The 115,354-nt window shown below is 39.9% G+C and overlaps 11 protein-coding genes across 20 annotated transcripts; 9 read left to right on the top strand and 2 right to left on the bottom strand.

Moving 5' to 3' along the window:
* Positions 1–7,488: 7,488 nt before the first annotated feature.
* LOC103714999 (polygalacturonase At1g48100-like) lies at positions 7,489–12,808 on the top strand. Its single transcript, XM_008802498.5, has 7 exons — positions 7,489–7,925; positions 8,809–8,940; positions 9,469–9,633; positions 10,771–10,815; positions 10,915–11,122; positions 11,769–11,959; positions 12,212–12,808. The coding sequence occupies exons 1-7, from the start codon at positions 7,608–7,610 to the stop codon at positions 12,602–12,604; spliced, it is 1,452 nt and encodes a 483-aa protein (XP_008800720.3). The 5' UTR covers positions 7,489–7,607; the 3' UTR covers positions 12,605–12,808.
* On the bottom strand, positions 11,135–25,940 carry PDF1B (peptide deformylase 1B). 7 transcript variants are annotated; one of them, XR_015968916.2, is made up of 9 exons: positions 25,578–25,940; positions 25,233–25,371; positions 22,189–22,381; positions 19,354–19,464; positions 17,615–17,677; positions 15,327–15,439; positions 15,121–15,225; positions 11,662–12,683; positions 11,135–11,586 (listed from the first exon to the last, which is right to left on the bottom strand). XR_015968916.2 is itself a non-coding variant. In XM_008802499.5 (7 exons), exons 1-6 carry the CDS (start codon positions 25,786–25,788, stop codon positions 15,338–15,340), a joined length of 819 nt encoding a protein of 272 aa, XP_008800721.3. In that variant the 5' UTR covers positions 25,789–25,940; the 3' UTR covers positions 11,135–15,225; positions 15,327–15,337. The 7 variants fall into 7 exon arrangements, 1 of the variants encoding a protein (XP_008800721.3); XR_015968915.2 differs by having other exon boundaries at positions 11,662–15,225; XR_003387152.4 differs by having other exon boundaries at positions 11,135–12,683.
* Positions 25,941–27,260: 1,320 nt separating this feature from the next.
* On the top strand, positions 27,261–33,827 carry LOC103715001 (1,4-dihydroxy-2-naphthoyl-CoA synthase, peroxisomal-like). Of its 2 annotated transcripts, XM_008802500.5 has the most exons (9): positions 27,261–27,914; positions 29,045–29,167; positions 29,591–29,692; positions 30,550–30,588; positions 30,672–30,770; positions 30,999–31,046; positions 31,755–31,850; positions 32,991–33,113; positions 33,519–33,827. In XM_008802500.5, exons 1-9 carry the CDS (start codon positions 27,597–27,599, stop codon positions 33,633–33,635), a joined length of 1,065 nt encoding a protein of 354 aa, XP_008800722.3. In that variant the 5' UTR covers positions 27,261–27,596; the 3' UTR covers positions 33,636–33,827. The 2 variants fall into 2 exon arrangements, with proteins under 2 accessions (XP_008800722.3, XP_008800723.3); XM_008802501.5 differs by lacking the exon at positions 30,999–31,046 and having other exon boundaries at positions 27,546–27,914.
* A 1,355-nt stretch (positions 33,828–35,182) lies between these two features.
* Positions 35,183–41,840, top strand: LOC120112381 (iron-sulfur cluster assembly protein 1-like). Its single transcript, XM_039131560.3, has 3 exons — positions 35,183–35,603; positions 36,926–36,980; positions 41,516–41,840. Exons 1-3 carry the CDS (start codon positions 35,300–35,302, stop codon positions 41,676–41,678), a joined length of 522 nt encoding a protein of 173 aa, XP_038987488.3. The 5' UTR covers positions 35,183–35,299; the 3' UTR covers positions 41,679–41,840.
* Positions 41,841–46,066: 4,226 nt separating this feature from the next.
* On the top strand, positions 46,067–49,282 carry LOC103715004 (galactinol synthase 1-like). The gene is made up of 4 exons (XM_008802503.6): positions 46,067–46,442; positions 47,282–47,602; positions 48,594–48,728; positions 48,840–49,282. Exons 1-4 carry the CDS (start codon positions 46,107–46,109, stop codon positions 49,059–49,061), a joined length of 1,014 nt encoding a protein of 337 aa, XP_008800725.4. The 5' UTR covers positions 46,067–46,106; the 3' UTR covers positions 49,062–49,282.
* Positions 49,283–63,036: 13,754 nt separating this feature from the next.
* On the top strand, positions 63,037–65,306 carry LOC103715005 (MYB-like transcription factor EOBII). The gene is made up of 3 exons (XM_008802504.6): positions 63,037–63,318; positions 63,426–63,555; positions 64,819–65,306. The coding sequence occupies exons 1-3, from the start codon at positions 63,111–63,113 to the stop codon at positions 65,126–65,128; spliced, it is 648 nt and encodes a 215-aa protein (XP_008800726.3). The 5' UTR covers positions 63,037–63,110; the 3' UTR covers positions 65,129–65,306.
* Positions 65,307–74,807: 9,501 nt separating this feature from the next.
* Positions 74,808–75,702, top strand: LOC103715007 (large ribosomal subunit protein bL12c-like). The gene has a single exon (XM_039131557.3). It carries the CDS (start codon positions 74,934–74,936, stop codon positions 75,510–75,512), a length of 579 nt encoding a protein of 192 aa, XP_038987485.2. The 5' UTR covers positions 74,808–74,933; the 3' UTR covers positions 75,513–75,702.
* A 4,746-nt stretch (positions 75,703–80,448) lies between these two features.
* Positions 80,449–82,910, top strand: LOC103715008 (small ribosomal subunit protein uS12-like). Its single transcript, XM_008802508.5, has 4 exons — positions 80,449–80,607; positions 81,946–82,101; positions 82,213–82,339; positions 82,545–82,910. The coding sequence occupies exons 1-4, from the start codon at positions 80,603–80,605 to the stop codon at positions 82,683–82,685; spliced, it is 429 nt and encodes a 142-aa protein (XP_008800730.1). The 5' UTR covers positions 80,449–80,602; the 3' UTR covers positions 82,686–82,910.
* A 3,042-nt stretch (positions 82,911–85,952) lies between these two features.
* LOC103715009 (Pentatricopeptide repeat (PPR) superfamily protein) lies at positions 85,953–92,017 on the bottom strand. Of its 3 annotated transcripts, none has more exons than XM_008802509.6 (4): positions 91,875–92,017; positions 89,620–89,847; positions 87,377–89,530; positions 85,953–86,273 (listed from the first exon to the last, which is right to left on the bottom strand). In XM_008802509.6, the coding sequence occupies exons 2-3, from the start codon at positions 89,698–89,700 to the stop codon at positions 87,458–87,460; spliced, it is 2,154 nt and encodes a 717-aa protein (XP_008800731.3). In that variant the 5' UTR covers positions 89,701–89,847; positions 91,875–92,017; the 3' UTR covers positions 85,953–86,273; positions 87,377–87,457. The 3 variants fall into 3 exon arrangements, with proteins under 3 accessions (XP_008800731.3, XP_026663464.3, XP_026663463.3); XM_026807663.4 differs by having other exon boundaries at positions 87,377–89,525; XM_026807662.4 differs by having other exon boundaries at positions 89,620–89,837; positions 91,875–92,012.
* Positions 92,018–95,460: 3,443 nt separating this feature from the next.
* Positions 95,461–97,079, top strand: LOC103715011 (scopoletin glucosyltransferase-like). Its single transcript, XM_008802511.6, has one exon. The coding sequence runs from the start codon at positions 95,461–95,463 to the stop codon at positions 96,907–96,909; it is 1,449 nt and encodes a 482-aa protein (XP_008800733.3). The 3' UTR covers positions 96,910–97,079.
* Positions 97,080–103,962: 6,883 nt separating this feature from the next.
* Positions 103,963–108,208, top strand: LOC103715012 (scopoletin glucosyltransferase-like). The gene is made up of 2 exons (XM_088704660.2): positions 103,963–105,521; positions 105,708–108,208. The coding sequence occupies exon 1, from the start codon at positions 104,061–104,063 to the stop codon at positions 105,507–105,509; it is 1,449 nt and encodes a 482-aa protein (XP_088560786.2). The 5' UTR covers positions 103,963–104,060; the 3' UTR covers positions 105,510–105,521; positions 105,708–108,208.
* The last annotated feature ends 7,146 nt before the right edge of the window (positions 108,209–115,354 follow it).

Raw genomic sequence — 115,354 nt, 5'->3', positions numbered from 1 at the left:
CCCAGAATTCCGAGACACCTTGGAGCAAAGCCTTGGACATCACCAAAGGCTGAAGAGTTGGATCACATGACCAGCAGCAGCCACAGACAATGATAAAATAGTGCAAGCTCCCAATAGGGCAGAGACAAGACACCCTGTTTCCTGGTGAAACATGGGTATATGTTATTCGTAGGAGGTTTTTCTAGAATGATCCGTGACTCTTCTGCTATTATTTTTTTTTCTGGCATGAGATAGTAAATTAAGTTGGATTCATCTTTTTTTTACTCCTAACTAGTAGCAATGTTAAGGGAAGAGAATAGGTTAATTTAGTAGAATAAGGGGACCAGTCTGCTCATTAACTACTACTTACTTTTGGACAATGTCTTGTGGAGGTGGTTTAAAACTCCACGTGTGTTGACGTAGTAATTTTCACATTAAGTTTCGTGATCGTTAGTTAATTGTAATGTCAACTTCTGATACATATTTTTCTGTATGAAATGGTAAGTAGCGCAGCTCCACTTTTAATTATTTGCAAACCACCCTGCTTAAAGAATGATGATTTAATGCTTTTTTTTTCCTGTTTCCATTGACCTGTGATTCTACATAGACCCCAATGAATTTTCTTTTCTTTCTTTTTGTTTGGTTTGATTTATTGCAACCCATTGGACCACAGCCATCCATATCACCTGCCATGCGCATCGCATTGGTCCAACTCTAATGCTGAATATTTGTTGCATGAACAATATTCAAATTTAAGACATCCTCTAAGCAGCATAACACATTTACCATTCATAAGGTCTCAACCAAATTTTCGTATAATTCAGTTCTATCTCACATTTTACTAAGTGCAATATATACCTGATTGGGCAGGAACTCATTCGAAGAAACATGGATAACAAATCCAGAAAGATGCAAAGAATTTTAATTCAAGAACATATTCGATTGGAATTTTGTCCCAGTCGATACCTACAATATTGATCTCTTAGGAAAAGTCCAAGTAGATAGTAAAATATAATGTGGACTTGGTTCGCCAACTTGAATATTTCACATAAATCTGAAACCATAAACCAACTACAGGATCCACCTGGACACACACACACACACAAGGGGAGGAGGAAAATTTATGATAACCAACATTATAACTAAAGGTCCTCAAAAATATTGAAATTTGATATAGAAGTTGGTGGCCTTACGTGCCAGGCATGTCACTTTCTTTTTTGATGAGAAAAAAAAGGGGTAAAGTTATAGATATGTCACAGTTAAGCCAATTATTTTCTAGAAAGCCTAAGGCAGCAGGCAACCACTGCTACTCTCCTCATGCTAGACTTTTGTTCTCTCTTTGTTTCACCTAGAAAAGAAGTTTGAAAAATATGCCAAAGAAAATGATAAAGTATCAAAACAATTTCGTAACCAAGAATTTAATTTGAGATTGTATTCGTATATAAAAATGTAATTAGGAAACTTGTTTAGGTTATTGGTAGATAAATAACATGCTTCTGCAGTGCTTAAGTATGATTTGTTGAGTAGGCAGCAGCCAAGTATGTCTCACCATGAGTAATCCAAGAAATATGCAAATGTCCTAGCTACCTTTAGAAGTTCTGATCTCTTCAATGATGGATTCACAAGGACATCCCATTTAAAATATTCAACTACAGCAAAAACCACCTAAATTTTCGGTTGCCTAAAAGCAGGTCCTTAACTTATCTCTTGTTATATCACCTAATCCAAGATCAAACTCCACTCTTTCCCTCGCTCTGTTTTCATCTCGCAGCAAGGAAAAGAAGCGTCTTGAACGGAGAGTTGGCATTATATTTAGATGCAACAAATCTTAATTATTTTCATGCATGGAGTTCACGAGGGCCGCAGGGTTCACGAGCTCTGCAGCACTAAAAGACGGCTCCGAGGCCCTTCTTTTAAAACGTTCAATATCATGTGCATTGATGGAGGTCAGCACCTACCAAAAATCCCACGACCTCCATTTAAGGATTATGGGATCGTGGTATCGTGCAAGGAACCAGAGATTTCCTTGCTTGCATATAAAATTTTCATGGTTAATGTATCCATTGGAGAAACCCCTCCATCTTTGTTTGATATATTGATGATTTTTAATAAACAAGTAGAAGAATGATCGATTTTTTAGAGCTTGCATATGATTCTCATACTTATAATGTTTCTTTTGAGAATGATCATGTAGTGGGGAACTTCTTTAGGCGAACATATAAAAAGTGAAAAACTTATAATGCAGTTGAAGCTCTAATAATATTTGATGAATTTCGTTGTAGAACAGTGCACTCTGGTATCACGTCGGTTTGAGTTTCTGGCATCCATTTTAATGGTTTCAAGAAGAACATATGATACGGTCATGCACTTGGATGTTTGCCTTTTTTTTTTTTTTTTTGTAAGTTAAAGCTTTTGGGGAATATTCTTCGTTTGGCTTAAATGTCTCTAATCCTTGTCATTCTCCTCCATCCATCTAATGCCGGCTTGTCACGACTAGTACAAGTCACACTCACAATGATTTTAGCTAGATTATGCATATTAATATATAGATATAGTGAAACTATATATATAAAAAAACGGTCATGCGTTCATTTCCAGCTATGATCCAAAACTTGTAATTAACCTGGATATGTGTGATGGAGCAGAGCTTTGTTTTTTTAGCCATTCTTCCATTTAGAGTTGTGAGAGCATATGGGCTATTTTCAAATATAAACATACGCAGTATGGATGATTGCGAACCAAATTACTTGAATAAGAATTACCAGTGATCTAAGCTCAGCATAGCGACCGATCCCATTTGGATCACAACATGCCATCTAAACTCATGCACCAGAGCTGTTGGAGCCCGCATAATATATTATTTATAAAGATCAATTTTACGAGTTCATAAGCAAATGTTAAGAGTAACTATAACCAAAAAAAATATGAGATTAAATTTTTAAAATAAAAAGGTAATGAATTAGAACAAATGATGAAATACAATATTCTTCAAGTTTAGAGTTTGAGGCAAAAAAACAAAACCGCTTACCGCTTAATCTATGGGTGTCCAAAACCAGGCCGGGTTGGGTCCAACCCCACCCGCCCACATCCCACTTGTGCCTGCAAACCAGGAATCTGGCGTGATGCGGCAAAGCAGAGGACGTAAACATGATACGGCTAATGCCAAGGGCTTGGGCGTAAATTTGAGATCATATGCACGTGGTCTTATCATGATCGGAATGGATGGCTGCCTAATAATTGAGATAGGCTCGAAGCTTTTTATTCCTTTTTCTCCCCAAATTGGGCCCCACCTGGGGATCCAGTTGGTACGGTGGATTTAGTTGACGTGAGATCGGATCCGATATTATTAGAAGTAACTTTTGCGAATTGGCTATAATTTTGGCTTTGATGACGTATCCAGGCACGATGCATGACATCAGCCGCACGGTCCGTCGGCCGCCCGATCGTGGTATCTCTACATGCCCGCACACGCATATGCATGTATTAGTATTTTCTCTTTTTTTTAAAAAAAAATCATATTATTATGATGCAGGTATGGTTAGAGGTATTTAAGGGCAAATTTAATTATACCTATTGTGGGAATAAAGGATCCAAGCTTAGTCCCACGTCGATTAGATAACGGAGAGGTATGTTCCTTAAATGGAGGGGAGTTACCCCTTTCTCTTCAAAGGTGCTTTTTGCGGGGCAAAACCGTGCGTTGGGAAGAGACTATGAAATTCTCTTTAAAGCGAATAATACCTCTGAGGAGAAGCAGTCGCTTCCGCCGTTTGAGCTCGGTGGAGACTGAGTTCTGGAGTTCGGAGGATACCCTCCAACCTCATCAAAACCCATACCCAAACCTCTAGAATATATTTATTTTATTCAAATCCAAACCTAAATTTGATTAGAATTTTGAATTAGTGCCTACTATTGCGCCCCCACCCCCTTTAAAAAAAAAACCTAGTAGATTAGATTTCGGGTAGAAATTAGGTACCTAACAGGTTGTTTTGCTATGCTTTTGCCTATTTTTTTTCATATTATTGTTACATCCAAAATATTATCTCATAAATTATGAAACATGAAAAAATAGTTATAAAAAAATATAAAAAAATATCTGAAAAGGGACATCTATTGAACTATTATTTGTTATCGATATATATCTATGGAATTGAAAGATATGAAGAGTAAATAAAATATTATAATAATATACCTCATTATAAATATATTTAAAAAATACAATAAATGATGTGGATAAAATTTATGGAGAAACATTATTATAGTTTCACTACTCCCTGCTTGTTTTTTTTTTCTTTTATGAATAAAAAAAAGATAGACACATAGACATGTATGTATGCATTTATATACCTATGGGTGTAAGTATTAAATATATATATTTTGTATATACGCATATAATCGGTTTGGGTTTTACGTTTTGGAGTATGGATCTAGTTAATCCAAATTGACCCAATAAGACTTCATATTTAATTTTGGAACCCAAATCCAATAATCTAAATGGAAAGAAGGAAGACATTTTCTCAATTCACTCAATTTGAATTTCTTAAGGCAATAAGAAAAATAAAAAAATCGAAAAAAAAAGTTCTAGACCCCTTTTTTCATTAATTGAAGAATAAAACTAATTACAATTCCTTTATTTATACTAGTAAGTGAGTCTTTATAAAATTTAAGTTGAATTCCTTTTCTAATTGAAATATGTTAGTGCTTTTTTAAAATAGTTGTGGCTAATGAAAATAATCACGAAAAGATTAAAATCCTCCTGAAATCAAATCTTGACTTCTATCAACTTTTTTTAGTCGCTTCACGATTTTTTCTAGAATTTGAGTTATGCTTAATCAAATTCCTTTTCAAAAGAAAGACTTTAGTATGATCAATCCACTTGGAGTCCCAAACATTTCATACGTTCTCAATTGCTGCATGCTTCAAAACACTTTATCAGTAGACTGTAGTATTGCATATCTCAAAAAGTTATGCAATTTTAAAAAAGGAGATATTCAATCGGTTATACGTAAAAATTATGGTCTCTAAAAATTATGGTCTTGCTCCCAAATCCAGTCCAAACTTATCCGAAGTATTTAAAGATGGCTTATAGCAGTTCAAACCTATGGGTTTATTTTTCATGCTCAAACCTTATTTTTTGGGTTGGTTTTGGGTTGAATTAGTGGGTTATCGACCTCCATTGATACACCTATTTTCATACTGTAGTTGTATGTTCTACATATTTGATATATTTGCCATGTTTATATTTAATACTAGGCATATTTTGTCATGCATATATTGCACTGCAAATGCATCACACGTATCAATAATGCAAGCTCTTAGAGTTTGGCTGTTACGTAACATAAAAAAATGACACTAAATGATTGGAGACGAGGCGAGACTGATAATGTTGCACGAACAATGATCTAGCTATCTAATGGAGACCAAGCATAAGTATTTCAAATAATTAAGTACTAATACAAAATTGGGCAGCTGAGAACAAAATTATAGACAGGTAAAAAAAGTTGAGCATGCTCAATAGACCTCATAAGAATGCTATTTGATTTTCTTTGTGATGGTCATAAAAGAAGGAAGATTTGTAATAATTCATGCGGAGGTTGTGTAACTACATTAGAATTTGACAGAAATTGCTCGATGATATACTAATGATCAGTATAGGACAACATCAAAATGACTTCTAAATACAAATGGAAATGTCAGAAGATTTGTTGGTTATCATGAAAAATCTTTTTTTTTTCTTTCCTAAAACGGGCATTTCATACATCACAGATACGAATACACTCAATGGAATCAGAAAACAAAAGATTTCGAAGTGCTTCAAGCATCTCACCCTCCCCAGTCCATAGGGTACTTTCTGAGTGGCTCGCAACATATGCCGCCACCCAGTCGGCCGCCCTATTAGCTTCACGATATACATGCATAGCCTGAACTATAACACCCTCTCACACCATCGTCCAACTATTACAGAGCAGGAGATGAACTCCTCCATCACTACTTGGGCCTTGTCGGACCCAGCTGATCATCGTAGCCGAGTCACCCTCTAGCAGTACTGAAGTCGCTTGAAGCACTTGTTGTGCGTAACACATGTCTGTACTTTTTTATTAGTACAACATTTTTTGCTTCATACTTTTCCAGAAGATTTTTTTCTTTCATTTCTTCTTCATTTGATTACGCTCCGCCCTTACATAGATACCATCTCTTAGACTCCGATTTATCTATACTTGACCTTAGCGAAAAGGCGAAGAAAGTGATCATTTTTGATACTTCCTACCAAAGCCTTTAATCCAACCCCTCACCTCTCTTTCACTAGTGATGGAGGATAAATCAAGATCCAACTTCAATTAATTTAACCCCTTCTCAGCACTCTAAATGGAATAAAAGTTAGCTTGACACTACTGAGAGCCTTCTCATTCCCCTTCACCAATATGTTTTTTTGTCTTATTTATTGAAGAATTGGTTTCTGAGCTTTAGCTGTACGGTGGTTAGCGGAATGAAGACAAGAGTACAGTTGGGCCCCTTTTCCCGGCCGCTTTACGTTTCTCCGCCCCTCCTTTTGGCGGTTGCCGGGGAGAAGACAGAGTACAGTGCTCGCGCCCGTGACCGTTGCATGTGATCAGGAGATGTTACCATCAGCGCCCTCTAAGAACACCCATGGCCCCTAGACCCACTCACATGTGCCCCTTTGGCTTTCCCAACAAAAAAACTATAAGAAAAAAGAAATGTTAAAAAAAAAAAATTGGCATTGTGTAGAGAAGTGTATGCAAATTAATCTAATAATTTTACACTAGGAAATAAATGAATAGCACTATGACATCAATTGCCCAACAAATGCCTACAACTTAAACACCTAACTTCATGCCAAATGATTATAATAATTAGAGTAAGAATGTAAAAGTATGTCGGATACGACCATCTACAAATTGGCCTCGTGTCAGCTCTAATGGATGCGAGTACTTATTGAATTTTTAAGAAGAGATTAGTAGTTAACAACTACACTTGTCGCAGACATGTGTCGGCTGCTGAAGCGGACATATGGATAGTTGGCAGTAATTCATGGAGAAACAATAAGGTGTTACCTAGTTGCATCTCTTAGCCTCATTGTAAGAGTATGTGTAATATTCCACCAAGGTTGAAGCAACATTTTCTTTTTTCTTGGTGCATTTTATGGTTCCATGCTATTTTGTATACTATTTTTTTTTTTTTTTGGTACAACAGCTGATCATCTGGCTCTAGGATAGGTAAAAATTGGATTATTTTGAGTTATTGCTTTGAGTAGGTGATATTATCTTAGAGGATGTAGAACTCCTGCACAAGTGAGGTAGCAAAGGAAATAAGGAATGGGACATTTGAATTCGTTGGCAATTGTATCTTTTCATGAAAAAATTGGCAATTGCCTTTCCTTTTTATTTATTGATGAAAAATTCGTTGGTCTCATTGTTGCTCGTGGGCTGTGGGTCAAGAGATGCTGAGGCCGTGGTTATTTAAACCTACCCTTCCCTCCTTTCTCTTCTCACCACCCACTCCGTCGCCTCTCTGTTTCTTCTCTCTCTCTCTCTCTCTCTCTCTCTCTCTCTCTCTCTCTCTCAAACACACACACACACACAAAAAAAAAAAACATAGGTATAAACGTAAAGATGAGCGGCATTAGTCTAAAAGGCATTGGAGTGCTCCTTCTTCTTGTCCTTCTTGTTTTGTACTCCACTTTCGATGTCTGTGATGGGAGGAGAGGCAGGCATTGGAGGCAAAAGAAGGCTCCATATTCCTCCTTGGCAAAAAAGAAAGGAAAGGGAAAGACAAGTGGAAGTTACCACCATGGTGGCAGAGGCCAGTCAAGCCCGAAACCGAGCCCGAAGAACAGCCCGAGCAAAGGATATCCGACAGCCCCCAAAGCAGCGACGTTTGATGTGCTTGATTTTGGAGCGAAGGGTGATGGTGTCACCGATGACACTAAGGTGGCTGACATTAACCTCTCTGAGTTTTTCTTTGGAATTAATTGAAATCTTAGGACATTCCTGGTTTTTGCAGCGACCAGTAGCAGGGGATAAGGCCATAACAATGCCAATAACCAACCACATTGTTCTGTTTGCCCGGCAATTTAAAAAAATTCTAGTCAGCTTTTCTTTGGCTTTATAGTTCTCTTAGAATACAGTCAATGGGTGAAAAATATAGAAATAAGGATAGAATTCTGTCTCTTCGGGTAGCGGCCATGGGCATTTGCAGCTCCTGATGTTTAAGGTTTGGTGTTTTCTTTTTTCTCCTTTTCGCTACTGTGTGTGTGTTTAATAGGTAAGAACGAAAAAGGTATTTGCTAAATGAGCAGGGCTTTATATAGATGAACATTTTCATAATATATTAATGTTTCTTATTTTTTTTAAAAAAAATACAAATATCTCCTCGTTGCAACTGCAACCCTGTGGCTAAAAATAATGTGGAAAAATATATAGATTCTGCAGCTGTTGTAGATTAAGAAGAATAAAAGGTTGATGTTTATTCTTGATGGGATGGGACTTTTTGCTTCTTTGTCTGTTTGCAAAAAGAAGGCAGTGGTCGCATTATTTCATATCCCCTGATCTACTCCTACCGCTTGTTGATAACCTAAATTGTGAAATAAAGGGTTGATATTTAATTTTGATGGGGTTAAGTCTTGTTTGCATGTTTACTGAGAAATGGGTCTTTGACAAGGATGTGCTCTTTGCCCTATTATTTTCTATTGTAAAGCAGAATTGAAATGGCTTAGAAGCATTTGTATATCATGAAATGGATATCTTAATCTGCCCTATACAAGGAATACTGGATTCTGGTCATGCATCACAAATCTGATCTCATGGAATGCAGGCATTCGAGGCTGCTTGGGCTGCTGCTTGTAAAGTGGAGGCTTCAACCATGGTTGTTCCAGCAAAATTCCAATTCGTCGTTAGGCCAATCTCATTCTCAGGACCTTACTGTCAACCCAATATTGTATTTCAGGTACCAAAATGCTGCTATAAATCAGTTGTAAAAATTAGTGTGCCTTTAAAGAACATTCGGTTGCCAGGGTCCCTCGTCTGCGACGCATTGTGCTCACAGGGGTGAGATTGAGTGGGATCCTGGTCTAACATCTGGACCCAGGTCTGGATTATATTCCAGATCTCGGACAAAAAGATTGGTCTGGGTCCAAGTGACCCACTTAAATTCGGTTTTTGGCTGACACCGAGTCAGTTTCTACTCCCTATGGAGTTGTTGCCCGGTATTTCAGGCGACAAATATATCAGAAAAAGCTTAATGACTAAGCCCAACATATGAAATTTTTAATAATAGAGTTAGAATATGGGATGGAGTTTAAACTCAGGACCTTTGCTCTCATACCATGTTAAAATCGTTTGCCCTAAAAGCTTAAGCTGATATGATGAGGTAAATTTATTTATATATTTTATATTTTTTAATATTGTCTATAAACGAGTATAATGCAAAAGAAGACACAAAAAACCAATAACGACAAGGTGGTCTCTCTTGCAGTTGGACGGAAGGATCGTTGCCCCAACAAGCTCCAAAGCTTGGGGTTCAGGCCTGCTGCAGTGGCTCCAGTTCACCAAGCTCAAAGGCATAACCATCAGAGGCAGTGGCATTATAGAAGGCCAAGGAAGCGTCTGGTGGACAAACTCCGAATCCGATGTTGACCCGGTAAGCATCGCGTTCCGTCTCTCAAGACAATTTGGCTGCAGGGTCTCAATATATTCATGTATTGCTCCATAGTGTCAGAACCCCACAGAACACCCAGGTTGACTTATACAATGACTGTCGTTCGCCATGTTGACAAAAACTGATGGATGATAAAAGGCAAAGTAACCGTCACATGACCAAATCACTGTTGACCATGGCTGGTCCCTTGATACTCGGCAAAATGCAGCACCATAAAAGTTCAAATATAATTAAATTCAGAAAGAAAATAATATGGTTCAAAATTCAGTCTTAAAAAGTATGTACGGTAGAATTTCAGTTATATACATATTTGGATGTATCGGATATGGTTTTAAATTCGACGGTCAAAAATTCACAACACACACTTGCGTACGTATATACATATATAATTCAAAAATGTGCGCATATGTGTACATACTGATCATAATAATATTTAATACTATAAAGATATAAAAAATATATTTAATTTTTATTTTATTAGTAATTCATGATTTGAAGTCACTCCCCCAATGTCCATCCCACTTTATAAGTGAAGAAACATATAAATATTTTATCCATGTATTTTACCAAGTAATACATAGGGGGTGGTATACAAAACAATTTTTTTCTGAATATTCGGCTGATTCAAAAATAATACATGCATAATTCATGTATCGACATACTGTTGACTGAATTAAAAAAAAAGGACTGCTAATTAAATAAAAAATTAATTTTTCAACTGTCACAAAAAGTTGAATTTAAATATTTTTCTATTGAGTAAACAAAGCAAATGGCGAATAACGGCCACTATTCTCACCACATCAGTTATAATGGAACAACTGTCAAATAACAGCCGAAATTCTGATACTGGTTGTTGATATTTATAATTAAGCATCCTTTCTCAAAAACCATTGCAATGATCATTATAACAGCCATTAAATTACCCCATCTCCCATTTTAAGCAACCATATCTGCTAGCAGACTACTGTGTTAAATTATATCAGAATAGGCTTCCCCAGTTCCAATTTCACTTGATGTCCCAGACTCATTTCTCAGTCTGATAACTGTGATGTAAAGAATCATACTTTGCTCATGATGGAATCTAACATGAAAATACTTACCTGCATCTATTTGTAACAGATTAATGCTAAGCTCAGTGCAAAAATGCCAGAGATCAAACCAACAGTAAGGATTCTTGCGTGGCTTTCTAAACAATAAGCAATGCTTCCATTCAGACTGAATAACATTGTAATCTGTTTTTTTTTTTTCTCCTTTTTATTGCAGGCTCTGAGGTTTTATGGGAGTTACGATGTGACAGTCACAGGCATAACTATACAGAATAGCCCACAATGCCACCTTAAATTTGACAACTGCGAAGCAGTTCAGGTCTTCAACATGACCATTTCTTCCCCTGGTAACAGCCTCAACACGGACGGAATTCATCTCCAGAACTCCAAAGATGTATCCATCCATCACAATGATTTGGGCTGTGGTAATTCCATTACCCTGGTAGAAAATTCTCACTATTTCAGAGTTCTAAAGATCATGCAGGCAATTGTTAGCCACCATTATACAATACTGGGAGCAAACCCTTATCGCTCACTTGTAACAAGAAAATAGATGAATAGGAGCCTACAGTAGACTGAACAGGTCCCTTAGTGCTCAAGCGAGGGAGGGGTGAAATAGAAAAAGAAAAAAAACCAAGAGCTACCCATTCCACATCTGTCTTGTAAGGTCCAGTTTTGCAATCTTCATCCCTCCCTGCTTTCCTTATAAAATAGGGGTTCTGAAGATCCTTTAAGCTGTCCTGCATCATCTCATTTGGTAGCTGTGCTTCATGCACTGATAAACAAGACTTGAGAGGTTTCCTTACCAAGCAGAGATGGGATCTTCAAAACTCCCTTGAAATTGGAATGGGGCATAAGACTTCATGAACAGACTGTTTCTGTTCTTCATCTACAGCAAGAAAAGGAAACAATAAGAGGGGGAAAAATCAAGACTCAGACATTTAACACAAGGCAACAGAATTACCTTTCCTCGTATATTTCTGATGTATAACAGAGCACATACTGAAGTGGTCAACAAGTCTAGAATCCCATATGTTTGCTGACACTGGATTTTTGGCTTGTGTTATGCAGGCGATGACTGCATCTCCATCCAAACAGGATGCTCAAATGTAAACATACACAATGTGAACTGTGGACCAGGCCATGGGATTAGCATAGGCGGACTTGGGAAGGACAACACCAAAGCATGTGTCTCAAATATAACAGTAAGGGATGTGAACATACACAGCACAATGACTGGTGTCAGAGTCAAGACCTGGCAGGTGAAAAACCTCTCACCTCCATCTCAGATTTCATCCAATTAATGACCTTAACAATTCCCTCTATAGACTATACGGTACTCGTGCAACAAGACTAATTCCCTCCTGCCAAGATTTTGTAATGACATAGCATCAAGAATGCCATTAAGAATTTTCCGTTCTACCAGAGATCTGTAAAACATAGATATCCTTCAATTCTTTAAGCTACTTGGATATGTTAAAGACTAAACTGCTTTCACAACATTCTAAATGCAGGGTGGCGCAGGCTCTGTTCAAAGCATAAGATTCTCAAATATAAAAGTCTCGGAGGTCCAAACACCTATTGTCATCGACCAATTTTACTGTGACAGAAGGTCTTGCAAGAACCAGACATCAGCAGTAGTACTGTCAAGCATTGCATATGAGAACATTAAAGGAACATTCACAGTGCAACCAGTGCATTTTGCATGTAGTGACAGTATGCCTTGTTCAGGCATCAGCCTAACAGAGGTAGAGCTCAAACCACTGCAGGAACATTACCACATGTATGAACCTTTCTGCTGGCAGGCCTATGGGGAACTGTACACCCCAACTGTTCCTCCAATTGTTTGTCTGCAAGCTGGAAAACCAACAAGCAACCGGATCCAGTTCGATCACGATTCATGCTGAGTTTGCTGACAATGCCCCAGTCAAGCAATATTGGTGGATACATGCATGCGGTCGTGATTCTTCCGACCCCTTTGCACCACTGATCAGAGTATACATAAATAAATAAATAAATCTATATATATATATATATGTATGTATGTATGTATGTATAAGTTATAAAATTAGCGGCATTACAGTTATTACGACAAGTTCACATTAATTTCCCATTCAAGGTGTACACTACTATTGCTGAGCCTTAGGATCACATAATAATGCATGGTCATAAAGCCTGCTATGGTGGATACCACTTTCCCATATCCGGGGAATATAGACATCACTTATGCCAGATTTGTAATGGCTCAATATTTGGGAAGTAAAAGAGCAGCTATGCTGATTCTCCGCTTGTACAAAAATAAACTACATGAGCATCATGGCTATCTGAAAGCATTGGATACACTCACATCTTGATTCTTCAGAAATAGCTTTCTAACAGTAAAACTTTTCACGCAAAAGAAGAGACGACAATCTCAAACAGAAGCAGAAGTTGTCCAAAAGACTAACTCAAGGCCTTAAAAAAAGCTGTTGCTTCAGTAAAAAGATATGTGATATAGCAAATGACTGCTGACAGAAATTAACTGAATAAATGGGATGCCTCAATTGCCATAATTCAGGAAGTTAAGCTCACCTCTCATGCAGATGTGATGTTAAATAAAAGCTTCAATGTTAAAGGATCAAAAAATTAAAATATCACTGTTATAATATTAATAATTTTTGCAAATAGATAAGATATACCAAAGTATGAATGAGCTGCCTTGTTAGCAAACAAATGAACCATAACCAAGCCTTATGACATAGAAGACTAATAGCCAAAGTCTGCAATCTAGGTACCGGGTACCGTATCGGTACCTTATCGTTTCAGTACGGTACGGTATACCTCTGTGCCGAAATAGCTCTCTAAATATTTTTTCAATTTTTATCTTAGTACACCTCGGTACGAATCGGTACGCACCTTGGTACATGTTGTATACCTCGAAATAGGGCGGTACACCTCGGTACATATGGTATAGGGTTTGTACCGACTTAAAGGTGTGTTTCATATCAATTTTCTGCTGGTACGATACACCCCATACCGGACGGTATGAGGCGGTATGGAAGACCATGCTGATGGCTTTGCTAAGTTAGAGCCTTAGGTTTGTAACTTTAGATATGTAACTAGATATTGAAAGGGCTTTTTAAAAAAAAAAGGGTAAATCATGGTTTCTAGCAGTTCGCTTATCACACACTATCAGGTTTTCTTTAAAAAAACCTAAAAAACCTAAAAAACCTAAAGCTCTAAATTTTTTTATGGGGGGTTTGGAATATGAACATATTCTGTATGAGTTAAGGAATCTACAACTATTTTTCCTATCAGGTTTTGTGTTTTGGAAAAGAAAAGCATCACTTAGTAAAGAGGTTGCGCGATTCACAGATCTAACAAATAAATCAAAAATGTGAAATTTGCTATCTGCTCCAGACTAGTTCATGGATTATCAAATTTTTGGATAACAGTTCTTCCGAGTAAAAAATAATCATCACCAAATTTTCAAAATTTACCATGCCTGGTGTATGATCCATTTTAGGAGGCTTTGTTTATTCTCAGCATGATCTGCTGAACCGGCCCGAACCGGCCGGTTCAACACGTACTATACCAGTACCGGCCCCAAACCGGTATGGTTCACCTGTGAAAAACGGTTTCGGCCCTATAGGGACCGGAATTGGCCAATTTTCGCTGTGTACCGGTGCGAACCAGGCTGGATCGCATCGGCCCAAGCGCGGCTTCCCCGCGCGCGGGGAAGAACACCAGTGTGGGCGCAAGGCTACGTGCCCGCGCGGTTCCCCGCACAGGGAACGGCGCCCGCGCGCTGCCCCACACGAGATATTTAATGCCATAGAGTGGCATTTGTGGCATTTAACGTGGCGGTGCACGCGTTCGCACGCGTTTAGCGAAAAAAGGTACTGGTACAGTACCAGTTTAAGCCGGTACGAACCGAAACCGTACCCGTACCGGTGCCCACCGATACGGTCGGTACGACGGATTTTGATTCTTAGTTTATATTTTCTTTTTCTCAAAATGCACCCTGCATAGGGCTTTAGCCATCTTTGACTCTATAACCTAAGTAGTATTATGTGGTTGCATAAGATATCTAATCCACTTCACAGCTCTCCTTCATTCCTACATCATCAAGAATCACAGTATTTGAATTAATAAAATTGTCAATAGCCTCAGACTGTCTGCATTCCAGCATCATATCTAGAAATACACAATATGTAAAATTGAAAAAATTCACTCGTATTTATAAAGTTCAGAAAAGTTGAAAGTTCCATCTTTTTGTCCAGATTTTTTTTTTAAGAAAAGAAACTTTTCTCTGATTGCAATTATGAACAATGTAAATGCAAGGCTTCAAAAAATGGTAGGATGCTCAAACACAGAATGTCATCATATGCGTTCTTGACAAAATTATGCTCTGCAGGGGCAACATACTAGAGCAAGCAAGAACCTTGTGAATTTAGAGTCATTGGCTCTTGGCACATGTAGTCATCATGATATGACCTATTCCGCTAGGTGAACTCCAACATAACTTCTGCTAAACATGTTTAGCATCCTGTAGGTGCAAAAATTAGAGCAAATTAATATTACAGAAGTCAGTACAGGTGGACATGACTAGATAATTAAATATGCGATATCTGAGTCAGCAGAAAGCACCTGCAGGTAAATCATGTTCTAGCAAAACCAGCAACCTCCTTTCTTCTTTCATATTGATCAATGCTTTCGGGGCTTGGCAGTCCAGTTCTGCTTTCATACTTCATTTCTAGAGCCTATAGTCAATGCAATGAAGTTTATAAACTGAAAGAAACCAACCAGCCAAAAAAAGAGCATGATTATCAATGTAAGCCAACAATTCACAGTTGAAACTACAAATATTGTTTCTATGTATCAGCGTGCTGCATACATTCTACATGCAAATATAGTTTGTTTTTTTTTTTTGCACATAAATCCCTCATAATACAGCTTCCAGTTTGCATAGACACCTTTAGATGTACAAAAACCGCACCTGTTGTCAGGTTCTGTCCTTATCTGGGTGACCTGATAACCTGACTTAGGAATAGATATCCAAAGTCCAAATCTTTCTAATTCACTCTTCAGGAGCCCTGATCCATTCTACAGACTCCACCCATTGTTTGAGCTCAATCTCTCAAAAACCCAAAATATCTTTCAACATAATTTCTTGGAATCAAACACCAGAATATTTCCAATTCATTCATATGTTGCACAATCGGAGTTCAATCATAATAAAATGCTTTCTAGGATTCAGACTCAAATTAAGAAAAACAATGAGCAAATATAGATCATGCATGGCCCATAGGTCAATATCAGCCAAAATTATAAAACCATCATTGGTGTTGCCGTGTTGGACTAGTTGAAACATTTTGATTTTGGTTTCAATGCTATAAAAACAACACTGCCTTTGGATTAGTTCTGGCCTAAATTGAAACCTTTTGGTTTCAGTTTCACCATACAGAAACTTAAAACCATATCAACAATTGCCTCTTTGATTGAGGCAAGTTTCGTGCAGTTATCCTCCATCCGATCAAGTTCTCTGTTGCAAATGTTTGGCATTTGTCTTGAAGAGGCAAAACCTGCACCTGAAGATCTCAAACTATGTATGTGGCACCTTTAAGAAAAAACCAAGTCTCACTCTTCTACTCAATGTATATCAGACATGTTCTTTCTCCTAAAAAAGGTGTTCATAGTCTCCAACTCATCAACTCTTGTTCCAAATAGCTTCTTTTTTTTTGCTGTAAATTTCTTTATGTCATATTTCTTAAAAATGTGAACTCCACTAGTCTGCATAAGAGGGCATCCTTTAAGTGCCTGGAAGCTTTCGTTAAATGCGATATCCCAAATCCAATGATCATGCTGGAAGAAAATTTGGTCCTTGCGGCTATTTTGGGATGAAACCTTTTTTGCCATCATCTGTACACCTCATGCACCAGTAATATAATTAAAATGGGAAAATCATTATGTCGTACAGCTAAAATTATTCTTCCCCTTACATTCTGTTCTCTATCACACTGCAGGTCCAGCCACCCATCTCTCATCTTCAACTCCCCATAACCATTTAGACTAAAGACCCAACTTTCTTTTATGGGCATCCCAAATATAGTATTCTAGGTCTTTGTTGATGCATATCTTTTCTCAAATAGCAAAGTGAAATTTTTCTATCCATAGAGGTATCTTCTGAGAAATGCCTTGCTGTAGAATCCCGAACTACATGACTCTGAAGTTTAAAGTATGTAGATAAGATGGTCTTTTCTTCCCACCGACTAATCTTAAGGTTCCAGGGCAACATCTTTCTTGCGCAAATTTGTCAATGACAGGAATTGACACTGATTCATAGAGATGTTATCAGATTGAGGGTTAATTGTAAAAGTTCTCAAAATCTAATGGATCATAATTGATTCACAGAATTCCATGCACAAATTAAGAATATCTACTTGTGAAACTATGAAAATTCATTATCATAAAACCAGAATATATTTCGGATACGTAAAAGTCAGCTGGTTAACTGCTCTTCGTTATGCATGCTTAAATTAATGTTAAAATAAACAGGAAAATAATTCTTAAGTTTGCCCACATGGTTATACACATTAAAATTATCTAGCATGGTGGACCTCTAAAAAAGAACTTATTGATTATCCAAACAACCACCTTGGTGAAGCAGCAAGTCAATAAGAGGAAATTCATGGTATTGCATGGCAAGATTTCCCACAGTGCCATACAAAATCTCGATGAGATCCACAATATTTCAATTACTGCCATTGTAATTTTCAAAGCTATGCTTTTTCTAAGACCAACTTTGAGATATAAGATTGCCCCAAAATGCCAAAGAATGGGAGAGGACACAGGATTTAATTGACATCCACTCAAAAAGAAAAGAAAATTAACAACAACAGCTCACATGCAGCTATAACAGTCATTATTCTTCTAACCTTCAGATCTGAACGAATGCTTTCAAGAACATCTTCAGTCATCCGATCAAAAAACAGAGTTCCCTGCAAATCACAACCTAGCTATCAATCTTTGTAACCAGTTGCTGGGCAAAGTGCGAAATAAAGAGATATTTGAATACACGATAGTGACAAGGTCTCCAGAGTGGAAAGAATATTAAACATTAGGAAAACTTATACAGCTTCAAGAAGATAGAAATCATCTTCCTATATATGATTAGAAATGGTATGACGGTGATGAGATTAAAAAAATAAAGGTGATGCTGTTATACTTAAATGCCCCATGAATGCTGCATGAAGACACTCAAGTAAGAAAATTAGTAACATATGCCAATAACTAGATGCTGTTGGTTCAAACATACCACCAAATCTAAGAAACTTTGCATGCTTAGATATGGCAATGTTGACAACCTCAATTTGAGTAATGATATTTGGTTTCTATTGTATTTTGCTATTATTCTCAGCAAAGAAGGTTTCAATCAGAGTTAGTTTTAATGCCAGACCAATGAAACCTAGCTTTGTTGGGAAGGAAACAGAAAAGAAAAAAGAGCGAATAAGTGGGAGAAGGTACTGAAGTTGTTAAAGGATTAAAGTTTTGTGAAGGAAAGGTATAACGTAATGAGGTGGTTGGTGCACTACGGTTTTGACGGAAATAGATGATTTAGAGGAATGCCGTAGGTTGCTTAAGCAAATTTTGAGTAACTAACTGTAGAAAAGATAGAATTTGGATCGATGTTCTAAAAAGCAGTTCTTTATGCAGGCTGCTGTAGCACTTTGGCAAAAGATGGGAAGCAACACAATTTTCCATTAAAAGAACTGCGTTCAACCAAAATTCATGACATAGAATGCTATGGAAAGTAGAAATATATCAGAAAATTAAAGATAAAGAAAATAAAAGGACAGAAATGGGAAAAAAGTAGTTCCTTCATACACTGGTCAACCCAGCTTACACACCTTTTGAGTTAAAGTGGAACTCTTTGAGAAAAGAGGTAAAAAATTGAAATCTCAGCATGAACTTGTAAATCCAATTTTTAGAACTCCTGTCATATGGCCGGAAACCTTCTGTTTTTCAGAACATGAAATATCTATATATATTTAAGAAAAGAAGGAACGCTATATGGCTGGTTCCTCCCAACTTTTTCGTAGTTTATTATATATTATCATCATGTCCTTTTAATACCAAAGATTATATATTCTCTTAAAAAAGCTTAGGGAAAACTTAATGTTGATGGGGCTTTATGAGCTTTGCGAAGCCAACCAGATCCAAATAGCTGGAGAAAGCCCTAAGCTTGAACTTCATGGTTTTGGACTATGTGAAATGTTCAAGTTATCTCATTATTCTGAGATTTTTCTATTCATTCACCGGATTGCATTAGAGTCGTTCAATTCAGATGCTAGAATATGATTCTTACTACTATAATTGACAAATCATATACTTTGATTCCTTGAGATATTTTGTAAGATAATATACCAAAATGACTGAAAAAGACTCTCTTTAAATACATTATAGTCTTTGACCAAGTTTTGTTAGCTTAAAGAATAACTAAATTTTTTATTTCGGAACTAACAAGTAAATGCATTCTCAGGCAATGATTGAAGCCGTGCTATAAATAAGACATCAGTTAGGTCCTTTTTTTATATTTATTTTCCTCCCTGCTCCATATTTACATGATCCAACCAAAAGTAAAGAGAGAATGTGACAGCATAGAATAGACGAAAACCTGCAAATGATCAAATTCATGCTGGAAAACTCGTGCAGGAAGACCAGACAAGTTTACTTTAAACCTCCCACCCGTTATATCTCGAGCACCAACCTTGACAGATGCAGGTCTCTGCAGGGAAAGAACAAAAAATATATTAGAAGATCAAGTTATTTTAACAGGCAGTATCCATACCTAAGTGTGTAATGCCAAACTTTTATTTTGGTCACACATCGTAAACCTCTCAAATCAAAAATTCAAGATGCTAGTTACCCAATAGTAGTATTAACTGCTGATGCATTAGTGTTGTATAAACAAACAAATAGTTTACACAATTGGATTGGTTTGGATAAAGAAGGGGTATGCTGGTACAATTGAGGGTCCACATTCAACCAGTGTTTTGAACCCAGTGACTTGGTGTAAACCGTTCTGGGGTTAAGGTCATAACTCATAAGCCACCAATTTGAATGCTGATCAACCATACAACCTAGTCCTTCCATAATCCCCATCCCATTAGCGATTCAAGCCATCCACCTCCCTCTCTCTAAACCTATGATCCCACATTCTCATACAATTGCCCCCTTATCTCAACCCCGTCTAGCCTAACCACATCCTTTGGTTCCTACTCCTTAATGTTTCTTTGACTTTACTGCCACACCACCATTCCAAAATTAATGTTTGACCATTTATTTGCTTCATAATCAAAATCCTAGAGGCATGAACTCTTTTCAATTGATTCCTATGTGTCATAATAAGAAAAGGGGTGGGGGTAGAGTCAGAGTTGCAAAGGAGGCATGATTTCCATCTTTAACATGACTGCACCTTAATGGTGAGATTTTAAGGTACCACCAACGGGCAAAAGATAAGGGTGGTCAGAGAGTGGGCACCTCTCGTGGCCATCAAAACTATCTCCAATGGCAGTTTGATCCTTTTCTCACGTTGATGGCATGCTCCTCTCTCAAAACTATCTTCAATGGCAGTTTGATCTTTTTCTCACATCGATGGCATGCTCCTCTCTTCCAATAGCAACATCCTCTTCTCTGGTAACATATTCCTATTCTACCTCGATGGTGGAACCATCCTCACCCAACGATCATGATAAAGATCAAGGGGGAAGCGGAAGTAGTGGCACCTATGATAGAAAAGAAAAGGAAGAGGACTAAAGTATGTTAGTGGAGACGTGCATTTTGTTGCCTCTATCATTCTAGTCTTTAAAACTAATTTAACCAAATCAATTGAATTGTCCGACCCATGAAGTTCAAGCAATTTAAACCACTTAGGTCAACAATCCAAACCATACCGACCAGTAGATGTACCATACCATTATAGTAGCAAAACATACCTGATACACCACCTTATACCCAGTGCCAAATACCAAGGGATATACAATACCGAGTACCGACACTTGACATGGGGTGTACCAATTGGGTATTAATACAAATACTGAACCGATACTTAGAACCTTGGCGGGTTTTATTGTGACTCAACTAATAAGTGTTTGTGTGTGACAAGTCAACCTGATCAACCTGCTTGGATTTTAAAACATTGTTCCCAACTTATAAATCTATTTTACAAGACAAGATGGAAAAGGAGATGTCAACATTAATGATATCCCTACCCAACTCCTTAAGGATTATAGAGGAGAACAAGTAGGAAAACACTTCTCAAGCACTTTTCAAGATTAGAAGCTGAGGTCTCTAGAATCTATCAAGAGAGGTTGATTAAGCAATCATAAAACAAGTTTAAGGTCTTTAGGCTGAATAAAAACCATGTGGTATTTTTCAAGTCCTTTAAAAATTAGGGCTTGACAAATTGTTTGTTGACAAAGAGCATAAAAGCACTCAATACAATGGTAGAAATCCATCACAGATTGGAGGATCTCTTATTGAATTCTCCAAAGTTTCCATTGGGATGACCAGTTCTTTAAAATCAATAATCATTAATGCATTATTTATTTGTGGCATTTAGCCAGATATATGCATCAAAAAAGGACCAGCACCTTATAGTATGGAGCCCATGAAAGGTGCATGTACAAAATTATAGAACCACTCTATATAAGATACACTTAAATATAGGATCAGAGTAATCAACATGGGCAGAACATTGACATGTACATATTATAATGTACATACAAAATTGTCAGCAATTACAAGAACTCTGATAAAATTTAGATATGCTCTCTAAGGAATTGACCACCTCATATGTTGTATCAATAAAGCCACAACTAAAGCCTATGCAAGTGTCTAACTAATCATTTACTTCCACTAAGTTTTTGGAGTAGATAAAGTTATAGTTGTAGCACTTAAATGAGATCCTTTATTATTACTGTTGTTGTTGTTGTTGTCATTATTATTTGGATAAGATCCTTATTAGTTAAATTTAATATAAGTAATTCAAAAACTAAAGCATTCCAAGATATAATCCATTTGGGCAGCATTTAGTTTGGGCACAAAACAGGCATAAAGATTGGAATAAGCTTTATGCCTACCAAACAGCTTTTAGCAAAATTGGTATAAGCAAGAAACAATTATGCTGGTCAAACTTGTTTATGCCAAGCATAACTATTTCAAGGAAAGATTGTCATAAGCTATCCCTGGCATAAAGCCATAATTTATGCCTGCCTCCACATTTTAATGGATAAAAACATGCTCAACCAAAAATTATTCCAGAAATTCTAGCTAAACAAGAATAGGAAAACTTGTGGCACAACTATTCCAATAGGCATAACTATTCTTGTTCCATCTCTTTAGCCATAGGGATTGCAATAAAACTACTCATGATTCAATATTTGAACAGCTATGTAAAGTTGCAATTGATGCACAATACAAGCAGGAAAGCCAATAGGTCAACTCTCACCTCTACATCTGCATAGATTTCTGGAAACGATAAGCAACCCTCATTGTAAAGTATAGTCCTTTTTGAGGTTTTGTAAACTACCGGGTTCACAAGAACGATTTGCTCTCCTTCACCACGTTCACCAGCAGGATTAAATACCATGAGTTGAACACTAATTCCAACTTGGGGTGCTGAGAGTCCAATGCCATCAGTTCTGTGGAGAAAGAAGAGATATTTCTCAAAAGTAATTTATTATCAAACAATCATAATAGGCATACTCAGAACAAAACTAATCTGGCAAAATTATCCAGTTCTGTAAAAACATATTCCCAATAAACATATTTACAAAATACTTTTAGGATTTTTTTTTTTCAATTATCAAGGAGAACTCATAACATAAATCACAGGAGTGCCTACAAAGGACATGATTAAGACATTTCGTATATCAAATTAAACAGAAAACAAAATTCACAGCATGGATATCAAGGGTGCACATTTTCCCTACAGCCAATAATCTAGTTTTTAAAAATAAACAAACAAAAAAATGCTGAGTAAAACTGGTTTAATATGCATAGATTTGGCAGTGCTTATAGTGCAACTTTATAAAACTTGCTTATCTAATATTGTTTTTGTTGACGAAGAAATTTAAAATACGGTCACCAAACTGACAAAACTACTAAACTTTGCTTGTTGTTGAAGTTTGTAGTCAGATGTAACTAACAAAAACTTCAAACAGTTTATATGGTAGTCCTAATCATATGCTCTACATGCATTCGAACTGGAATGGGAGATGTGTATATTGTCAACACAACATATATAAATCCCAACAAGGCATGTTTTTTCGAAGCATAAGATGCCTTGAAAGCTTTAAAGAAATATCACACCAATCTTATAAAGAAACTTTGCTCATCTGGAAACATGGTATATTTCTTTAGCAACAATGTCTATCACTATTCAACATAAAAGAAAGAGAGATAAAAAGAGAAAAAAAAGAAAAGAAAAGTAACAGAAGTAAACCCAAGTCGAAATCAAGAGCATATACCACAAGTTGATGATTTTCCTAATACTGATGTGTTAGGCTTCAGAAGGTTCACATTCACTCCTATATGCCTAATTGTGCTACATGCAAGTGCATGATAATCCCATTGTGGTGCACCTTGAATGCGAATTTGACGCACCAACCAGTTAAATACAGATAAACACAAAGGGACATACGCAAACAAAAAGGTTTTTCCAACTTCTTGGTCAACGTTTTGGATCCTGCTTTGCCATTGGCTGCTATCCAAGGCCAAGGCTTCTAAACTGGAAAGTGTTTTTAAATTCCTCTCACCATTTTCATCAAGGCCTTGCAGGTCTTGACTCTCTCCTCCTTTTGTTCTAATTTCTATCCAAGACTTGAAACTAAATGGCCGCCCTCTCAGAGTTGTTTTTGACCAGAATTGCATATCCAGACCATCTCAAACTATTTTTTCACAAAGCGTGTTACATTAGCAAGCTTCTTATGTCATCATTGCGACCCTTATGAGTCCAGAAAATGTTTCAGTGAGAAATAACCCAAAATGAGGGCAAGTATGAAATGTTCAGGCGCATATACCAATTCTCTCTATATGCCTCTTTACACTGATTTTAAAAATACAGGATTTTGCATCATAGTCAAAGCATTGCTTCGGGCATTTAAAAGTGGTTGTGTCTTCGAAATTAGGGGAACATCAAAGCAATGCAACTATGTTTAACTACTCATTGTCGGGTTCAACATCACAATTGTCACTAGAGTTTCCCAACAAGCAACATATTGACATATCCAATGTTTCATACTTGATGCTTCAAGCTAGGCCCTAGTTTGCGTATACTTAGCTGCTTATTTTGGTCGGTTGTCTCAGTAATGATTGTCATCTAAACATGCAGCAAGGGTGCCAAGTCTTAAGGTGTATTGAGGTGCCTAGCGCTTCTATCTCTAAAATGCCGATCAAGAGAACACTTCATGCAAAGACATACACACACATACACAAATTTTTCACACATGCACACACCCCGACCAGCAAAAATGCTGACCATACGATGGACAGCATTAAAAAATGTATTTTTTTCACCAAGTGTATTTTTAGGGGAATGATTCTAAACAATTCCACCTGTGCATCCTTAATAACAACACTCCCAAAACTTTGTGCGAACCTTGAGAGACTTTGACAGTCGATACTTTAAGTTGATGTGAGTAGGACACCCCATTTTTGAACTGCCAAGGCTGTTGCATTGTGTCATGTCCAAGTATCCAAATGTGTTAAGAGTCTGAAATTTCTTGAACTGAGGTTTCCGAGTAACAAAAATATCAAGACTACAATGAGCCCAATAACGATGATAGCTAGTTGAGAGAACTTGTGCTGGTAAAAGTTATCTGAGGCTCTAAGTTACAAGCTGGATCTGAAACCCAAATCCTAGTGTCCCTTTTAGCTTATTGTGAAATTCGCTTGCCAAGTTCCTTTCAAAGTTTTAATGATTTAGGAGCGACCCCATATGGGCAGAATTTCCATCTGACAGAACAAATTAGCCCAGTTGTATGCTTCCGGATTGATCTTAACTCTTAAGTCACTCTTAACATCTTATCCAGGGCCAGTTTGGATAAACTGTTTTACCAGTCTATCTGAATGAATTCCAACCCTGATAGAAAGCTTCCTCCATTCTTCCTACATATGCATGAAGGCCTTCACAAATTCCCTTCGACAAGCATTGAGCTCATCTTTGCCCGTTCGTTGTTTACAAATATACTGCTTCAAACAACTCCTCGATGCTTCTTCTCTTACTATGTTTCAGCAGGAATAAAACCAGAAATATAAAATCTGAACTTCCTATGTTTCACAACCACTTCCAACTTTCCGTTTCGCTCTAAAGTCTGAACAACATCCACTGCTGCCAGCAATTAGCCAATGCAAGACATGGAAAACAACACCAACATGCTCAGCATCTACCTAAGTTCTAGTCTTACATATTAACCAAAGATTTTACAAAATTACTTGGGCTTGTAAAGCATGAGTCTAACAAACATAAAAAACAAGAAGAAAATAGCTCACTTGTACATAAGATCAAACATCTCTTCGACCAGCTTCTTCAAGTTCTCATCAAATGTATTGATGCGCTTATTCGTCGCTCTCAGGATGGGGTCAGGATACTCCACGATCTTTAACGGCGACTCAAAGCACAGATCAGCAGCTGGAATCCAAAAATCGTACACAATTATGAAATACAGCATCAGACCAACATAAAAAAATTGACGCACCAGAAAGGGGGACGATTTCAATCAGAAATCCAGAAGGAAAAAATCTTGATGGCCCAAGGAAGAATCAGATATCAATAGTTCTTTGGCATATGATCCATATAGTCATATTTAGCCCCAGAAAAAAGGGGATACAGCTTACTGGATGCGAAGTCGTCTTCTTGGAAGGAGAAACCGCGCCGAGCCTGGGCCGACACCTCCACGAGCGGAGAACTCCGAGCTACGGGTCTAGAGGAGAAGCGGCGGAAGCTAAGCGATTTCCCGGCGGTGGTGGGAAAGCTCGAGCGGCCGTGGAGGAGGGGGAGGACGGCGGAGAGAGAGATAGCGGGCAAGGCCCGGAGCCGCGCCGCCATTCGTTATTTGTTATTCTTTGTTTGTGTGCCCTGGTTTCTCTTCATTTTCCCTTCACCCGCGGCTTGCGAAAGAGGGAGAAAGAACGGTGGCACCAGGGCGGTTCATCCCGGGTCCTGAGGCGCACGCGAACCATCAGGTCTAATTGGGTGGTGTTTCTATTTTTTTCCTTTTTTCTCTAATAAACAAGTGATCTAGCCATTTAGGCAGTTTAATCCATCTAAAAAAACTTTGAGTGGTGGGGAATCCTAATGCATTACGTTGCTGAATGTCTTATGGAATCCTATTAGGAGAGAGATGTTGACTTCATTCAAAAAGATCTCTACTCAAATCTTATTAGTTTTAAATCAAATATAAATTCCTACGGTGATAATTTGAGTTGTTGGGCATGATCTTCTATTTCTAAATTATTTACAAACAAAAAAAATCATGTGATTTGTAAACCTCTAGCTTAAACATCAAGTAGTCAAAAAGTAAGCATTATCTAATTTTTTTTGACCAGTTGATGCATAAACTAAGAGTCTCCAAAATATATAATTTTTAGTTATAAATAATTTAAAGATAATGGATCGCATCTAATTATTTAGATTGTTAGAACCTCTATTATTTAATCTAAACCCAATCATATTTGAATGGAGATGGCCAAGACAAGTACTCTCTCTTTCTCTGTATCTTTTTCTCTTTTTTTTATATGGAGGATATAGTTTAACATGAATTTATTGGTTTGCTTCTTGTATTAAACTATATCTTGACATACACTATCGATGCAAAATTGAACATGCACCTTCTTGAATCTCATAAATATAAGATGTGACTTTCAAATTAAATTACAATAAATACATGCTCCGTATCTAGCTAATAAATAGAATCTTTTTGACTTTAAAATAGAGAAAGAGCTTTCTCTAGTGTGCATTGCACATTTAGCATTTAAGTTTGTATTTATATATTGATTAAATGCTTTCAATTGTTAAATCGCAACTATATGGTAGGTTATTGGATTGAAGCCTTGATCTGACCTACTTAATGATTAACAAAATGCTCATGCTGATTCTTCCTACCATAAGTCTCATCATTTTGCCCCTTCCTCCTCCCTCAAAGCTGCTAGTTACTTGTAGGAATTGTTGCTAGGGCCACTCATCACAAAAGTAGTGCCTTCAACCATATGAACCTGTCCCGTGGTGGATGGATCAAATTGGCAAGAAACAAACTACTTGTGAAGAGAAAAAAAAAAAAAAAAGATGGTTATACAACTTAAGGTGCAACAACTGCTAGGAAGCTGTTAATAAAGGAGGAGAGGAGGGAGAGATGTTGAAAAGAAAAAAATCCTCTTTTATTACATTAGGAGACAACCATAGCCCATCCTTTATAAGAGGAAGGTAGCTATCGTATACAACTTATGTACAGTTACAACGGCTACCGTGTCAGGACATATACAATCATGTCACTAGCTAAGTTAATATTGCATTTATATTTTAGAGGACTGCAAGAGAAAAATATATCTTTGTGGAGGGCTTAAGGGAATATATTTTGAGGGGATGAAGAAGAGGGTGGAGGGTTCTAGGGAGGCAATGGGATGGTGATTAAAAGCGTGCAAGCTACGGATGCCCACTTGCCGAGACACATCGTACAGCCACCACTATCAAATGATTTGGGGCCGGAAGCAATCAAAATAACGGAGTTCCAAGAGCCTCTCCGTAGCCGGTAGCCCCAGTTTTTTACCCTCAAGTGGGACCCTCGGAATTTTCCGAGCCCGTGATTCTATCTTCCCGTAGCCTTATCCAAAAGGCACAGCTGACTCTATAGAACTGCCATGGCCTCTCCATCCTTCCGTCCAGCCAAAGCACCAGATTTAGCCCAGCTCTCCGGAGCTCCTCTCATGGCGGACACCCCAGGGAAGGTGTTCAAAACTCTAGAGAGAAGAATAGCAACCCTCACCAGCCAGCTCAGCCCTCCCCCTTCCTGCCCCCCTCTGATAAGTCCCTCTATAGCTTCAGCGGATGATAGCTACCATCGCATCCATGGGGAAGTCCCAATGAAGGAGGCCTCCTGGGGAGCAGTGTGCGATGAAACAGGGAAGGAATTTACCGACATTATCTACGAGAAAGCCGTCGGAGAGGGGATCGCCAAGGTAACATAGTGGATTGATACTAATTGGTGGCTTCTATGATTCGGGTTTTGACCATTTCGTGTAGAAATATATCTGGACTCACCTTAGTGTTGTGGTTTCAGTTAATTATTGGTAAAAAAAATCCCTTCTTTAGCTAAAGTTGCTGTTTTTAATACATGTTTGTAGTTTTGATAATCTCACGTAACAATGCATCTGAATCACGTTAATGTTGTGGTTTTCAGACAACAATTGGTTAAAAAAACGCTATCTTTAACTAAAGTTGCAATTTTCAATTTATTAATGTTGTTTTGCCCCATTCTGTCTTACCTTTCCATCATAGTCTAGTAATTCTGAGGTGAACTTTTGACCTGCCGGACAAGGATGACTCCATGAGGTAGTTCAAGAGATGTACTGTTGGTGATGTTAATTTTATGTAATAATCCCATTCTAGCCTGTTGTGTAGGTTGAGAGTTGGCAGTTGTTCCTGGAAGTGTCATGGCGAAGAGCTTAACATCACCATTATGCAGTGAGGATGCTTTGCATTCTATGCAGAAGATGCATGACATTGTATTTGGTCTCTGTTAGCATTAAGAACTTGGAAGATAAACAATAAAATGGGAAGTTAATTAGCATAAGTTAGAGGATTCGAGAGAGTTTTTACGAAGAGTTTAAGTTATAGAGTCTTGAAGGATTAAGATAACCCTGTTTCTCAATTGAACGTTTGTCGGAAGAAGTTGCTCAAAAATCAAATAAGGTGCTATTTACTGATTCCTAAAATAATTTTTATTCAGAGTCGCAAGCAATTTAAACCCATTGGATGCTGATGTAAGAATGTCTGCATGGTACACATGTACAATATTTATGAACAAAATGCATCTTTGCACTCAAATTGAGAATTAAATAATGCATGTAATAAACTACATGTTGAACACGTATGAATTCAACTACCCTTTTATTTTTTTTAAACACCAGATATTTCCTACAATTTGCTTGCCCAATTAGATAATATGTACTTGTATATATACATAAATTTTTATGTTACATATACACAGTCACGTATATGAATTCATGCATTGGCAGTTTTGTGATATTTTTGTCCAAGATCACAGACCTGAATGTTCGATTTAGTTAATTCTCTTTTACTTCTGCAGATCACAATTAATCGTCCAGAGAGAAGGAATGCTTTTAGGCCGCATACTATTAAAGAGCTTATTCGTGCATTCAATGATGCTAGGGATGATAGCGCTGTGGGAGTCATCATTTTAACAGGGAAGGTATATCGCACTGTATTTTTATGAGCGTATATATTTTTAATCCAGACATTGCTTCATTATAGCAGTATTCTTTATCTTGATTGCTTGCTATTTGTCACATAAAAATTTCCAGTGGTTATAAAATCCTCGTGATAGTATCTATAACCTTCAGTATTTACATATACCTTTATTAAATAAAGATAATTGACTAAGCTGTTAATTTTCCAAACAAGGATGAGAAACCTCAAAGTAGTTAGTGAGCTGTTGATACTTGTTTCTCCTAGTGATTCTTCACTGTCTATCTTTCTGTATGAAGACTTATGAATGAGAATACCACAACAGTTATGGCTCTTGACAAATTTAGAATATTATGTGCAAACATGGTTCCCTATTGTACTATTTCAATGTAAATATTTTAAAATTTAAACGGTTTGCTTTTAATAGGGAACCAAGGCCTTTTGTAGTGGTGGTGACCAGGCACTAAGAAGCTCTGATGGATATGCTGATTTTGAAAGTTTTGGTCGTCTTAATGTTTTGGATCTCCAGGTACATCTTCATAACTTTAATTTCCCATGCTTTACCGTAATTATGGTGAAACTCAAAATATGGTGCCAGGCACATGTATATAAAGACATAGGAGTGATTTGAACTTTCAATGTGCAAAAATCATGATCATTACTTCATGCATGAACACATAATGTATGTCACATTGTGCTATTGTACTTTCTTTGCGGACCTCATGAAGTTATGACATGGTCATTGTCCTAGAGTTGAATTGTAGTCAAAATTGTTACTCACCGAGCATGTAATATGACAAATTCTTGTATAGGGCTTATACATACTTATTTTGTGTAAAAGTGAACTTACGGTATGGTTGAATAAGAAGGTGGCATGGTTTGCCATACCAACCTATAATGTCTTGTACCAGGGATATCATATCATACTGATAAGGTACTGATATAGTATCTAGGTACAATACAGCACAAGTGCTGAATTGGCCTATATTGGGTGGAAACAACCGGTTCTGCTTGGTTTCCTATTGTACCAACCCATACTGCCTGGTTTCAGGTGGTATCATGGTTGTGCATGAACTAAGGGTCTCTTAACCCAATGCCGATATGGGGACTAGCATGGTAGCTGATACAAATACAGCGAACCTTGGAAAGCGGTGATTGATTATGCACTGTGGATCCTGGATATCTTGTAGGTAGCACGAGACTAATCTTTAATAATTTTGTATACTAGCTATCATGAGATTGCCACATAACTTAACGAATATATTTTCCATAAGAATAGTGCAAATTCAAGTTTTCATAATGGCAATCAAGTTTCAAGCATCATCAGTATATTTTGATTTTTTTTTTCTTTTTTATTTTAAGCTTATCTGTCATTTTCTTGTCCAGGTCCAAATTCGTCGTCTCCCTAAACCAGTTATTGCTATGGTATACTTTCTACTTGCTGTTTGCTTGTTCACTGTTTAATTCATTTTGTTTGGACATTAACCTGCTTTCCTATTTTAAATTAGGTAGCGGGTTATGCTGTTGGTGGTGGACATGTATTACACATGGTTTGTGATCTAACAATTGCAGCTGATAATGCAGTTTTTGGACAGACTGGTGCAAAGGTGCTTATTTTATTGACAGGACAACCAGCTGGCTCTCATTATTCTTTTGTTCAGTTTGTAAGGTTTACTGTGAATTTCTTTCTCCTAGTTTTCTCACTCATCAATTTCTCTGTTGATGAGTGACATACAAAAATACACTTTAGGCATTCTGGGTTAGTGATTTTACTTCAGCTGCCAAAGTCATCATAGCTTTACAATTTTCTTCTTTCCCTGCCATGAGTGTTGCAGGTGGGAAGTTTCGATGCAGGCTATGGGTCTTCCATCATGTCCCGCTTGGTAAGCTAACCATGCGAGGTAGGTATTTGTCATAATGTATACCCCCTTAGGAGAACTTAGAGCTCGTTTAGTTCACGGAAAAAGAAGGAAGGAAAGTGTGGTCAACGAAAAAGTAAAGAGATGCCTTTTATTTGGCTGGAGTTTTCAAAGGAAAAAGACTGAAAAGTTGTATTTCCGTGAAAATATGATTTCCACGTTTCATGGAAAAGTTACTTTTCCGTGAGCCGGAAATCGAAATATTTTTATTTTTTTTCAAAAAAGCCCTTCAAAGATCCTTATTTGATCCAAAGCATTAAAGACCTAATTTTTATTAAGGGTATAATAGGAATTATATATAACTTTCCTAGAAAAGTGGATGGTCAACCAAACATAAGCACTCTGAAAATCTGTCACTTTTCCATAGTCAACCAAATATGCCAAAAGTACTTTTTCAGGCATCCTCTTCCCAGGAATCTGCTTCCGAGGAATCATATTCCTATGAGGCAAAATGCTTTCCGCGAACCAAACGAGCTATTTTAGAGAATACCTTCTCCTGGTTTTTTGCCAGTTCCTTAAAGGAGCATTTATTTTACATCATTGAACACATATTTTCAATGTTAGTTTTGCTTATTATAAATGTGTTTAGAATGATAATAGTATCCTTTGAAGGGTAACTGTATCTAATCTGATTGCCTGCATTTTCTACTGCATTATTTCATGGCTAAACAGGTTGGGCCCAAGAAAGCACGTGAGATGTGGTTCCTTTCACGATTCTACAATGCTTATGAAGCAGAGAAAATGGGACTTGTGAATGTTGTGGTTCCAGTAAGTTTGACATATGACAAATTTGATAATAAATTGTTAGTTTTCTGTCGCCATTTTTAAAAAACTGGAAAACATGAAGTTCCTGAGAGCTAAACGCATGCAGCTGACTAACCTCCCCACTTATCTGTTTTCTCTTAAATTTGTTCTATAATATTCACAAGCCTTATTAATTTGGACTTAGTTTTGTTAATTCATCACCAGTGTTTCTCTTTAATTTGTTCTAGAATATGGTTTGTAATTATAATTGTCAAGCCTTATTAAGGACTTAGTTTTGTTAATTCTTCACCAGTGGCTCCTCACCAGGGAGATAAAACTGTTGTCACTTCAAAATTGTCAAATCCTCTTGCAACTTTAATCCATGATCTCTTATGTTTTCCTCTTTCCTGATTATTCCTCATGATTCTAAGCCAACCCTTAGATGGTCCAGTTTAGCCTCTGTCAAACATGCTCACTGCATTAGTTCATTTTCCATGTCTGTCCTGTGGGGGCATGACTTCTAGGCTTCCCCTGATGGTATGCATCTGGAGTATTTTCCTTCTTATATTTACCACAAATTCACTTCAGCATCTTAATTTTGCTAACATTTATCTTGTGATTTTAATAACTTCACATAAATTCAGTACTCCTGAAATACATGGTCTGTTTCTCGTTTTTTCTCTACAGCTGATAGACTGAAAAGATTTAATAAGCAAACTGCTATCACATGGTAAACTATATTAAGAGAAGTAATCCAGTGTTCCACAGAAGTATGTGGATTAAAATTGATGAAAAACAGCTTTAAGGGCTGATTTGCTATCATATCATCCACTATCTTCTAAATAATAAACTAGTATACCCACACCACGAAGTATCTGATTCCAAATTGAGACAAAGTGGCTGTCAAACAAAAATTCATTGATTTTATCAGTTGGAAGTGGGTATCTCATGTCATAAACAAGAATCGAGGCATGGAAACGGCCTTTTAACCTGGCAAACATGGTTTGGTATTTTCAGAAGTGCAGAGGTACCATGTAAATCATGTATCATTCTTCATATTGGCTAAAGGGAGCTTTTTTTTTGCATGTGTTTTGATGGTAGGCTAAAGGGAGCTAAATTGTGTTGAGGGAAGTTCAACTTAACAAATTCATGTTTTATCTACAGCTTGAGAAATTAGAAATGGAAACCCTGAACTGGTGCCGGGAAATCTTAAGGAACAGCCCAACAGCAATTCGGGTGCTGAAATCCGCTCTTAATGCAGTAGATGATGGCCATGCTGGTCTCCAGGTATCGTATGTTACCTACAGACACAATGCTCAACTGTGGATGCAACAAAATTTTAAAAATTTCATTTATGATGTGTTTTCTTGATGCATTCCACCAGCCACCTCTGAGAAAATGAAATGATCTACATTTTTTAACTCCTAGCAATCTGAGGACATGGCTCTTGTTCTTGCTCGAGTGATCATATTTGAAAATTTTACTTGTTTCTCTGTCCATGCAGTTTTAACTATCAGAAAATAATGGCCACGCCCAACCGAATAACTTGTCATTTTGCAGGACTTCTCGGCAAATGTTAAAATTTCGAATCAAATGGACAGTTTCATGTGTCTGATTTATGTGAAACATTAGATGCATCTTTGATAGTAATGTTAAATTCTTCAACAGTTGATTAGCATCATTCTTGTGCAGGAGCTGGGTGGCAGCGCAACACTCATTTTTTATGGCACGGAAGAGGCAAATGAAGGAAAGACAGCTTACATGCAGCGACGGCGCCCAGACTTCTCAAAGTTTCCTAGGAGACCTTAATGCAACTCCATATCATGCATTATTTTTCGATGTATCAATATTGTCTTCCATTGTCAATAATAATATGCTTCTGAAAATTGTAATTGATGTTGAATTGACTATAATTCGATCACTTTGAGCTCTTCATGATCATCCATTGTAAAATAAATCTCATCTCTCACAAGAGCAACAATGAAGAGTATTGCTGTCTCAGAGCCTATATGAACAATTCATACATAGAGTCTGCCCAATTTTGTGAAAGTGGAAAAATATATTTTCATTTTGAGATGCTACTGGACATGTGTGCTGCATGTACACAACTATTATCAAAGCTGTGTGGGTTGATGCATAAGAGATGTATTGCTTCTCTACTGATTAAAAATTACATAAGCACACTTCTTTTTTTTAATGTGAACCAGTTTTTTAATTAGTCTTTAATATAGGCACTTTTTGGTTGTGGAGGAAAAGAAAAGATAAATTAGTAAAAAAGAAAGAGGAAAGATCAATGGATCAAAGTAACAAAATTATGAAGGAAATTATTAAAAATAATTAAGTTAAGCTTAAGTTATTTTGAACCGCTTGGATTTTTGTATTTTCTCTTAAAATCATAATTTACTAGAGAAAACTTTGATCCTTTGCTTTATCTTTGATTTTCATTAATATTTTTAATAATATTTTTTTTTGTTTTGTTGAGGATAAATTTTTCTTTAATCAAATCAAAATCCAAAAGAAATTGCGCATGCCAAGGAGAAGCATCCACGTGGTACAGCATTATTTTATATTTACAAATCCGCTAATGATAGAAATTAGTTCTCCTCGATTAAAAGAGATCAAAACAGTTCAAAAAAAGGATTTTTTACATGAATACCCTCCTAAATATCGAATTTTGTGTGAATACCCTTCCAAAATTGATATTTACATGTATACTATTGTAAAACACTTGTTTTGCCATTCTACCCTTTTTTATTTTTATTTTTGCATATGCACATATGCTATTTAACAACGTTAAAAAATTAATAGTTTCAAATTAAAATGATTAAAATACTTTTAAATAGATATGCAAATAGATCGCGATCCTGATAGTAGGAGAAGAGGACAGGAACAAATGAACAATAGCGTAATTTTAAAATTTTATTTTATTTTTAATTAATATAAATATAATTTTTTTTAATATAGTTAGAATAACTGTTATATTATGAATATTTATAAAATATATGAAAATATTCATGTAAATATTACTTTTGGAAGCAAATATTTACAAATCCAGTGATGGTGGAAATTAATTCTCCTTGGTTACGAAGAGATCAAAACCGTGCAAGAAAATTAACCTTCACACTTCCCAACGAACCGCCTCAATCGTCTCAGAATCAGATCAGCTGAAAGGCATAAAATCGCCGTAAGCGAAACCGCCGTTGACACGTCATCAATGAACAAGAAACTCTAACAAAAGACATCAAATTTAGTTACGTGTTCGTTGACAATTCCCCAACTGTAGATCCTGTGTTACATTCCACCCAGCGGATCACTCACAGATCCCTTGGCACCGCCTTTAATTCCCCTTCGCTTATTTCGTTCGGTACTTCCACTCTGTCTTGATTCCAGCCTTTATTATATTCTTCTCGCTCTCTCCAATAGTTTCGGAAAGAAGAAAACGAGGGAGATTAGGAAAGAGGAAGGGAATCGCTATGCTTAGGGTCGGAGCGAAGAGGTTGCTAGGGTTAGGGCATCGGGGCCCGGCCCCTCCGGCAGCCGCTGGCGGCGCCGCGGCGCGGTGGTACCACGAGAGGGTGGTGGACCACTACAACAACCCCCGGAACGTCGGGTCCTTCGACAAGAACGACCCGACGGTGGGGACGGGGCTGGTGGGCGCGCCAGCCTGCGGCGACGTGATGAAGCTCCAGATCAAGGTGGACAAGGAGACCGGCAAGATCGCGGACGCCTGCTTTAAGACCTTCGGCTGCGGCTCCGCCATCGCCTCCTCCTCCGTTGGTCGGTTCCTTGTTGTTCAGAATTATTTTTTGATTGGTTGATCGTTTCCTGGTGCGAGGGCTTTAATTTTTTCTCTGATTAATGGACTTTCTTTTCCTGCAAAGTTGTTTTTTCCCTAATCAATCCTAAAGTAGAATTTGATTGACTGGAAGTTTTGTGTGATCTTGCCATTGCTATTGATACATATTTAGGCAGAGCAAGCAGAGCAAGGGATGCCTCAAGACGGGTAAACCAATTCTATGGCCAAAGATCTGTATGGAAACCTTGTTTTGAGATTCCCCGTAAGAACCTGAGAAGTAAGAAACTAGCGGTTAGAGAGCCACGTTCCTCTCTCGGAGTTGAGTTACTCCATTCCTCTCTGTATTTGAGCGCATCTCCTTTTTTGAGTTACTCCATTCCTCTCTGTATTTGAGCGATTTATCAGGCCTAAGGAGAGCCTGATAAATCGGGTTCCCAATGGCAAATACACGAACCTTGTCACTGCCCTTTAACTTAACACCGAACCTACCCATCTCGGGACGCGTTTTCATAGAATCCCACCACACTTGTTGTGCGGGAATGACGAAACTATTAATTAGCCACCCAAGACCGATACCCCTTTCTGGTTTAGGAAGAATAGGATCGTCGTATTTATGCTGTTCAGCAGTAGTACTATTGAAATTACTGTTTATTTATGACTGTATCCTGTTGTATTTCAATAGTGTAGGTTTTGATATCAGAAAATAAGTTTGAATTTGATCCTTTTCTGATTACTGATATGCGAACAATCTAAGAAATGATCTGCTGAGTTTCAGATATCTGTTGAAGAAGAACAATAAAAGTCATAATAAACAGAATTTTTAGGATTTATAGTGCGTATTTCCAACATTGTAGTTTTGCAAGCTAAAACAACAGCAAAATAACTTGCCTAGCTAGATATTCTAATCAAACTATTACAGTACTTACAAGTTCCTATTCACTAATGCTGCCTTCTGCTTGATTGTGGATTATGATGTTATGTTGTCAGACTAGGTTTGATGCAATGTAATTAGCAATCTGTATGGAATCTTGGTCCTCTTTAAGCCTTTCAGCATATTGTTTGTGCTGGCTGCACCGGTCATTTGGTCATTTGCATTATGTTAAATTATTCTGTAAGATCACACGTGGCATTATTTATTATTAGTTTAAAACCTCACTGAAACATTTCTTTTTGGAAATCCTTGCAACATTATGTTATGTAGAGTTTTATTTCTGATGTAGGAAGCTTACGTTTAACCATGTTACTTCTGGTAATCTTCATTAGATAAATTAGTGTTACTGTATCTGATTTTACTTTGTTGCAGCTACTGAATGGGTGAAAGGGAAACAAATGGAGGAAGTTCTATCCATCAAGAACACGTAAGTAATTGTTTTCATTCTATGTTGTTTTCTTATGTTGTATATTTTTTTTCACTTGCTTTTCATTCCCTGTTCTTTTATGCACTATATGCTTTTGTTGATTTTATGGTGTGGGTTTCCTGTTGCATTGTGTGGCTTGAATCTTTTTTTATTTTTGTTTATGCTTGGAATGGATTCCTGTGCTCGTGGAAGTTTAAATCTTAACTATAGAGATGCTAGCTAGTATAGTGGGTTGGAGCAGTAAATATTTACCTTTTCAGTTAGAAAACTTGTTGTGATGATCAAATTTTTATCCTAATGGAATGTTGGATATCATTCATATATAAAGACATAGAACTTACAGCACCTATCTTGGTCTGTTTCTGTGTTGGTAGAGTATTCAGATGGGTCAAGATGGACAGGAATAGGTTGAAGTGACCACTAAGAACAAGAATGTACAGGAAAAACAAAAAAATTGTGTCCCAAGATGCCAGGCCATCAGAAGTGTCGGTATGCAACCATCTTGTCCATCCTGAGTTGCTAACTAGGATTGTCGGGATGTCTTGGTCTATAAGAGAATTGATATTTTGGGGGTGTTTTGGATATTGTTCTCTTTTCGGAATCGTATGGTACTAATGGGACGGGTTGGTGCCATCAAGACATAAGTACATGCCTAGAATTCAAACTCATCAGGATTCACTCATTATACAATAGCGCATCTCACAAAGTTACGCATGATCAAAATTTGAATTTGTTGTTATAGGAGCACTTTGTTGGTGCTTATTGCTAGTAATTTATTGCATACATTTTCTTGTGGAGGGGAGAGAGTATGACAAGGGGTGTCTTTCCTCCCACTGCTACAACATATATAATTAGATTGCAGACAGCTATTCTCTACATAAATTGTGCATATTTATTCACTCCACCACCTTCCCCTCCCCCCTGCACGCCCCATATCTCATCTTGTTGTTGCAATAGCAATACTGTTTCAGTGAGAAACTTATTGGGACTGTTGATCCTATATGACAAGCTGCTAAAGTGCTAATGAAATGAAGAACTGCATATACTTAGTATTTTGAAATGCTCATGACCATGGTCTCGACACTTTACGAGTCCTTATTTGTATCATTACATGTTATCTTGATGGACAACATCACATGGTGTTAGGTTTTATACTTCAGCCATTACTTTTGCCTCCACTGTTGGAGCAAAAATTTAAAACAATCGGTATCTTATTTCACAATGCTGTAGAACATCTTAGAATGTTGGAGTTGGAGCATGAGATAGACGCCACTGTTTTGTTGCAGTATAAATTAAAGAAGAAATATTTGTTTTCCCGACGAACACAACTAATTTCTTTTTGAGGAAAAAGCTGGACCAAAAAAAAAAGCGAAGTTTCATAAGCCTTATTTACTGCTATGTCTAGATCCTTATTAGTCACCTTAAATGATTGCTTATGTTTTTATGGTACAAGATCATTGGAAAGGAAGAAATGTTATTTGTGAGCAAGTCTTAAATGTCTTTTGGACCTTAGTACTATGCCTTTTTGTTATTGTGAAGATGGTCTTTCACATGATATGTAGTGGCCGTTCATGTCATTTTTTGACCAATGTTTTATCTCATAAGCTTCCTGGGAAGCAAGGTAGCATCAATCCTAGGATATCATGTTAGATGCTATAATAGCTGAATTAAGGCACAAGATTTGCTTAATAATTTCTTTATGTATTCTTTTCCAATTCTGTATCTGCTTGTGTTAAATAATTAGAACTTTATACCTTGTTCATCTGAAGCCTCTTGATTGGAATCATGATATCAATAACTACTTATTTTTGAAGATATTTTGAGACATGGAAGTAGGAGCACATACAACACCTAAGAGACTACTAAGGCATATAGTATTTGGAATCTTCTATTTTTGTGTGCAGAAGTACATTATAAATCAGTATGAGGAACTCTGTTGGACATGATTGTTTGATGCAAAATTAGTAAGTAGTATTTTTTTTGTATCAGCTGTTCTCAATTTGTCAAACCATGTAATAGTTAATGAAAGATGATAAGAGAGAAAGCAGAGACAGAGGACAAGAATGGAAGAGTAGCTTTGAATTTGGACAAGAGTCATTTTGGGGGGCTTTGTTATTAGATCATGTGTGGAAGGTTTAATTGTTCGCCTTGTGTATAAAACACAACTCTTGAAGGCTGACTGACTTGAAAATTCCTCATTGATTACCCTTCTTATTTCATTGAACATTTTTATAGTCTCCCATGTCAATGCTGACCACCCTTAGTCCACCCACTTCTTCTTGTCAGTAAGCATCTTGTGGGGTTAGGCAACATGAACTCCATACTCTAGTCAGTGGAGATGACTTGGTTGACAGGAGATTAGAATCAAGAAAGCACTGGTATCATACATGAGAAGCTTGATTTGTCCAAGTTCAAGATCTGTAGTGGATCTGGAGTCATTTTTGGATCCTACCTCCAGCTCTGAATTTGAAATTGAGATCAATGTTCACCTTTGGGTTTTGGATCCAGTGTAATTTGTGATGGTCTTTGCACGTTCATGAAATAAGTATGGTGCATAGCTTATTTGCCAGTGACTTGGGTGATTGATAGCCTCATCCTCTGGCATACATCCTGCGTGTGGGAGAGCTGGTAGAGCCTGATTGCTCGTAGGACGGGGTGGAGGAGCACTAGGATAGTTGTGGTTAATTGGTTATCTTCAGTCTTGATGAGAGAGGATGAGGTTGAAAGAGTGAGTGAGCAGGGAGAATGGAAGAGACTATAGGTGGTTTTGGTTTGATGGGGACCAGATATCTGTCAAGGCCAGCATCAAAGAGGAGGGAGAGAATAGGGAGGCTTGGTGAGCTTAAGGGCTCGTTTGGTTCGCAGGAAAAGGAGGGGGGAAAGTGTAGTCAACGGGAAAGTAATGAAATGCCTCTTGTTTGGTTGGAGTTTTCAAAGGAGAGAGATGGGAAAGTTACTTTCCCATGGGAATATGATTCCCACATTTCATGGGAAAGTCTTTCCCATGAGAAACATGGGAAAGTTACTTTCCCATGAGGTGGGAATTACTCCTTTTTTATTTTTTTCCAAAAAGACCCTTCAGCATTAAAGAAGCATTAAAGAGGCATTAAAGATCTAATTTTTATTAAGGGCATAATAGGAATTATACATAACTTTCCCAGGAAAGTGGATGGTCAACCAAACATAAGCACTTTGGAAATTTGTCACTTTTCCATGGTTAACCAAACATGCCAAAAGTACTTTCCTAGGTATCCTCTTCCTAGGAATCTAATTCCCAGGAATCATATTCCTAGAAGGGAAAATACTTCCCGCGAACCAAACGAGCCCTAAGAGTGAGGCCTCTGAATGGGAAGAGAATGGAAGGTGAAAGAATGAGAATGGATGAATTTCCATGGGAGCTTCTTGGATTAGTTGGTGTACATGTGGGAATCAATAAAGCAGTCTCTGTGTATATATTTTTTTCCATTTTAATACATTGTGCTGCATTGGTCTTTTGTGCTGAACCTCTTACCTTGGCTAGGAAGTGGGAGGGGTCATGTACTCACGCATTGGCCCATGTCAAGCTCCACGAAGTCACAAATATGAGGAGGTGGGGCACGTTGCATTGCTGAGAGATTTTAGTGGGAGCACCAGGTCAGTTAACAAGTAGCGGTCAAAAGGGATTTCTCAGAGTCAGCAGGAGCACGTACCCCCACTGGCCCCCACTTTGCGCCGCTGGTGCATGTTCCTGACTTTAGCAATTAGGGGCATCAATAGACACATATACTGACACCCAATGGATATAATTGGATCCATTACGTGGTACATGTACATGGAATCACCGGAGGATTGTATTATCACATAGTTTAAAATATGTTGTACTATGGTCTTCAAGGAAAATTCTTCTCTAAACAATGCATTTAGGACTCTGGGAGTTTAGATCACTTAGCTGCTAGGGTATCTGGACTGGCTAAATTTGCAGTTTAGATGCTTTTTTTGACTCACTCCTCCAAACAAATTACCTCAATGGGCAACTAGGGTCACTTGAGCTGGTGATCTGCTATTCACATTCCCAAAACAATGTAAAGCACCAAAGGAGGGGAGAAAATCACTACTGTGATGTTGTATCCTCCATCCTCTTTCAACATTTCATCTGCTGCTCTAATTTTGGAAATCTACAGTCCATCATAAAGAACGATAAAATTAAACCAGCTGTTTCCCACTAGAAGCTTAAGCTAAGATGCAACTATCATATACTTATAGCAAATTGAAATCATATTATTGTCTAGTTGTTTGGTATAAAGCTAGGAATGAATTACTTTGAGACTGAGTGTTGTGGCTTGTATTTTTAAAGTGCCCATCTGTCAAATGACTATGGCGTATGTATTGTGGGCTGGTGTCAAACATTATGGTAGGTGGCAAGGCATTCAATAATTTCAGCTTATTTAGAAGAAGATTTTGTTTGAGATGATGTGGACCATTACGAAGCAGAAAGTTCTTTTTTCTTGGCTAACGTTTGCACCTTCTCTTACATATACCTCTCTCTTGTATTGCAGTGAAATTGCGAAACATCTTTCGCTTCCCCCAGTGAAGCTCCACTGCAGTATGCTTGCTGAAGATGCTATCAAGGCTGCCATAAAGGATTATGAAGCAAAGAAAGGCAAGATAGTGCAACAAAATGCTGAGCCTGTACCAGTCGAAAAGGCAGCTGATGTTTAAAGTGAGTATGATGTTTATGATTCTGCTGTATTAGTCATCTTAACAGCTGGTCCTTCCGGCTGTGTTATAGTAAGAATGACCGCTGATGGTCTTGGATTCTGCATGTGCATCTGTACTGTTATCACAACGACTATTAAGAATGTGAAATAACTATTTGGCTAATTACGGTGTCATTTCGGGTTACATCTTTTTGATGGCGATGATTTTGAGTTTCAGCAGGTTTGGGCAAATGTCTATGGTTTGCTGGGGAACTATTGTGTTATTTTGGGATTTCACTGGACCTGTTTGGAATAGAGATGGAGGATTGTGCCAGCTAAGCTTGTATATGTTGTCCAACTAGTCAGCATCTGGGATTGCCCATATGCCTTCATTACAATATGTGACTCCTGCTTTCATTTCGTGTGGCGCAGATTTATGAGGGGGGCGGAAAACCTGAGCTCTTGTTTTAAGGGTAAGGTCCTGTTCCATCACGCGCACAAACCATGTACTCTTCTCTATTGCTGGCCCTGCATCTGATACATGTGGAGACAAAAAGTTTCCTGTATAAATCTAGACTCTACTTGTGCGCACGCAAGCTTAAGCAAAGATTTTTCTATGGAAGATTGAAACCCGGGTCCTAGTGATCCGAAACGATGCTGTCCAAAGCTTCAGAAGAAATGCCAGCCAAACGACGTTTCAGGCGAGACAGCTACTCCGCCTCGTTTTGCCCGTGGCATTCGTTCTTTAGCGCTGGCTGGAGGACAAGGGCAGTAATCTCGTCGCACCCGTGTGCTGTGAATGGTGGTGAGATTTCGATCTTCGAGCGTCCATACTCTTGGGCTGGGTCCCAAAGTAAAGCAGACCAAACAAGGAGCGTGTGGTCCGACGTCGACCACATTTTGGCCCACCAATAGTTGGAGCATTTTTGCTTTGATGGGAAGGCATCACGATCTTTCGTAGGGGAATTTTAGATTTTTTTTTTTTGATTTTTTCAATACCTACTACTCTTTCGAGCTGGGCCATGGTGCATCTTTCATATTATTCAGAATGTGCTCACGTACGTGGTGTGGTGCTCAGTTAGACGATCGATCAACATGCAAACATGCAATTACAAAACTCGTTAGGATAAAGGCTTGAACAATTTGATTCTATTGAAGGACCAAGGAAAAGAACTTATGGTGGGCCATCTGCGGTTCTGACCGTGCAATAATTGTGGGGTTGCCATTTATCTCACCGCTTGATGTTTCCACGATTTGGAGTATGACTTAGCATCAGAAATTCTACTTTTATTATATTTTTTCTGTTCCCTCCGCCCCGCTTTCCTTCTCATAATGCATTGCATGCCAGGCTCATGCTCACGATCTAAATGCGCAAACGTCCTTGTTGACAATTTGAGCTATAAGGAGGACTCTGAGGCAATCGGAGATTGTATATTTCTCCATCCCATCATTCATCTCATAATTATAAGTTCTTTTATTCTTTTCCATCTTGATCAAAATTAATGCCTTTATTGAAGTTGGATGTCACTGGCTATTGATTAGAGAGAGAAAACAGAATTTGTATTCTCCTACTAGTAGAGATATCTAACTTATATTCTGGTAGTAAACAAATATCTGATTCAAGTTCAACACATCTTTGGCAAAGGGAACTAATTTGCAGATTGGCTATATCTCTCTATCTATCTATCTATTTATTTGTTCATGATCGGTCAATCTATATCTATTCAAAAAAAAGGTTAATTTAACTTTTGTATATCAATCACCTCTAATTATATTGAAATAGGAACTATCGTATGTCCTAATTCAGAGTTAAGTAGTATAATTAATTTCCTTGGAGGATAGAATTGGATTCTAACTGAAAATAAAATATATATCTAGGAATGAGTAGGGGTGGCAATCAGGTCGGGTCAGGCATAAACAGGTCGGGTCAAATACAGGTCGGGTCAGAAAACTATAAATCTGAACCCGACCTGTTTATTAAACGGGTCAGGAATTGCAAACCTGAACCTGACCTGTTTATTAAACAGGTAACCCGACCCGACCCGTTTAACCTGTTTAATAAACAGGTAACCTGTTTACCCAACCCGACCCGACCTGTTTAACCTGTTTGCCCAACCTGACCCGTTTAACCTGTTTAGACCTGTTTAATCTGTCCAACCCAACCTGTTTAACCTGCCCAACCCGACCTGTTTAGACCTGTTTAGACCCGTTTAACCTGTTTAGACCTGTTTAACCCGTTTAACCCGTTTAACCTGTTTAACCCGTTTAACCTGTTTAGACCTGTTTAACCTGTCCAATAGTTAAACGGGTTAAACGGTTTAAACGGGTCAGACATCTAAAACCCGTATCCGACCCAATTAATAAACAGGTTAAACGGGTCGACCTGTTTACGATCCGAATCTGTTTAGGCCAAACCCAAACCTGTTTATGGCGGGTCGAACACGGGTCGGATTGGCGGGTCGGGTCATATTTTGCCACCCCTAGGAATGAGGTCATTGTCCTTTCTAGCCTGCTTATGTTAACACTGAAACGAAAAGATGCACTATGAATCTTGTAAGGGAAATGCCTTGTAATAATTACATAAAAACAATTGAAAAAACATAGACTAGTTGATTAGATGATGATGAGGATGATGATAGTTATTTGAAATTTCCTTCTCAATTTATATTTTTGCAAACATCTCTAAAACTATTGCCAGATTTTCTTTTTCTTCTTTTTCCCTTGACTAAGCATAAACGTATATTGCATGTGAAAAGGCCTTTAGACCTTGGTTTGGTCAACCCAGAGGGCCAACAACCGGAAGCCATGACCGTATAAAATATCACGTGAGATTTTTATGGGCCAGAGTGCTTCTCAACCTCTAACATCTTTTGTTTTTCTTTCTTATATGATTTGCATAGATTTCTAGTTTTTTTTAATGAAGCTTAATCCCAATAAAAAATCAAGCTTACCCATACTTATCACGTTTTGCATTCGTAACAACTTAGAATCTCATCTAAAAAAAAAAAATAGCTAGACATTATTATTTAAATTTCTTAGCTCTATATAAGTTTTCAAGATCCTCCAAGTATATAGATGATATTAGGCTAAACACACATTCGCACGGATCCTTATATTTTTTTCAATTTAAATCTTGATATCATCGTCATGCTAGGAGTTCAAATCCATTTGAATATAATTACAAATATTACGATTGACCTATGATTAGCCCCAATAGACTTGTGTCGCAGCGTCCCCTAATCCACATAGGTCATAAGCCGAAATACTTCGATACTATTTGTAACAATGCAGAACCTCCCCTAAAAGCTAGCCAGAAGGTATTATTTGAATTTCTTTGTCCTATATGGGTATCCATAATCTTTCCAGTGCATAGTTGATATGGAAACAAACATATGCCCGTATGAATGCTCACAACATGTTTTACACAAACAACTCTATTTAGAATTCATGCATTTGCTTTATTCCAGACCTTTATTTCACACTTCGACAAGGTTAATTGATTGATGCTTTCTTCTAAAATCCAGATTCATTGCTTTGCATAAAGAAAAGTTTTACGGAATATATACTTTCACCAAATTCATATTTTTCAATAATATGAATAACAATCCATCAGTCATCCATGGAGGTCATGCAATCTCCAATAATCACTCCAATTACTACATAGAGGCAGAGCAAATTAAATTGATAAAAATGAGTCTCTTGCTACCGGTGGATTTTTTATAAAAAAAAAGAGAGTTAATTTTTTATCATTTTCTTCATGCAAATTTGTCAAATCTAAGGGATCACTAGAGGTGGTCTCCTATCTAATTAAAAATATGTATATTTCACTATAAAATAATGAAACAATCACACGCATAGCCACTTTTATGCTAGATGATTACATATATTTACTTGGTAAAAGCTAGCTTGCCATGATGCTAATATAGCAGAAAGAAACAAGCTCGAGGAGGCTGAGACAGAAAAAGAATTAACACCGTGACATTTTCCCGGGCCAAGGTGTACGTTGAACCTCTATAACCCTCTCCAGATTTTAGCGAAGACCGCTAAACTTTCTTCCAAATCCTCGGTTGGCCCTCCCCTTTATTACTTTCTCCTAGGAAAATGACTCCCACTTAACCCCCCTAGAACATTAACTAAATTCTAAAACCCCTACCCATCCTAAACCACGCCGCCCTAACAAATCCTTGCCGTCCATTCCTTCGACAACGCCTTATCATCGGCCGGTGGCACCTCCTCCATTCGTTTTTACCGAGCCCCCGCCACAATCTCACCCTTATCAAATCAATATGACCAGAAGACAAAATAGCAGCAAAGGACTCGGGAACCTTCATTTGGATTTCATTTCGCATCATTTCATTCCATCTCACCGCCATTAGAGGTCTATTTAAGGAGCCATGCGCAGCTCCGAACCTTAAGAACCCAGCAGCTAGCACCTTGTAAACTTGGTTCCATGGCCCCCGGTGTCCCTCCTGTCGATGTGCAGACGACGTTAGGAGGGAAGCCAGGGGGCTACTTGGGCTCGAGGAGGGCCTATGTGACGTTCCTGGCCGGCGACGGCGACTATGTGAAGGGGGTTGTGGGGCTGGCCAAGGGACTGAGGAAGGTGAGAAGCGTGTACCCACTCCTCGTGGTGGTGCTGCCCGACGTTCCTGAGGCTCACCGCCGGCTGCTTCAGGATCAGGGCTGCGTCGTCCGGGAGATCGAGCCCGTGTACCCACCCGAGAACCAGACCCAGTTCGCCATGGCCTACTATGTCATCAACTACTCCAAGCTGCGCATCTGGAACGTGAGTGCTAGCTGTTCTATTTTTGGGGTATATATATTTGCATGGATCTCCCTTAAGCCATGCACGTACCATTAGGTGCTACTTTAGATATTGGGAATTTGGGCCAGTCTTGTTTCTTATTGGCCTTGTGGATGGCTGAGCTGGCCGAGTTAACTCGTTGGTAAATGCAAAGATACTTGGAAGTAAATAAGGAAGAACATGCATGGTCGAGAATCCAAGAACTAGCGTTAACAAAATTAATGGCTTGAAGCAAAGATTCTTGTATCTGTTTCACCCAAAATCTCAGACGCGTTGGATCATCAAGCTGGTGATCCAAACAAGAATTTGATTTATCTAGAAAAAGTCGGTAAATAGTAGTATTAAATGGCTTAGCTTTTACTTGCTCTATTTTAGATGTCACATATAGAGGTTTTATTTTAGAGGTAGCTAGTTTATAAAAAAAACTAAAAAAGAGTGATTCCTTTCATTTTATGACTACATTTCATTTGAAGTTGCATACTTTTCAGAGATACTTACCACAGTCATCTATTGACTAGAGTCCAAATTATCATGAGTAAAATAGATTGATTGCCCCAGTGGAATCATCCAATGGGCTTGTGCATAGTGTCGTATTACTGTTAATTATCAGAGAGGAAAATAAGGCACCACATCAGCAGTGACAGCACGCATAGAAAAAATATCTGCAGATCATTCAGACCTGATCAGTTATTATAGAAGGACACTAATCGGTGCTTATAACAGATTCGTTTCTAGATTCATCAAACATATGCACATATTTGATACTTGGTATATTTTAAAAACTGACAATAGAATTTATTGGGTTAAATTGTTGCATGTAGTTTGAGGAGTACAGCAAGATAATCTATCTTGACGCGGATATCCAAGTGTTTGATAACATAGACCACCTCTTTGACATGCCTGATGGCTACTTCTATGCTGTAATGGACTGCTTCTGTGAGAAGACATGGAGCCACTCTCGCCAGTACTCCATTGGCTATTGCCAGCAGTGCCCGGACAAGGTGGCATGGCCTGCTGAGATGGGATCTCCTCCTCCACTCTACTTCAATGCTGGCATGTTCGTGTTTGAGCCCAACCCTCTAACCTATGAAAGCCTTCTGGATACCCTTAAGATCACACCACCAACCCCCTTTGCGGAGCAGGTGAGCCTTTTGCTATCATCTCGTAAAAGCTATTTGTTCTAAGACTCTTATTCTCAAAAATAACAAATTCAGTGTCAATATATATATATATATTCTAAACCACACAATTAGTAGGTTTTTGACCATAATTTGATGAAAGAATCAGTATGTTGGTGACAAAAATGATGCTGAAGATGGAAATGGTCCAAGTCAACTAATCAAAACAAAATTAAAAGAACTATGTGAAAATAGAATAAGGCATATTTATGTGCAGATACTATGTATAGCTCCACATGAGGATGTATCTAATCCTTTTGTTCATTATAGTCATCCATAAGTTAATATCACGATTTTTGAATTAAGTGTTGTAGATGAAAGAAACTTTTATCAAATTCTTTTTAATTTTTAAACTATCAGGCGATCTTTAAGTTATATATAATATTTTCATATTTGTAAAGATTTAATGGCGATAAAAAGATAATCAACTGTTTGTATCTTTATTAAAAGTAGACTAAACAAAAGCGAGATAATCCCCTCTTGGCTGCAATTAATCAGTTCCAACTGGAAGTAGAGTCCCAAATGCTAGTGGTTCTTCTTGGAGCCCTAGCTCCATATTCTTTGTCCACCTATCTCTGGATAGAGATATTGCCTACTTTTAAGCTCTCGCATGCAAGTCCTTTGGAATTGTGAACAATCCAAGAATCCTGAGATCACCTACCCGGACAAACCTATGGTGGTCCTCTACATTGGCAGTATATTATTTTTTGATAAAAATCGACCATATATATTATTTGTAAGGTGTAGCTTATTTCTCTTTTTTATGATGAAATAGTCCTTGGAGATTCAGGGTTATAAGAAGGACCATGACAAAGATGGTAGTGACTGTGATTCTACATCCATATTTGTGATAGATAATAAAGATACAATGAAAAGGAAGTAGCATAAGACTTAAAAAAAGGATACAAGCTCCTCCATATGTTTCTCACGTCTTTATCATCTCATCTTTTTGTAGGATTTCTTGAACATGTTCTTTGAGAAGACCTACAGGCCAATCCCTCTTGTTTACAATCTGGTCCTAGCCATGCTATGGCGCCACCCAGAAAACGTTGAGCTCGACAAGGTTAAGGTGGTCCACTACTGCGCTGCAGTGAGTCCCTTTGCCATCAGTCGCTTCTCTCATGTATCAAAATGTTACAAAGAATTGCATCAATCATTCATGCCTACTACCACCATTCATTATAAATTCTTGTTCTCTTAGGGTTCGAAGCCATGGAGGTACACTGGGAAAGAAGCTAACATGGATAGGGAGGATATCAAAATGCTAGTGGCAAAATGGTGGGATATCTACAGCGACGAGTCGCTCGATTTCAAGGCAGAGGACCTGGTCACAGAGGGAGGGGCCTTCTCGTGGCCTTCACCAATCATGGCAGGCATGCCAGAGCCCACAATTAACTATATCCCTGCACCCACTGCAGCCTAAGTGACGCTGGGAAAGATGAAGAGTGAGTGAATGGAGGGATTTTGAAAGCATGTATAAGTGAAAGTAAGGAATAACTAATCAGCTGTCCAATTCTAGCACTCCGCCTCTGATCGTCTACCTGTTTTCTGGGACAATTCCACTTAAGTAAATAGAAAAAAAAATCATCTGTACTCTTGAGAAAAATCCTGAGATAATATAGATTTTGAGTTGTGCGTCATGAACTCTCTCTCTCTCTCCCCCATGGGCCAGGATTAAGAATTTCGATCTTTAACATTTGAAACCAGGTTTTTATCAATGGTAATGTCCAAATGACCTATGAAGTTGCATTGTATTCACGACTCTGTAAATACTGACAACAACTATAAGTTGTCTAAATTAAAAATTACGTAATCTAATCCATCATATCAAAATTCATTATAAAGAGGGGAAAAATGATGCACCATCTTTATTAGGAAAAGAAATCCAGAATCTTTGTAACACAAATATACAACGACATAACATGCTCCATGAAGTCCAACAATTCCAATCAGAAGAATCCCTCTTGGTATCATTTTTTCATGGAGCAACTTTGAAAGTGTAAGTGACAATTCCCCACTCACTTGCGCTACTGTTGGATGCATGCAATGCACGTAAGAAAAGTATGAATAGCTTAGTGTGGACAGTAGACCCAAGCTTTAAATACAGAAGACATCTTTTCCCAAGAAGCCTCTTTGAAGTGTCAAGAAGAAGCAGTGCCCACAATCGTCCTTGCTATATCGGATGCATGCAGTGTCCGAAGGAAGAAATCTTTGTGCCATAGAATTCTCCATTTCTAAAATCTTGATTTGAAATTGAGAAAAATATTTTATGACACAAATTCAATATTTCCACATAATCAAGATAAAAAATTTGTCTCAACCAAATCGCGTATAATAGACCATGAGTTTATAACCTATATCATCTAGATAGTGTTAGCTTGGACAAGCTACGACTGTTTAACATGCGTAAGTCTTCCACTATATTGCTGTTGGTGTGCTCCCAACTTTATTTATCGAGAAAAAATATTATAAGAGGGTTTGGTAGATTTTGTCAACACTTATTGGATCGAAAAACTTCAACATCCTTGGGCTTTGTGCTACAATAGTAAGTTGATTTATATACCTCATCAGTATCTGGCATTGTTTTACTCAAAAAATAAATCTAATGATTTATTACTTACCTTTCTGTTAATATCCTTTTATGCTCATTCCAGTGTGCATTCATTTTTATTTTATATCTTTTTGTGTTTATCTCATTCCAACGCATTTCTTCATGTGGCAGGCTTTTCTTTCAGGAGAGCTGCAACTTATGCTTTTTTTTTTTTTCAAGTGGCTAAGCTGATTTGCAAGGTAGAGCTAAACATGTATCGGACTTGGACATAGAAAAGATCAGCTCGACCGGCCCAAAATCTGATTAAAATAAATAGAGTTTAGGCCGAGATCCGGTCTATGATAAGTTCTATCAGGGCCGGCCCGAGCCTTAGGCGATTGAGGCGGTCGCCTAAGGCCCCGGGAGGCTGACCAATTTGGAAGTTGGGGACAGTAGTTTTGTTTTGGGTTGGGGGGGGGGGGGGGGGGGGGGGAAGAGGAGGGATTTGGTTGGCTTGATAGACGCCTGAAGCCACTCTTACCTTTCATCCCTTCTCTTTTTTGGTTTTGGTCTTGGTTTTCCTTCCCTCACATTACTCCTTATCCAGCTGAGCCATCCGGAAGAAAGATAGGGGGATTGGAGATGGAGGTCTTGGAGGGTGGAGATTCTTTTAGTTTTCTCCTCTCGGTTTCTTCTCCCCTCTTGGGTGGTAGAGAGAGAAAAGGAGGGAGGGGGTTGAATGGCTGCTGTGCCGTGATGTTGCAGTTGCTGCTTGGGTACTCACTTGAAGGGGAGATGGTGGGATGGGACTTTTATTAATTTGATGGAGTGAATTTTCCATAATGACCCTACTTTCTCATATTGAGAGGTTTTTTATGGACAAATTTTTTTTTGCCATGGGATGACCTTTTCCTATCCGGCGCTTGCTTGACATGGTAAACAGTATTGCCAAGTATTATCTCAGTTATTTAATCAATTTCATGACCCTTCATTTATAATAATTACTTTTATATGTTTCCATTCAAGAATTATATTAAATTGAAAAAGCTTGTCTATCTTTGTTAGATTCGTGGTTGAAATAGTGTACTTGATAGCTATCTATTTTCATATATTTTTTTAAGTATTTTATATTTATTAAAAAAAATATTATTAAAAAAAATTATTATTAAAAAAAAGCCTCATTTATTGAATTCGCCTTAGGCCCCAGAATGTATTGAGCCGCCCCTAAGTTCTATTTGCAAGTTTTGCAAACATGAGAGTAATAGATTAATGTACCATAAGAACATCATTAGCCCGGACCTCTACAATTGCTGCTTTGTTACGTATGTGAGACATACTTGATCAGAAAAACTAGAGCATCGCCATCTTTTTAATAAAGAAAAAGGACAAACTTATTAGATAAAGTAACACTGTGATTTGTGAACCAAAGTAACAAAAGCTTCACATGTATAATTACATCCTGAGTAACGCAAGGAAAGTGAAATCAACATAGGATTGATGTCATGATCTCTTGTAGCAACTTTCATAAAATGTCACCCAAAGCAATCAGGAATCTTCTTCTTATGTCAGAATTCTTTTTACAAGAAAATCTACATAAGAAATTGGTTGCTTATAAATTTTAAACTCCATTCGCATAAGAAATCTCGTTGCTGCTGCAGGCGTGAGGCTAGCAAGTGAAAGAAGAATAAAATGACAAATTTTGAATCATATGTCAGCAGAGTTGCTTTCTCTAATTTTGAAAAAAAAAAAAAAGAAGCTAGTTTTAGAGATAAAAGAACCTATGATTTTTTTTTCTCTAATAGAAAGTCCTAATTCTCATTAGCCATGTCATATATTTGTTTCCTTTCCTTTTTTTTTTCCATTTGTTTTTTGAGAAATCAATACCTATTCTAAGTTAGAGTTCAAAATGCCACGAGAATGAAGAATTTCCAACTTCCAACGGCGCCGAACTTGTTTTTTTCACTTCCTGTTCCATCACCCATTTGTGCCGGACTAACACAAACAAAAATATAAGCATATTTACATATGACTCGTTATAGGACATACCTATTCATATAAGCATATTTACATATAACTCGTTATAGGTATGAGATACGGGGCTGTGAGATACGGGGCTGAAGTCGGCAGCCCTAGCCGATTTCAGCCCCGATTCGATTTGGGAGGAACCGGAACAGAGAATCGCGATTGTGATTCTCTCCGGCTCCTCCAGGGAAAAACGGGGCAAGGGCGCCGCGCCCCCGGTCAATCCGCGGCCAATTCGCGGCCGCGGATCTCGCTCGACCGCCGCGATTTTTGTGGCAGAGGGCCGTTACGATGGGGCGATAAAACCCCCCATCTTTCCTTACCCTAGGGCCACCTCCGATCTCCTCCTCCTCCTTCTCCTCTTCCTCTCCCTTCTTCTTCTCCTCCCTCTCCTCTTACTTCTCAAGTGGCCGGCGTGCCGCCCGATCAATCGCCATCACCCATACGCCTTCCCCTATTTTGGAGATTCGTATCACCTCGGTTCCGAGCGCCGCCGTCGCCGCTTGATCGCCGGATCGAGCAGCTGTAGCCGAAATCTCCCTTCCGCCGCCTCTGCCACTGCCGGTAAGCCCTCTTTTGCTCTTTATTCCATGCCAAATAGCTTGAATCCTCCCTTTGTTTTGGCCCCAAACCGAGACCACTTTCGGTCTTTTCCTCCCCATCAGTCACCGCCGCAGCCGCCGGCCGCCGCAGCCGCCGGCTGGCCGTCGACTGAGGGATGGCCTCTGGCCACCCATGCCGGCCGTCCAACTAGCCCTCTTCCCTCTCCCCTCTCCCTTCTTTCGGTTTCCATCTCCCCTGTCTATGGGGAGTTTGGGAAAGATGAAGGCCCATCGTGGGCCGAACTGGGCCAACTTAGGCCCGGTTCACTGTGGACTCAACTTGGGCCCAGATCCGAATCCAAAATCTGAAACCCGAACCCAAAACCAGTTCAGACCCGAAACCCGAAATCCAGAACCCGGAACCCGAAACCCGAAGTTGTTTGGCCAATAAATGGAATTTTGCTAAGCCCTTGATAGTATGTTATTTCACAAAAAAGGGTCTTCTGCAATTTATGTTTGATTCCTAAAGAAATATTTATTACATAAAGCTCCTCAAATATAATTATTTGGTCTTCTTACCCAAGTTTTATTACGGAACGGTGCTATGTAATTAGACATTGGTCCTTGAAACAAATTTTTATTGCATAAATGAACAAATTAAAGGCCAACCTTAGGAGGGCCCTATTGGGCCGAGTCTATGCGGGCCTATTGGGCCGTGTCCGATGTGGGCCTTAGCAAGCCATGTTCATTATGGACCAACTCTGGGCCCTGTTGGGCCATACCCAGTTGTATTATTTCTGAATTTTGATTAACTCTGAAATTAACAAGGAATTAATTAAATTTAAACAGGTGAACCTGATCGACCTATCTGAAGTAGGGATTAAACGAGAAGAGGTAAGTAACTTAATACTTCAAGTGTGATTTCCAAATTATTTGATAAATTGATTAAATTTTGACATATGTTTTGTATTTAGTAAAATGGATCAGACATGTTAAATTTTATTTGAAAATTATGTTGTATGCTCTGAAATCCGTAAAATATGACTGGATAATTTATGAAATCTATTTTTCTATATATATGCATTCTCAGCATGGCTATGATCTGTTCTGTTCTGTTCTGGCCCCACCAATGGGGATTATACGTTGGACCTGTCGACTTGTAATTTGTGAGGAACCGGTTTCGACACCGCGCCACCGGTGATTAGAATAGTGGTTTCTGGACACCGTTGACACCGGTGACTAACAATAGTGGTTCTGGCACTCTGTGCAACCCATGCCACTGGGTTACGTGGCCGTAGCCTATCATGTTGAGATTCTGGTATCAGAGTTTTTTTTTGTAAAAATGATAATAAGTTTTGAGAAGAGAAAAAACAATGTTGCTTATGATTTATTCAATTAGTCATTATTTTGTATTTTGATCTGATATGCTTTAACCCCACTATGGGGTATTTTGTTGCTTATTGGGCTAGTGTAGCTCATTATCCTGTTTTCTCTATTTTTCAGATCCAGAGACTTGATCGCACGGGATTGGGGAGTGCGTTAGATTTTTCCGATGATTCCTTTGGTTATTGACATTTTAGTTAGATTAGCTTGGACATTTGAATTATGTTAGCAAATTTTATTTTGAAATTTTGTAAGAATGCTTTTGAATGATCTTAAATATTTACATCATTTTAAGCATTTGTATTTGCTTTGATATGATCTGCTGCCTTGCACGCCTGTGCGGTCCGCCGTGTGGGCATGCGGCATCTGCCGCGCTCCGAGCTCGAGGCGTGACAATAGAACATATGTATTAAATGTAAGTACAGATATCATGAGAATGCTTACATATAATTATGGATATATTGAGTATTGACTAATTTCATTCTGTTGCCGGGCCTCGTACAATTATGGATATAATTATGGATATATTTGCATAAGACCCCCCGCCCACCCCTTATCTCATACGGGTCTACTTTCGCGAAGTACCAAGAACTGTAACAGAGGAGAGAATAATAGGAAAATCAGCTTTCCTACACCTGGAACAAGGTTTCTCGCCTATTGATTTTTCTTGTAGTTAGAATGAAAATGGCTTTCAATTAGAAGAGAAAATGTGCAATAGTGATTCTAATGTTCCTGGAGAATCAGTACTCTTGTAATCACATTTGTCCAAAGTTCCATTTCATATCACGTAATTGTATGAATAGTGGTATTAGGTATGCCATCGTTGCCTGCTACGCATGTTTGTGCCAACACCAAAGAACACCAAACAGAAGAAATTCATGAGAAGTTCGAGCACTTTTAAACGAGAAAAGAGAGAAGGCTGCAGAAATTGGTGGAACCGCTAATGGTGACTTGTTGAGTTTGATGATGGGAACCAATTCAAACTAGTTTATACCATACTAATATATACTATAGTATAATATACTACACTAAAATATATTATAGGGTATTTTTGTATACATGTCCTTCTAAATATTAAAATTTGCATGAATACCCTCATAAAATTGATATTTACATGTATACAAAAAAAAATCCTATACTATACTAGCATATATCATACCGGAGCATGCTATACCGGAGTATGCTATACCAAAGTATGCTATACCGGAATATACTATACCAGAATATACTATATTGATATATACTATACTATACCGGTATATATATCGATACTATACTATACTATACTATACTATACCGGTAGATACTATTTATATACCATACTATACTAGCATATGCTATACTATACCGCTATATGTATATATCGGTATATACAATACTATACTGGTATAGTATGTACCGGTACGTACTATACTGGTACGTACTATACCAGTATATACTATATTATACCAGTATATACTATACTATACCAGTATATACTATCTTCGAAAATATGATGTATCTTCGGAACAATCACATCTTTTTGGTGTTCCGGATAGAGTCTATAAATAGACTCTTTCGGAATTAATTTTAAAAAGCAATTCGATCTCTCTCTCATTAGTACTTTGTCTTCCGAGATAACCTTTAATTTTCTACTTCTATCTTTTTTTTATTTTCTAGGCATCTTAGTCTGGATTATTGTCCCTTCAGGATGAGATCGTCGTGAACCTACACGTAAGGGGCGAATCATATTTTTAGGACAATGTATATCGTATGCCTCGATTCAATCAAAATCTTTTCACTTTTCTCATTTTATTATAATAAATTATTTTTTTATAATATTTTATAAAAATAATATATAATAGTTTTTTAGATAAATATTTTTAATTAGAAAGTCCAAGAAAAATTAAAGAAACATTAAAGAGGCATTAAAGACCTAATTTTAATTAAGGGTATAATAAGAATTATACATAACTTTTTCAGGAAAGTTCAACCAAACATAAATACTTTGCAAATCTGTCACTTTCCTACGGTCAACCAAACATGCCAAAAATACTTTTCTAAGCATCCTCTTCTTAGGAATCATATTTCTAGGAGGAAAAATGCTTCCCGCGATTCAAACGAGCCCTTCTGCGCGGGGTGGACTTATTGCTTCCTCTCCTCTTCTCCTTTTGTCAAAGCAAAAAAAAAGAAAAAGAAAAAAAAAACGTGGAAAAAGAAAAAATAAAGAAAGCAAATGTCATCGCCGCCCTTGCCTTCCGCGCTCTGGCCTGGAGGGCTGGCCTCCCCGCTCGCTCCCCCCGCCCCCTTCGCCGTAGGGAGACCGCATCAAAGGCGCGGTCCGCGAAGGATGGGAGGCCGGCGAAGATCCGGTCACGGAGCTCGACGAGACGGCGTTCGCTAGGGATGAGCGAGCCGAGCGTGCACTGAACCGACGGATCCCTCCAGGGCGTGCCCTGAACCTCCTCGACGGTCCGGGGGCAGAGCCCGAGCCAAGCGACGCTCTCCTCGACGAAATTTCGACGGGCGAGGGCGCAGAACATCAGCGCACTCCCGGCCGAAGCCGGCGGCGCCATTCGCCGTGCAATCTCGGGGAGGTCGAAGGGCCTGTCGAGAAGGGGGGAAGGTCGGTCGCCTCCTCTTCGCAGACGCCGACACCGACGACGACCCAACGCTCGCCTCCTCTCTGCCGCCTCTCATCTCTCACCCTAATCCCCCGCCTCACGCCTCATCCCCAACCCCGAGCCCCCATCACCCCTTCCTCCTCCTCCGCCCACCCCCATCCCGCCCTCTTAGCCGCGGCAACGCTCGCCCCGCCGTCGCATCCAAGCCCAAGGCCCCATCCTCCTCCTCCTCCTCCTCCCGCCGGCGGGCTGCGACGACCCGGACATGCGTTTAGTCCCATTCTTTTATGCACGGAGTAGATCCCTGGGTACTCATACATGGCTAAGAATCCAAATAATATCTTTGTTTTGGGATAACGTTCTAGATTGTCGCAGGAATCACCACCCCACCATCCCTCCTCCAAATCTCACCTCCCTCCTCTCCCTTCTCCAAACCCTAACTTGCTGGGTCGACGAGACCCCTCCCCATCCAATCCTGTCCTCAATGTCAGCCCCGCCTACGTACCGACCCTGGATCAATGAACTCGGGACGATAAATGCAGGGAATATGAAATAATAGTGCTTTCCACATTTCGTCGATGATATTAGGATATAGATTAATGTTTGGATCATATTACAAAAAAAAATAAATAAATTCTAAAATTTAATTTTCATTTTTTAAAATTTAAAATTTAAATTATTTTTTATCCAAATTTTAAGGATATTCTTATAACTTTACCTATCATATTCTCAAAAGCTTATACATTTAATTGACACCCCCACATTTCGAACTCGTGGGGACCGCATGCCCCACGTCCAAATAGTTCTGTGTGAATATACTTTTCTTCTATCAGTATTGAGGTGGTGCTGGGGTGATGTACTCACACGTGGATGGCCAAGTAAAGTTTTCCACAGGTTGGAAAGAGCACGCGGAAACTTGTAACCCGCATCGAATATTTTCTGATGGAAGGAGGGCCAATAGAGGCTGCTACACTGGTGGAGTTTTGCCCCTCTCTCTCCCCTCCTAATTTTTCAGCACAAAAAAAAAAAAAAGCTTATACATTAGACATTCCTCGGCAAACAAGATGGGATCTCCGACACTATTATTGTATGTTGATGTCAGTACAATTTATGAGTAGTTATTTATAATGATTAGTTTAGAGCATAATTTAGAAAACTTAAATTAGGATCATAAGATAATTAAGAGCAAGAAAAAAAAAAGCCTCTGACAACTCTAGACACCAAAAAAAAAAAGGTTGTCTAAGAGCCATTGGTCCACTTCAATTTTTGTCTTAAACCCACTTTTATTTTCATCTTTTAATATTTCCATTACAACCAAAAGATTACATATATTCATGCCTCCTGTCACGCCCATGACAGTGAAGTGTGCCCTGTGATATCTGGCATTTTGGGACCCACGCTCTAAGACCATACGGGAGAAACAACCACCATTTGTTCTTCCTTCCCCCTCGATCCCCCTTTTTTTTAATTTATTTACAACTACGTGCATAGCTCACAGAGAACACTCGCGAGTAATAGTAAATGTAAGTGTAACTGCTGTATGTCCCATGGCTTTATCTTGAAAGGGCGTGCAGGAGCAGCAAATCTCACTGCCATACTGGCTTTCTATGGCCAAATTACTAGTTAATTACTAATGAGTAAGCAAATAATATTTAATTGCTAATTTAAAGTTAAAGTAGTTCTGAAAATATCATCAAAATCATTAAAAAAAACCCTCCTGTAACAATAAGTGTTGCGCAATTATCATATTTGTTCTCCATATCTCTTATGGTCTGCAGTTAGGCTCGTACCCTTTTTTTTTTTTCCTTTGCTATTATTTTTTTCAACAATGGCAAAAATGATGATAATTAAATTTTTGATTGTAAAAGTAGTGCTAAATCTAAATGGATGCATTGGTGAAGGACACATGCATGTGCTATGTATCACAAATTTTGGAGTTGTGTGAGTGTTACCTAACTTTTTGTGTGGAATTAATCAACTTAACAATGACCAAACTATGCGATACACAACACATGCAATCATCCTCCATTTGCACACAAATACAGATTGAATGCAAATCATACATAATATAAAGACCACAAAGTCCATGCTTGAAGTCAACATTCCTCCTGCATTGGAAGAAGAATCCGATCAAATGCATTTCATTGCAGAGCATCCAAGGGGAACGAAATATTCATGGGAGCAGCACAAGAGAAACTGTATGAACAGGACAATGTCACTCCTTTTATAGAGGTTTGCAATGAAAGGCATGTACCAAACTCCTTGCATAAAGACTCGTGACTTAATATCTAACATGTGTTTGGACTCATCTCTCTTATAGAGCACGACATTGCACTAACTGGCATTAGTCATTTTTCGCTGTCATGCAAGAATCATGTTTGTTTTGGCTTATCCGATGAGCCATCGATCATAAAAAAGATAGAAGACCCTTCGATGAAATAAGCCCGTAATTCATGAATAGACTTGTTCCTAACTTGTTCCATGTTTCCACATAGATATTGTGGTATGGAGTTGGTTTTTTCCATTACTCAACTAGCAATATAGGAGGTTCTTTTACTATGTGAAGTAAGAAAAGCTTGTAGCTGCACATGTATGCATGTGGATGCCGAGTTGGTTGGTTAGGTCTTAAAATGTGACTCGTTATGTAAGATGTGGCTTCTGTTTGAGATTATGTTTCTTAAAATGTAGGAATCGTACAACAACTTGTGCTTTCCTTGAAATGATTGTTGGGAATCCTGAACTTTATTAAGGAGAACATAACCAAACTAAAGTTAGATGCAAAAGAAATAAAATACTAACCGATCGATAAAGGTCTCTTTATTCTATGGAGAAAAAGATTAGTATTAAGATCAAATATTTTCAAATTTTCCATAGTTTCAACTCCAAACTTTTCTAATGAGAAGATAAAACGAGAATGGAGATTAGTTGTTGGATAAAATAAAGGTTGTTTTGTATATGCAAAGAATACCATCGGGTTGATGGGAAGAACTATTTGATGATTGTTGTAATTACATCAATTAGTGAAATGCTTGAGATTAGTTTTCCGCAAGATATTTCTATTATTTATGTGTCTGAATGAAAATGCTCCATCTTATGCAGGTATATTATTTTTTATTTCTTTTTGTCTCTAAAACTTCATTTGAGGGGAGACAATCAAGCGGGCTGGTGTATTACTAAGGGGAAAAGCACACTCACAAAAATTCACAAATAATAGTTTGACTCAACCATGACTCTTGCTGATGCATACTCTTTACTCTCTTGTTACGGATTTGAAGCGCATATTATCAATTTATGATGATTTTGGAAATATTTCCAGTTGTTCTCTGCTTGTCTTGGTTGTTAATCATTTTCGAGATAATTTTATGAATTTATACATACATACATACAGACGGACAGATAAACTCAAGCCATTTAGCTAGATATAGTTAAAATGTGTGAAGGGGTAATAAAAGTGGCACGATAGTATTAGTTTCTCATCTCCAAGGGGAGAATTAACGCACTCATGCATGATGATAATCATCTATATAAAGATCCATATATTCAGTGACATACACTCTATTTCCGAACTCCTAAATTGTTCCTCCAAAAAATATGTGATAGATGTAGCACGAAAAAGAAAGCTCACTTCGTTACTATCAATTATTGATTACATATTAAGCAAGAATGGCAATTTACATGAAAGTCGGTGGCCCTAGCACCGAATGAAGTAACACAGGCATGTACTAATGGATAAGATCATTAATGCCATGCGATTTTTTTGCTGTTTAGGCGATAGATGAGACGATATATACACTAGTACGCATGCCAACCGTGAAAGAGGCATAATAAATGGACTGAAATGGGAGAACCGAATCATGTGGCCTTTACTTTGCAATCTCTCTCTCTCTCTCTCTCTCTCTCTCTCTCTCGTGTGCGTACGCGGATGAAAAAGGAGAAAACTTTTCAGACCAATCGTAATCGTTTAATTTTACACAACTCCATTGTTAGGTATTGAACATATAACATGCATGGAGTCCTCAACTTATTTACCACTCACCTCATAATAAATCTTATCAATAGCTACTATCGAATGCATTCAAAAAGAATTGATGACTGCTTCTTCTTACGGGCATCAACATTTTCTGTCCTGATTATCAGAAATTTGATTTGGAGTCATTTAGTTTCTTTTTCTCGCATATATTCCTCTCTTCTCTTGACAATGTAACTCATCTCTGTCCCTCATCTCTGTTGTAAATACGATTAATCTTCAATAAAAACAGGTGGCTCCTTTTGCCTCTCTTTACATAAAAGAGAAGAAGAATATATTGATGAGTTTCTTAGTTTTGAATAAGAATAAAAACATACTCCCCTTAGGTGTGTGGTCGGGTCAAACGGCGTCTCGGCAAAATTTTGCGGCCTAGGTCTTCAAACATTGTCGTCAACGGAGAAGAACGCGCTCAATACCCATACTTTCCAACTTGAGCCTCGCCGTGACTTGTTTTGGCTTCAAGATCCTGTTCCCAGGCATAGTAAATATGAAGTCCTCCTCTTTTATAATTTCTTCCGTTCTAGAGAGAGAAAAGGAGGGTGGGGCGTGTAACTATAGTGCATTTATCTGAAGATTCTGAACACTAAGAACAACATCTCTCTTAGTTTCTTCAGCTGTACTTTCCACTTTGTACTTCTTCTAATCTTTCTAATAAATTTGGGTGGCTTACACCTCCCTTTAATCAAAAAAAAGAAAAGAAGAAAAGAAAAAAAAGAACAACATCTCACTAGGAAAACTAGGTTCTGAAAGCCATTTGTATTATATGCTCTCTTCCTCTGTTTGCTATCCTGAAAACTAGGTTCTCAAACCATTGACCCAGTAAAGAGACCAGCATGCTTCATATCTACTTCAAACTGCGTTGCATCCTTGCTGGCCACATATCATTGTCATTTATTTAGCATATTGTGTCCACCAAAACTTTGAGCAAGCTTTAATGTAATTCTAGCTCTCCACTCATCACATCCGAAATGACCGCATAAGACGACAAGGTTTCTCCGTCAACTTGCTCCTGTTCTCATGTCAACAACCGCCATCTTGTACAGATATTGAGAACGATTCGCCATGTTTGCAACGCAATTCCGAATTAAGAGATTGAATTGACGTCCACATGCAAGCTAATGATGATATCGACGAGTGCAAGTGTGCCACGTACCTTGCTCGAGTTCTGCTAATACTTCCACCCGCAAAGCCGAGTGCAGAGCAGTCATTTAGAAAAGTGCGAGAAAACCTCCCAGCCACCCATTTACAAATAAACTTGAAATTTCCAGGTGAATGCTTTATTTACTTCTCGTTCCGGTTACCAATCTTATTCACTCATTTAAGGCATCACTCTTGGATGTATTGTCACTTTTATGTGAGTGATACCATGCATGGGCCAGAAGAGAGATCGAGTAGTCATCTCAGACCATAAACACTGCCTTTAAAACACACAGATAAAAATTTATATGTAGACTCCAAATTGGTGTCTAAAGCCACTCAAAAGGATCGACTTGGTTCCATCGGTTGGCACCACTTTTCTGAGCGTACGTAGAGAGGTCCCAAGTTTGAATCGTAGCTAGGACGCACCTAATCCGACTGTATTCTCAAAGCAAATGTGTAAACCTGTCGACCTGTGCACGGTGCCACGTCGAAGAATAAGGGATGACGGATGGATCGAATGCATTAATTTGAAGGACGAATCATATGCCATGCCTAGAAGCTGGGTAAACTTTTCCATTTCCACTCCCAAAAATTGCATGGTAGTTCACAAGAGAACATAGGGTGGTTGGCATATTTGCATGGAATTAGCTATGGGCACGAATGTAAGATTCATGAACGTTTATTGAACAGTGACACAAACCGTTCAATACGACGGTAGCTGTCAACCACTGATCAAAATTTCAAGCGCCACGATCTTCTAGAACAACTACGTACTTAGCTTCTCAGAAGAGAACGGTATATACCACAGCCAGTCTTATCGTCTGTAGTCTACGTCTTTAGTGGGTTTTTTTGTAACTCTGTACCTAACTTGGTTAAATGGTTAAAACTTTAGCTCAAGCGGCAGTACCAAACTGAGTTATAATAACATTTAAAGATGGCCTTGTTCCTTAATAGCAGTTTGGCAGAACATTGGAAATGGGTATATATTATAAACTCATGGAAGCACTTGTATTGCCACATGAAGAGTGACGAAGCATTGCTTGAATGTAGAAAACCATTACAACTTTACATTGAAAAAAAAGGAGGAAGAAATACACCTTTTACTTGGACCAAGAAAAAATGAATCTACTCTTCTCATAGGAAGCTAAACCTTTCATTACTTCGTCTATAAGCCTACAGCAAGCTCTTACCTTCTTAACCATCCACACATTCCAAACTCCTATTTATGTCACACTCTTTCTGTCTCCCCGGCCCCTCCTCTCCTCTCTTCTCTCCCATGGTGGAAGAAGCGAATAGCATGGATAAGAGGATAAACAGCAGCCAAGAGGCTGAGGTGCGGAAAGGCCCGTGGACCATGGAGGAAGACCTTATCCTCATAAACTACATAGCAAACCATGGTGAGGGTGTTTGGAACAACATCGCTCGGTCTGCAGGTATCTTGTCTTCTCTCACCTCCGCTTTGTCTTCGCCTCTCACGATCTTAACAGCTCCTTTCTATCATCTTTCTTTTTCTCTCCTTTGTTATTAACTTCTTGTGAAGGTTTGAATCGCACGGGGAAGAGCTGCCGGCTTCGGTGGCTGAACTACCTGAGGCCTGACGTCCGGCGGGGAAACATCACACCGGAGGAGCAGTTGCTGATCATGGAACTCCACGCTAGATGGGGAAATAGGTGAGCTCAAGTTCAAAAGGAGAGTGGAAGTCTTTGGTTTCGATAGAATTGATGGTTTTATAAGGAACTAGAACAATGGCCATGGCAATATATGTGGGGACGGGATGCTAGGACTATTAATCACTCGTCTGTATTATACTGTTAACCCATAATAAGCACATAATTAAGAAACTAGAACCATGGCCATGGCTACATACGTATGGACAAAATGCTATGCTTACTAATCACTTGCTTGTATTATAATGTTTTGTATCATAATGCTACTCAAAGATTTATGCGTGATCTCTCTCTCTCTCTCTCTCTCCCCCTCCGTCTGCTTTCCTTAGAAAGTACACATGTATGGAATTATGGGCACAAAGAAACTGGCAAGAGCCACTTCTCCCTCACAGCACGAATTCACTATTTTTATCACAATGGAAAATATATATCTATCCTTTGGAACTTGGATGTGGCCGTGGCATTTTTGTGTCATTCAAAATAACTTCTAAGAGAGAAGCTTAACAATACTGAATCACTTTTCTTTATTGGAGAACCATGATCATTTTTCAGAAAAATTAAACGTACTTTAGAAAATTAACCCTTATTCCTTGTCTTTCTAAAATTCACAAAATCTTTTCCTCATGATATAGTTTCTTTATATCACTCAGAAGATAACAATATTGAAAAAATTGCATAAATCAAGGTGCATCTGAATTCATGACAGAGTATCAATATATTATTTATGCAAGTCCTAGAAATGATATTTTACAATTAAAACAAAAGAAAAGAAAAAAAATCATTAAAGCATCAAAATTTGCAGACTTCACATTTAAATTTGTACATCTAAAATCTTTTCTATGTAAAGGTCACCTTCAAATAAATAATATTGCTAAAACTTAAAACATTGAAACCGCCTTCATACATTAGCGATAAATCACAAAAAGTAATTGGATGTTGAAATCTATGAACTAAAGAGAACGAGAACTAAATGTGTTTCACCCATTAAGAATGGCATTAAAAAGAGTATACAAACAATTATCAATAAGATAATGAAGAACGACTATGAACTATTATATATTGCTCAATGCGTCACATGTTAAATAGGAGAAGATATTATGTAGCATGCACCAGCTCTTAAAATCATCCATCCTTTCAATCCACTTTGACAATATTTCCATAAATGCATGCCTGCACCATACTGTTTCTTTCACATCACCATGTATCCATGCATTTAAGGTAATTATACTCGTTTTTGATAATTTCTATCCTCTTTTTTGCAATGAGGTGGTCCAAAATTGCGAGGCAGCTGCCTGGGAGGACCGACAACGAAATAAAGAACTACTGGAGGACAAGAATCCAAAAGAAGGTTAAGCATGGCGAGTCCTTCGACTACCAGCATGTGATGCTTACTGATGAAGCTAGTACCAGTACCAGCCAAACAAACAGTGTTGAAGATGGTGGATCTCAGCCGAGTTACACTGAACAGCACGAGACCAATCCTGATGCTCTTGCACCTCAATTCTCCACTGAGTCCAGCGATAACTTCTGGTCTGTCGAGGACTTCTGGTTGATGCAGTCTCTCAATGGTGATTAAATTAAGTGTGATCATGCTCATGGACAGTGCTGATGATGGTAACCACCCTTTGGTATTAAACTATGTTGCATTTAGTACGTGGTTAGTGGTTACTGTACAAAAATACCTATGTGGTTAAGCTTAATAATGTAAGGACTGTGAGATCGATATAATGGTTATGCTTGGTTTTTACTAGTTATAAGTTCGTGTCCAACAATGAAGGGCTAAAAGATCAATAGTTTGTAAAGTGATTAGATTTAATTATGATTACAATATGTGATGGTTAATTTCTAGTGACAGAATTTATCTTTATCCATACATATTTGAAGAACTAGTGGGCATAATAAGAACAGCCTTTTTTTTCTGATATTTGGAGCAAATTGCCAGTTCTTGCAGCTGCTAAGATTCATCTTATACCATCAATAGTATATATATTACTTAGGATGGCCTAACTGCAGAGTTTATTTGCTGTTAACTTCTTAAAAGCAAACACTGAATCTGCTCTCTGCCAAACGCCCGGTACCTAGCAAAGTCGATATTTTTTATTGTTGGCCCGCCTCAAATTAAGCACATTTGGAAACTGAAGAGCCTTGCTTTTTATTGGCTGCCAAGAACTCGCCAGCAGATCTGAATCGTCTCAACACTTGCATCACATTGAATTTTAAAAATTTCAGTTCTTATATTATATGCTTATCGTATTCATTAGTATATATTGCTTATCAAGAAAATGATAATAGCTAGCAACCTGAAAGAAAAGATCAATATAAAGATGAGCAACGAAAACAATAATAGACAGTAAAGTAGGAATAAAAGCAACGAAATCATGTAATTATCTTAGTTTAAAGCTATCGCTGCAGGTAAAAACTTAATTACCATGAAGATATTTTTCTACGTGTGGCAAGCTGAGGCACGAGAAGGAGCACACCTGCACGCGCATGCACATGCATGCGCTCACGCATGTCCCCTTTCTCAAACATTTTCCACCACTCAGTTCTATCCTCTGCCAACCTAGCCATTGGAGGCATACCCGATTCCGCCTTTAGGCGTCGGCCATTTTTGTGCCGGGCCAAGGGAAGTTAGATACGGGACAGGAGCCTAACTATTAGTTGTTTACCATGGCGACCGATCTCATCGAGGACGTCCTGCGGAACACCATGAGCCATGAGCTTGTCCTACAACGTACGACTCTTCCTTGGTCTCTGCGAGATATTTGATATATGTACCATCTATCTACGTCACAAACGTGCGGTAATTGAGATCTGTGGAGGGGCCATGAGCCCCAAGTTGTGGATGGGGTGGTGGGCAAAGGTGTGAGGGGTGCACATGCTCTATTTGGGCGGATAAGGTAAGGGTTTGGCATCTCTTTCCTTTCAGAAGGTAGGGACTTCCACAAAGGTGGCCATGGGGTGTTACTGTTTCGGCTGGATGTGTTGCTGAAAGCGTCCCGGAGGATGGGCCTCATGTCCTTTCGAGTCACGTTTTGTTGGAGGGGTAAAAGGTCTCCGTCACCGCATGCGTGAATGAGAGGATTTGTGTGAGTTGGAATGACATGACAATTGATAAGGATGAGGAAAGTTGATAGGAATATGACTCGAGGCATAAAAATAAAGTGAGAGAGATGAGGAAATTAAATACTGTCTCCAACCTAGACCAGACTCCGCGATTGGTCTGGCCAAACGAATTGATGAATAAAAAGTAGCTCTTAAAAGCAAGTCAGGCTGAACCGGATGCATAGTTAGACACAAGCCACCCCATCCTAATTAATGAAGGAGGTGGATTGGATAAGAGCTAAGATCATGGAAATGGAAAGTTTACTCTAGTTGCTGTTTTTGATACTTTCAGCAATCTATCGGGCCAATGTGTTTGGCGAAAGTCTCATCGTGCAAAATTCTTTGTTTTATTTTGTTACTTTGGTTCGAAGAAAATGGATATGGTATCTTTTAGATTGGGAGTATCAATAACAAACTTTCTAGCATGACCATCGCATCAATCCATTTCAAAAACAACATAAAAATATTCTTTGGTCCAAAGTCTTTTTGCATGAACTAATATTAGTCACTCGTATCAAAAAACATTCTGACAATAAAGGTCGCTGGGAAAGCAGCCACCAGTTTTTATTAAAAAGCAAAAGTAATAACAGACGAAGAAAAGAAAAAGTTACTACAACATCTATCAGAGATTAAATTAGAATGAGGCAATGTGACAGAAACAAAAGCAGTCGCATAAATAGAAAAGTAGAGAAAAATCAAAAGAAATAAATAATACAACTCTAGCTCAACAAAGAAACAAACTTTTCTTACTTTCAAGCATGTACATAGGTTTAAGGCATTGCAGCACATGTAAGTCAAAAATCTAAGACTAGGATCTCTCCTCTCTCTCTCTCTCTCTCGCTCTCGCTCTCTCGTGCTTGGATGCAAAGAGAGCTCAAACCTAACACTACGGCTTTGTAGGTCAAACAAGCAATGCACGTGAGTTTGATAGACAATTGAAACGTACTCTTGATGATACATTTATAACTTGATATTGACCTGACCTTCTAGGTTCACATTTCCCTATTTATTATTTAGCATTTGGAGTCGCATATATATGGTTGGACCATCTGCATCACATGGATTAGGCTCTGCAATCAATGAATTTGGGTTTGTTTCTGTATCCATACAAATTAAAATTTGCTGATAGACGTCATGTTTCTACAACTGGACTTCTACGTACGCTAAGCCTCGGTTAGTATTTTTTGGTGGGAGATCGTTGAAGTTGTAACGAGGCTGTTCACTAGTATTACTGCATTTTTTTCAGATTTTTTTTTCAAATATTATGTAGTAAGATGGAGTTTTATCTTTTGGTGAGTCGAGGGTAGCGGTATTACAAAAGAAAAACAGATCAGAATACCAGGTCTTGTGGGTTTCCAAGTACTAGGCAAATATCTAAAATAAGAAATACTACGATGATCGAGATATAGTGGAACATCTAAAATGTCCAAAACTTAGGAGTAAATGTTTATGAAGCATCTTTAACAATATAAATAGTTGCCGTATGATGGAAAAATTGACTTTATTTTTTTTTGATAAATCGGATTTATTAAACCATTCTAGAGTAAATATATCCGTGAGAATCAAAAAATAAAATATCTAATAGTTTAGAAGGAATATCTATCACAGGCATTCACACTACAACATTGTTAGCTTCTCTAAAAACAATTCTGAAGTTGACCGGACTTTGGTTTCCAAGTTATTTTAATGCACTAAATAGTGGCATTATGTGTCTTATTGTATCACGATTGATAATTGGAATTATCATTTTATATAGCCTACCATATATTTTGATGCCTTGATTCTTATGATAAGATATAAGATGGCCTTATAAGTACAACTGCAGTTTTAACTGTGTATACAAATTTCTTTACAAGGAGCATAGCACTTAGCTCTGGTCTGTTCAACTAGGAAGTTTTACTCGATCTTCTCAGAAGTACCATATTCAAAATGAATCCTCCTGATGTTCTTACCCAATCTACTAAATTATCCTTCCTTCAACAGAATTGAGACTTCAAGTTTGGAAGTTTTAGGAGGATCTCCATTCTGATGATGAATGCAAAAGGTTATCTGTGCTGAGCTGCATGAGTTGATAGCTTCCTCGAGCTAGTGAGAGATAGCCTGTTGGGTTTAGGCAGCTTTCTGTTCTCCACCCACCTCAGTGAAGCTCTCTACTAGATGATCTAATCCATTCTCCGATACTGTGATCAAGCTTTCCTCCTTGGTAATTCTCCTTCGTTGCCTGAGATAAATTGCTGTACTCTTTTTTATTCATGCAACTTTAAAACAACTGGTTCCTGACATGCTCTGTGGGAAGTCATCTTCTGCTGATGTTGCTACTGTTTCAACTTTGATGGTTGCATGGTAGCACAAGTAGCACCATTGATGTCTTCACAAGTTGATGTGGGATGCTCCTGGCAGCAGGATATAACAGCTCTCCAAGGTACAGTGCATGATGAAGGTGATGGAACACGTAGGACCCAGCAAAGATGAGCTGGTTATGATGGCAGAGATGTCTGGCTTTCCATTGCCACAACAGAAAATTAATGCAGTTGCTCTTGGTCTAACTCCCAATGTTGACTAAAAACAGCATTCACATTTTACATCAATATGACGCTAAGAAAGGTTGCAATGAGAGCTTCATATGAACAAAATGATGCAATCCTTTAGCTAAAAACACTTTGGTTACATATTATAAAGTTTTGAATATCTAGAATAAACAAAACCGAGTAAGAAAACCTTAATTTCAAAATTAATTGTAGAGTTTTCAGCCTTGATGAAAATATAGGCAAAAGGGAGTCCTTGTAGCCTCATCAAAGAAACAATCCTTTTTACCCAGAAAAAAAAAGTGCTATGTACTATCACCTTTTTGATATGTATGATAGTTATCTGCTTTTTGGTCGGTCCGTTTGGTTTTATTTTTTGACCGGGCAAAGCTCATGAAACTCTCTCAAACTAGTGTCCTCTCTGTAACTTCGTTCTTCTCTTCTCTTCAAATTAATGAAAGCCGGGTGGCTGCGCCTTGCAGTCTCCTTTATCATCATCCATGAAAAAAAAAAAAACAAAGAAAGGAAGATATGAATGATGGTTGACCGTCAGAGAATGCATCTTCAGGGAATACAATTGAACTGATTTTGAGTATTACAGTGCAATAGATATAGAGAAAAAGGACAAAAATTCTTCAGAACCATGATCATTTTATTTAAGCATTTATTCATCAAAGATACAACAATGGCTGTAATTATAAGCATGTCATAAACTGAATAATTAACTCATATGTACTTTGGGATTCAATAAATAGTGGCACCGCATGATAGCCAGCAGTTACAGCGGCTTCAAATTCAGGGTCCCCTCATTCATCTTGTTGATCCAAAAGAGTTTAATGTCCTGCCACAGCGCTGCAACTTCACTGTTGCTTTGTGCTTCTCTAATGCCATCTCTCTTTAGTATTGTCAATACTGTATGCCATAACCAGCTCCCCTTAGCCTAGCAGCCTCTGTTAAAAGGTCAGTTATCAGCATCTCGGTGGTTCCTGTGGTGATCCCCTCAAATACCACGAGATTGATGGCAAGGGAACAAGTGCTGGCCCTGGTGCATAAATCATTGTTCACCCATGTTTTTGGCTTGGAAGGAAGCAAAATTTGTTCCTCAACAAACAGTGGCTCTACTTTCCAACAGCCCTCAATTTTTTTCATAAATCCTGATCTCCCTTGCTTGAATCTCACCTGTTCTCAGAAAACTATGGAGCATAAGTCGCATGACATATATGTACTTATCTTTTAAAATTTACTTGCAGAAGGACAAGACTTCCATTGGAAATAAAAGATGGGAACGGTGTTGGCAGCACCACATGCATGACCATATATGTACCCCCTCCAATCCAAGTTTTAATACATGAATAGAACAATCTAAATTCTGTAACAATAACTATCAGCATCGCACATTTCAAATAATTTCTTTAAATTTCTGCTTTTCAGGTTCTGCAGAATTGGGTCCTGAAACTGTAGTTGAGGTCTGCTACTTAAACCAAGATGTGGCAATAAAGAAATCAGTTCTAAGCCCAATTGTAAGTGCAGAGACAAAAGAGGGGAAGTAAAGACGAGCTTAACACTGCTTTTCTTATGCTCTGACACTCCCTGCAAGCAACTGCTATGAATCAAAACAATCATGTTCAGTATGGACAAGCAATTCTGCAAATGAGATGAATTTATAGAAAATAATGTAGGATTACAAATAAAATCCAATCTGGCTCTAAAATATGGACACAGTGGTAACTAAGCATTTAGATAGCAAAACTGGCCCATCTCACATTCTCACTACTTCCCTAGCAAGGAATTAAGAACTCACTGGTATGCATAAGAGACTGGGTAAAACAAATTCCTCCATAAGCCACATCTCTAGGCTCATCATAAACAGAGGACTACTTTTTTGGAGGCTAAACCATTAATTCAAGAAAAAAAAAGAAGTGTTTGTGTCTGCGCGCTTGTGCTGTGTGCGTTAATAGAGCTCTTTGCCAGTTTTCACTTTTTCAAATGTCATCTGCTGAATAGCATAACACTGATGAGACAAGACACGGATCGACACAGATTTTGATCATAGAACCATCAAGATTAACTGAAGGACTGGACAATCATCTTTTTTACCTCGACCTACTGATTTCGAATGAAGTACCCAAAGCCAACGCTTCAACACAAAAATTAGTATGATATCAGAAATGGACTCATAAGAAGAAATTCTGATATATTGGAAGGATCCCACAATTAAACAAGCAGATGCACCCCACACACATACTTGAGTCCATTTAATATAGACTACAATCTTTATTAGAGAAAGAGATCACTGATAAGATCTTAATGGTACAATTTTTGAGCCTGTGAAAATTCATGAACTATGGCCTTTGAAATGTGTTAGAAATTACCAAGTGATATCCTTTTTAAGCATCTTGATAAAAAGAACAATCAGCTTGAATTTTCTTTGAAAGGCACTGAAGTGACTACTTCCCCAAAAAATATTTACATGAAATAAATATGCTAAAAAGACCAAGAAACTGCATGTATGATCAAATTTTACATTTTCATTACTATCCCTACTAATTTAGTGTTTTGCTGCACTGCACAGATTCCTAAATTGGAGGAGAAAGCCAAGGTATAACCATCATTATGTAGAACAGAGATCATAAAAACTCAAGTTACTCTATTTAAAGAAGATTGGCAACAAATTCACCATATTTGCAGAATATGCTATCAACACAAATGCCTTTTTTTTTTTTGGCAGAATTTTTTCCTAGAGACTACCAGTAATCAAATAAAAAATTTAGGTGGTGCACATCAAATCCAAACAAAAGATTGTTTCACATGGTTAACCAACCAACCGTCTCCAAAAAAAACGGGACCATGCACTTGGAGAGTCCACAATGACCAAAATGAATCAAGATAACAAACTTATTGATTAAAATATATCAAGATAGTAACTAGATAAATTAAATAAAATAATTAGCATGGAGGAGATTCAAACGTATTACATCCAATGATCCAACAAATCTAGACTCTGATATTATGTTCACTAGCCAATTAAGATCAAAAACTTAAGTTGGTAGGAAAAGGGTTAACAAGATATTTCGTGCTTCCTGCACAAATATCCTCCATTTTTAAAAGATTTTTCAACAAAAAAATGCCTTTAAAGTAGAATCAAAGTGCGAAAAAGTTTATCCTTCCTCTAGCTGGAAAGATAAAGCTCCTTTTGGGAATAGAGAAGAGTATAGTAAGTTTCATTTCCTCTGATACCCTTTTTTGTGAATTTAATATTTCAAATTGTATTACATAGGCTTTCTCGTAGGGAGTTTATTTAAAGAGTATTTCTGAATTATAGACCACCCTCCAGTGACTGAATAAAAAGATATAGGAGATTCTTGTGCTACCTATGTCTCCACCTTACATGAAAATGAAATCACTCCATCACCACGAGCATTGCTCTTTTCTTCTGATACATTTCCATTATGTGAAGAAGCTCCATATATCCGCATCTCTGCCCACCCACATGCTCCACATAGTCAGTTCAACCTTCCTCAAGTGGTGGTAACTTTCTACCTCACGTTGCCACAACTATTTAGCAAGCAACACCACTCTTACCTCTAGTGTTTCATAATACAAATTCACATTGTGAGGCCCAATAGTTCCACATCGAAAAGACTCATTCCAAAGCCTGGGTATATGAGGCGGGTATCTCCAAATTCTGCATACACATTTTAGATGGAAAACAAAACCCGGGAGTGGTTCAGGACACTTGCGTGAAGCTCCAGAACCGAACAATATCTGGCAGGGGAGCCCCGTGTTCCCCCCTCATGTGGCCCCTACGTGGGCACTTGGTGCCTCACGTGCCTCGCGCAGGCGGGGGCGTGACATTTGGTATTAGAGCCAAGGACGGCTCTTGTCCGATGATCGGAAGAGTGTGAGGCCCAATAATCCCACATCGAAAAGACTCGTTCTAGAGCCTGGGCATATAAGGCGGGTGTCTTCAAATCCTGCAGACGCGTTTTGGGTGAAAAACAAAACCGGAAAGGGATGAAAGACGCTTGCGTGAAGCTCCAGAACCGGATAATATCTGGCAGGGGAGCTCTGTGTTCCCCCCTCATGTGGTCCCCACGTGGGCACTGGGTGCTTCACGTGCCTCGCGCAGGTGGGGGCGTGACACACATTATCCTAATTTCAGAGACAAAATTCCAATCCACTAAGCTATGCTTGCTTATATGGTTGATCCTTGGTTGCTAGAATCGACAGCGGAAACAAGTGCAGGCGGCTGGAAAAGGATATTGCAAAGTACTTTTAAGTAAGGAAGCACTTAGGAGGCAGACGTGCATTCAAGATCCCAAGAAGTTTCTGAAGCAGTTGCCTTACCCTAGGTAGGGGATTCTTGCTGCTAAAATTGACCCTTGACCACTCCCAAAGGCAGCCGCTCTATATCTTAGCAAAGTGATCCTTGCTTCTATAGTTGATTATCAAGAGACAATCCCAACAATTCCAAAGAGCACCATGGGTTCCAATGGAAATATGAAATTGAAGGACCATCAGGGCAAAACTAAGGAGTAGACAGAAACAATATGTTTCCTGTTCTATTACATAATGATGCATCGGATGGTTAGGAGACTCATGACAGCCGGTGGGTTGAGGCAGAAGAACAATACAATGCAACAGAGATGTCGATCCCGACTGTCTCGATCAAATATGGGATAATGGAAGGAATAAACAAAGTATGATTGATTCAAAGGATGCCTTTCAGGTGCTCATGAGATGACAAACCAGCTGACATCCAAAAACATCAATGCAGCTGAGAGGTATGAACCTCTTATGCTGCAAAAGCCACATAATGTAACAGGATAGGACTAAATTACCGATACTGTTGAAAAGGTTCAATGACCAAGAGGACTTGCACAAAGTTACAACTTACAAACCTATATGACAAAAAGAACGAACAGAAACGAGCTAATAAAATCCTTCTGAATTGGAAAGAGATTGATGGGATTATTCAGCAGGCTCGGTGCTCTTATTTGGAGGGACGGTAAAATCAACACTTTTTGTTAAGATCATCTATTATTGAGGTAATAAATGCTTATTCCTCTGAAAATTCCAGCCTTTTGCTTTGACTGCAACCAAAACAACTAGATGGTCATATTTGTAATGAACTCAAACTACATATTAGCAAGAAACTTCAAGAGGGCAAACCTTCTTACATGTGGAAAGGGCAACATCCAACTATAAAGGGATAACGTAGCAGGAGCATTGTAATATGAATATATTTTAACATGACAAGCGCATGGAAAAGCAAAGCCAAAACCACATAAAAATTTAAAGGTAAGTAAGCAATTTGTTATACCTTCAACTTTGGCTTAAAGAACCCCCCTCCTCCAAGTAATAACAACCATAAGTACGCAACATTCTTACAGCACGACATTGGATGTAAACTACAAAATAATTCAAAGAAAAAAATTGGATGTAAACTACGAAATCTGGATTGCCATCGACTATATAAAAAAATAAATCAAAATTCAGGAGTCAGTAGCAGAATGAGGAGCCAAATGCCAATCTATACTACTTTATGATTCGTGCCACCGGATGCATCTTCTTCCAGATAAACCACCAGTTTATCTACCACTCAGCTCCCAATCCCCCGCTCGCCATTATATCCGTCATTACTTGCCGTTGCCTTATCTTATCCTCCTCCCTCTCCTTCTCACCGGTTTTCTTCCGAAACCGAAAAGAAAGAAAGAGGTGAAGGCGAGAGGAAAGGAAAAGAAAAAAAGAATGGCGGCGACGCTCTCCACTGCCCTCTCTCTCCTCTCCCCTTGCTCCGCCCCCTCCTCCGCCTCCCCCCTCTCCGCCCCGTCCCAAACCCTAAAATTTCCCTTCCAACCCCTCGCCACCGCCCCCTCCCGCCGCGCCGCCTTCCTCCCCACCGCCGCCGCCGCCGCCGCCGTCTCCCCCAAGATCGAGGAGCTTGGCGCCCAGATCGAGAAGCTCACCCTCGAGGAGGCCCGCGGCCTCGTCGATTTCCTACAGGAGCGCCTCGGCGTCTCCGCCGCCGCCTTCGCCCCCGCCGCCGTCGCCGTCGCAGCCCCCGGAGCTCCCGCCGACGCTTCTGCGGGGGCCCCCGCAGCCGTCGAGGAGAAGACCGAGTTCGACGTGGTGATCGAGGACGTTCCCAGCAACGCCCGGATTGCGACGATTAAAGTTATTCGAGGTCTGACGAACCTGGCGCTCAAGGAGGCCAAAGATTTGATCGAGGGCTTGCCGAAGAAGTGCAGGGAGGCGGTGACGAAGGAGGACGCCGAGGAGGCTAAGAAGCAGCTCGAGGAGGTCGGAGCGAAGGTCTCCATCGTTTAAATTCCCTTTGGGTTGGTGAGAGATGGAGGGAGAATTACAAGAATCCAACGTCTAGGTTCGCAAGATCTGATCTTTTTATCTGTTTAAATTTATTGTTTGTAAAATTGAGGGGATATGCCGTGCACTGCGTTGTAGTTTTACTTATTTGTATTTATTTAATAGCTTCAACAGGCATGTTGATTTGTTTCTACTCGAGTCATTGCTTTCTCATGCTCTTGAAATGCATATGTTTAGAATAGCATCATTGGATTTGACAGGGATTGCTCCATGCTATTATTTGATGTTTACTAATTTAATCCTTCTGAATTGTTTATGTAACTAATTTGGCTGTGAAAAATCATCAGAATGTCTATGTGGGGTTTCATGGTCTGTGACCAGTCTAGTTTATTCATGATTCTTGATGCTGTTGTCATTATTGTTTTGCTTCTTTTTAGCTGATGAGAAATAAACTGGCTCGTCTTTGGACTTGTAGGAAGAACTGGAGGTAGTGGATGATTGTAATCTCTTTCTGTTAATATATTTTGACGTTCTTGTTGTTAGTTCTATTTGATATGGTTGCGTGGTATTCTTCTGTCGGTACTTCCATTTGATAGTTGCTGCTAATTTCTTAAAAATTCCCATCCTTTTTATGGGCTAATACTGTTGCTGATATATAGGGCTGCCTTATATGTAACATATAATGAGGATAGATCGAGAACTAAGGTGATATTAAGTCATAGTAATAGTAACAGATAGATAGAGGATTGAGTTTTAATTAAGTCATAACGGTCATAACATGGTAATATCTAGCTGCATTTAAGAGAACAATAACAATTTAGTTGGGGATGAATTTGATTAGGAAATAGATTTACAGGATATGATCGGAAAATAGAAATGCCTTAGTTAATAGTGTAATTTTGACAATATTGAGTCTGCTCATGAATGTATCACTGCTCAGCTCAACAATATTGAAGCTACGTGTCCTTGTGCACTAAGTGGACTTAGAAAAAGCCTATTATAATGTAAATGATTAGGATGTTATGTTTAATTGGTCATTGGATTGGTTGGATGAATGTCTTTTTCTTTGCCATAATGGTTTGCCTAGGTATTTCTTTTAAATCAATAAGTTGTTAGAGGGAAGGGGTTCCTGATTGTTCATTTGGAAGGGTTGGTCTACTAAGGGGCTTTAAGGTTTGTTTTGATATCTTCACTTTAAATTTGACGCCCTTCTCTTGCAAGGGTAGCCTTGAGAAGTTTCTCATTATCATTTCTTCCTCCCTTGATTTTATTGGGCAGTGGTTTCGAGAGTTGACTACTTTAGTAGGGTGCATTTGTCGAAATTGTAGGGATGAAAGCTTGGTAGGCAATTGGCATTAATTTGATTGGTTCCAAGGTGGCTAAACATTGTGTTTTGAAATAGTTAGCTAATTCTGATGTGAGATGAGTCTAGATATGGTACGCTGTACCGTACCATATTGGTTTAGTACCGGTTCGGAGGTATACCGACACTTGGTACATTGAACCGGCTCTCTTACCGGACATATCAACATTATGATAGGGTGGCACCAGTATAGAGTCCAGTATCGAGACAGCATACCTTGCTGAATATCATACTCAATCATCACCATTAAGTGTTCTTATAAGAGTAATTGGTTCGAAGTGCAAAATATTTTCACCGGGTAAGAGTTACTTTAGCATAAATTGGGTCAATTTTATTGTCTAATATATTATCTTTATGTCCTAAAGGTTTTCTCTTTTTTTTTTTTTCTTTTTTTCTTTTTTTTTTTTGGCTCGAGTGTACTCTATAGTTGTTATAAGATAGAGGAAATGCCTCCCTAGGTGGGATACTATGTGTTTGTCCTAGGAGTGAACGGCCTAGGACTAACACTATGTTTAGACAGCAGCGTAAGAAAGAACTGGCGTGGGAGCTTCTTTTTGTTTGCTGATGAAGAAAGAAAATTCAAGGAAAGCCGGTAGAAAATTAAGGGCAAACTTTTCTTGAAGATGTCAAAACCATTTGTTTTTTTTTTTAATTAAAGAAAGGATTAATGAACTAACCCCATGCCAAGGCCACTTTGTTTACACCTTATTCTACAGCATTATTTCTTTCTTTCATCTTGGTAACAACCAAACAGAGCCTGAATCTGGAAAATATGAGTAAGGCTGGACCAGTAAAATAATTATGGAAACTCGACAATAACTAGAACGAATTCTGTTAAAATGGCTTTTAGGATCTGTTATTTGTGAAGGAGAGTAAAATATGGAGTACATGAAATTTAATTTAGGAATTGGAGGATTTTGTGTCGGCAAGGGATTATACTGCAGCAGGTTTCTTTATAGTAAATAGGGAAACATAGATATATTCGGTTTTTTATGTAATGGTAGTTTATCTTTGTATTCATGTTTCTTGAGCTTCTCTATATATATGTAGTGATTCTAATTCATCTGTCCTTGCTCTCAGTAATTGCAACCGATTCGGTGGGGTTCATCCTCTTAATATGTTTAGTTGTCATGAAATTTTTGGGTGCATGCAGATGGGCTGGGTCTTTCAATGGGTCTGGCCTGAAGTCCTGGGCCAAAATGACTAAAAGTTGGTCCAGGGACTGGCCCATTTTTATTACCATGACTCTTTATCCTGAGGCTGCCCCTTTTTTTTTGTTTCCCTTTTTTAGGCCATTAACATTCAAAAGCAATTCACCACAGAAGAATTCTAAAGCAATGGAGCTTCCCTTCTCCTCATAGGAATGTGCTGTATTAGTTCTGAAGGATGATAGAATTTTATTTGTAGTTTGATCAAACTTCGTTTCTCTCAATCAAATTTGTGCTGCATGTTTTCCGTTGCCTTTATAATGTCAGGGGCGATGGTATTCTGCTGTGGGACACAGGAGAGAATGAATGGTGGATCGTCCCCCCAACCCCTTGTGAAGCAAAGATTATAAAGGCATCTCGTTCGTTGAATGTCTGAACCGGTTGGTCATTCTCTCTCCCAATCTCCTTCTTGCTGATCTCAGCCGGCAACCGCACCTTTCCCAGATGCTGCCGTTGCTCTCGGCCAATCGGGGGCCCTCCACTTCACCATTCCCCACCAATACATGAAAAAATTGTACCCTACACTGCATGCGAGATGAGTTGAACTAACACATAATAAACAGTCATATAATTATAAATACTGTGACTAGAATATTTATAGTATAATTGTCAGGAAGGAACTTATGGTCCATTTTTATGCAGATAAAATAAAGTGGGCAATCTGCCGGCTTCTTTGTAAAACTTGTAACAATATATCATGTTATATAATTATATAAAAATAAAAAAACGAAGGGAGAGGAAGGAATTAGAAACCTTCGTACTGCAGGGTTGGATGTCGCAACAAAGGCAGATAAACAAGGTTTGTGGGTTGGCTCCTCAGGGCCATGACCAAACAGTAGACGACATGTTTGCTTATGGAAGAGACGCAAATCTGATAGTGTTCTCTGTACCGTTCTCTGGTCAGCTGTGCAAATAACGCTTCCTTTGCATTTATTGCATTTATTTATTGACGCGGATGGTTCTCATTTCTTCTCCTCCTCCTCTTCTAGCTCTTCTTCTTCTTCTTCTTTCTTTCTTTCTTTTTTTTTTTTTTTTTTTGGTACAACGGTGGTTCACACCCATCGGATATAAATGCGGCCAATAAAATCAGAGAACAAGTAGCTACAGAGAGATTTTTGAACAGACACGTGGTCCACCCAAATAAAACCCTCCTAAGTGATGTGCAGCAAATAAGACCATCCAGTCCATGGCACAGTTTATCTTCCTATAAATATGAGTGGCTAGGTAGGAGTCACACTCCTCCAGAAGTCTGGCATATGTCGTGGAACAGCGGCCTCTCCTCCAAAAGGATGCAATCTGTGCCCAGTACGCATTTCGCATAGGTAACGGCCTCCCATACTACTCTGAGCTCAGCGCATGCAACGAACGTGTCGAAGATCCGCTGCCCTCCTGCTGCCACCAGTCTGACATCATGATCTCGGATAACAAATCCTATACCTCCGCATCTCTCTCCCTTGGCGACACTATCGGGCTCGTTCATGCCACTTTTGCCTTGAAGACAAAAGTGGGCTCAGATGATTGATTGGATTACTACTCGCACTGTTCAAGCTATGGGTACCCATCCTTTGTTTAGGGCTAAAAATGGGCTTAAGCCGGCTAAAAGCCCATCAAGCCGGGCTTCAAATTAGCCTCGAAGAATTCAATTTGAGTTTGGGCTTAAATGTAGAGTTCATTTGTTTTTCAGGCTAGGCTCGGATATATCATAGATTGAGAATAATTTATTATCTATCATTTTGTTTTTGCATGTTGTTATTTAGAGAGAATAATGAGAAAGTAAAGAATATTAAAATAGGTTTAGCTATCATTTATTTATGTTATAGAAGAGAACTCAATTTTTGACTAGTTCATTTACTTGTAAAAAATATTATAAAATATTAAACTTCAATCAGGTTCGTATCAGACCTATTTTTGGTCCAAACGGATAATTTGGGTAGGTCCATTAGATTCAGGCCTGGCTTGAGCCCGAGCTCGGGTCGAGCTCGGGCTTGGATTATCCAAAAAAAATTTTGAGCCTAAACCCAACCCAAAAGCTAAAAAAAAATCGAGCATCTTGGGTAGGGGCGTGGCCTGACCGACTTCCAGCTGATATATGGAAGATTATCGGTGCATCCTTTTTTTAATAAGCGAATGGTGCATCCTTTCTAAAGTTAAGCCAATCTGGCGCAATGATTTGGCATTCTATTGCACCTACCCATACGGCTTTTTGTGATATTTTGTTCGCTGATTTTTTTTTATCCACTCTTGCACGTGTAATTCTGCAGTAAACAAATAAAAAATTAAAAAAATGCTTCCACTGCGCAGGAAGCAATTCCCGCAGAATAATCTACCGCGGTTGTACGCAATTACTGAAGTACCCTTATTCTTGATCAAATGGCTCAACCGTATCTTATAAGAGACCAGGGGATTCGGTGCTCCTGGTTCCTAAAGCTGCCTCTCCAAAACCCTAAGCTCCGTCGTTACTAGCCTTCGCCACCGAGAGCACGAGAGAGAAGAGAGAGAGGGAGAGCCACCTTTAGACCAAGATGGGGTAAGTCTTGCTGGAGACCCTAATTCTGAGTTCTATATATTTTCTCTAATTGCTTCCTGCTGCTTTCTTTAATTGCCCATTGTCCAGTTTTCGAGTCATGATTAATTCTTCTTGAATCCTGATTAATGGTTATCCATTTGAAGTTGAGGAGTTCTTGATTTAATTAGTGCTGAGGAGTTCTTGATTTAATTAGAGCTGCTTTATTCCTTTTACTGTGCCTGGTTCTGGATTTTAGAGGTTTTGGGGCGGAAGGTCTCGATGCATAGATGAAAACCGGATGTTTGCTTTGTTCTTGTAGAAAGGTTTGATTTTGTGTCACATTGTCAAGCGGAGGATCTAGACTTATAGTTGGAAACCCTGCTTACGTATTGTTTTTGCAGAATATGCACGATTCTTCATGTTTGTGCTTTGCGATTTTTCTTTGCTTTTAAGATTGCCCTTAAAGCAAGAAGAGAACATAAATGAATTAAAAGAAGAAGAGAGAGGGGGGAGGGAGACATTAACTTGAAACTCAACATTGAGAATATGCATTCATCTGAAATAGAAGAGATCATAGCAAATTGGCTGCTGCATCACCTTGGCAAGGCAGAGGTGGATGGGGTGCTATGGGAGATAGGCTGGATGTCATGAAGGTGGTGGAGGGAGGCAACTAGGTAGTCCCCTCCTCCTCCCCCCTCTCTTTGGTGGTGGAGTGGAGAGGGTTGAGGATTTTACAATGATATGTAATGGTGAAAGCTTGAGTGTGGGAAATGCGGGGTGCAGGATGTACATCATTGAAGGAGACAAGTGGGACAGTCGTGTGGGCTGCAATATAGTTGAGGCAGTCATCATAGGCATACTGGTGGAAGCGTTGATGGTGGGTGAGGATGTGCAGCTTGGCAAGATTGGTTTGTCAATTGTGGGTTGTGGCCTGTGGGGATTGAGGAAGGAGGGGGGTATGGATGGGAAGCTATCATTTGGAGAGCCTTCAGAAAGGAAAAGCAAGGGGACCTTTTTTCCTCCTCTGCAGCTAGTTCTTTCCCTCCTCCCCCCCACCCCCCCAACACCCAAACACACACACACACACACACACAAACCCAAAAACAACCTTCCAGGAAAAATGTGGTGAGATTCCCCGTAATTTTACAGTTGTTTGGTTTATAATTCGCTAACAGCAAGATAATTCTGAAGTCATCTCATGTATATCTTAACTTAACTTTAGTTGATTCCTCCAAGAATTAGGTTTGTCTTGTCACTCGTAATGTTATTATATTTTTTCTCCATCTAGCCCTAGACATGTCTCTAATTTTTTCACTGATTAAAGTATGTTATGTTTCACCATGCGCTTCTATGCAACAGAAAGACTCGTGGTATGGGAGCTGCGCGCAAGCTCAAAACACATAGGAGGAAACAGAGGTGGGCGGACAAAGCATACAAGAAAAGCCATCTTGGAAATGAATGGAAGAAACCGTTCGCTGGTTCTTCCCATGCCAAGGGAATTGTCCTTGAGAAGATGTAGGGCTTTGCGGCACTCATATATTTATATCTATCTCTGTTGCATTTGCTTTTTCTTGTTTCAATCTTATACCTGCATAAACTTAATCATTAGACCTTTTCTCTCCCCAGAGGCATCGAAGCCAAGCAGCCGAACTCTGCCATCCGAAAGTGTGCTAGGGTTCAGCTGATTAAGAATGGGAAGAAGATTGCTGCCTTTGTTCCAAATGATGGTTGCTTAAACTTCATCGAGGAAAATGTGAGTTTCTTTTGCAACTTGTCTTAATTCCATTTAGCCAACAGTCTCTGTTATTGCATGAACAAATGCACAAATTTACATAGCTGCTCTTGACTAGGGTTTCTGAAGATGATGAGGACAAAGTACGACAGTCTTGTTTTTAGATATTCAGTATTGTCTTTTTTTACCCTTCAGGATTGCTATTGACGTGCTATATATTTTACAGGATGAAGTGTTGATTGCTGGATTTGGACGAAAGGGGCATGCCGTAGGAGATATTCCAGGAGTAAGGTTCAAGGTTGTCAAGGTTTCTGGTGTCTCTCTTCTGGCACTGTTCAAGGAAAAGAAAGAGAAGCCTCGATCTTAAATTTTGATTTTTCATAGTAAATTCAGTATGCAAGGAAATTGTCTTTTTGAGTCAAAATTGTTGTCGTTCTGTTTTTATTAATTTTTTCCTAGGACATGCATTTGAGAACCTTTATAGGGTCATATGCAGATTTCTTATTAATATAGTTTTTATTGTTTCTTTTTGTGCATTTGCAAACTGTATGGACCATTGCATTTATTTGGTACTCAAAACTCATTCGTCTTTTTTTTGTGTTTTGTATGTTTTTGTGTGCGTCATGGATATGATCCTTTATTGTCCACATCCATGGCAAAGCTACTCAAAGGCAGTAGAACAGCCATAGCGTCACATTTTGTATCAATGTCTTGTCCACATTTTTGTGAGGAGATTGGTGCTTTAAAACGAAATGATTGCTTCCCTTGTGGGTTGTATTTATGGAGCATATTTTTGCTTGCATTTGGATGACATTTGATGTGTGAATATTTATTTGAGCAACCATCAGGTTGATCTATTTGAATATAAATAATACCGTCACACCTGTGGATTTAGTATGCAGTTTATAGATTGATTCTTGCTTGCAATCTTGGTTTGAGGGTATTGGTTATCTGATCCCTGTTTGGCAGATAAGAAGCTCATTTTTTGATATTTTTATCCAACATCGGTATGGGTTGAAAAATAATTTTTGTTGATAACTTTCTCCAATACTTTGTTGCTTGGACTTAAAAAGAGGCTGGTGATGATGGTGTCTTCGTGCCAATTATCTTCTAAATTTGATTTGTTTTCTAAAATGATTTGAAATCTAAAATCTTGAAAAAGTTTATATTAAATCATGGAATTTATCTGAACGCGAATGGTTGTACTATTTATGACGGTTATGGTTGTTTCCAGGTTTTATCAGACTGATCTGTCCACCTAAATTACTTTTACGAGGGTTATCAGCCTACATCGTCATGGTTCTTGTGCCCTAATCAGTTTGAGCAAGTATTCTTCCATGGGGAAAAAGAAAATTCAAAATCCAGCACTAGTTAGCATTGTATGGTTGTTTGCGTCAGGTAAAAATTTCAATTTGTAGCCAATTTTAAACTATAAGATCGAGCGTTAGCCTGCCATCCATCAACATATAAGCCAGCAAATCTCGTAATTTTCTTTGCTTTTAATTTGTTACAAATTAGCAAACTTCAAATTGACCTGCTATAAACTGGTAAAGAAACTTTGAACCACATGGAGTTGCCACCATAAACCTCGGAGAAACCAAAGGTCCGAGTAATTTTCTTCATGCATCTGTTGGAGGATCTTAGATGAATCCATGGATTCAAATTCCGGATATTTAAAATACTATTTTTTATTAAAGAAATAAAAAGGTAATGCTGCAATTCGTTCTTCGAAAAAGGATTCAGGGCATGAAGCCCCCCATAAAGCTCTGGAGTTGATGCATTAAAATGAGTCAACATTGGGTGCAATACCCTCTCTCATAGGATGAGCCAGCCGAAGTGCAGGTTGGCCAGCCTCGCCGCTGAAACTGTGGAGCTCCGCCCCGGGACTTTCCTTGCTTTCTTGACCCAGGATTAGATATTCAAATTGCTTGACGTTGTGAGATACCTACCCTGCTCCAAAGTCTCAAAGTTATTACTTTCTCTAGCTTCAAATCAATCCAAATCTCCCATCTTCACGCCAAAGGGCAGGAAGGAATCCCTACACTTTAAGCAAGAAAGCCCCCTCCCATCCCCTTTTTGGATCATAAATAAAAATCTCCTATAGCTGGTGATGCCATACGTGACTTGCCTTGAGCCACATTCAAAGCGCAGCCAGGCCAAACCCGTTCCCAAAAGAAGCTCATGTTATTTTTTCCCCCATCCGCGAACGCCAAAACCGGAGGAAAGAGAAGAACCATGACATCCCTCGCACAGCCTAACATGGTGCACCCGCGGGCCATTACAGCCCAGAATGCTGGCAATTCCAAGGGCTCGTTCGTGCCGGTCATTGTCGCGCTGGCCGTGATCGCCGTTCTTTCGGCAATCGCTTGCATCGTCGGACAAGTCTGTGCCCGCCGTTACCTGCGGCCTAAGCCTCGAAGAGACCATGCCTTCCCCTCCGAAGGAGATGTGGAGAGCCAGTTCGCGACAAGCCTTCCGACGGCAAAGCCAGCTACGAGCGTTGGCGGAAAACATCATGAGACTGGCGGAAACAAAGGAGAAGCCAATCCTGGCGCCTAGTGATGGAACCATGGCTTCTCCAGGAATTTAAACCGGCCAAAAGCTCAGTTTATTCTCGTCACCTCCATTTCATCAATTGAATCGTGCTTCTTTTATTTTTGTTTCCAGACTGTTCTCATGCTTGCTGTCTGATATTTCAAAAACATAGAAATCGAGACAAAAATAGTATTTGGTAATCCAGTTTTCATTTTCATCTTTTAAGAATAAGAAGGACTAATCCCCATTCTTTCTACCTTATATCCACCTTACCTCTCGAGAGCTGCAGACCCGTCCCCTTCTTAGTTTCTAAAAAATTATGGAAACTAAAAAAATCTTATTTTCAAAAATTAGCAATGAATGCCTCGGGTTTGTCAAATGACACAATATACTAAGTGCAAAACCTAAAAAAGAGTTGAATATCTTTTTAAAAAGAATGCGCTATATAGAATGGAAAAGAAATTACTGCAATAGCAATAAAAGTACAGTAAAAATTCACTGATCATAAACAATAAAAGAAGATAGGTAGAGCATAGTGGATTAGTGGGCTCAGGTAATAGATGATCACCTCGAGGAAGGGCTTTTGAAAGAGCCCTTCTCATATGAGAGGTGTACAAAAGAGCAATACTCATCAAAGACCTCCACATTGCTGATGTGGAAGGCATTGCCATTATAGCTTATTCCATACATGTCTCTGTTAACCATATACCATTTTGTCATTCTGATTAACAATAAGATATTTTCTTAATGCAAAACGGAGAAACAATGCAATACAGCTCAGTGCTCTCCTTGAGTAGAGATTGCTGGGAGTTGTAATGGCATTTGGGGTAGGAAGTTTTCTTCACAACCTAAAATAGAATAGAACCAGTTGAAGCCATGTTCATTGGTTTTGGTATCTGAACCAATATTCTGGATTATATTCTTATGTCTGTTGATTATATTTCTTGATGATGCAATTTTGGTTGATGGTAACATAATTTCATGCTAAGGAACCCTCCCCCCCCAAAATCCTTCTTTCCAGTACATGCATGTTGTGGCGGCAAGGTTGCACGTCAGTAAACAATGAAAAAGAAAAAGATCCCCATGCATGTCTTCAATATTTCATCGACATAATTAACTTAATTCATTAAAGGTAAATGTTAATGGATGATGAGTGACATGCATGATCCAAGGTCAATATGCTCCTGGATGCCAAAACTGAAACATCCAGAATTACTAGAGCTCCTCTAGCAGTGACATAGCATGCAATATTTTCATTGTGCCTGGTCCCAGAAGATCGAACAATATATCTGGTTGAAAAGAGAATGTTGTAAGAACTGCAACAACATTATAACAAAACCTTACATGCGCTGAAGTGCAGCCAATAATTTATCATCCATGGAGAACATAGGAGTGTCCTTCCACTCGAACGTTCCTGGACCTATAAACAATATGAAGATGTCAGAAAATGAAAGGTAGAAAGCATGCAAGGTAGGGAGAAAAAGCAAAAAGAAATAGATTCTATCCCTAGTCAGAAATGAAGAAGCAAACAATGTCTACCTACACATAGTTAATGGAGGAAATTTTCTTCCTCGAGTTACCCCCCTTATCATGGCAGGCAATTTTGTTGGTACCATGTGAGGTGACATACAGTGTATCTCTGCTATATAAAAAATAGGATTTTTGAAATTTGGGAGTATTCCTTGCAAATTCCCCAAAAGTACCCTTCAACTTTTTCTAGATTACCTAAATAATCCTGCTTAGATGCAATTAGAAAATAAAATTGAAATCCTGGTTTTAGACAAATAAAGAACTTTTACCTGATTATAATCATAGCAATGAACAAACAAAAAAATCAAAAATCTTGGCTTCAAACAAAATAAAGAAAGAATAGAAACGACAATTAAAAGCACGCAAGGGAAAGGTCGCACCAAAAAAATTATGATAAAAATTAAAGAAGAAAAAATTGAAAATACCAACCATAACAAATAAGGAAAAAGTAATAAAATATTTTCTTTTTGATAATACCATACCAAAAAAATTCTCTTTGTTATTCTCTCACTGCCATTTTGTGAAAATAAATAAATAAAAAGATAAATAATTTAAAATCTTGTTGCAAATAAATAGAGAAAATACCAATATAAAACAACCGAGTAAACAAAATATATAATAAAATTAGAATACCACGGATAAGAAAATATGTAATTATGATTTTCCTGAAAGTGGATAACTATTAAATAATGTCCGAAAGTAAGAAAAAAAATCTAATTATTTTTTATTTCTTTCCGTTATATATACTAAATTTAAAGTTTCATATTATTGTTTCTCGAACATGTATTGCATGTGCTTAGGTGCTAGCGTGTGTTTGTATTTATGTAACACGTTGATCTAAAAAGCACAAATAGTAAATGTGTAACTAATTACACACATTTCTAACAGCTAAACTCTGAATCTGACAGCATGAAAAGATAATTGTACTTTTGGGATAATCTAAAAAAAGGCTAATTCAAGCAATTATGAGAAAGCCTGAAAGGTTCCACGTACTCGTGATCTATTGCAAAATGGTCCTTGAGGAAACTCAGCGCATGTCCATAAAGAATAATAAAGGCATATTTTCTTGTATTTTCATTTAATGCCAACCCATCGCCTAAAAGCTCGAACATGCTCAAGCCTCTTACTCTGAGCATCTGTTCTTGTACTTGATGCTTTTAGACTCCTGTACAGATTTTTGTGGAGCTTCAGAAACTCCCTTTTATACTTCCACTTATCTATATACATATTCTGCTTTATCATACAATTAATTATCTCCAATACTCTCTCAAAATATCCCCCTTTAAGAAAATTCCAGAGCAAAAGCTCAAATAAGTCTCTGTCCACAACTAAAACTCCATCCTCCAGACGCCTCCTAATTTCTCCCCACAATATCGTAATTTCGCGATACATCTTTAACAAAGAATAACCATATACTAGATGACTGAACGTCTGCACTGTGGGTTGGATGTTTCTTTGCTTCATCCTTTTGAATGTCTTCAGAGCATCTTCTATCATTTTGGCCTTGCAAAAGAATTGAATTGAACTGTTAAATTCATAAATCAAGTGACATTTTGAGTATTCCTCCCTGAGTTCCCTGTCTAAATACTCAACCAAATGTGATTTCCCAACAGAAGATGCAGTTATTTTATCACAAGGATTGGCAGCACCATCTTCTGACACGCATTGAAATAAAGCTTGCTCGTCAGATATATTTACAAACAGACCCACTTTTCTCATCTGTTTTAGTAGCACTTTGGATTCTTCCAGCATATTTTCTCTGCAATATGATCTTAAAAGTGATATGTATGTCTTGGACCCTATCAGAATTCCAGCACCTTCCATGTTATCAAGAATGTCATGGGCAGTATCCAATAAGCCCAGCTGAATGCAAGCATCCATCACATCCAAGCACAAATTGGCTTCTTTTGAATCTACATCCTTCTGTATATTTATAAAAAAATTAGACAGCTTATCTACCTTTCTTTCTTTTACATAGCAATTTATAAGCTTTGCAAGAGCCCTCTTGCTGGGAACAAGCTTCCCATCCGTAAAGAAAACAAGCTTCGAGTAACTTTGTGCATCAACAACAAAATCATTTTGTATCTGATTGGGTTCAACCATAATTTTATATCCCATCCTTAGATTGTCTGACCCAATCTGGACCATACAATATGTTTGTGGTCCATTACTTTTCCCATATAACCCACAGGGGGACTGAAGAGATTTTGGGCGTTGATACAGGTCCAACATAAGCTCTGCAGCAGCATCAATATCATTATATTTAAAGTGCAAGCTCAAGAGACAATCATAAAACTGCCGAAAGTGGCGATTTAATAGCACAGAAGAAACTCCATCGATGTGTTTTTTCAGTTTCCTTAACTCATCACGCTGTCCAATCATCTCATAAATCCGGGCCATGATAATAACGGTATTTGCATCAGCTACAACACCTACCCGTGGTATCAGTTCTATTATTTGTTGAGCCATTAAGGTAGATCCAAACTCTGCACATGAATTCAGGACAAGGTTGAAAATTGTAATATTAGGCTTTACTGCATTTGCATTTATGCTCTTAAACCTTTTTGCATCTGAAATGTGATCCAAAACAAACTCACAAATATCGATCAAGATGTCGCTTGCAAGATAGGACCCAGTTTGTGTCTTCACTAGGTGAAAAAACAAGGTGCACCATATATCTATAGGAGGAAGCTTGCCATTCCCCAACACGATCCTTAGAACTGTGGAGGCAGGAATTGGCATTTGAGCTCTTAGTAAGGTAAGAGCTAGTCTGGTTAAAGGGTCATAATGAAGAAGATTGGGCTTCTCATTTTGAACAACGAGCACCAAGTCATATGCTTTATGAAGCCAATGGCAGCTAGATGAGTAAGACAGTAAAATAATCATTTTGCTCACCAAGTGCTGCTCAGGAAAACCATACAGGCGTTCAAAGTTGCTGAATGCTTCCCATGCTTCATTTACACTATCATCCTTCAAGGCAATTTCAAGCTTCCTCAACAGGGTTGCACTAGAGGATCCTTCCCACAGGACTTCATATGGGGTTCTAGTACAAAGATGCTGAAGACTTGGATTATATTGCCTCCTGAAGCATAAAGCTGATGTGTGAAGCACGTTATACTTATTGAAGAATCCTCCAGCATGACTGACCTGAAAGTGAAGAAGATATATGACAAAATTTGTACCAAGGCATCATTCAAAAATAGTTACCATGACACCGGATGTGGGAAGAATCTTACACTCCCAACAACTTCAGCAGCAAAGCCTACCCATGAAAATCTATGGCCGAGTTGGTAAAGCTTAAAGAAGCCTCTCATCATGATAACGTCATCAGAACATTCTCATTCTAAGAAATCTTTACTCTAGGCAGCCAAGCTCCAAGAACAATCAATCCTAAAATCAGATATGTCGTGTTCCAGTTCGTACCATCCTATATCTTGCTGGCAAAGTTTTTGACCTGAAATTTGCTGTAGGAATGTGACTGGTCAGTCAAAGAGAAGAGCATATTTCAAGTTACACTATAAATATTGGCAACTACATAAAGAAAATTGTCAGTAAGAACCAGTTAATTTTCTGCCATTATCAAACAATGGTACTGCAGAAGTTAATTCCACAACATGGCATGTACAAAGCCACAAAAAATAAATAGGTACACAGTATTGGAGTTGTTTACTCCTAAGCACAGTACAAAAAAAAAAGCCTTAACCCATCAATCAGATTCAATTATCTGGATCCTTCTTTACTGTTTCCCTGTCCAGGAACAATACCTCCATAAATAAGAACTGTTTCCAAATCAAGTTTCACCACCACCATCCAAATCTTGATTGGCCAGATGCTCCACTATTCTAACCCAAATTTTACATCAAAATTCTCTATTGATATCATTCTTAACATTCCTCTCAAATATTTAGTTTTAACCTACTCAATCCTATTTCTACCACACCCACCTTGACATCCACATCTCTATTAAAATTATCTTATAGTCATGAGGCATTTCTCATATTCCGACATATTGATTTTGTTTCCATGAGAAAGGAAAAGTCTTCCTTAACATCACATTAGCAAGTGGTACGACACAAGTCCGCCTTAAAATAAGTGCCTCTTTTCACCTTTTACCACCAATAGGAGAATCTTTAACACCCACATGGTTCGGGACTTTTTGCTCATTTTGGTGGTCCAAAGCAGCAGCCTAGCAGGGATTTTGCAAGAGGGCAGAGCAACTATTATAGGGCTATATTGTTGCCCTGTCAAAGTAATTTTATTTTTTTTGTGTGGAGCAAGTGTGACATATATCATCATACTTATAAAATTTCTTAGTATTGGCTGAAACCGATTCTTTTCGGCTGAAATGAATTAGTTTTGGCTGCAGCTAAATCAAAACTAATGTAAGTTTCATGTTTTGATCGATTCCAGCTGAAACTGATCTGTTTCACATCAATTTCGGTGGTTTTGGCCAGTTTTGACAAAAACTGACTGCAATTAACCAAATATGCTTTCCTTAACTTTTTTATTTTTATATGTAATATCATGTCGGAATCATTTCTTTATTTATTTAATTACATAGGCTATATAGTATTAATTTACAATGGTTTTCTTTCTTTTTGTTGAGTTAAAAGAGGGTATAGATGATAAATGTAATCCTTGAAGGCCAAGGACTTCAAAATGGTCGTTATTATAGTACTTTATACAGATTAATGTAAAAAGTAATATAAGACATTTCACAAGAATAAATATTTTCATAAAATAAATATGACATTTTACAACTACATGTATTTGATCAAAAAGCCACTTAAACCTCAAACTATGAGAAAGAAATGTTCGAATTCAATATATTTGTAGGTTCTACAAAAGGCTGAACAAAAAGATGCACTGAGCACTTAAAATCTTCAGAATTTGTTAAATATAATGAATTTTGAAATCAATAAGATTACATTGATTCACTCACAAGTTTCTAGACCCAAATGACAATTTCACTGTACCTATCAAGAACATAGAGAATAAATTATTTATCATTCGCTCATTATTTTCCATTTATTTATTTATTTATTATTTTGTTTCATTTATATTTATTTATTATCTTAATTCTCTCTTTATTTATTTACTATTTATTTATGTATTTTTTTCTTTTCTTTTCTCTTCCTTTTCTTTTCTTCTTTTTTTTCTTTTCTTTTCCGCCTCTTCTTCCCGAAGCTTCTCCCTGCTTCTTCTTTCTTCTCCTCCCTTCTCCTTTCTTCTCCTCTCTCCTTCACCCGTAACCCAAGGGAGGGGCGACCCCTCGTCAGAGTGCCCGGAAGGGGGCCGGCCCGAGGCCGGCAGCCGGCCGACTGCACCTGCGGCGGCCGCGGCCCGGCCTCCCTTCTTCTTCTTCTCCTTTTTCTTCTTTTCTTCTTCTTCTTCCTCTTCTTTCCTCTTTTTTTTTTCCTAATTGATCTATCCTCCCGAGTGGATCGGGAGGAGGGAAGGCAGTAAAGAAAGGGGAATGGACGGATCTTACCTCGCTATTGAGAACAGGGGGCGCGGGTAGTAAAGTCCGGCGGAGGATACCGGAGATAGAACCCTGCATGAGCGAGGTCGGCGGCGAACATCAGGCCGCCGGAGTGCCCAGATCTGGCAACATCCCGGTCCAAGGGCAAGGAGAGAACAGGGAGGAGGGGGTTCCCGGAACGGATGAGCTATTGGGGGCTTTTATCGGCCCTGGGGAGAGACCGCAACAGCCAATGGGCCTGGCCCAACTGTGTGCGGGCCGGTCAATGGACCGGGCCCTCACAAGACGTCTCGGAGGGGAGATGAGACATCGATTGTAACCAGTTTTGATGAGACTTCCATCGATGGTGGGGAGGAGATAGAGAGGGCCAGTGGGGAGGATGATGCATGGGAGAGAGGAGGCTGAGGGAATGAGGAGAAGGGCGAGCGAGCTAGCGGAAATGGCTAGGAGGGTTGGTCGTCGTATTTTGGCATGGAGGAGCTCATCCAGGAGTTGACTGAGAGGAGGAAGACAACTGAAAGGGTATACATGGGTTCCATGGGGCAATCCTGAGGAAATCTGTACTTGTTGTTGGATGGGTTTACCCTTCTTAGATCTTGCACAGGAGACTGAATGCTTGGATTCTCGACATATTGGTTGGTGAAAATTAGCTCGATTAAAGTGATCTAATGCTATTAAATTTCTTGAGTATTTTTTTGTTATTCTTTTATAGGGTGTGGGGGATTTATAATTTGCTCTATAGAGTATTTGGAAGGAAAAAAGATGGCCAACCAGCAGCAAATTTTGGCCTACGTTAAAATATGGCGGCCTAACAGCAGGTTCTGAGGCCTTCCTTCTACATGACTGGCATTTAGATAACGGCCGTTACGTAACAGTTGTCTGATTACATCGGTCGTTGCACAACAGAAAGAGTTGTTGTGCTATTTTACATTTCAGCTGTTCATTTCAATTAGATGGTATATAGATGTGTCTTTGTATAATATTATTTCTCGTTCTGAGAATAGACATGGACTTGCCACCGTCCTTAATTGAAATCATGGCATCTTTCCAATGCAATTATTAGAGAGAGAAGCCAAAATGGCTTAAAAAAATAGGGTTTATTAAATAAATTAATCACGTAAAACAATCTTGAAATTATGGAAGATTTTCAATTTTCTCCCTGGGGTCAAAAATTCTAAACATTTTGAGAGTTTTCAGTTCTCCCCTGAACTTCAATTTAGTACAATTAAGTTATCGAACTTCCAAAATTTTTCTATTCGGATCAGAAAAAGTGCCACGAATTTATCCTCCTCCCTTTTCTTCCCTTTTGCTGCTAGGATTCACTTTTCAACCCTATCACTTGTTCCGGCGACTAGAGACTGGCTTGCAAGGAGAGTAAGAAAGAGAGAGCAGAGTTGGAAGAGATGGCAACTAGAAAAGTTGGAGGGTCGTCGTGCAAGAGTTGGAAGACCATCTTACTTGCAGGGTTGACCATTGAAGAACACAATAGCTACTAACCCAGAGGAGAACAAAGAAGATGCTGAAGGAAAATAGGATATGGTTGTTTGTGTGTCAAGCTTAGCATGGATGGAGCCCTGTACCTGAGGCAAGTTGACCTTAAAACGTATAACTATAAGGAGCTGTCGTCAGCACTTGATGTTCAGCTGATTTACAATCTGTAACCTCTGGCTTTTTCCCCATCTCATGTTGATTTTTCCAGATGAATTTGACCTCAATGCTATTTTTTTGTTTTCTTTATCGAATATATCTATGGTTTTGATGTATGTTCCATGCTTCTCTTCAGAAACCCAATCAATTTATTCCTTTTTCAGCTTGGACTGAATAATAGATTTTGATGCATGATGGTTGAAAAAATGGTAATAAAATATGCCTAGAAGAAACTTTAGAGCACTTTTGACAATGCTGTAGCTTCTATGTTGCTTTTTCCCCTTTCTTTGAAAATATTTGTTGGTTTTATTTGAACTAATAGAATTGGGCTGCTTGTATAGTCTTGTTAGAATTGTCTATCTTACAGTCTTACCTTTTTTCCCGGAATACATCTACAGGAGTTTCGAAACACATCCTTCCATAATTTTTGAATACTGCAAAGCAATATTTAGGTAGAGCGCACTTATGTTACATTAGTTTTATTTACTTATTTCAGAAATGGAGATCAAGTTGGCAAACTCTGGCTTTTATTTGGAAAATTTTTCATCTCCTCATATTATTAGGAATATCTGAGAAAATATTTCGAAGAGAACATTACGTAATGACATGCTTTTGTGTTTGAAATTAGTGTGGAAGCAGTAACATGTGAAGCAAAAATATATGCAAAATTCTTATTTTTTCTCCACAATCCCCCTTTAATTGATATTTTCATAGCTTCTAATTTTGTGCTAGCATGAGGAGGAGTTTACTTGTTTTCGTGATTTGTGGCATTTCAGACCAATGGGGTTCTCATGAAATACCAAGCAGAGATGAATTATCTGAGATCCGATTGATGGATCTTCTGAATGGATATGAATATGTGCTCACTTGTGAAGACAAGGATGGAGATTGGATGGTTGTTGGTCACGTTCCATGGGAGTAAGTTCAATATCCACTAATTCTGATGTGAATGTTGTAGACGTAGTCAAGGAGGCATAGTCAAGAAGGAAAGACCACAAAGATGTATAATAGGCCTGCAACAATCAATAGATTAAAAGTAACATTTAATGCTAGATAATTTAGGCACATGTACACCAATAACCTAGTCCCTACATTCCAATCCTCTTATGTCCACTGCAGTTTGACTTCATTTTCTTCTGCAAGCTGTTTGCAAACAGACCAATAGGCAGTATCTTTGCCAAGATTAATTTTTTTCCCTTCATTTTGTTTTGGCATCATCAGATGGAACATGGATGGTAAATTTTATTATCATTCCACTTTTGGCACATTGCATGAGGACTCCTCTAGCCGCAGAGTTGAAGGTCAGTGCAATTGCAGAGTGGAGACTCATGTGATGAACTTCTAATGTTTCTAGTTGCTGTCTCTCCCTCCAACTTTTATCTCTCTTTCTGCTCGTCTCGCTGCCGTCGCTGGTTTCCGGTGGCTGGGAAGGAAGGGGGATGGAATTGAAAAGTGAAATTCTAGCAGTAAGAGGTTAAAAATTTTTTATACATATATCAGCAGGACTCAGGACTCCGGAGGAGAACGGATCGATAATTTTAGATGGCACGTGACAATCAAGACTACATGATTACAAGACAGTCATCAAATATTTATAATGGAATAAAAAATTTAAATGTGTCAGGAGTCAGGACGTACTTAATAATAATATAACTGAAACCTTTCTTTCAGCGGTCAAGAGAATCACGTGGTCCAGCACTACTCCAAACTCCCATGTCACCGTGCCAAGTCGGTGCCGCGGACAAATTAATTTCCCATCCACAGCGTGGCCGACAGGATTCCGCGAAACTTTCAACGCATACGGATTCTATGCAAGTTCAAGTCCCCACTACTCGAGCTTAGTTAAAGCAAGGAGCAGGGAACGCCAGCAACAAATTTGAGGTCCCTCTTCCTCAAATACCTTGGCACTCTTCCCCTCCATTCTTTGCCCCTTCTCCTAACAAACACCATGGACTTAGCCTCTGAAGAACTCCATATCCTCTTCTTCCCTCTCCTGGCCCCCGGCCACATGATCCCCATGGTCGACATGGCCAAACTATTCGCCGCTCGTGGCGTCAGGGCCACGGTCCTCACCACCCCGGCTAACGCCGCCGCCGTCCAGTCCACCATCAACCGCGCCGACGACTCCCTCCGCCACCGTATCACCGTCGCCCTCCTCCACTTCCCCTCCTCCGCTGCCGTTGACTGCGAAAACATGTCCTGCCTCCCGACACAGGTCGCCCGGCAGAACTTCCTCGGCTGCCTCGCTAGCCTACGCCAACCGTTCGACCAGGTTCTCGGGGAGATCCGCCCTGACTGCATCGTCGCCGATATGTTCTACCCGTGGACTCTCGGCCTCGCAAAGGAGCTCGGTATACCGCTACTCTTCTTCCATGGCATGAGCCTCCTTGCCCTCTCCGTCAACCATAGCGTGCACCGCCCAAAGACCCCTCTCGAGAGCCTGCCCGACGACCCCGAGACCGTCGTCGTCCTCGGCCTCCCGCGCCGCATCGAGTTGAAGAGGTCCCAGATCCCAGATTTATCCAAAATCAGCTCCTTCTTGGGCGATTTCTTCCGTCAGCTGGGCGAGGCTGAGATGGGTTGCTCCGGCGTGCTGGTCAACAGTTTTTACGAGCTCGAGCCGGACTTCGCCGACCACTATAAGAAGGCCACCGGAAGGAAGACGTGGCCCGTTGGCCCGGTGTCGCTCTGCAACAAAGACTTGGACGAGAAGTCCAGCAGGGGGGACACGGCTTGCATCGACTCGGCCAACTGTTTGAGCTGGCTCGACGGCAAGCCCCCCAGCTCGGTATTGTACGTTTGCTTCGGAAGTTTGTTCCAGTTTTCTCCAGCCCAGCTTCGCGAAATGGCACTGGGTTTCGAGGACTCCAACACACCATTCATCTGGGTGGTGAGGAACAAAAGCTCGGAGTGGCTGCCGGAAGGGTATGAGGAGAGGGTGTTGGGAGGAGGGAAAGGGATGATTATAAGAGGGTGGGCGCCGCAGATACTTATATTGAACCATCCGGCGGTGGGAGGATTTTTGACGCACTGTGGCTGGAATTCTTGTCTGGAGGCGGTGACCTCCGGTCAGCCGATGGTCACTTGGCCGCTATTCGGCGACCAGTTCTTCAACGAGAGGCTAATTGTGGACGTACTGAAGGTGGGGATTGGTGTCGGAACCACCGAGTATGTGGTGGAAGAGGAGGAGGTTAGGGTGGTGAAGGGGGACGTTATAGGGTGGGTGGTGTCGAGGGTGATGGGTGGGGGGGAGGAGGCAGAGGGGATGAGAAAGAGGGCGAGGGAGCTCGGGGTGATGGCGACGAAGGCGGTGGAGCTGGGTGGATCTTCTTATGTCGCCATGGGAGAACTCATCAAGGAACTGAATGAGGCCAAAGCAGCAAGAGAGAAGAGCTAACAAGAAATCCTGGTAATCTTGGCTTCTGTCCTGCTTAATTTGGGGTCGTTTATGTTTTGCACCTCGATTAGGATTGTTTTCTAGTTCAATGATGGCACATTCTGTTTAATAATTCTTGGGGCAGTGTCGTTTATACTGCCTTCAGCTTAACGTGATATAATTTGGCTGTCTTTTGCTTCGTCCACGGGACGGTGAAAGAGAGATGTTTGGTGGTCTGTAGAACTAGGAGGGAAAATATTTTGTATGGTGTGACATTTTATTTTTGTTTGGGCCTCATGCACTGGCCGGTGAAAGGGATGCGTTTGGGACATTTCGATTTTGGGCTCAGGAGAGCTGCATGAACGGATCTTCGATATGCATGGCGAGTGCTACAGGCCAGTTCGATTATCCTAAAGGGTGACTCGGCCACGGTTATCAGTTGAATTCAGAGGGTCTGAGCACAAAAAAAAGAGATGCGTTTGGTAGTTTGAAGCTTTGGAAATGGAATAACCAAAACCACACTACTCATGACATTGGAGGGTCATGGACAAGGCGACTCATCAGACTACTCTTGTGAGGTGGCTCGTTAATTGTCAACCTCAAATGTCTTCAAGCTCTAGAGCTGAACCGGATCTTGGATCTAAACTCTATTTTTTTTTTTACATGCATACCCTCTAAAATATATAGAATTATATTAATATTTTATAAAATTTCTATTTTCATACATACCCTCATAAAATATTTATTATATATATTTATATTTAATATATACACCCATACTATCTAATGTCGTTAAAAAATAAACGATTTATATTTGAAATGACTAAAATACCCTTGCAGATAGACATGCTAAAAAAAATTTATAAAGATACACGTGCGAATAGCAACTTTGCAAGGATATTCATGAATTACGCATATTTATAAGAGTATACACTACAAAAAATTCAATAAAAAATAATCAAAATTTAGTAAAGATAATTCAGTTGTCCTTAATAAAAAAAATATGGTAAAAAAGATTAATATTATCCTGTCACATGATTTCATATTAATATCAACTCTTATCAAGTGAATCATGTTGTTTTTATAAAATTTTTGCCTCAAAAACAAACAACAATTTGACATTTACAAGTCAGTAAAAAATATTTTACTAATCTAAGCATCTATGATTAATTTAAATTTGATATGCTTTAATCTTTTAAAAATAATGAAAAATATATATATCTCATAGATTCAATAATGATAATTGTATCAAAATCAAATGAAGAATAGTTTTACCAAAATGATCGCCTATAATATTCCAACTTGAATGAGTCATGATCTTAAAAAAAATTGACAATGTGACTCAAATTTTTTTTTTTGACTTGTCAATCCAACTGAATCATAAAAGATTTAGCAAGTTCCAACCGAGTTTTAATTTTTGTTAATAGATTTTTTTAAACATATACCCTCCTAAATATGAAAAATTATATGAGTATTCACATAAAGTTGCTATTTGTGTAAATATTCTTATATTTTTTTTTGCATATTTATTCATAAAGGTATTTCAGTTATTTTAGTTTTAAACTGTTTATTTTTTAACAATGGTCTTGTTCTGGGTTAAGCTAGGAGTTGAGCTGTCTTCAAGTTCAATAAAGAAGTCAGAAGAACTCAATCAAAGGGGGAAAGTCATTTAATCTAAGGTTGTACAAGGCCCCTAGTTAGTGGTAGGTGATTTCAACACTATGAAAGAGGTATGTCAAAATATGGTGGGAGAGACCTCTATGTTCCTCAGCTTAAATCATTCAATGATTGTTTACGGATACATAATATATATATATATATATAATGATTTTATAAAAATATTTATATAATTTATATATTTAAGAAGGTATATATATATAAAAAGGTGTGTTTATATATATATATATATATATATATATATATATATATATATATATAATATTTTCAATCAAGCTTTCGGCTCAATGTTTATAAAATTTAATATTTTTTATGCTTAAAACCTGAGCATGATCAGCTTTATGTGGCCCGTGGCCCCACGATGCAGAAGGCCCGATCATGACAACTTTGTGCGGCCCGTGACTTCAGCACCAGGATAAAAGTGACAACGAACATATGCGGTATGCCCCCTAATTTATAGTACATTTGGAAAATAAGAACTGATTTTATTTTTAATGGCAAGAAAAGCTTTCCCAAAGCGATGGCAACTAACGCACCGAGTCATCTCATGAAAAACGGTAGGAGGGCCTGGAATACAACCATCTAAATCAAAGATCCATGTCCCCCATGGCCCAAAATTGCACGTAAGAAGTCACAGCAACCGTCATATATTTATACAAAAAAAATTTCATAAACATACAAGACATCTCAACATAATATATATATAAATAACAAAATAAAATTAAATAATTAATATTTAAATTTTAATTTAAATAACAAAATTAAAGCCTTACAAAGCCAATAATATTTCAAAATCTTGCATCAACTCTAAAATAAAATATAATCTAAATAAAGATATCAAAATTTTGTCTTTAATCACTCTTCTAGAATAAATTTTCGAGTCAAACTAATTCTTCGGATCTGTAAAAAAAAATAAAAAGTCGTATAATGAGCTAGATAGTCCAGAAAATAATGAATATCTTAACTAGATAATTCATATAATAACATATGATATAATAGTAAAATATAAATTACCACGAATCAGTATAAAGGCATAACTAATTCTGTTTCAAGATACAAATCTATTTAGATCCATATCTTTCAAATATTCATATACATAATCATAATTCCGATTCAAAATAAATCATATTCAACTCAACAACCTTTAATTATGGCCACCCTTATATCCTGTAGCTAGGCCAGAAATAGAACCGCATTTATACCATACGGAGTGGGCCAAAATACCATGTAACAGGGCTAGAAGTAGAATCAATGAGCTCAATAATAATCAAAGTGCTAATAGTCAAAGTTATTTTTACAAATGATATATATATAATAATAATCTAATTAAAATATGTATATACGATATAAGATCAGTAAATAATATATCTTTTTTTTGGTAAGTTGGATACATCATACCCTTCTAGTATGAATACATGAAAGAAAATCAAAAAAAAAAGAAGGTAATGAAAAAGGGGTGGAGCAGACTCATAGCTCTTACAAATTCAACTGTCGGAGTACTCGTAACAAATGAGGCGATCCAGTCAGCTGCATTGTTCGTCTCACAATAAGCATAAGTAACTTAGAAGGCCACACAATTCCTCAAAAGATTTCTAATGTCCTGTAGCAGCGGATGCTCATTCCGTGCTCCCATGTGGTCCCAAATCCACCTGATCACAATAGCCGAGTTACTTTTCAAATAGATGCGCTCAATCCCAATCTGACTCATACATAAGTAATTTCTTTCTAAGCAACTCTAAGCTCAGCTCTAGAAGTAGAGATATCATAAAGTCGACTCCCCTCCGCTGTGATTGATAGTTCGAAAAATATTACTTCAAATTACATATCTATTTTTCATTCAAATCGCCATCTCGTAAAATTCATAAATCATATATAAATTGATTAACAATTACTTTGATGTAAAAATAATATTATATAAATAAAAAATATAGAAAAGGAAGATCATTACTTACCTGTACCAATAACGAGCGGACAATCCAACTAATTCTGAAATTCTCCTTCAAACCTGATATCCAAAATTGCATTATTATTTTATTAAAATTTAATCATGATTAATTTAAGAATAAAAATTCTACATTCTGATATTCTTATAGGGCTGACTAAGCAGAAATGTCCGACATTCCGGTTACTTCGATCAAAGCAAAATTTATTTAATCATGCTCAGATTAGGGTATAAGTGATTTAATAGAGATCAAGGATGATCAATTCTAATAATATTCGTGAAAGATCCGGTGGAGGCTGGCACGCTGCCCCCACCTTATTACTTTAGATAAGGTTGGGAGCTGTTAGATTTTGATGCACGACGGTTGAAAAAATGGTTATAAACATATTTGCTGCACGGGGTGCATTCCTTAATGCTCTAATATGCCTAGAAGAAACTTTAGAGCACTTTTGACAATACGGTAGTTTCTATGTTGCATTTTTCCCTTTCTTTGAAAATTTTTGTTGGTTTTATCTGAACTAGTAGAATTGGGCTACTTGTATAGTCTTGTTAGAATTGTCTATAAAATTAGGCTACTTGTATAGCCTTGTTAGAATTGTCAATTTTACAGTCTTACCCTTTTTTCGGGCATACATCTACAGGAGTTTAGAAACACATCCTTCCATAATTTTGAATACTGCAAAGCAATATTTAGGTAGAGCACACCTATGTTACATTAGTTTTATCTACTTATTTCAGAAATGGAGATCAAGTTGGCAAATTCTGGCTTTTATTTGGGATATTTTTCATCTTCTCATATTATTAGGAATATCTGAGAAAATATTTCGAAGAGAACATTACGAAATGACATGCTTTTGTGTTTGAAATTAGTATGGAAGAAGTATCATGTGAAGCAAAAATAGATGCAAAATTCTTATTTTTTCTCTGCAGTCCCCCTTTAGTTGATATTTTCATAGTTTCAAATTTTGTGCTAGCATAAGGAGGAGTTTACTTGTTTTCGTGAGTTGTGGCATTTCAGACCAATGGGGTTCTCATAAAATACCGGGCAGAGATGAATTATCTGAGATCCGATTGATGGATCTTCTGAATGGATATGAATATGTGCTCAGTTGTGAAGACAAGGATGGAGATTGGATGGTTGTTGGTCACGTTCCATGGGAGTAGGTTCAATAAGCACTAATTCTCATGTGAATGTTGTAAACTTAGTCAAGGAGGTATAGTCAAGATTCTTTTTGGACTGCTACGACTCAGTGGTGACTGTCAGTCATATTCTGTTTGAGTGCCCACGGGCAGCCCAGGTTCGGAGGAGGGCTTCGTTCCCCATTCCGGATTCTGGTTTTGCGACAGGGAACTTTCTCCGACAGGTGAGGTCCACAGTACGATCACTGGGCACAGTTAGATGGGGTATTGCTGCTGTCTACTTGGCTTATCATATTTGGCTGGACAGGAACACCAGGGTCTTTGAGGGTAAGAGGGCCCCCCTGAGGGTTGTTGTTCAGCGAGCTCTCCATCAGGCAATTGAGGTCATTGAGTCGATTGAGCTGGATTCATTGGTGATGGCTAGGGACATCTGAAACCCCTCCTCCACTACTATAACGCCCAGGTTTTTTCTTGTCTCTTGGGAGCTCCCATCCCCTGGCCATCTTAAAGTGAATTTTGATGGGAGCATGCCCGCCAGTGGAGAGTGGGCAGATGTGGCATTTGTGATTAGAGATCATGGTGCCAGGCTGCTTGTGGCGGGGGGTTGTCGGTCCAGCGAGGCCTCAGCACTTGGGGCGGAGATCAGAACTACATGGGAGGGGCTATCCTATGCGAGACATGTGTTGGAGGCTGACAAGATCATACTGGAGAGGGACTCTGTTGTCTTGATTGATCGCCTCCAGGCAGAGAGACAAGAGGAGGTGGAGCACCCGCTTCTGTATAACATGCGTTGGATGCTATGGAAGTGTCGGGCTATCCAGGTTAAACACGTCCTTCGGGAGGCAAACCAAACGGCTGATTAGGTCACCTCTTTCGCTGCCCAGCATTCCGAAAAGTTTTTATGGTCTCAGTAGTTCTCAATTCCTTTTAATCTTTGTAGTCTTCTTGATAGTGATGTAGCTGGTTGTGCCCATGTGAGAGCAGTTTGAGCAGCCCATCCATAAAATAAATAAATAAATAAATAAAAAGGAAGAAAGACCACAAAGATGTAGAATAGGCTTGTAACAATCAATAGATTAAAAGTAACATTTAATGCTGGATAATTTAGGCACATTTATGCTAATAACCTAGTCCCTACACTCCAATCCTCTTATGTTCACTGCAGTTTGACTTCATTTTCATCTGCAAGCTGTTTGCAAACAGACAAATAGGCAGTATCTTTGCCTAGCTTAATTTTTTTTTTCTTCATTTTGTTTTAGCATCATCAAATGTAACATGGATGGTAAATTTTATTGTCATTCCACTTTTGGCATGTTGCACGAGGACTCTTCAATCTGCAGAGTTGGAAGGTAATTGCACTCGCAGAGTGGAGACTCGCGTGATGAACTTCAAACGCTCCTAGTTGCAATCTCTTCCTGCAGAGTTGAAGTCTTCTTTCTCTTTTTCACTCTTTCTGCTCGCCTCGCAGCCGTCGCCGGTTTCAATCGCGGGAAGAGGAGAGATGGAATTGAGGGCTCGTTTGGTTCGCGGGAAGTATTTTCCTTCCTAGGAATATGATTCCTGGAAAACAAATTCCTAGGAAGAGGATGCCCAGGAAAGTACTTTTGGCATGTTTGGTTGACCATGGGAAAGTGACAAATTTCCAAGGTGCTTATGTTTGGTTGGCCATCCACTTTCCTAGGAAAGTTATATATAATTCCTATTATGCCCTTAATAAAAATTAGGTTTTTAATACCTCTTTAATGCTTCTTTAATGCTGAAGGGACTTTTTGGGAAAAAGTAAAAATGGAGTGATTCCCGCCTCATGGGAAAGTAACTTTCCCATGTTTCTCATGGGAAAGACTTTCCCATGAAATGTGGGAATCACATTCCCATGGGAATACAACTTTCCCTTCTCTCTCCTTTGAAAACTCCAACCAAACAAGAGGCATCTCATTACTTTCCCGTTGACCACACTTTCCCCCCTTCTTTTCCCGCGAACCAAACGAGCCCTGAAAAGTGAAATCCTAGCAGCAGGAGAACATATCTGACAACTTTTAGACGGCATGCGACAACCAAGCCTACATGATTACAAGACATTCATCAAATATTTATTTTAGTTAATAATATAACTGAAACCTATCTTTGAGCTATTACTGGTTAAGAGAAGCAAGTGGTCGAGCACTAATCCAGCCTTCCATGTCACCGTGCCAAGTCGGTCCCGCGCACAAATTAATTTCCCATCCACCGTGTGGGCGACAGCATTCCACGAAACTTCCAACACACACGGATACTATGCAAGTTCAGGTCCCCACTCCTCGGACCTAGTTAAAGCAAGGAGCAGGGAACGCTAGCAACAAATTTGAGGTCCCTCTTCCTCAAATACCTTGGCACTCTTCCCCTCCATTCTTTGCCCCTTCTCCTAACAAACACCATGGACTTAGCCTCTGAAGAACTCCATATCCTCTTCTTCCCTCTCCTGACCCCCGGCCACATGATCCCCATGGTCGACATGGCCAAACTCTTCGCCGCTCGTGGCGTCAGGGCCACGGTCCTCACCACCCCGGCCAACGCCGCCGCCGTCCATTCCACCATCAACCGCGCCGACGACTCCCTCCGCCACCGTATCACCGTCGCCCTCCTCCACTTCCCCTCCTCCGCTGCCGTTGACTGCGAAAACATGTCCTGCCTCCCGACACAAGTCGCCCGGCAGAACTTCCTCGGCTGCCTCGCTAGCCTATGCCAACCGTTCGACCAGGTTCTCAGAGAGATCCGCCCTGACTGCATCGTCGCCGATATGTTCTACCCGTGGACTCTCGGCCTCGCAAAGGAGCTCGGTATACCGCTGCTCTTCTTCCATGGCATGAGCCTCCTTGCCCTCTCCGTCAGCCATAGCATGAACCGCCCAAAGCCCCCTCTCGAGAGCCTGCCCGACGACCCCGAGACCGTCGTCATCCTCGGCCTCCCGCGCCGCATCGAGTTGAAGCGGTCCCAGATCCCAGATTTATCCAAAATCAGCTCCTTCTTGGGCGATTTCTTCCGTCAGTTGGGCGAGGCTGAGATGGGTTGCTCCGGCGTGCTGGTCAACAGTTTTTACGAGCTCGAGCCGGACTTCGCCGACCACTATAAGAAGGTCGCCGGAAGGAAGACGTGGCCCGTTGGCCCGGTGTCGCTCTGCAACAAAGACTTCGACGAGAAGTCCAGCAGGGGGGACACGGCTTGCCTCGACTCGGCCAACTGTTTGAGCTGGCTCGACTGCAAGCCCCCCAGCTCGGTATTGTACGTTTGCTTCGGTAGTTTGTTCCAGTTTTCTCCAGCCCAGCTTCGTGAAATGGCACTGGGTTTCGAGGCCTCCAACACACCATTCATCTGGGTGGTGAGGAACAAAAGCTCGGAGTGGCTGCCGGAAGGGTATGAACAGAGGGTGTTGGGAGGAGGGAAAGGGATGATTATAAGAGGGTGGGCGCCGCAGATACTTATATTGAACCATCCGGCGGTTGGAGGATTTTTGACTCACTGTGGCTGGAATTCTTGTCTGGAGGCGGCGACCTCCGGTCTGCCGATGGTCACTTGGCCGCTATTCGCCGACCAGTTCGTCAACGAGAGGCTAATCGTGGACGTGCTGAAGGTGGGGATTGGTGTCGGAGCCACCGAGTATGTGGTGGAAGAGGAGAAGGTTAGCGTGGTGAAGGGGGACGTTATAGCGAGGGTGGTGTCGAGGGTGATGGGTGGGGGGGAGGAAGCAGAGGGGATGAGAAACAGGGCGAGGGAGCTCGGGGTGATGGCGAGGAAGGCGGTGGAGGTGGGTGGATCTTCTTATGTCGCCATGGGAGAACTCATCAAGGAACTGAATGAGGCCAAAGCAGCAAGAGAGGAGAGCTAACAAGAAATCCTGGTAATCTCGGCTTCTGTTCTGCTTAATTTGGGGTCGTTTATGTTTTGCACCTTGATTAGAGTTGTTTTCTAGTTCAATGATGGCACATGCTGTTTAATAATTCTTGGGGCATTGGCGTTTACACTGCCTTCAGCTTAATGTGATATAATTTGACTATCTTTTGCCTCATCCATGGGACGGTGAAAGGGAAATTTTGTTACTGAGGCAGTAGCACGATGGAAACGGGACTTTAATTCCACTGGAGTGGCTCAGATTCGAAATGCACGAGCGTTAATTGAATGTGGGGATCAGATGCCCTTCGCCTGGCTCATTCAATGGAATCGCTATCCGGTCTGCCGGTATCTAAATGGTGCTGGGGTAACGTACTCACACATGGATATTGATCCCAGTAGGAGGAGCCCATGGGTCGAAGAGAGTACGCGAAAACTTACGGCATGCATCGAATATTTTCTGGTGGAATAGGAGTCCAGTGGGGTCTGCTATGCAGGTGAGGTTCACCTCCTCCCCCTCCTTCCTATTTTTTCACAAAAAAAAAAAAGGAAAATTTTGGATCTATAGGACTAGGAGCGGAAAATATTTTGTATGGTGTGATATTTTGGCTTTGTCGGTGCCTCATGCACGGGACGGTGAAAGGGATGCGTTAGGTGGTTTGAAGCTTTCGGAGGGGACCAACCAAAACCACATTAATTCAAGACATTGGAGGGCCACGGACAAGGCGACCCATCATACTCTTGTGGGGTGGCTCCTTAATTGCCTACCTCCAATGTCTTCCGGCTCTATAGCTAATCATGGCCCGATCTTGGATCTAAACTCTGTTTATTTTAATTTTTTGTAATGTATACCCTCTAAAATATATAAAATTATATAAATATTTTTATAAAATTGCTATTTTCATATATATCCTTATAAAATATTTATTTTACATATATACTTTTTTTTAATATATATCCATACCATCTAATGTTGTTAAAAAAATAAACGATTTATATTTGAAATAATTGAATTGCCCTTACAGGTAGACACACTAAAAGAAAACTTTATAAAGATACACGTGTAAATAGCAATGTTGCAAGGATATTCATGAATTACGCATATTTAGAAGAGTGTACACTTCAAAAAATCCAATAAGAAATAATCAAAATTTAGTAAAGATAATTCAGTTGTTCTTAATAAAAAAATAGCAAAAAAAAGATTAATATTATTTTGCATATGATCTCATATAAATATCATCGCTTATCAAATGAATCATGTTGCTTTTACGAAATTTTTACCTCAAAAACAAATAACAATTCGACATTTACAAATCACTAAAAAATATTTTACTAATATACGTATTTATAATTAATTTAAATTTGATATGTTTTAATCTTTTAAAAATAATAAAAAATATATAGATGCCATAGATTCAATAATGATAATTATATTAAAATCAAATAGAGAATAGTATTATCAAAATGATCACCTATAATATTCTAACTTGAACGAGTCATGAACTTAAAAAAAAAAATTGATAATGTGACTCAATTTTTTTTTGACTTGTCAATCTAACTGAATCATAAAAGATTTAGTAAGTTCGAGTCGAGTTTTGATTTCTTTTTAATAAAATTTTGAAATGCATGTCCTTCTAAATATAAAAAATTGTATGAATATTCATATAAAGTTGCTATTTGCGTGAATATCCTTATATATTTTTTATATTTATTTATAAAAGTATTTCAGTTATTTTAGTTTTAAGCTGATTATTTTTTAACAACGGATACATATAATATATATATATAGTAATTTTATAAAAATATTTATATAATTTATATATTTAAGAAGGTATATATATATATATATATATATATATATATATATATATAAGAAGGTGTATATATATATAATATTTTCAATCAAGCTTTCGGCTCGATGTTTATAAAATTTAATATCTTTTATGCTTTAAACCTTAGCATGATCAGCTTTATGTGGCCCGTGGCCCCACGATGCGAAGGCCCGATCATGACCACTTTATGTGGCCCGTGACTTCAGCACCAGGATAGAAGGGACAATGAACAAATGCAACCTAATTTATATTGCATTTGGAAAATAAGAACTGATTTTATTTTTAACGGCAAGAAAAGCTTTCCCAAAGTAATGGCACCTAACGCACCGAATCATCTCATGGAACACGGTAGGAAGCCCTGGAATACAACCATCTAAATCAAAGATTCATGTCACCTATGACCCAAAATCGCAGGTAAGAAATCGCAGCAACCATCACATATTTATAAAAAAAAAAAATTATAAACATACAAAGCATCTCTATATAATATCATACACAAACAACAAAATAAATTTAAATAATTAATATTTAAATTCTAATTTAAATAATAAAATTAAAAGTTTTACAAAGCCAATAATATTTCAAAATCTTATATCAACTCTAAAATAAAATATAATCTAAATAAAATGTCAAAATTTTGTCTTTAATCGCTTTATCAGGATAAATTTTCGAATCAAGCTAATTCTTCGGATCTCGGAAAAAATAAAACGTCGTATGATGAGCTAAACAGTTCAGAAAATAGTGAATATCTTAACTAGATATTCATATAATAACATATGATACAATAGTAAAACACAAATTACCATGAATTGGTATAAAGACATAACTAATTCTATTTCAAAATACAAATTTATTAAGATCTATATCTTTCAAATATTCATATACATAATCATAAATCTGATTCGGAACAAATCATATTCAACTCAACAGCCTTTAATTATGGCCACATTTATACCCTGTAGCTAGACCAGAAATAGAACCACATTTATATCCTATAGAGTGGGCCAAAATACCACATGACAAGGCTAGAACTAGAATCAATGAGCTCAATAATAATCAAAGTGCCAATGCATAACCCCCAATTGGCAGGGTCTAAAATATAGTCAGGCTGAGAGTTTGAATCTGATAGATATCAAATTTTTTTTTTTTACAAATGATATTGTTGCTGGTGGTCCAAACCGAGAACGATTGACACAGCGGTGTGAACGGGGTTCCGTCTGAGTTGTCTTGGTTGGTGTTGGTTACGCTCCACCTTCCACCGGGAAACCTGCGAACAAGCCTCGCACCACCACTGGGGTAGTGGGGGCCCTCCGACGATCAAGTCAGAGGAGATTGGAGGAGAAGGAGAGATAATAATAGCAAGCAAGAGAGTACTCTGGAAGATATTGCTTACCCCCCCTTCTCCCCCCAGCCGCATATATACCTGGCTGGGGGGTCTCTCAGGGGGGTTTGTCATCGTGGGGCGCGATGGAGTGGCCACTGACATGGCCGTTACAGGGCGTCGTGGAGCAGCGCTGGGTACGGCCATGACAGGGCGTAGTGGAGTTCCGCTTTGTACGGCTGATACAGGAGATCGTGGAACAGCATCGGATACAGCCGTTGCAGGGAGTAGTGGAGCAGGAGGCCTCGGCGTGCCTCTGGGAAGCAGCCTGTCGTTATCAAGAGATCTCCGACTCGGGGTCGGAGTGCTGGATCAGGGGGCAGCCGACTCGGGGTCGGGCTGCGGTGCTGAGGATATCCGACTTGGGGTCGGATTGCTAGATTAAGGGGCAGCCGACTCGGGGTCGGGCTGCGAAGCCGAAGATGTCCGACTCGGGGCCGGACTGCTGGATCGAAGGGCAGCCGACTCGAGGTCGGGCTGTGGAGCCGAAGATGTCCGACTCGGGGTCGGATTGCTGGATCAAAGGACAGCCGTAGTCTTCATGGGCGCGCGTGCCGGTCACGTGGAGCATGGCGGCTTAGTTCCCCCGTAACAGTAGCCCCCCACTTCCGAGCCTGGAACCAGTAGGGGAACGGATGAAGGGAGTGATGCTTCGAGATTGCCGCCATCCCTCGGAGAGGCGCGCGCGCTTCGAGCTCCCCGCCTTCTTTATGGCGTATGGCGGTTGTTGCTGACCTGGCAGTCTGAGGATTTCGGCGGACATCCTTCCTTAATGGTGCCGATTCGCCTTTGGGGCGCGAGCGACCCTTCGGCGGCCAGGCGTCCTCTGGCGTCATCGAGGCATCACCCGCCTTTCCGCCTATTTAACCGGGGGCCCTCCCCCGTCCGTCTTCCTCTTTACAGACATTTTCGAGTTTTCCCTTTGCGCTGCCGTTGTTACCGTCGGACTGTTCGCTTGCTTCTCCTTTGACGCTCTCGGAGCCGTTCTTCCTTCTCTTCCGGTGAGTTACCCCATTCTTCTACTTAGGGCTCTCCATACTTTCTCCTTTTGTACTAGTGTACCCCAGTCGTCCCGGTCTTTCCCCCCTTCTTGTCCCCGTCCTGACCGTAGGTTTATTGGCCATTAGGAATGGGCGAAGTGAGAGCAGACCACATTAAGTCAGAGCTGGTCGCCGAAGACTTAGACAAACTCGTGGCTCGGTGCCACCTTCCCGAGGCCTGCAACGTTACGCTCCCGGGGCCTGAGGAGAGGATGTCCCATCCTCCTCCAGGGAAGATCGCCATCAATGAGGGCATTCTCCAGGCCGGGTTCCGCTTTCCCCCTTCGAACTTAGTCGTGCAGGTACTCCGGGGTTTAAGAGTTGCGCCGACGCAGCTGGTGCCGAACTCGTGGCGTGCCCTGACGGTCTTCCAGGTTCTCTGCCGCATGCACGAGATTCCCGCCACTCTGAATGTTTTTTGGGAGTTCTACAGCCTGAGTGGCCACCCCCAGGACAAAGGGTGGTGGTGCTTTGCGGCGCGGCGAGGGTGCGGCCTCGTCAAAGAGGCTCCTTCCTCCATTCACGGCTGGAAGGAGCGTTTCTTCTTCATCGATGTAGATCCCTCTTGGGAAATCAGGGCGACCTGGGAGACGCCGATGAAGTCCCCGATCGGCCTATCGAGACTGTCGAGGGAGGAATCCGATGGCTTGGCCGCCTTGAAGGGGTTGGTTGCCGAGGGCCAGCTCCCCCCGGTGGCCCGCCTTATTTCCGAGGATACCTTGGTGAATGTCGGTCTGAGCTCGGTCCCCACCGACCGTGAGCCCGCCACCATTTCTTTTTTGACTCTTTTCTCCTCTTCCGTCTCGTTCTTTCCTTCGGTTTCTCAGCCCTCGACCATCTCGTTCTTGTTGCAGAGATTGACGACGTCATGCGGTCGGACAAGGGACCGGCTGTTGGTAGGTCGTCCCTACTGGAAGCGGTCCGGAGGAGGAAACGAGCTCCTCCGAGCGGGGCCCCGCCGGCGAAGAAGTCCCGCAAGGAGGTGCCTCCGACGCCGACCGACGAGTCCGGGCCCACCGATCAGGGAGACGCCGTGGGCACGGACCGGCAGCTGACGCTGTATCAGCCCTCCGGTGGTGAGACTGCCGCTATTCCGGAGGTATCATCCGAGCCCGCTCAAGACGGACGGGTCGGACGTGATCGGTCCCCGGCCCGGCCTTCGACTCAGCCGGCTCCTGATGATTCAAGGAGGGACGCGCCGAGGCCCCGGCCGAGCGGGGCCCTATCAATTCCTGGAGTGACCCCCGCCCCGAGCACAATCAGCAGGACTCTTCCCCAGGTGATGGATAAGGGTAAGGCTGCAGAACCACCATCCGGCTCCGGGGAGAAATCGGGGTCGGCCTTCACTACCGATGGCGCCCGAAGCCTCATCGAAACAGTGCTGCTGGAGAAGGACCGTCGGCGGGTCCGGGAGTTGGGGGTCTCTGACGTCGGGGCTGCCAGCTGCGTCTGTCTCATGTCGGTGAGTGTTCTTCTGGCCGCTTTTCACCATTTATTAGCTCTGTTGTTCTCCGCCTGACGCCCTCACTTTTCCTATCTCTTAGCTCGCCCAGTACATGATCCGTCTAGAGGAGTGCTACAAGGAACAGGCGGGGCTTCTGGCGAAGGCCGAGGACCGACTGAAAGCAGTGGAAGAGGGAGGCCAGGCTGTGGCGGGCAGGACGACCGGGGACCTCGAGGCAAGGCTCCGGGAGGCCGAAGAGCGGGCACTCGGCTTCGCCGCCCTCGAGAAGCAACTGTTGGAAGCTCGGGAGCAACTCAAAGTCGCCTCGGGCCTCGAAAGCAGGGTTAAGAAGGCGGAGGAACGAGCTGAAAAGCAGTCCCGGAAGGTCGCGGACTATCGAGAGAGGTGGGAGAAGGCTCAGTGGTCTGCCGACAGCGCCCGCAACCGAACCCGGTCTCTTGAAGCCAAACTGGGCGAATTGGAGTCAGCCTTGGAGAGGTCCCGCGCGAACGGCCAAGAGCTCCGTTCGCGCCTGGAGGAAGCTGAAGCCGCTCGCACTGCTGCCGAGGCGAAGCATAAGGAGGCTCAGGCTAATCTGCTGAGGGTCTCCTCCGAGGCTGAAGACCGGATTGTGGCGAAGGTCTTGGAGGCTAAGGCTCAGATTACGGAGCGAGCAGAGGCGGCGCTGGCCGAGAAGAGTGCGGAGATCGGGCGCCAGGCGGTACAGGCTTATCGTCAGTCCGCCGAGTTCACCCGTGATATGTCGGAGGCGGTACGGGCCTATCGTCAGTCTGACGAGTTCATCCGTGACGCGTCGGACGCGGGGTCCGAATCCTTCATCTTAGGCTTCGAGGAGGGCCTGGCAAGGGTGTCGGCTAAGTACCCCGAAGTTGACCTGAGTGGGATTTCCCTTCTCGACTCCTCTCCGGCGCCATCGCCTGCTGATTCTCCTACCGCCTCCCTACCCCCTGCGGATAAGCCCGACGCTCCCGACCCGGGGGTTCCTCCAAGCTGACCTCTTGTACCTTTCGTTGTCCTCTTTTTTTTTGTATGTCGGCGTTTTGCCAAATTGTATGGGCCTTGGCCCTGAAACAATGAAAATTAATACAAGTCGAATGTTTCTTCATCTCGCTTTCGTCCTCCTCTTTTTTTCTTTTTAACTCTTGGCGGCGTCTTGCCGACTCCTGACTCTCGAAGTTCTTCCGGCCCTAAGCCAGGCATCCGAGGGTTAGGCCTCAGGAAATTCTTCCGGCGCTAAGCCAGGCATCCGAGGGTTAGGCCTCAGGAAATTCTTCCGGCACTAAGCCAGGCATCCGAGGGTTAGGCCTCAGGAAATTCTTCCGGCGCTAAGCCAGGCATCCGAGGGTTAGGCCTCAGGAAATTCTTCCGGCCCTAAGCCAGGCATCCGAGGGTTAGGCCTCAGGAAATTCTTCCGGCACTAAGCCAGGCATCCGAGGGTTAGGCCTCAGGAAATTCTTCCGGCGCTAAGCCAGGCATCCGAGGGTTAGGCCTCAGGAAATTCTTCCGGCGCTAAGCCAGGCATCCGAGGGTTAGGCCTCAGGAAATTCTTCCGGCGCTAAGCCAGGCATCCGAGGGTTAGGCCTCAGGAAATTCTTCCAGTACTAAGCCAGGCATCCGAGGGTTAGGCCTCAGGAAATTCTTCCGGCACTAAGCCAGGCATCCGAGGGTTAGGCCTCAGGAAATTCTTCCGGCACTAAGCCAGGCATCCGAGGGTTAGGCCTCAGGAAATTCTTCCGGTACTAAGCCAGGCATCCGAGGGTTAGGCCTCAGGAAATTCTTCCGGCACTAAGCCAGGCATCCGAGGGTTAGGCCTCAGAAAATTCCGCTCGTTGGTCGGCCAAAGCTGGCGCAAGCCGAGGCGACCGGTCGGGGCTTCAGGCTAGTCTGCTCCCGGGATGGTCATCGGGTTAGCCTGGCATCCGAGGGCCGAGCCTCGGGAGATTCCGCTCGTTGGTCGGCCAAGGCTGGCGCAAGCCGAGGCGACCGGTCGGGGCTTCAGGCTAGTCTGCTCCCGGGATGGTCATCGGGTTAGCCTGGCATCCGAGGGCCGAGCCTCGGGAGATTCCGCTCGTTGGTCGGCCAAGGCTGGCGCAAGCCGAGGCGACCGGTCGGGGCTTCAGGCTAGTCTGCTCCCGGGATGATCATCGGATTAGCCTGGCATCCGAGGGCCGAGCCTCGGGAGATTCCGCTCGTTGGTCGGCCAAGGCTGGCGCAAGCCGAGGCGACCGGTCGGGGCTTCAGGCTAGTCTGGTCCCGGGATGGTCATCGGGTTAGCCTGGCATCCGAGGGCCGAGCCTCGGGAGATTCCGCTCGTTGGTCGGCCAAGGCTGGCGCAAGCCGAGGCGACCGGTCGGGGCTTCAGGCTAGTCTGGTCCCGGGATGGTCATCGGGTTAGCCTGGCATCCGAGGGCCGAGCCTCGGGAGATTCCGCTCGTTGGTCGGCCAAGGCTGGCGCAAGCCAAGGCGACCGGTCGGGGCTTCAGGCTAGTCTGCTCCCGGGATGGTCATCGGGTTAGCCTGGCATCCGAGGGCCGAGCCTCGGGAGATTCCGCTCGTTGGTCGGCCAAGGCTGGCGCAAGCCAAGGCGACCGGTCGGGGCTTCAGGCTAGTCTGCTCCCGGGATGATCATCGGGTTAGCCTGGCATCCGAGGGCCGTGCCTCGGGAAATTCCGCTCGTTGGCCATGCGCCTGTCGCTTGCAGCCCGACGGGGTTTCTCCGTGGCCAGCTGCGATCGTATTTCTCCTCTTCTCCAAGCGTTGCCTGGGGAACACCAGAAGGGCATTAAACGCTAATTGATGCGTTACCTGGGAAATCGGATCGCCAGTTGCTGCTTGTGAGGAGTGTCAGTTAAGCGGCCGCGATGCGCGCGTTCTTCGAGGCGGATGCGGCCTGGGCGCGGGCGGAGATACGTGGACCTAGGGGTACAGGGCACCCGGAGTGTCCTGCACAAAAAATGCGATTAAGGAGAATGACGCTTAGAAAATCGCGGGAAGATACGCCTTGAGAGCCGGATCGGCTCCGGATTCAATGCGCCCGCATTTATTGGAGCCACCCGTATCGGAACGACCGGGGGGCCGCAGTTCGGCTATAAATATAGGTGCAGGTGCGATGGAGCCTGCCAAGCCGGAGCTGTTCAAGTTGCCATGGATCGTGGACCTTCTCTCTGGCGCATGGCTGAGAGACTCCTGCCGAAGGAACGGGAGGCGCGCCCCTCGCGACTTCAGCCAACTAGCCGTTTCATCTGGGATCAGCAAGGAGGGTCTCCCCGGCGGAACTCCGCTCTAGGCGTTTCATCCGGGATCACATCTCCCCTCCTTGAAGTTCAGCCTCCCGATCGAGCTCTGCACCAGACGCCTGATCCGGGACCGCGCCTCCATATGCTCTTCCCCCTCGTATTCCTTCTCTCCCCTAACACTGGGGAGGACCGGAATATCCCTTGGAGGTGGCGTTCCTCTGGAGGCAGCGGGAGCTTCGTCGGCGGCGGCTCCTCATCCTCTTCGTGGGGCGTGGATGGCGCCTCCGGTTGGAGGCAGTGTGGACTTCTCCTTCGTCCACTTCTTCTTCATCCGCGTCGGCTCTTCGTCTCTTTCGTGAGACGCCGATGGCGCCTCCGGTTGGAAGCACCCACTTCCGACGGGATTGCAACCGCTTCAGATGGAGGTTTCGGGATCCCAGATCTTCAGCTCCTCGGAGTCTCCACCTCTTCTTTACTTTCTTTACACCCTAATTCCCCCCTGGGAATTCCTTGTAATCACACGAGCACGCCGTTGTAACCAGAAATTGTTGAAATGCAAAGCGTTATACATTTTTGAACTGTCTTTCTGGCATCGTCGTTCTACTGGTAATACATCCGCAGGTTAGCGGAATTCCAGCTCCTTAGAATTTCTCGACCATCTAGGGCCTCCAGCTGGTAGGAGCCAGGTCGGTTTACCCAGCGAACCTTATATGGGCCTTCCCAATTTGGCGCTAGCTTTCCACCTTCCGCAGGTCGAGATGCTTTAGCTCGCCTTAGCACCAGATCTCCGATTCTGAAAAGCTTCGGTCGGACCTTGGAGTTGTAATATCGGGCCACCCTCTGCTGATACATCGCCATCCGAACCTGCGCCATTTCCATCGCTTCTTCC

Source organism: Phoenix dactylifera, chromosome 9 (genome assembly GCF_051530095.1).
Source record: "Phoenix dactylifera cultivar Ajwa chromosome 9, Ajwa_hap1_PhDact_Kaust_v1.1, whole genome shotgun sequence".
Lineage (NCBI taxonomy): Eukaryota > Viridiplantae > Streptophyta > Magnoliopsida > Arecales > Arecaceae > Phoenix > Phoenix dactylifera.
The sequence above is the reverse complement of the archived record's forward strand: the minus strand, read 5'-3'. Positions and strand labels throughout refer to the sequence as shown.

What these genes read in the sequence shown, in the direction of transcription:
- LOC103714999 (XM_008802498.5), top strand. Translation starts at nt 7,608, where the DNA reads ATGAGCGGCATTAGTCTAAAAGGCATTGGAGTGCTCCTTCTTCTTGTC. An exon ending in CCGAATCCGATGTTGACCCG is followed by an intron (nt 9,634 to 10,770) that starts GTAAGCATCGCG and finishes TATTTGTAACAG; the next exon opens with ATTAATGCTAAGCTCAGTGC. An exon ending in TCACAATGATTTGGGCTGTG is followed by an intron (nt 11,123 to 11,768) that starts GTAATTCCATTA and finishes TGTGTTATGCAG; the next exon opens with GCGATGACTGCATCTCCATC.
- PDF1B (XM_008802499.5), bottom strand. Translation starts at nt 25,788, where the DNA reads ATGGCGGCGCGGCTCCGGGCCTTGCCCGCTATCTCTCTCTCCGCCGTC. An exon ending in AGAAGACGACTTCGCATCCA is followed by an intron (nt 25,372 to 25,577) that starts GTAAGCTGTATC and finishes TTTGGATTCCAG; the next exon opens with CTGCTGATCTGTGCTTTGAG. An exon ending in AAATCTATGCAGATGTAGAG is followed by an intron (nt 19,465 to 22,188) that starts GTGAGAGTTGAC and finishes CTTTCCCTGCAG; the next exon opens with AGACCTGCATCTGTCAAGGT.
- LOC103715001 (XM_008802500.5), top strand. Translation starts at nt 27,597, where the DNA reads ATGGCCTCTCCATCCTTCCGTCCAGCCAAAGCACCAGATTTAGCCCAG. An exon ending in TCGGAGAGGGGATCGCCAAG is followed by an intron (nt 27,915 to 29,044) that starts GTAACATAGTGG and finishes TTACTTCTGCAG; the next exon opens with ATCACAATTAATCGTCCAGA. An exon ending in CTAAACCAGTTATTGCTATG is followed by an intron (nt 30,589 to 30,671) that starts GTATACTTTCTA and finishes ATTTTAAATTAG; the next exon opens with GTAGCGGGTTATGCTGTTGG.
- LOC120112381 (XM_039131560.3), top strand. Translation starts at nt 35,300, where the DNA reads ATGCTTAGGGTCGGAGCGAAGAGGTTGCTAGGGTTAGGGCATCGGGGC. An exon ending in CATCGCCTCCTCCTCCGTTG is followed by an intron (nt 35,604 to 36,925) that starts GTCGGTTCCTTG and finishes ACTTTGTTGCAG; the next exon opens with CTACTGAATGGGTGAAAGGG. An exon ending in GTTCTATCCATCAAGAACAC is followed by an intron (nt 36,981 to 41,515) that starts GTAAGTAATTGT and finishes CTTGTATTGCAG; the next exon opens with TGAAATTGCGAAACATCTTT.
- LOC103715004 (XM_008802503.6), top strand. Translation starts at nt 46,107, where the DNA reads ATGGCCCCCGGTGTCCCTCCTGTCGATGTGCAGACGACGTTAGGAGGG. An exon ending in CCAAGCTGCGCATCTGGAAC is followed by an intron (nt 46,443 to 47,281) that starts GTGAGTGCTAGC and finishes TGTTGCATGTAG; the next exon opens with TTTGAGGAGTACAGCAAGAT. An exon ending in TGGTCCACTACTGCGCTGCA is followed by an intron (nt 48,729 to 48,839) that starts GTGAGTCCCTTT and finishes TTGTTCTCTTAG; the next exon opens with GGTTCGAAGCCATGGAGGTA.
- LOC103715005 (XM_008802504.6), top strand. Translation starts at nt 63,111, where the DNA reads ATGTCACACTCTTTCTGTCTCCCCGGCCCCTCCTCTCCTCTCTTCTCT. An exon ending in CAACATCGCTCGGTCTGCAG is followed by an intron (nt 63,319 to 63,425) that starts GTATCTTGTCTT and finishes CTTCTTGTGAAG; the next exon opens with GTTTGAATCGCACGGGGAAG. An exon ending in CACGCTAGATGGGGAAATAG is followed by an intron (nt 63,556 to 64,818) that starts GTGAGCTCAAGT and finishes TTTTGCAATGAG; the next exon opens with GTGGTCCAAAATTGCGAGGC.
- LOC103715007 (XM_039131557.3), top strand. Translation starts at nt 74,934, where the DNA reads ATGGCGGCGACGCTCTCCACTGCCCTCTCTCTCCTCTCCCCTTGCTCC.
- LOC103715008 (XM_008802508.5), top strand. An exon ending in GGAATTGTCCTTGAGAAGAT is followed by an intron (nt 82,102 to 82,212) that starts GTAGGGCTTTGC and finishes TTCTCTCCCCAG; the next exon opens with AGGCATCGAAGCCAAGCAGC. An exon ending in TAAACTTCATCGAGGAAAAT is followed by an intron (nt 82,340 to 82,544) that starts GTGAGTTTCTTT and finishes TATATTTTACAG; the next exon opens with GATGAAGTGTTGATTGCTGG.
- LOC103715009 (XM_008802509.6), bottom strand. Translation starts at nt 89,700, where the DNA reads ATGATGAGAGGCTTCTTTAAGCTTTACCAACTCGGCCATAGATTTTCA. An exon ending in CTGCTGAAGTTGTTGGGAGT is followed by an intron (nt 89,531 to 89,619) that starts GTAAGATTCTTC and finishes CTTCACTTTCAG; the next exon opens with GTCAGTCATGCTGGAGGATT.
- LOC103715011 (XM_008802511.6), top strand. Translation starts at nt 95,461, where the DNA reads ATGGACTTAGCCTCTGAAGAACTCCATATCCTCTTCTTCCCTCTCCTG.
- LOC103715012 (XM_088704660.2), top strand. Translation starts at nt 104,061, where the DNA reads ATGGACTTAGCCTCTGAAGAACTCCATATCCTCTTCTTCCCTCTCCTG.